General features: G+C 45.6%; 2 protein-coding genes and 1 long non-coding RNA gene across 6 annotated transcripts in view; 1 reads left to right on the top strand and 2 right to left on the bottom strand.

Moving 5' to 3' along the window:
- The window catches only part of LOC135994026 (uncharacterized), a 1,730-nt gene extending 1,722 nt beyond the window's left edge, over positions 1-8 (bottom strand). The window contains exon 1 of the long non-coding RNA XR_010606948.1: positions 1-8. This exon is cut by the window's left edge and continues 356 nt beyond it. This is a non-coding gene — a long non-coding RNA (uncharacterized LOC135994026).
- A 57,988-nt stretch (positions 9-57,996) lies between these two features.
- TCF7 (transcription factor 7) lies at positions 57,997-128,187 on the top strand. 2 transcript variants are annotated; one of them, XM_065643928.1, is made up of 11 exons: positions 57,997-58,194; positions 58,287-58,353; positions 58,742-58,848; positions 107,255-107,387; positions 110,578-110,668; positions 116,483-116,593; positions 117,385-117,547; positions 117,763-117,870; positions 119,467-119,515; positions 121,505-121,579; positions 128,126-128,187. In XM_065643928.1, the coding sequence occupies exons 1-11, from the start codon at positions 57,997-57,999 to the stop codon at positions 128,185-128,187; spliced, it is 1,164 nt and encodes a 387-aa protein (XP_065500000.1). The 2 variants fall into 2 exon arrangements, with proteins under 2 accessions (XP_065500000.1, XP_065500001.1); XM_065643929.1 differs by lacking the exons at positions 121,505-121,579; positions 128,126-128,187 and adding an exon at positions 125,094-125,181.
- Positions 128,188-129,677: 1,490 nt separating this feature from the next.
- SKP1 (S-phase kinase associated protein 1) lies at positions 129,678-139,088 on the bottom strand. Of its 3 annotated transcripts, XM_065644049.1 has the most exons (7): positions 139,004-139,088; positions 136,202-136,298; positions 133,871-133,944; positions 132,540-132,683; positions 131,740-131,880; positions 130,896-130,957; positions 129,678-130,321 (listed from the first exon to the last, which is right to left on the bottom strand). In XM_065644049.1, exons 2-6 carry the CDS (start codon positions 136,296-136,298, stop codon positions 130,922-130,924), a joined length of 492 nt encoding a protein of 163 aa, XP_065500121.1. In that variant the 5' UTR covers positions 139,004-139,088; the 3' UTR covers positions 129,678-130,321; positions 130,896-130,921. The 3 variants fall into 3 exon arrangements, with proteins under 3 accessions (XP_065500121.1, XP_065500120.1, XP_065500122.1); XM_065644048.1 differs by having other exon boundaries at positions 129,678-130,957; XM_065644050.1 differs by lacking the exon at positions 139,004-139,088 and adding an exon at positions 136,692-136,868 and having other exon boundaries at positions 129,678-130,957.
- Between the last annotated feature and the right edge of the window lie 4,754 nt (positions 139,089-143,842).

The following is a 143,842-nucleotide window of genomic DNA, read 5'->3' as shown; positions in this document are numbered from 1 at the left end:
CGCCGCTGCTCACGTGACCCGGCCGAGAGGAAAGGCGGAGGGGGCGTGGCGCGTCACGTGGTGGGGCGCGGGGAGCGCTCCCTCGCTCTGCGCCCCCTGGCGGCGGCGGGCGGGGTCACGGGCGGCCCCTCCGGGCTCCCCCCGAACCGCTAAAAAGCGCCTGCAGTCCCTTCAAAACGCGTCTCCTTCGCAAGCGGTTAAATATCTGAATTTCAGTATCGCGCTGCAGAAGAACCACCCGCCCCTTGGGCGCCAATCGCCATTCCTGCTGCATGCTGCAGGGTTATTTCACAGAATCCCAGAATGTCAGGGGTTGGAAGGGACCTCAAAAGCTCATCCAGCCCAATCCCCCGCCGGAGCAGGAACACCCAGATGAGGTTACACAGGAAGGCGTCCAGGCGGGTTGGAATGTCTGCAGAGGAGGAGACTCCACAACCTCCCTGGGCAGCCTGTTCCAGGCTCTGGCACCCTCACTGAGAAGAAGTTTCTTCTCAAATTTAAGTGGAACCTCTTGTGTTCCAGCTTGAACCCATTACCCCTTGTCTTACTGTTGGTTGTCACCGAGAAGAGCCTGGCTCCATCCTCGTGACACCCACCCTTTATATATTTATAAACATTGATGAGGTCACCCCTCAGTCTCCTCTTCTCCAGCTCCAGAGCCCCAGCTCCTCAGCCTTTCCTCACACGGGAGATGCTCCACTCCCTTCAGCATCTTCGTGGCTGCGCTGGACTCTCTCCAGCAGTTCCCTGTCCTTCTGGACCTGAGGGGCCCACAACTGGACACAATATTCCAGATGAGGTCTCACCAGGGCAGAGTAGAGGGGAAGCAGAATCTCTCTCGACCTACTGACCACCCCGCTTCTAATCCACCCCAGGTCCCATTGGCCTTCCTGGCTGCAAGGGCCCAGTGCTGGCTCATGGTCATCCTGCTGTCACCAGGACCCCCAGGTCCCTTTCCCCTACACTGCTCTCTAACAGGTCATTCCCCAACCTATACTGGAACCTGGGGTTGTTCCTATTTGATAACTTCAAGTGGAATTAACGTCAGGCAGGACGCAAACCCATCACCAATAATTGCCTACAAGCCATTCCCAGCATGGGTAGCCTCAGACATGCAGATGCAGAATTCAATAATTCAATTTTCCTGCACAATTATTTCAGAGTCCCCTCTCCCCAGGCACCCCAGCACCCCCGGCCGCTGCCGAACGGGACGGGTTTGGCCCCGAGCCACTCACGCTCGGTGCGACTTACAGCTTCACTTTATAATGCAGTTTTCCACCGCAGCCGAGCATCGTGGTGCTGGTTTTTGACCTAAACCAGCAGATCAGAGCACGAGGGTCAGAGCTCAAATTTCCCCAGTCTCATACAAACTCAAACATCCTTTAACACCTCTGAAATCAGAGAAATAGATCAGAAAATCCTGCTCCTTCACCACACTACAAAGGAAGCAAAAGGAAATTCTCCTTCCAGCCCTTTGCTGGCCTCAGCGGTTCGTGCTGCTATGAGCAGGAATGACGATTGTCCAAGCCGGGCTGCGGCAGAGGCGGCTCCTGGGGACGGTGCTGGTGGCAGCAGGTGACAACTCCGACACCTTCCAGACAGGGGTCCCAAACAGGGACACCAACAAGCTGTAGCGAGGTGCCTCCGTATTGCACAGCAGCCGCACCACTACGGAGTATTACTTATTTGCCTCCTTTTTTTTTTTTTTTTTTTTTTAAATTTTTTCCTCTAACAGGAGCAAAATGAATTCCATACTACCAGATGAAGTGCACACAGCTACTTCTGACACTGGTAAAAACCAATCTTGCACTTCTTTGAACGTTTGCCTTGCATCTTCCTGAAGCACTTGACCTACATCTTCCTCCTACTCTTCCTTTTGCTTCTGTATATTCAAATTAACTACTTAAAGGAGTTCTGCTTTTCTGTGCTTAACAGTAATACAGTCTTTAATGACATGGGGAAAATCCTCACAGATCAATCATGTTTTCAGTCTGCGACATCTACCATATACCTTATTTATACAGAAAATTCTCCCTTTAAACTACCTCATGAATTAATGAGGCCCTTTTATACTACCTTAGTCAGATTGAAGATTTTAACTGAAACTTAAATACATGGTCTTTGCAAGCTGCAGGACGTAATAAGCAGTTTCTATACAATTCAATCAAGAAATATTTAAGCAGAGCTGGACACAACCTCAGTCTTTGCAGAAGTGTGGATGTGTATCAGGCTCCAGCTGACTCAAAACACATGTCTAACAGGAAGATGACAAGAGCTCCTTTTTTTGCTATCTTTCATCACCCCCATCTCTTGCCACCCTGCATCTATATCTTGCATCAGACTACTCCTGGCTGAAGGTATGTGGGCTTGAACAGAAACGAGAGCTCCTAAATCCACTGCAAATAATAGCTGTTATGAGAAAAGCTTCCACCAGTTTCATGCTGAGGCTGGCACGGATGGGTCTGTTTGTGGTACTGAGCACACGTTCCCCCGCCAGCACCCAGTCACTGCATCACCTGCTTTCTGCATCAACAAGATGTATGTCCCATCACCCTTTTCTGATGTGTCATGTGCTTCATAATAAATGTCAAGAGCTACCAGCTCATAGAGTGACCTCTGGTAAGCCATTTACCTTATTTCTACAGGCAGCACCCACCAGCCAAGAACTTACAAGGGCCAAGTGGGTGAATTTCTCAATGTGTGTGACCGACTCGGATGGGAAGAGGTGCCAAGCGAAAGACCAGCCACCACTATGAAGGGACTTTCTTAGTTTTGATCTTTGCAGCATTCATCAATGGGAGAAGAACCCCATTTCATCAGGTTTCTGCCCTGGACAAAGCCGGAGCTCCACGGTTCGTGCCTGAGGATGGCACAAAGTACCAGCACCATCACCACCTCCTGGGCTGCCTCTTCTCCCCTCGGTCCCAGATGTGCACACAAGAGTGGGGAAGAACAGGGCTCTGCAGCTCCCAGTAGCAGATGGGGTATCCGACACCCCTCCGAGCAGCAGCAGCCTGGGACGCTGCCTGTTGTGACCACCCACCACTGCTGCTTTTGTCATCAGTAAAATATGCAGTTGCACCATTGCAAAAACGACTTCCCACATGCACTGGGCACAGCGAACAGCCTTTACAGGCTCTCGAGTCAGGAGTCTGCTGGTGTTGGTGCTGTGGTCTGTCCAATGCTGTTTACTCCGTTACAAGTAAGCAGTTTGCATTAATGGTGTGCATGACCTTAAATATCCACATGTTGTAGAAGCATTTAGACTAATTAGCAAAATCCACATCAGAAAGTGCACGTTCCTGTCACCCCTCCCATTTCATTATGAATACAAGATCAAGAGGTTAAAGACCAGCCTTTCAAAGGTGACCAACACTTAAATACCTTGCCAGTCTGGTCCTGAGCAGTGCCCCTGTCAGAGCCAGGATCCTCTCAGGAAAATATCTGTTGCAAATACTGGTTTTATTCTTACAGACGCAAATATCCTATGTCTTTGGTAGCAGCCCTGTTTGCTGATATACAGAGAAGTAACCTTAGCAGGGAACAGAACAAAGTCACAGAGCCTAAGAAAGTCAATTTGATCTTCTGAATACACCTGAGAAGTGCAACCTGCTACTGGAACCGACTGACTCAAAGCTCAGCCAGGGCCAGAGGAGGGTATTTGGAACAAGAAGGGTATGAACTTTTTAGGTGTTTCTACCGAGATAGTTCCACAAGGTGGAAACACATGATACCACAAAAGCCATGAAGTGCCCTGATGTACAATGGAAGAACTATTCCCATGAGAAGACCGTAGGCGTGTGCATTGCTCAGCCCAGGCATGTCTTCTAGGTCAAGCAGTGGGTGTCGTTCCCTGACCAGTAAACGCATCCTCTAGTCACACCAGCTTTTAACTGTGTACATGGCAATTCTGCCCATCCCATCAAGTGACCACCTATGAAGAAAAGTTAAAGCTTTACCAGTAGCACAGAGTGGCACGTTTGGACCTGACTCCCCTACACAGAAGTGACGGAGGAGAATTTGTGCAGTTCTGTTTTTGCTGACAGAAGTAGGAGGCTGGATTTAGCCAAGCAAGCACTTTGCTGCTCCAGGAGCATTCTCATGTGGAGTGGGTCATGTTAGTTTAAACTCAGAGTACAATGCAGGGGATGTGTTATGCTGGCATGGTGATGATCCCCTTCTCAGGTTACTTGGTATTCAGGATCTTGGAGAGGAGAGCAAAAGCTATCCACTATTTCCTAAAGAAAAAACGTAAAGGGTCATTTTATTTTGATGTTTAAATATTTGGTTTCAAGAGAGATGCATTTGGAAATGCAGAATTGCTTTTAAACTGTGCAGTTTGCCCCATTTTTGAGAGGACTTCGGATCTGTTGCCCAGCAAGATAGATGAGCTCTCTTCTGGGCATCTCAATTGCCTTGCCAGGGCCTGGGAGCTTCCACTGACACCAGCATGGAATCAGCATCCCCTGGTGGGTTCTTCGAGGGATCCCAACACTTGTGGTGATTACATGTTCAGTGGCCACAGAGCCAGCTTGATCCTCATCTGCATGTTCGTTAAAGCTTGTGAGGGCAGCTGAACACTGGATAAAGCATAGGAGTGGACAGTACTGTCATTTTAAGTAATTTTCATTATGAAAGATTCTTTCACTGGTATCCTTAAAAATTACATGAAGGTAATTCTCAATAAGACCTCTATAAATGCCCTGATTATTTGCTCTTTACTGACTTTCTCACTGCCAATAATTACCGTGGTTTGCCTGTCTCCCAGCAGAATCTTTCTTACTTCCCTAATTAAAATTCCTTTGTGGCCATCATCTAAGAACTTGTAATCCAAAAAACTCAGGCCATTGCACAAACCAGATCCAACTCATACCTAAAGTAAGCCTCATTGCAGTGGAGTTGACTGTTACACCCAAAACCAAAGAACCAAAGCCTGTGAAGAGCTCCTGGGCTCCTCCAGCCTGCCTTTCGCTGGCATTGCTTTCTAGCACACCTCCCCAAGATTTATAGCAATGTAGTTTTTGAGGGACTAACCTGGGCTTTAAATACTTCATTTCCGAGGGCACATCCTGCTATTTCATCTGCATTTTGCTTGTCCCCACCCTTAACTGCTGCTCCACACGGTGCACTAATGAATGGTGACATCCTCAGTGCTAAACCCCTCCAACATCACAAGCCGTGACCACCTTAAGCCTTGTTTGGCTAAGCTTGCTATATTTTGCTGGTTTAACCTTTCTTCTCCAACACCCCAAATATTTTTACCCTTCTCACAACTCTTAATTAGCTAAGGAAAAAACCCAAACCCCAGTGATGCCCAAACCTGAACACAACCACTAGTGAGGAATATGTAACATCATGTGGTGATGGGTAATACCATGAAAATGCCCATTTGTCTGGATAACTAATATTCATTCCAAAATCATGCAACTAACACACCACCCTAATGCCAATTATTAGCTTCAAAGGCAGCAGCACAGACTAGTGCTGCAGACAGATAATATCAGACATCCCTATATTAAAGCAAACACAAATTATTTAATTTCATTTCAGATTCACCTGGAGAATTCTGGCTCTCCCATTTATTCTGCTGGTCCCCATGTGTCATGGGAATGGCATGAGCCACGTTCACCCATCCTACCTCCATCCCAGATGTCATTGCTGCCTATTTGCCAACCCAGGCTGGTGACACCATGCCTTGGCTAACAGTCAAGTCCGCCACTGCAGCATATTCTAATAGCAGCTGCTGGCTATAGTAAGGTGAAAATAAGACTCCCGGGGAAGAGTTAATCATTCAATTTGGAGATTTTTTAAAAAAACAAAACAAAACAACAAACAAACAAAAAACCCAAACCAAACAAACCAAAAAACACCAACCGAACAGTATCTCACCCAAGTTACAACGGGATTCTCATCTGACTGGTATTAATAAAATGAGTATCAAAGAAGTTTAAAGCGATTTGGGCTGTGAAGTTGCAAGATATCTTCCGATTCAATCCATTTTTTCACAAGGCATTTTATTTTTCAGTTTAGCAGCATTTCAGTAGCTCTCAGGGAGTTTTGACTAGCTTGTTTCATAGAATGTGTTGCAACACATGCTGATTGTGTAGTGGATGACCGGCAGTCTGTACTGACAAATCCATGTGGGTCCTGCTGGAGAAACCACTCAGGTCAATGGGAATTGTCCAAACTGAAACCAGCTGCTTGTTCAAGCTTTTCTACCAGCCTGGTTCATTTAAAGGATTAACTCGCATTTGCTTTACCTACTGTCAGAAGATCTGCCCTTCTTACAACTGCTTGTGTTTCTGGGTCTTTCTGTTCTATGAAGAAAACTCCAGGGAACCACCCCCAGCCCTATTCCTGGCCAGTGTCCCACGATGAGGAACAGAATGATGAGGAACAGACAGACCGTGCCGGAGTCCTGCACCACAGGGATCGTGTGGAAATGCAGAGAATGGGTATAGTGCAGTTAAAAGCAAATATCTGCATAATGCATATTTACCTTTAATTGCCAAGAATAAATTCCATGAATGTTTTTATGTGCCTTTTCCAAGGTTTCTGGCTGGAGTTCTTTACAAAGTGACTGTAGGTCTTTCAGCACAATTTTGTGCATCTGGTTTCATTCATTAAAGAGTTTGTTTCCTCATATGATAAAACCAAATCTGGCAGTTGACATCTCCATGCAGGACATGAGCAGTGCCAAGACATCAAAGCTACTGCAGTTTGAAGTTGGATCTAGATGAAATATTCCACAAGCTTTTCTCCTCTTTCTTGGGTAAGAATTCATTGCTCTGTGCAACAGCAGATGAACAGCAGTAATAACTCCATAAACTCATATACCAGCCGTTCAGCTCCCCTCTGATAAAACACTGGTTGTAAGAAAACTTCATGCAATGGGGATGAAAGCAATGCAGAGCTATAAAAACATTACAAGGCTTTACATAAAGTGCTGCAAAAACATAGACTCTTGTTCATAGTCTTAAATGGCACATCCTATAGAATTCTACAGGACCGAATGATACTTATTCGTGTGATGGTTATTAAGCCAGCAGAAACTTTGTAGTCACATTAAATTTTACAATTCCCTCCAATACTTGGATGTCAGAGAGACTCTCGGGGGTTTGAACTGTACATTAGGAGTGGCTGATATATACATGGTATAAATCTTCAGCTTAAAGAGCTCTCCTGCAATTCCCTCTGCTCACTTGGAGTGGAATTCACTGTCAGACAGAGTCAGCACAAGGTCTGCATTTCACTTAAATCCCCCTTAAACTGCGAAAAGAAAAGGATATTGCTTGGGACTTGGGCAAAGCAGCAAATTTCACTCTGAAAAAAATACCACCAATAGCTTAGGCATATCCAACACATCGCCCAGACCAGCCTGTGGAATAACTGGGGACTGTTTCCCCTCTTCTCCCAGATATTTTGGCTGGAGTTTTTAGAGGACCCTCAAGGAATTACTCAGCCTTATCCCTTGGACTCATTCTAGGAGGAATGCATAAGGAAAATATTTCCATTGTGGGGAGCATACTCCATTAAGTCTCCATGAAATGCCAAGCCTAAATGTATAAATACACCACTGGGAATAGTCACCGAGATGGTAAATTGTAGTCCTATGTTTCTGAATAAGACCAAAATCCACATTTTCAGCTCATCATGCTGAACTTTATACCAGACACTGAAACCTAGGAATAGCTGTTCCTAAAGAGGGAGCAAAACTGTGTCATGCAACATATTCATCCAGTGGGAAACAATGTGGGTTTACAGTCCAAAGACACCCATCAGTTGCTCAGGAGCACACAGAAACACATCATTCACAGAACTGATGAGTGGACAGTTGCAAAATAAGGAATATCTTGCAGAAAACTGTTAAGACCTGAATTGGGCTCCTGCCTTCACCTTTTCCCAGAGAGAGAGTAGAGCAAGCAGCGTGTCTGTGACCAGGGACACGCATCTCCTGGCCACAGCACCACCCCGCAGGGGACGCTGGACCATCCGCTGGACCACACGTGGCTGCAGCACATCTTGCTCCTTCCTTGGAGCAAGAACAACCAGAGGAGACACTTGCCCATTTTCAGACACTATTAAGGATGTCCAGCACAGACATGCCCAATCCCTGCCCCAAAACAGGGCCCAGCACCACAATCCGTGCCCAGTCTTGCAGCAGCCCAGGTGATGATCCCATCCAGGATTGCTGCCGCCCAAGCAGCCCCCTTTCTTTCCTCCCTCCTCTCTTTTTTATTTCCCAGCAAATTACTGGGAAGTCTTCTTTAAAGGAGATCAAGTCCATGCAGGTTATTTTTAAACAAACATTTGGCAAAAAGCTGGATTGCACCTTAATTGACAAGCAGGGATTTGGTTGGCATGAAAATCCTATCTCCAAGCGCTGAGGGACAATGGAGTCATTTTTCATGTTGCAAGTGCTGCAGCTAGAAAGCTCTCTAAAATATGACAATGAAGAAGTTCTGACTGATTTCCCTTGTTTTTTGAGTTTTCAGAGATCAATGGGAAAAGGGGATTAGGTTTTTCCCCCCTTTTTTTTTTTTTTTTAAATTGGTCCTGACTGATCCACAGGGCATCACTACACACATCATTTTACATGAACCAAACTGAAAATTCATATTTCTGTCACCCAGTCACAGAAAACAACCTCTTGTACTTCCAGCAACCAGCCAAAAGCAGGTCATGACAAAATGCATCTCTTAGTGAATCTTTTGACAGAAAGGTTACATGAACTCCAAATCACATGAAAATGTTTTGCCTTCACAGATCTCAGCAGCTGCCTTATTTTTGTTTTCACATCATAAAATTCTGCCAATTATTTTTAAAGAGAAAATAAGCCCAATTAGGAGAATGAGAAAGGAAGAACCTAAAGACTGACACATACAAGTTTGACCCACGCTGTCAGAACTTGTATTTAATGGGTTTAGGTCCATTAACCATTTGTACAAGTCCTAACCGAGCCCTTGGTGTTCCAGCTCTCCAGGAGATGCACCACAGCTCTGCGGTAATGTCAACTGAAACCAAGCCAAAGCCCCAAACTTCCTTTCACAAAAGATATAAAAACAGATACTACAGAACACCTGTGTAAAATAGTATACCCCCTTTGCTTTGCTTTTCTCATGGGGAGCAAAGGCAAAATTTAAGGTGTCATTTCTCTGTAGATGAATTCAAAAACAGGCTAGCGAGAAGAATCAGAAACTTGGAAGCAATTATCAGAGTAGGTGTCCAATTCATCTTTTGGACAAAGTCAGCAGAAAAGGTAAGTGGATTTTTCCCCATGCACTAAACATGGTTTATTATGCTGGGCGTAAAGGATTGCTACAGAGATCAAAGCCTGATCCATTATGCAGAGACATTCACTGAGGGTTTACCATACCTGCTATGAGATGCAAAACCAAGTTCCTGTGGTCAGTGGAGACCTCATGACCTCTCACAAGAGTTGACCACAGCATCCTGGTCAAATACCAATAAGTAAATTACATTTTGGCTTTAAGCATCCTCTGCCATGTGAACAGACTAAGGGAACCTCTCCTGCCGGGTCCAGAGAGCCCCACCAACCCTTGTTGGCACTTGGCTTTCAGTGAGGAATGGTGCAAGGGGTAGATATTAGATTTTAGCTGATTAGGAGCTATTTAAGGCAACCTGTATGTAGATTTGGACGTCACAGGAAGGAAGCTGCAATTGAAGATTAATACTGAGCATGATTTCCCTGTCCATGCCCCAACACCCACAGCACCAAGAATTGTACCTGTAGATAAACTGACCTCCATTCACTGCCTCTTAATCAGGCCTGAGCTTTCTAAATATTGTAATTGGCAATACCCCAAAAGTAGCTTTCCTGAATACAGTCACTTTCTTTTTTTAAAGTGCGTCACCAAAGGGAAAACGAATGGCAAGTTCTTCCTTTGAAGCTGAAATTTTGAGGTGAATAAATATGAATGTCCTATCAATGCTGTTAAGACATACATACCTCCCAAATATCATGGCAACAGAATTAAAAAGACCCTTCTCTGCTTGCAAGGGCCACGTGCACTCGCTGCCAGAGCACAGGTCCCGTCCTGGGGAGCAAACGGGACGAGGGGTGAAGGGGGTGACCCTGGTGAAGCCGACAGCTTTACCACCAATTTCCACGGGGCTGTAATTCCACCAACGTGCTGCGAAGTCCCAGTGTTGACAGCACAGTGTAAAGTTAGTTGAGGCCAAAAATCTTCTTTTATTTGCATATACCCTACTGTGGCTGAAGAGAAACTCTACATATATTCTGCAGAAAATAACTGCTATTTAGTGGTTTGGGTCATTCTCAAGACAAACTCCTAAATATTTATGCAACCCTGGCTCCAGGGAGATACCAGTAACACTCCCATATGAAAGATCTTTACAGAATCATCTACCTTCCTCAGTAACGATTTTATTAACTTCTTTCCTTTCCCCCACCATTAAAAATATGAGCAGATACATATGGATGCTCCACAGAGGGATGTATGCTACTATAATCACATTTAATTTAAAAAAAAAAATGGGTTTCAGCGCTCTGTCTTATAAGTCATGTATACAATCTAGCATAAAATTCACGATAGCTTAGCTCTTATAGCTTAATTCAAATTTTGACTAGAATTCATACAGTTCTTTCTGTAGTTTGTAACAGAATATCATACAAGGAGCTAGTAGGTATCTCAAACATCTATCTGTTTGCAGTTTCATTATGCTTCATTAGGTCCAACCAGGAGTAATAATAAATTTAAAAAATAAAAGAAAAAAACCCCAGTAGTTAGCTTAATTGATCTAAAAGCATTTATTTTCATCTTCTGCTCTTTGTGAGGGTTATGCTCTTGCTTTTTCAGATGTGGTTACCTTCATTTTTCTTAGAATAGCTCCTTGTTTGCTCTGCCTCCCCTGCTCACAGGACAGTTGCTAAATGGAGAGGCAGATGGATAAGGGAAGATATAGTTTAAATTTAAAAATAAAACACTGAAAAAACATATGAAGTTTTCAGTATTATGGATGAGACATGAGCAGTGGTGTTATTTGAGGTTGCAAGGCTCTTTAAAGCCAGACCAGAGCAACACTCAGGTCCCTTGTTGGCATTTCATGTGGGGATGAGGTTCTCCCCGAGGAGAAGACCTGACCACATTGCTTTTTGCCTTCCTGGAGCTGAGACCTTTCGGCCCTTCAGCTGCACAGGCAGACATTGGCAGCAGTAAAAGTTACAGAGTTAAATCCAAGTGCATTTCCATTTTCTGAAGGTCTCTCCTACACCAAGCCATGCACCCAAGGGTGCACATCCAGGGCTGCTGCAGGGATCTCCGCAGGAGCCAAGGCTACCAGATAACACAGGCCAGGTTGGAGAGCCCGATTTTGCCTTTTTCGCCACTAATTTTATGACTCCCTCCTCTCTTAAGCGAGCAAGAGAGCACCTCACAAGCAGCTCGGTTCCCTGGGGCTTTGCATGGTGTCTGGGAAAGGCAGAACCAGCTGGATTGACTGGACGAGGCTTTGCTTTTGCAGCGTAGCCACTATACTACAGCTACTATAATCACATTTAAATTTTTAAAAAAAAGTCACAGGTTTCAGCTCTCTGTCCTATAAGTCATGTATACAATATAGCATAGAATTCATAATAGCTTAGCTCGTATAACTTAATTCAAATTTTGACGAGAACTCACGCAATTCTTTCCCTAGTTTGTAACAAAGTATCATAGAAGGAGCTAGTAGGTATCTCAAGGATCTGTTTGCAGTTTCATTATGCAACAAATATTCCTTGGTGATGCACATGCTGTGGGCCACCAGTGACTCACAACCAAAGAAAACTCAAACCAAAGCTGCACATGGGGAAGAGGCGCCTGAAATTCGCATTATTATGTAAAGCGATTGGGATCTATAGTGCTGAAAATCATTCCTGAGAAACCTACAATACCAGGCAGAGTGCCACAACCCTCATCCCGCTTATTGTCCCTTCTCAGCATTGGCAAGAGGAAATTACTGCTTTGGTTTATTGGTCCCTTGCTTGTTCTCCTGTGCAGACATAACCCATGTAAAATCAAGGCACTGTCACACAGCAAGTGGTGTCACCCTCCAGCTCTTGCACAAGAGCAGCTGTGGACACATCACCCACAGGACATCACCAAAACCCACTGAGAGCTGTGAAGGATACAGCAAGGAGGGGAGGAAATTGAAGATAAACACACAGCATTACTCATCTCAAGTTTTTAAGGATCAGACAGGAAAGCAAGAGCTGGGCTTTGATCACGAGAAGTGAGTGTTTCACACTGGAGGGGATGGCGCAGAGACCTGAGCAGTAAGCAGGGGATGTCTTCACTGTACATTTCCTTCATGAACTGAAGCAAACCACTAAATAACATAATCACAGCTGTATGATTAACACGCACACCCATCCCTGCTGTGTTATTGCGAGAGATTATTTTGCCTGGTCACAGCTCTGCATTTCCACTTTGCAATAGCCTGAGTATTCAAGAGCACGAAATTCTCCCGCAAGCCTTTCCTCATACATTCAAACACCGAAATCAAAGCTTTAAACACAACCCTCCAGTCTTCCAAAGACATCTTACCATGGAAACCCTCCTCATTCAACCAGGCTGGGTCACTCCCTAGCAGGGGCAGAGGGAAAATCTGCCAGATAAAGCTGCTGTCACACCTGCAGGCTTTTAACTGGTGAATTGGCAAAGCCAGTGTTGATAAGTGGGAGAAAGGAATGACCATGGGGCAAACCCCACGGGAGGATAATTCAGGAGCTGCCCCTGCAAACCAACAGCGAGATGCCACTAGAGGGTGACAGTGCCCACAGAAATTAAACTACCCAGGAGGGAACCCCATCTCCACTGCAAGGAGCCTGCGAACTGGAAGCATTAGAAATAAATAGTTAGCACTTCTTGTTTGTAAAAATGAGAATTATTTTAATCTGTGTTACAATCAAAAGCGCCATGAGGAGGTGGTTTAGTGATAAATAGAAAAGTGAGTGAATCTGCCTGCTTGGTGTCGGTGGGAAATGAGCTATTTCTGCATGGCCCATATCAGAAGTAGATAAACTTTATCTTCACATGAAATTTATCTTCATTTCTCTCTGCCTGCACCCCTGGTACCCGCAGGCTGAGATCGAGCATAATCTGGGCTGTGAGATTCACCCATCATTCCCAAATGGAGATGATAATTTTCCATGGGGCAACTTCAGCCGCTCTGTCCCTTGTGCCCAGCACAGGATGATCCCGCATGTGAGAGCTTTTGCTGTTGACCTGCCTGGACGCTGCCCCTGTGCTGCTTTTACAACACACATTTCTGTTCCAAAGTAGCATCTCAGCAGCATTTTGGCAGTCCATGAAATAATCCTGAATTCGGTAAAAATGGGTGGCTGCAGATTCATGAATTATAGATTCATGAATATAGAATCCATTAATTCTATAAGCACCAGCTCCAATGAGCAGGAATTGGATCGTAACTGGTTACCTTGGTTTTCTTCCTGTGAAAACACCGGTGTTGAGGGATGGTTTTTAGCTGCTTGCTTGGAGTCAGAGTTGTGTAAGAATGAGCAGGTTCACTTACCTGTTTCATCTACAAGTGTGACACGTTATAAGATACTAGATTTGTTTTTCATTTTGTATTAATGACCTAAATCACCTAAATCACCAAAATAATCTTTGTCATCTCTGATCAATTAAAATTAAGGGCTCATTTACACTTGGCTGGTTTTCTTGTTGCTGTAGCTCTCTCATCCAAAACACCAGCTAAAACATGAGAAGGAGCCCAATTTGAAAAAAGCCTACAATACCCAGATTCTTTAAAAAAACATACGCATGTTGTGACCTGCTGTTTATTAGACGTGTGCTGGCTCTCAGCTCGCTGCAGCGCAACACTGAGCAAAGCTAAAGCGATCACCATAATTACCATGGAGCAGACAGCAAATCCACTTTTTTTTCTTCTGTTAAATGAAGCCGCAGCCGTGATGGAGAGAGGGAAATAGCCGGAAAGGACAGTGAGCTTGCAGAAACAGCGACGAGATTTGCACAAGTATGGGAAACAGAATATTATTTCAAAGATGGAAAGATTAAAAAAAAAATGTGGGTAATTCTGGAAAACAAGGTGACTATTAACATGTAATTAATATCTGACTTTGGGCTTTGTTTAGCTCCTCCTAAAACCATCAGAAACATGCTACTCTCTCCCAAATCGGCAGCCCCATCGATCAGAGTGTGCAGGCCGGGGCTCTGCAGTCACTGATACAAAAGCAAAAAATGTAGGCGAGACATTGTCAATCCTGAATTCGGGGCAAATCGGATCATTCATACCACTAATGTAAACCACTAACAGCAGCATGGGATGCTGAGGAAGCATGGCCAGTGTTCCTGTTGCAATGGAGTATTTCTGCTGCCCAATTGCACAAAGGAAAAACCTTCACAAAAACACAATTTAGGAGTGTAGAAAGAAAAGGATATATTCTCTGACTTGGCAAACGCATCTGCCGAGCATCTTCACCATCCCTTTTTGGGTGATGCTGCAAACACCATCACGCAGGTTCGGTTTTCTGTTTTGTCAAGCAGAGTTCTCACACAGGAGCATGCACACATGTACGTCACTGCGCAAACCGAGACATTCCCATTGCAAATCCCCTTTGCTTGAAGATAGGACAAATTTTACTCATTTCTAAACAAAACCTCATCTCTTTATTTGAAAATAACTCATTTCTAAATGGAAAAAAAAAGCGCCAGTGAATTTTTAACCAACAAAAAAAAAAACCAAACAAAAAAAAAATCAGGTTTTGGTTTTACAGTGAGTGTGAAATACCCAATTCTGACAGTTTTCACTTTTATTATAAAGTGCATTTATTTGCACAGCTCTTCTCTTACCCAGGCCAGTAAGTAACTGGAAAGTCAAGGTTTCACCTTTTCCAAGACCGTATGAACCCTGAGAGCTGAAGCTGCCAGTGCCCCTGTTTAGCACTGGGGTTCCCCCCCAGGCATTAACCATGGGGCCCAGAGCTGTCCCGAGGGAGCAGCGGCCGAGGGGACATGGGACACAGGGGGGTCCCCACGCAGGGTGCTCCAGGGGACCCCCTGAGGGTGGAGTGTCCTCAGTTCCCAACGCTTTGTCTGGTGGGACAGATATGGAAAAAAATCCCGTGTTAGAAGGTGCAAGTGAAAAATATCCCTTTTTGAAGTGATGCTCCAGCTTTTTCCCAACTGTACAAGCATTTGTGTGAAAAGACCAAAAGTTCTCTTGTGTACACAGCCACCCACTCTCACCTTGGAAAAAAAAGGCAGCAAAGAAATTCAGAAAGAAAAGAAAATTGCTATGTGTTCTCACCACAGGGCCCTGGTGGGGGAAGGCGGGTGTTCCTCTGCTGTAATATTTTTTGTGCGTTCTCCGTTTGGTGCCAGCCCGAGGCACATCGCGGGGGCGCCAAGCTGGGAGCCGGGCAGCAGGGCGAGAGGCACAGATCCCAAACTGGGGTTTCCCAGGCAGAGTTTGCTACATCAACCCCGGTCTCGCTGCACTTCTGCAGCTTGTAGACCTCAGCAAATTATCTGATTGCTAGAGATGACATCTGGCCCTGCCAACTGTCGTGATGAAAATTTGCAGTGGCTTAAAAAACCTGACGGGAAAATATCATACAATTTACAGATGGGTAATTAGTGCTCAGGGTCAACACCTTGTGGTCCTTCTTGGAGAAGCTGGGGGTGGAAAGGGGTTGGTGTCCCCAGGAGTAGCAGCCAAGCTTGGGGCCAAGCAGACACCTCATGGAGGCAAACAGAAATTTAGGGAAAACACCGTCATTCTTTCAAGATTAAAGGCAGGGTTGCAGGAAGAACAAGTGGCACTCTCAGCATCTGCAGCTCCTCAACCCGGCCCCACACTGAGCCTGGCACAAGACTGTTCAATGCCAGGGCCCCACGGCACGTCAGGGTGTCGGACGGGACGCGGCGATGGGGGGTCCGTGGTGATGCAGCCCATTCCTACCGCAGCGGAATAACCAAAGTGCTTGAAAACAAACTGCCTGTGGTTAGTTAAATGGAAAATACACAAGAACCTTCCCTTCCCCAGCATGTGCACACACCAAACCCAGTCCCACAGCCGAGCTCCTCCTGTGCCCACACTTTCGGCAAGGCAGGAGAGGGCCCAGCGCCCCCCCGTCACCCCCTCGTGTGCATCTCCCAGGGACATGCATTAACAAAAATTCTTGCTATTTTATTCCAGCTAATAATCCCCATCACTCGCATCGTGGTGGACTCTGAAATTCCCTTCAGCACAACCTTGGTGCTGAGCAGCCATAGAAGTCTCATCCCACATCAGTTCAACTGAGTGCAAACCTATACCTGTTTTGGAGAAAACTGCTTTCTATAGTGGGCCAAGCTCACCCACAACAACAGGAGGGCTTCGTTCATGTAACCTGTGCCACCAAGATGACAATTATGTTTCCAGAATTACAAAAAGCCTTTAAATATTGCATCATATAAACAACCTGATCTCAAGCGTGGGCTCGTTTATTCCATCCCAAACCAGATGTGCAGTGGAAGATGACAAAGCAAAGGGACCACCAAATGTTTTCTACAAGCAGAGAATTTATCTGGGTTTCACTGAAATAAGCTGCTGTGTCCCAGCAGTGAATGCTGCAAACTGACAATGATTTCCATGTTTCCCCAGCTTTCTGGGACGCATATGGAAATTAGTTGTCATAAAACATAAGCAAAAATTTCAGACTAATTAAAGGGATTTTATCCAGTTAGAATCACATCTTATTTTGTTTTGTTTTCAAAAAAGATATCTCCTCGCCTGCGTGTTCTAAATAGCATCTTAGATTATTAAAGCAGAAAGACATTTTACAAAGCTAATTTACATCATGCCATTTATTGTCTTCTGTTTATTTTTGCATGTCTCCTAGTACAGTCTAGTCCGTCCCACCTTTCTTCACCAGCACTTTCTAATCAATTGTATTTTCAGCCTCTCTCGCCCAAAAGCAGGAGACAAGACGGTTCAGTGGTTAGGGCACCAGACAGCAATACAACTCCCCGCTGCCAATGTCCTGTGGGATCCCAGGCAAGGTGCTCACCCACTTTTTGTCTCTGCTCCCAGTCTGTAAAACACCCCATTTTCCTAACTCACAGGGCTATCCTGAAGCGCACAATGTTTTATTGCAGCAGGGTAATGAGGCACAGACTTAGCTGGTGTGTTCCTCTGTGCATGCTGCCAACGTTTATCAAAAAAAGCTACAAAATGCTTGGTGGGAGCTGTACGTTGTAATTGTAGGTAGTAATGAAGCTGTAGGTGAGGCATATGACTTTGAAGAAAACAGACATATGAAAGTGTACAAGGGAGCTTCTGTCCCTGGGGTGGAATGTAAATCCCGACTTTCCAGGCAAACACCCGGCTCCAAAACTGGAGTAACTTTATTCAGGCATAAATACTCTGCTTTAAATAACATAGCAGTGCCTTATCTTCATATCTCGGCTATAAAGGAACTCTTTATTTCTCAGCAGACTGCCACTGGCCTGAGTGATGATCTTGCAGCATGTGACTGCTGTGGTTGATATTAGCCAAAACAGGTGGGGCACAGCAGCAAGGGATGCCCGGTTTTCTCCAGTGAAATCCTTGCACCTTACAGACAGCCTGTCAGGGGGTGGCTGGAGCTGCAGAGATGAACGCATGGGAGCAGAAGAGGAAGGCAAGACCATCTTCTTCCCCGCCACATGCCATAACAATGTCTTAGGCCAAGGTTATGGCCTTGAAGACATGAAACAGCCCTGAACCCTCCCAAAAGTACGTCCCAACACAACCGATCCAGCACAAGGCAGGCTGCCGTTTGCCACCTGGATCCCTCTGTCCTGCTGAGCAATGTAAAGCAGGCAGTTACCTGTGCACGGCAGAGGTGGGAGTCCTTCCCCACGCTGCTATGGGTGCGCATACTGTGTGCCACTCCAAAATCCAGGGTCTGACACCTTGACAAAATGAAAAACTCGAGCATGTGTGGGAGCAGTTAGTGCAGTAATTGCTATAGATGAAGCCACAGAGAAGCTTAAGAGCGCTCCCTCCCCAGCGACCTGTCTGCCCCAGCCTGGGTCCCTCTCTGAGCTGCCTTGCGGGGCTCAGGGGTCCCCGGCAAAACACATTTGTTACCCTTTGGATTCTGAGAAATCAAGCAAAGGCTTCACCATCACTGTTGAGCAGACTCTGGAAAACACTTGATTTAATTCAAGCAGCTGGTGTCTTTTACTTCTGTACTGTAAAATACTGCAGGCAGCTGAAGGGAAGAATATTGGTATAGACTTTTCCATTGCAAACAGATAAAACCCAGCTCCTATTTGTAACAGAACACATGATAAAGCAACAAAATTATCTGTTTTCTCCCAGATATACAGGATAATAGCAACAATCTATCATTCAATTACTAGTAAGCTTTCATAACTATAAAAATACACACCACTGTATGCAGACTGGTAACAGTAATATCTACAATTAGTGGGTAAAGCTCAGTTTGTCCTAAAACAGTAGTTGACTGTAATTACTTATATTAACCTAATTGAAGATCATCACACCCCTGACTAAATTGGAACCAGCAGCATTTTCATGAAGATACCTCTGAACATATTGGTGCACACGGAGCACTTAGTTGCCTTTGGGGAATGTGAGCACCAAGAACTAATCCATTGAATCAGTACCCAGATGACACCGGCCGGTTCCCAGGGTCAGCCCATCCCTTGTCACCCTGTGTAACGTCACCCTGCAGCCAGGGAAGCCCAACCAGCTGCATCTGCAGAACCCGTGTTTGTGCATCAGCATTCTTAGAGTCGGGCTCAGCCCTGCGCGAGTCACAGTCAGTAGCTGAAGGTCCTATGGATAACATGGGGCATCAGCAAAATGGACATCCACTGATATTTCCTCAAAGCAGGCGGAAAATAATTAAGAGCCTGTAAATGCTTGAAGACTCATTTCTGATACGAGTTACTGATTTGAACCACATGTACTTATTTATTTAGCAGGAGGTTACAGCACAAACTTGACTTTAGCTGTGTACCCTATGTACATGCTTCTTCTCTGAATCAGGCTTATAAGTAGCCCAGACCTGGAATTATTTTTTCACTGAAGCTTCGTGGAATATTAAGAGTTAGTAAGAAAATTAGAAAGGAAAGTTTTATTAAATGCAAATAATTCCTTTCTTCTTGCCAGCTGTCTACAAACATTTAAGGCAGAGATGGGTTGGGGAAGCAAGAGGTGAAGCTCTTCTCAGGTCTGCAGCTGAGCCATGAGAGCATGTTGAACACCAACACCAAGTGACACAAACAGCACAGCCGTGATAGTTTCTGGGAGCCTTTATACATCAGATTTTAAGTGAAGCACTTGCTTTCTGAAATGGCTACTGGAAAAAAAATGCTATGGAATCAAAATAACTTAATTATTTGGGCAGAAACCCTACTAGAAATATAGAAATAAAGAGCAAACAAAGCACGTTACTGGAAGGGCCGGTGTGATTTTGAGGGTGATTCAAATGGCCATTTCGCAGCTCAGAGGTACCCACCATCGCACATTCATCTGCCCCAGGTCCCGACCAAGAAACTCCCTGACCTTCCTCTGTCTCCCCATCTTATGAGTCTATAACCATCATTTCAGCATGTATCACTCACAGTGAGTATTATTACTAGTCATAATATTATCCAGCTGTTTGTTGTTTAAAAAGACAACTATAATATTCAACTTTATGAACGTTTTGCTGTAACAAGACTTTAGCAGATGTTCTGCCCCTTGATTATGCTTGCCACAAAAGCATGTTTTATAATGACATAAATACAAAGCAAGATGAAAGTCATGGAAATGCCTGTGTGTTCTTTTCTTAATGCAGCTGTATTTGAGATGGTTTTTGCATCTGTCAAACATAAATCAAACATGGAAAAATGATCCTCGGAACAAGCCTATTCCTTGATAGTCAGTGTTTTCTGTCACAAACAATAGTCCTCGTCAAGAATTACTCCCCGTTATAAGCTTCCACTTCCCACAGTCACAAGGAGGTTAAGTTAAATGTTACTAAAGCATTTCCAGCCCTGGACTGGAAAGTGCTGAGAGTTTCAAGGTTTGACTGCTTTTATTGATCAGCATTATAAAAGCTAAGTAATGAGCACTGCTTAAGGGGGGTGTGTGTCAGCTGTAATTCCTAATTTCTGTTTCCAGCAGTGCCACAAGATACATGAGTGACTATAGTCAAATCTCTGACCTGGGCATGAGGCTTTTTTCATGCTTTTTGGGACATCAATTAATTAATAGCTGAGATGCTCAGATGAAAATTCCGCATTGGTAAATCCAAATATTTATTCTGTTTAAACTTTCCATGTGGCATCACTGGGGCACTGGCAAGCAGGATATCATAGAAATGACAAACAGGCTGAAGCGATAAAAAGTGTTACTGTGTAAGCAAAAAAATATAGCAGTACCAGGAGAAAGAGTACCCAGGGTTTTTTTCTGACCTTTCCCAAGCAAAGCACTATTTGTGGTGAGCCCTCCGCTGTGCGTTACCTATATCCTGTATGAATGAATTCCTTTCTTGTGTGATTGTTCAAAGCCAATATGTCCGTTTCTATAGAAGCACCCACAGGATCACCGAAAACCATATATTCAGCTCTTGTTAATGTCAGCAATGACGTACCAGAGCAAGTACTTGTTTGTCCCGAAGAAATACAGGACTTCCACTGCTCGAGCACAAGCCTGCTGCCAAACGCCTGTTCAGAAAAAAGAAAAAGAAAAAAAAGTTGTTGACATGAGAGGAAAAACCGGGTTTCCTGTTTGAACTCTGACAGGTACTGGAAGATATGAGTAACATCAAATCTTGGTCTGCTCTAAAGGGAGTCTGTGGTCAGGGGGTTCTCACATTTGTTTGTGTGGAACAGCTTTGAATTGTTTGCAGATACCGCGCAGAAGAAACTCAGAGATCCTTATCGGGGCACAAGGCCTGTTATGAAATATATGCACTTATGAACAGGTTACAGGAGATCAAAACTGCTCCAGGTGATATGCCTCACATGCTGTAAAATGTGGTAGATGCTCCCGAGATACCTCTGAAAATATCACATGTCGCAGCGTTGTCGAGTACAGGCAGTGGCCACCTTTATTTCCATTTCTCACTGCATGTCAGGCGAAAGGAGTTTGGGGGATTTTTTCCAGATCATTCTTCTTTCTTTTGTGTGTGTGTGTGTCTGTTTGACTGTTCAAATTAAAACTTTCCCTCGTTATGATTCTCACTAACAGAACTACCCAAACTATTGAAGAAAAAAAAAAAAAGAAACTAGATAGTGGAGAAAATGGCTTAAAACATCGTGGTTTTGTTCCGGCTGTGTGCCATGCTCTTCCCTTCGAGTGGTACCACAGGGGGACTGGGGACAATGCCAGTGTTCCCACTTGCCAGCTCCTCTGAGCTGCAAACCCCAATGAGTAACCTGCAGCAAGGAGAGCCAGGAGGGATCGATTCGGCATGAGCGGCACAGACTGTCCTGCAGGAGAAAGGAAAGCGAATAGATTTGGGTGGGAACGCTGTGGACAGAGACCTCGTCAGACCCGGACGCCCAGCCCAGCTCTAAGAGGTGCTGGCAAGAATTGTACCGTTAGTAAGAGACTTCCCAAAGTTCTCTGCCAAAGTGATCAAACAAAATTGCAGCTGAAAGCCTGCCTGCTTCCCTCACGCCAGCCAACGCTGCTTCCTCCCGTCTCACAGGTCAACCCCTACAAACTTCACTTATACTTTCGGATAAAGTCTAACCAGTGTCCAAACATCAAATCGTACTCGGACCAGCGGCTCGCCCTCCAGTCCAGCTCTCCAGGTGTGAAGTGAAGAGCTCAAAGGACCCTACGCGGTCTCTTCCTTTCCACAAGCAGATCTCCAGCTCCAGCATCCCCATCTGCTCTCACGTACTTGCGATGCCTTCTCCTTTCCACCACCCCTAATGTCACATCACAGTGCCTTTGTATACGCAAAGCTAAGCCTCAATTTTCCTTACACTCTAAAGCAAAACGTCTTTTCCAAAAACTCTATTAAAAGGCCTCCCAGATCTCTGCTAAACACAAGTCATCTCAGGGGGTACACCTAGTTCATAGCTCCACATTACAATTTGATAAATGAATAACTTAGAGCTGCTTCGGCTCATTCGTTGAGGCAAAACTCTCCTCAAAACTGTGGATCCCAAATTCATATCATCAGTTCTCATAGCCCAAACACGAGGAGCTTCCATCAAAACCCGATGAAGGGAACATAGTCCTCCAGGAGGAATGCTGTCCTTGGAGAACATCAACACCTTGAACCATTACCATGAAATCAGCACATCAAGACGCTACGAGGAGAGTATTTGAACTTCTCGCGTGGGCTGTGCCCTGCGCAGCGATGGGTCCCCAGCTGATGGGGAGCAGTGCTCAACACCACACAGGGTCAGACCTTCAAAACCGTCCATTTTAGGGCTACGTGCACATGGCTAACCTCAAAAACACGGCTGAGGAGATGGTGGCAGCAAGCTCCTCTCAAAAACCTGTTTCGCCTCCTTATGGGCTGCAGACCCAAGCGCAGGAATGGGTCACAGCTACAGAGACTCACCAAAGACAACGCTGTACGGATCCGATTCTGCCCGTTCTCATGGATTTATTTGTTATCTTGATTTCTCCAACTGCCATGAGTGAGCCTCTTCTATGGTTAATGCTCACAGAAAGGAAGTTTTCATTTTGCAGGCTGTAATACACGTGAAAGTAAAGCGAAAATTAAAACTGTTAAATCAAGGAACAGAACAATTCCCTACAACAGGCCAACCAGTTGCAGCTAAATAACAGTTGGGATTTCAGATCTGGGTTAGTCATAAATTCACTTAGCTTGCAAAAGCCTTTTTTACCTACTAGCAGTAACTAGTAAGTTTAAAGCAGAAAAAAAGCTGCAAGTTCCTTAAACACTTGATGCACAGCTCAACCCCTCAGAGCTCACAGCTGGAGGAACAGTGAAACTCAGCAAATAATTGTTCCCTTAAAATACTGGGTATTGTGTTTGACTTTTTTCTGAGCTAGAACCCTTTCAGATAAATTCATTATTTTCTATAATAATTTTTGTAAATTTAGTGAAGTTTTTTTCCCCCACGAGATGGGATGGATTTTGCCAGCTGGATTTTAACTGGTCATTCTGGCGCAGTTGACAAATGCAAGATAAATGATATGCTCCCAGCAGCCTGATACTGAAATTCCCCTGAAATCTCTGGGACCTAAGAGAGTGATTAACTTAATACCTGTGACTTAAGAGCTTTCCTGAGTCAGGGCTATAAATCACAGGAGAAAGCTGGAGGAATCCTGCTGTCACTGAAAACATTGCCCATTCACTTATTTAAGGATATCAGGATTAAGCCAAAAAAATTTTGTAGTAATTCATATCAATGTCATTAGAAATGGACTTACATAGTTTAAAAGTGCATAAGATAAAACCCAACAGTATCTAGAACAACAAAACACAGTAGTTTCATAACTAGAAAAAACATCAAATTAATTCAGTATTACATGACACAGCACTGAAAAAAACCCGAGAACACTGGTTGTTCATATACAACACTATAGCATCATAAATTTACAGGAGTGAAGGGTTTGTTTAAACTGAATACTAATCTATGGCCAGTTTTCGAATACTTTTTGAAGTGGAACTGCTTAAAACAACACACTACAGATCTTTGTTCCTTTGAGTCTTTAAGTGCTGCTGTGAATTGTTACATTTAAGTGCTGTTCCCGTTGATTCGGTCTTGTTTTAGCAAATAATGAGGCCAGGTATGCTCATACTCTTTGTAGATTTTGAATATTAATGGACAATCAGGAAGATAATCAAATTTAACCAAGAGATAAAGCCAGATTAATTCAATTATTAAATATTATTTCTGTTCATTATGTTCATTCGGTACCATTTCGTTACAGAATTTTCCCTTTTTATTGAACTCTTCATGACGAAGTGTTGCTACCAAATGTTTTGATTTTTATTTGAATAAAATAATTGCAAGGAATAGTCCTCTTAGTAATATTTACTTTTTGTCTTTTCAACTTCTCCTTTTAGTTAGGGTTTTGAGACAGTTAATAAGATGCAATAGGGCTCTGTGTGCTCTGGGCAAAATCTTCGTTTATTTTATCCAGACTTTCCTGGTAACAAACACAAGATCCAGTCCTGCTCTGTGAATCCAACCACATTGTTCTCAAATTCCAGCCACCAGGTGCCACACACTGAGTGTGACTCCAGCTCTGAATTAACATTTATCAGCAATATTACCTAATTTTATGTTATCAAACAGAACACGCAGAGGCTGAGAATCAAAATACTGTGGTGGCTAATTAAGAAAAAAAAGCAGCATTTTTAATAAAGCAACTAAATTTCGAAATGTCTAAATCTTTGTCTTTTTTCTTTTTTTTTTTTTTCAATTCTATACTTTCAGAATATCTAACCACAAGCATTTGAGCAAACTAGAGAAAAGAAACTGTTGGTAATTTTCTGTAACTTTCAAAAGGCAGCAGGATATACATGCCGTTTTATGTTTCTATCTATAGAGACCTGCAGGCAAACGTACAGTGGAACAAAGATAGACATCTAGATATATATTTGTACCTGCTGTTCGTGTGCCTATATGGAGATAGATTCTCAATTAGATAAGTAAACAATGGAAACTTTCAAAATTCATAGTTTGAGTGTGCTGAACTCTGTATTTCTCTCTCATCTTTAATAATATTTTTTAAGATGCTTTCCACAAGTTACAGCTGATCACAGCAGGTGTGGTACCACAGCTTTGGGCTTCTGGACTTTGACCCGCACCAAAGCACAGCTCAACATGTAAAAGTGAAATAACTATCTTTATTCAAATAATTCTGTGGCATTTAGCGTGGTTTATTTTCTTTTTTAGCAGAACAATAATTTCTGAACTACTGAGTGAGGCAATTACTACATGGAAGATATTAAGCAGAACTAAAGTAGCAAGGTAAAATTTGAGAAATACAGGTTTATAGTTGTTGTAAAGGCCAGGGTCTATATGGTCCCCCTGTATGGGACCTTCGGTCACGGATGGAGCTCCCCGAGTAGCCCTGGTCTCTGTTGTCCATTCTCCCCCTCTTGCTGCTATCAGGTGAACATTCAGCAAAATCAGAATAATTCTCCAATTAATTCTAGATGGGAAGAGTCAAATATTTGCCAAACTGGAGAAAACAGATACGTACCAGATTACAAACCAAACACACCCGGGCTTTTTAAATTTTTTTTTTTTTTAAATTCTCCCTGTCTTTTATCACCACGCAGCTGCTGTGACCTGGCTCCAGGCTTGTTGCCAGCAACCAGCAATAGCCGTTGCTGCTGCAAGAGGCTTTGATACAGGGTTCGGCTTGCACACCCCAAAACCAGCAGCCACAGTGGGTTAGATGTTATTACCCGTCGTTTGGCTGCAGGTTGCCTCCCATAGGCTTCCCGTTTCGCCGCTCGGTCCCCACGGCTCTGGGGACTGTGCCCAAGGGCAGGTGAGGTTTCTACCAAACCCCAGAACTCAGGTAAAGCCTGCAGAGATGATGTTCCTCTAACAGAGCTAATGCCTCAGTTTATAAAAAAACTAAGCACCCATTTTGGGGAAAAAGACAACATCATCAGCTAGTGGGAGTCAGTAAAGCCCTGGTGAGTTCTGTGGGACATGACAACTCACATAAGGTTCCATTTCAGACCATAGGACCCAAATTCAGAAGCCCATGAGATCGACACACCAATTTCTCAGCACTGCTGGAAGAGCCATTCAAATACCCGCAGAAAGTCATTACTTCTAGCAAACTGGAAAGCAATTTGCTTATTTTTATTAAGCTTTCTTTTCCCCTAGACTGGCAAGGCTTTAAGGAAGCAAAGTTATAAAACAGAAATATTTAAGAGAACATTCATTAATTTGTAATAGCTACAACATTGTGTGTTTCAAAACCTCATCTTTCAGGGAATCATGTTAAATATTCATCCTGATACTTAAGCAATTCCAAAGAAGATATGTATTTCTGTGCAACAGAACTTTAAAAATTAATGAAGTGAAATAAATAAATTGAATAAAATCCAAGTGATGACTAACTTTGCTTTCTTAAAGAAATCTGATGGCTTCAAGAGCCTTCTCCTTCCCACATGGTTAATAGAGTTCAGTTTTAACTATGGCTGATGGTTTCTCAGTCTTTGTAACAGCGAATTAAAAAGCACAACTTTGACAATACAGCTTGTCTATGTAACCAAAATGTGAACCAGACATCAATTAATAACCTGAAGACTGTTTCAAATGTATCACTCCGTTCTCCAGTAAACTTCCCTCAGGTGCCCAGGTAGAGGAAAGGCCGTATGGCAGTGGGTTGGGGTGGGGGGCCAGGAAGAAAAAGGAGAAATATTCCTGGAGACACCAAAAAAGGGCATGTGGTCTAAAACACTATGGAATCAGCAACCTACCAGTGAGTATGTGTGTATATATATATATATATATATATATATATATATAAAAAAAATATAAAATAGGACCAAAAAATCTAGTCATAAGCAAAGTCCAATGAGAATGCTAAAATGCCAGCCAGTATTCTGGTACAATGAGATTATTCTGGTACGGAGAGTTTATAACCTGCTTACCGAAGTCTTCCTGGAGGTTTGGAGCAGTACTCTGAAACCTCGGTACTTCTTGGACATCTAATATAGCCTCCGAGTGCAGGACAAAAATCTAACACACGACTAAATACAGAAGTAATGAGGTCAGATCCTTTAATGTAACATATAGCTGTGTTTCATCTTATGTGAAATACAAATTCTGAGCGTTCACTAGAAGTGAAAGTTGGCATTCAGATGAGACCAGTTCAGTATCTCCTGTTTATGTCTTTCTTCAAACTTCACAAAAGCCATCAAAGCTGCACAGCTTTTGTGACAATCCCTTGCTATGTTTTATCCCAGGGCAAAGGAACATTATAAAGCACAAGGAGAAAAATAAAGCAAAAAATATTAAAACAAAAAAATTCCCTAAAAGCAAAAGGTTACTCTTAATTTGCAAATGTGACTTTTCAGTTGATGGATTTCTCATTCCTAAAAAATGTTTCTGCAATTTTCACTTTCAGGGTCTGTGTTGTCTAAATATTTTATTTTTGGCCACAACAGAGCCTGTTCACAACCCCTTGATGTGTTCCTGGGGCTCCTAGTGATGCCATTTCAGGGTTCTCTATAACAATATATTTGTTGCTAATTTGATCACAATCAGTTTTATCCAGCCTATTGTGCGGCTGGTAAACTTGAAAGCACCACATGAAATCCAATGGTAGGAAAACACCATGGGATTTTACCTCCACATTTCAACACTGACCCCTTGGTAGCTGGAAATCCAGGCTAAAAGCAATAATTCTGTTCCTGCAATACAATAAAAGTGTGTAAGTGCTTGTAAGCACCACTATTTTTAGCCAGTGCAAAGCTTCCGCTTCCCCAAACTGAAAAAAGAAAAAAAAAAAGAGGCAGAAATGAATGAGAATAATCTGCCTACAATCCTCCAAGTGTGTTTGCTCTAAGTGGTTTTTCAGAGTTGGGATGATTCCAGTTTTCTGGTTAAAATCCACATCAGCGTCATGTACCAGTGTGGTACAATGTCACTTTTTCAGCTTTCTGGTGATGATCCAGCTCCCAGCCATACTTCTTTCTTGGGTCATCTGGACTAAACCAAGTGCCCAAATCCAAATCATGCCTTACCCATAAGCTGCTGTCTACAGTACAGGATTTCTCAGATGTATTGTGCAAATGCATATGCACAATGAAAAAAAAAAAAAAGCAATACTACTCTGAACGCAAACTTTCCTAAACCCTTTGATGACAGCAATAGAAAGTGGGACTGCAAGTGCTGATGCGATGCTGCTTACTCGCATCTCTCATTATTGTAACAATAGTCTACAGGCTCTAGAAACCAAACAGCAGCCAGGGACTAATTCTCCTCCAATTGCTACCCTGCTGCTGCTAAAACATCACAGCATAAACAAATTCTGCCCTCTGACTTTTACATGGACATATATACACATGCAGGCCCACAATAGGTACCCACAGCACCACTTTTAACAGCAATTAGCAGGATGACACAGGAGGCAGAGGATTTGAGGAAAATCATAGAATCATTTTGGTTGGAAGAGACCTCTAAGATCATCAAGCCCAGCCATAACCTAACTCTAACACTAAACTGTGCCCGTAAGAACCTCATCTATATGTCTTCTAAATCCCTCCAGGGACGGTGACTCCACCACTGCCCTGGGCAGCCTGTTCCAGTGTTTCACAACCCTTTCTAGGAAGAAATTTTTCCTAATATCCAATCTGAACCTTCCCTGGCACACCTTGAGGCCATTTCATCTTGTCCTGTCACTTGCTACCTGGGAGAAGAGACCAACACCCTCCATCCTACACCCAACCAGAAACAACACAACACGTTTATTTGTATGGCAGCAAAACGCACAAGTGAAGAGGAGAACAGGAAAGAAGCTGCATGGTTTTGGGTCACGCAGAGCCCACAGCCGATGGAGCCCCACAGCTCCCACACCACAGACAGAAGGGCAGTTCCCCCCATGGCACCGATTATGTGCTCACTACCCAGACAGAAGAAAGTAAATTTTCAAAACAGAAACCCTAAAATGTGGGAAGGCTGGCACACAACACCTGGAGTTTCAGAAAGCTGAGCAGCTTGATTTTATTTTTCTAGAATTTGGGTTTTTTTCTATTTTGTTTTTATTCTGTCCCACCTCCTCTCTCTCTCTTTCGAGTCCTGTGTTATCATTATTACCTAACTGGAAAGGGCTTTCTCTAAACATTTCCAAGTAGCCTTTGGTAGGATATCTTTCCACAGCCCTCAAGGTTTCTACAGAACTGTATTTTCCTCTCCTATCTTGACAATCTTTTTGCTTCAAAAGTATATTTTTTTCTTTCTCTGCTCTTCTTTTTTAACCGCCCTCCACATGGCCATGAGCTGCCAGTCAGAGAGTTTCCATTGACCTCACTGAGCTTTGGGTTCACACTTTACATTCAAAAGTTTTCTGCCCCTTCTCATCTTTGGATCCCTTTACCGCAATGCTTCCTACCCACACAGAAGCTAGTTTCTACGGGCTGGAAATCTGACGAGGCTGTGGCTCTCAGGTTGTTTCCAGTTCCCAAAGAAGGCAATGGTTTTGCCCTCAGGGTCTTTCAATAGCTCCCATTCTGAACCGGCAGCAAACATCATTTTTCAGGCACAAAAGAGCCTCAGATTTGGTCAGATTTAGATAAAGCAGATGGGAGTACTTGGCCACTTTTAGCCCTATTGACTCCATAAGGTTTGAGTGATTCTTCAGCATGGGTGCCAAAGTGGCCACCCATTCCCAGGTACCTGGGTGTCCAGCCATACCCAGAGGGTGAACATCAACAGCTCATTAACAAGCTTATTCATCAAATTTCTGCAGGAAACTGTCTCAGATCCAATTCTGCTTCATGTTTCCCTAAAATCAAGGATGATAAAATGGAAAGGGCACGTTTAGATTTGCAGATGGTGTGAATGTGGAAGCCATTGCAAACATGTCACAGAACAAAATGGAAGCTCAATGTGATCTTTACAATAGAAATAAAAATGGGTGAAGTTCAATATGGACAAGTATCATAAATGGAAGGAGTAAGCACTAATATGTACCTGCAGATGTACCTTCTGAAAGAGTTACAGCAAACGGGAGTCTATAATTGCTGATTGTTTCCCAAAAAAGTGAATATGCAGTATCTCCTGAAGGATCCACGATGAAATGCATCAGCTATGTTCGGTACCAGTGTGGTCTCAGCTGTACTACCAACCCACTTTGGGGCTTCAACTTCCAGAAAGATATGGAGCAGTTGGAGAGAGTGCAAAAGTCAAAGAGAGGAACGATCAGACAACCTGAAAATACGGCACATAGGAGAGGACTGAGAAAATTGAGATTTCTGAGCTCAGTGCTGAGCTCAGCCCAATGTTGAGCCCCTGCTCACCAGCAAGGGAACAACATGGTCACAGACATAAAAGGCATCCAAAGAAGAAAATAGTTTATTTGGCACAGCCACAAATGAAACAATGAGAAGGACAGACAAACTTTGGCAAGACAGACATAGGTCAGACTTGAACAAAACCCTCTAGTGAGAGAGCAGCACTGGAACAGGTTGACTGGAGAAGCTGTAGAGCTCCCATCATGGGAAGTCTTCAAGAACAGATTAAAAACTTTTTCACTAGAACGACAAAGGTAGTTTTTCCTGTAGTGGTTAAGGGGATGGGTCAGAAAACTTGAGAAATCCTTTCCTTGCTTATTAAACAGCTAGTTATGGTTAGGTTCTCCAGGAAGATCAAAGCAAACACTTAACCAAGCACAATGCAACTGCAGATTCATGGATGTTGTAATAATACAATTTTCTGGATTTTTAAACCCTCAACAACAGTTAGTGGCCAACCTTGCCCAGAAGGTCCAAAGAGATGATGCAATTCCACTCTGCTGACAGAGATATATGGTGGGAACAGGCAAGAGTCTACCTTGATTGCCTTTCACTTCAAGACCCACAGAGTTCTCCAGGAACTGGCTTTGCTTGAGTGAAAAGGATGGAGCTCCAGTGACAAAGCTCTTCCACAAAAGGATCTCCATGGCGTGCTTGGGCTCATATTTTCTTTCTTAGACCTTGTCTAGAAACAACAACAGAAAGCTGTATTGACAGATCGTTCAGATCTTATGTCACACTGTTTTCATTCCGACCCACTCCGTCGCTCACCCTCTCCCACCACCTTCAGAGCTCCTCCATCAACGTAACATCTGAGTATCAACAAGAACATTAAGGTTTTGTCCGTTATGGAGAGGTCGTTTCTGAGATCAGCCTTTCCAAGCACTAAGAGAAAAAGAAAAAAATTAAGTAACAAAAAGATGAGTTACAATAACCAGCAAAGAGGCGGCAAAATTGCATGTTCTTTGAACAAAGCAGCTGCTGTCCCAGGAGCTCCTGCCTTCCACCCATATCCTTCCCTTATTCTTCTCAATATTAGCCAAGGCAAAAGTAAACAACCACCAGAACATCCTGCACTTCAACCAGGAGCAAGACATTGTAATCATAAACCCTGTGCCAAATCCTCATATTGTGCCAATAATTTATCCCAAAGGAGGGCCTGGCCACCTGTTCCAGTCACGGTCTGGCTTATTGTTCACACACACTGTGTGCGTGAGGTTCACTCCAGTTTTGCTCCCTTAACTAGCTTGATATTTACTGACACAATTATTTCATGTAGACTTATTATTCGAGCCTTTTCTTCTGTTCTTGTAAAGATTAACTTTTTAGAAAGATGTTCAGCTGGCAAAACATTTTGAAATATAATTCTTTGGTGGTCTGTTGTCAGAAATGAAATACTTGGTGGTCACTCTATTTTGCTACTAGTACTTAGTGGTTTTAAAAGTTGTTTTCTGTTCTACACATTAACATAATATGTTTTCTATAAAAAGACTCCTAAACATATATTTCTCCAATATCCCTTGTCCATTACAGATGAAACCTGAATGTTATATGAAAGACACTAAGGATAACTCAAGTCTCAAAATGTTCTTACCCAAAACCAGTTTCACTCGCAGACTCTAACTGCTTATTTTCCAGAGAAGCTTAAAAGCCCTTAAAAACAACAACATGGGTACATACACCACACCCCACCAGAAACGCATCACATTGTTATTGTCGCAAGAAATACCATGATAGCAAGAATCCCAGCATGCAGGAGACTGGCACACTGGAAGCACAGACTCTGGGCTTCTGCACTCAGCAGACAACATGGATGGAAAATAAATAGTGATTTTTAAAAGCAAGTTACATGACTGAAAGCTGTGTCTCAGAGACTGCTCCTGCCTGCAAAAGAACCAGGTAGGCAAAGATCTCAGACACTAAAGGAATCTTCAGAAAAGAATTTTTAAGTGATCAGGACAAACTGTCCTCTTCCCTCACCAGTCATGCTTGCCACTAATGTTTTATTCTGGGTAAATATTTAACTGTAAGTAGTATTTGACATGCCATACTCCCATCTGCAGGGTATGTGATTACATGGTGGGACAGGGTATGTGAAAGCTTCCTTAGCTAAGGGAGGGGGATCAGCCAGATCTGTACCCAAAACATGACCTCTGTGGGTTGTGTGTCCACACAATAATGCCAGGAAGGCAGCAGTTCAGAAATCGTCATGAAATAGTATCGATAAATGGGAAGCGATTCGGAGCAGGGCTAGCAAAGTAATGAAGACCCTGAGGGAACAGATGGTAGAGTGAAGATTAGAGGAATTGCATATGTATATCTTTGACCAAAGGAAACAGTCCATGGATATCTGACAGGTATCAGCTTTGCAGAGGGGAGAGAAGCATTCAAGATGGAATAGGGTGGATAACTGGGAGCATTTATTAGAAAGTGAACAAAAATAAATTTATGCTCAATAGGAGGAAAGAAAATTAAAGAGGAAAACTAGAATATGAAATATTTTGTGGGCAAAAGGGTCATTTGCAGAAACTCTTTCACTGGAGAATTTAAAAGCAAGCATGATAAAGCCCTAATAAATATTCGACAAGGAGAATCATCCTTTGTGAAGTAGGGAAATTGTCCGTGTGAACCACTAGTTCTTTGCCAGCTCAAAGATCTGGTGCTCTGTTTATACCTGACCGCACCATAGGATTCAATGCAGTAAAGTCTAACACACTTTCAGGGAAGCCTTTTCTTGATCTCTCTGCTTCCACGTGTCCAGTCTTTGAGCTTCGTCGTGCTCCAGGACGCTTGGCCACTAGTCACAGCAGGAGCCAAGTACAAGCAGAGCTACTCTGAATAGCATCCAAGAGCAGAGAGAGCTGCCAGACGCTGCCCTGCCCCTAGAAGGGTAAAACTCTGAAGCAACGCATGCCACTAGGTTATTCTCCTTTTTTTCCTAGTTCACATCTATGACACAAACAACACAATAGTCTCACTCTGATATTTATTTCAATAAACACTGGGAGAGCTTCCCAAAGCCTGTTGCAGAGTTATGAAAACTAATCAAGCCACTGAACTATTATAGAAATGATCTTCCAGGCCTTCATTATTATTGTTACTATTGGACAAAAACAAGGCTTTCAGGGGCTTCCACAATAGCAAAGTCTTGTTTGTGATCCCAGAGGCTTCTGGCTCAGCCTCTCCTATTCAAGCACAGCAGAACTAGTCCAGCTCTGACTGAATTGCAACACATTGTGGGGTTAAATCTAGGCATTGCATAAAGATTAAATACATCTGTTATGAAAACTTTCTGCGTTTTGCATACATGATTCAATAAAGAGTCTTAGCAGGATAATTGTTTTGCCCAGGTTATTAACCAGAATTTTTTTTTATTATTACTCCTCAGAACACTGTTTAAGGTAAACAACTCATAACTGTGCAAGTATCACATTAAGTGGAATGCTCTATCCTGAATGTCCATTCCCAGATATTATGTTCTATTACCAAAAGTCATCCTTGCATTAGGAAGTTAATTTTATATTTCGAGAAGCTAAAGCAGACAGCACATGCATGTGAAAGATAAAAAAAACCCCAAACAACAGTGGAAATTAAGTCCTGGATACCAGAGGCGCTGTCAAAGTGCAAATTAGGTTTGTACAAGACCAGGAATCATTGAATGCATCAGAGAGAAACAGGGATTTGCGCTTTGCCCCTTGATCCCTTGAAGTGGTCACAGCTCCTGCACCCCAGGGAGCAGAACTCTCACTCAGCCACCCAGGGCATCCCTGACACAGTTTGAGCCCCGAACTCTCCCCAGAAGCCATCACACCCCTACCCTAAATATCAGCTGTGGGAAACAAGCTGTGAGAAGCAGTAGGATCATTCCCCAAAGGAAATCACCATCACTTCTCTGGTGTCCTACAGCATTCTGCATTTGTCACCCACAATAGCCAGCAGTGTCCCTGGCAGCCAAGAGGGCCAACCGTGTCCTGGTGCATCCAGCCCAGCACGGCCAGCCGGGCAGGGAGGGGATTGTCCCGCTCTGCTCTGCACCGGTGCGGCCTCACCTGGAGCGCTGGGTGCAGGGCTGGGAGCCACAGGATAAAAAAAGATAAAGCTACTGGAGAGTGTCCAGAAGAGGCTACAAAGTTGGTGAAGGGTTTGGAGGGGAAGCCGCATGAGGAGCGGCTGAAGTCACTTGGTTTGTGCAGCCTGGAGAAGAGGAGACTGAGGGCAGAGCTCATGGGGCTGCAGCTTCCTCAGCAGGGGAGCAGGAGGGGCAGGGCTGAGCTCTTCTCTCTGGTGACCAGTGACAGAACCCGAGGGAACGGCAGGAAGACGTGCCAGGCGAGGTTCAGGTTGGACATTAGGAAAAGGCTCTTCACCCAGAGGGTGCTGGACACTGGAACAGGCTCCCCAGGGAGGTGTCACAGCCCCAACCTGACAGTGTTCAAGAAGAGACTGGACAACGTCCCCAGACACACGGTGTGAACTGCCGAGCTGGACTCGATGCTCCTTGCGGGTCCCTTGCACCTCGGAACGCCCAAGGATCCGCGGCGGGACGGAGCCCGGCTGCAGCGCCCGCCGCCAGGGGGCGCCGCGCTGCCCGCGCAGCCTCCGCCCCGGCGGGACCCGCGGGACCCACGGGCGGCACCCGGCGGGACCCACGGGACCCACGGGCGGCACCCGGCGGGACCCACGGGCGGCAGCGGGCGGGACCCGCGGGACCCACGGGCGGCAGCGGGCGGGACCCACGGGCGGCAGCGGGCGGGCAGCCGCCGGGAAAGCAATTGGCGAGCAAGGCGCGGGCTGTGCCACTCGTGGCGGTGCCGGCCCTCGGACCGGCCCCGCTGGGTCTGTCACAGCCGCCAGCGTGGCTCAAGCTTCGGAGCTTGGGTTCTGTAGTGAGGCGGGATCGTATTTAGACCCTTAAATAAGCAGCTGCATTTTGAAATGAAGGCACGGGTGGGTTCAGGGTGAGCAGAGCAGGAAGTGTGTTTCGGGACACTCGGACTTGAGCAGTTTTGTTCCCAGGTGATACGGGGGATGTAAAATGCTTGAGAGAAACAGAAGCTTGAAAATGATGGTCAAAGAAAGAGCAAGATGCATAAAGTAGGACTAATATAGACTTTAAAGCCCAACACCTAAAACAGTAATGCTCGAAAGCCACACCGATCTCCAGGTGACTAAATTAACCCCCAAAGTCCCTTTGTCTGGGCCAAAGCATCTCAGAATCTAGCTCAGATCTGAGCCCTCAAAAACCACGTGACACCAATTATTATTTTTCCTGAAAGGCTGGATCCAGAAGAATTGGAAAATACTGACCAGATCAGGTACTGGCAGCATTCCTCCCTTTTCCACAGAAAAATTCAGAGGTTAGGCCATTGATTTGAATGCTGGGAGCGTATGGCCTCCGTAGACGGCATCTCACCTACCAAACTGCAGCCTGGTCTGATGGGCAACAGAAGGCTGCACGTAAATCCTGCTTGTGATGTTTTTCCCTTACCTAGTATGGAATCTTTCCAGACTGATCAGGCTGGAGAAGGAGAACAGGACTGTGGAGCTCTGGGATAAGTCTCTTATTCCTCTTTATTCATTGGAGCTTTAAAGAAACAGCATTTCTCCCAACGGAGAATTGCTGCAAAGTGATTTAACCGCTGAACTACTCTGAACTGAGGAGCTCCACCGCCCTTTTCCTGTGTTCAGGGAAAACTGCCATTTTGAAAAGAAAAAAAAAAATAAAAACCCAATCCACCACAAAGGTTGCTGGAGAACTCCTACAAGTTTCAGCGCTTCCGCACAGACAGGCAGAACTTTGCCTACTCGGCAAATCCTGCCAGGGCAGATGTGTTAAATAACTACCTTAAACCCCAGTGTCGCAATACTCCCTGTCCTTGCCCAATCGTCACCTGACCTTAGAGACTTCTGGAGCCTGCTGATGCCTTTCTGGTCAAATTTAGCTTGCCCCAGAACTTAAATGACACAAGAAAGTGTCCTGCAGTGCTCTCAAGACGCCCACTGCCAAACCATGTTTCCTTAAAGGTAATTAGTTAAGTAGCCATAAAGGATGCGATAGATAACTGGAAATGCCACAGTCGAAGTTGAGAGTGACCACGAGTCAGCATTGCAGTCTTCCGACACAAAACACATTGTTTTCTGCTATGTGGACAAACAGGTTGGAGTGATTACCACATATAATCATTATTATATATGCTCTACAGAGTTTTGTCTTTAAATTACTTTATGGGGGGGGAGGGCAGGGAATCACAAAGCTGAATAATCCCCTTTAATTATACACTTAAAAATCCTGAATGGAAGACATTAGGAGACACAAAGGAACAAACATAAACTAATTATTCCTTATTTTGCAGCTAACGTATTTCTATGGTAACCACTATGGTCTTCGAAGAAATTATTTTTTTAAATCAGTTCATCGGGGAAGTCACCCACTAAAGCCACAAAACAAAAATATTTCAAATAAGTCTGGAGATGAAGGAGAAAAGCACATATTTTTGCAGCTGTTGATCATTAGAGCTATGAAACTGCATTTTCATTAAAACCACCAAGTAGATTCTCTCTTACGTTCTGTGTGGGGAGCTTGGTGGGTACGTCCATGGGCACACATGCATGTGTCTATGTAGAAGAAAAGAGAGAGATGACTTACTTTGTATACTATGTGTCAATATAGCAAGGTGAATAGACAAAAGGATGCATGTTTTGTGATAGCTGGACTTTCTGCTCACACTCCCATTTTTTTGAGACTGAACGCTTCCAAGCTAATTCTTTGACAACCTTAGTTTTGCTGTACGACTTCAAGTAGATTGTTAAGTATTGATTTAAATGTGGAGTGTCCCAGCTCTGTCCCTCTACTACATGGAGAAGCATGTCAGGTAGGTACAATTTTGGTAGGTCAACAGCACATGGAAATTGGTGTAGTATTCAGTAAAGACCTAGTTTACACTTTTTTCCCTTGAAACGTAGTGAATTAATCAACACCATGCACTTAAAACCTAAACCAGCTTTACATTATTAAACTTTAGCTCAGGGGGTACATTGCCAGAAGAATAATTCAACCAGAATGGTCCACAAAGCTGGCAGATTCTGGCTCTGTGGGAGGTTCACTTCTTCAGGCTGTGCAGAGCTCGGTCACCGAAAAGGCAGTTCATGCAAACACGCCTTACTCTTTATTTGACCACACCACCAAAACCAATAGTTTCCCCTATCGCATCTGCGGCCATGCTGGCAGCTACAGATAAAGAAGTTAACCGAATCAGCTCCTATTAAGGGATCCTCGGGTTTCAGTTAAGAGGAAAGTCCCTGCAGTTGAAGCTGAGGAACGCAGTTCAAGCTTTTTCACAGAATTCAGAATTTTTCCCTCCCTTTGGGCTCTGCTTGGCACTTTTAGCATCACACACTCAGTGTCTACCTTCCTTCGTTGCTGTGATCAAAACAGGAACTTTACTGCAGAAAACAGTCAATTGAATGCTGTACATGATCTGTCTCTCTGTGCTGGGAGGAGTTGTCACAAACAGAAGAAATACCCAGAAAATTCAGTGTCAGCAGGGACTAAAAGGCTTCCCAGCTCCCTGCTGTACGGCTTTCTGCATAGCAGCTGTCTTTAGCGTTACCATTTCTCTTGGATGGTTTTATGCCCCAGCTCGGTAAGGACAAAGACATGTCACATATCCCAGACACAGGCCAGCAGACTCATTCCTGCCTTGGTTACCATAAGATTATTAATATTCTTAATAATAGCAATAACAGCTCCTATTAAGACATCCTGCTGGCTTCAGAGAACAGGTTTCTATTTTCCTCAGGTTCTAATTTTAGAAGCTTCTGGGGACTATGTAAGCATGTGAGCTAGAAATGAAGAAGAGAACTATATAGATTATTTGCTGAAAGCCTGAGGTGGGTAATCAGATCCAAATACTTTGCTATACTGAAGTCCGTGCCCTGGACTTGCAGAGATCTGAAGAACAAAGTGAAGCACAGAAGTATCATGGGCTGCTGCTAAAAAGTTTTCCCACCTACTTGACTGGGAGACATTAAACTCAGGACAGATAGAGGTGCAGTGAAAGCCATCAACACTGAGCATTAAACACTGTCAGGGTTGCGGAAAGGCGACGAGGGTCTGGGTTCAGCCTCACCGCAGGAGGAGAAACTTGCTCCCAGTCACTGCAAGGCTCCTCAGCTCCCTGTGCCGTGCCATTTGCAGCCTCATTCTGCACCTGCTCTGCCAAATCTTCTTCACTGATACGTTGAGAAAAAAAAAAGGTGGTGAAATGCTCATTTTGCATTTGTAGTAACAGTTTACTTCAAAAGATAAAGCAGCTTTTCACACACTGAAATTTATCTCTAAAGTCAAGCCTGTTCATATCCCATTTTTCTTTTTCATTAATCCAGAGTGTGTGTGTGTATATATACACAACTACACGACAATTTGTATCACACTTCTAACAGACAAAAGAGATTTTAAAACTTCATGAGATGTTTTTGGCTCTTGATTCTACAGCGCACTTAAGCAGAAGCTTAATTTACTGCAAGTAAGGAGTATGTGGCTCCAGTGGGATGATGTATCTGATCAAAGGATAAGTGTAACTGTCTCAATAGATCCATGCCATGATTTATTCCTCCTTGAGTATCAGATGGATCATTATAGTCTCTTTGATAAACTCATGCAGTGCAAAACATTAAGTGACCCAAGCTATGAAACCACACATGCACTACTGGAAGTCTACACCCAGATACATATAAACATCTCTGAATATTTAATTTCTATTACGTTTCCTCGTGAAATGCAATGCTTGCTTTTTTTCAGAATTCAATATAAAGAGCTCATAAAAGCAACCCTTCACCTTTTCCAATGTCTTGACAAATTCCAGACACATACACACAAAAACCCCTACCACACCAAAAAATAAAAACAAAAAACCCCACCACACACCACAAACAGCCAGACTTAATAGGTCAGATCCCTTCAACACAGACAAGTTTTCAACACCCTGGCCAAGTAACTTAAGGTATTTAGGAGAATACAAGAATTTTGTAGACCAGCTATAGGGCATAAAAATCAGATATTGAGTTGCTTCTGGTGATAGCTGGTGCTTTGGACACATGTATTTTTATCTGCACTTTGTGGGCCTTCATTCACTAGACTCTGAAAGTTAGTGCATCCATCAGAGGTGTGATTTAATGGTCTTCACAGCAAACAGTGACCCCACAGGAAGAATAAATGAGTGCGTGTTGTTAGCTGAAGGCGAAGGCATGTTTTGCACACATGATGTCACTCTTGCAACTCAGGAAGAACTAATTGCTCGGCTTGTTGTAAAGTCTCATACTCGTTGGGTTCACTTGCAAATTATAGTCGTCTGGAGAGCTACAGTATGTCATCAGCACACAACAATGTTGTCTGAAGCGTAATTAATATCTGTCTTTCTTTTCAAGTTCCTTATTTACCCTCTTTCCCCCATGACAAATATGTTAATGACCTCGCTAAAACCCACAAGTTGTCATTTTCAAAGAGCCCCCGTCTTTCTGCCTTGAGCTGAACACTTTAGACTAAATCATGGTGAGCCTGTTCTTGCCCCCATTAGAGCTTCCGAGGGTTTTGTCAGTGACTTCAGTGCAAGCGAACTCACAGGCTGTAGTGGGAGCAGGCCCACAGACCTATTTTGCTTTACACCTTCGGCCAGATGAAAAAAGAGGGGGGAGAGAAAACAAAACAAAACCAAAAAACAAAGAAAAAAAACCACCACACGAAAAACCCAACCAACCAAAAAACAAACAAAAAAAAAACCCGAACCAAAGAAACCCCACACCAAACCAAAAATTCCCACAACAGGCAGGGATTGTCTTCAATTTTGCAGGATTTTGAGTTGAATCAGGTGCCTGAAGTAACGCAAGGATAATCAAAATATCCAATCTTATGGGTTGCAAAGCTTGTGTTGGATTACAGGGTCCTAAAAGGCTACTTGTTTTGCTTTGGTTTTGATTTTGAGAATGGGTTTTCTATCTTTGAGTTTCTTTTCAGCAATATTATCTGCTTACCTGGTTCTCTTTTAAGTACTTATCTATGAAGGGTAAAATACTGCACAGACTTTAATATAATTGCATGTGAAAATAAACATACAGAACATGTATGTCAGTGACAGCAATAACTGTACTGGTAGCCCAGACCATTACTGGACAACATTGATACCAGTTAATGAAGTACTACTCACACAAAAGCTTGGATTATTCTGAATATGTGCCCATTTTTGTGTGTGTCTCTTTACAAATGACTCAGGTTTAGAAATAATAAATGTATTTACACTAAAACGAGAAACAGGATCTCCTATATTTAATTACCCACATCTGTATTCTACTTTTCCTTTTTTATTAAAAAAAAAATCCCCCGATTAAATCATCTTCCATGCAGCAGAAATCTCCATACAACAACAACAAAGTACTATTTCCACTACTACATAGCTGTTAGTTTCAGATGTGAATAAAGCATTTCCCTTTCCAAGATTTAAACACATGGCAAGTCCCCATGCTGTATTTATCAAGTTTTCACAGGTTTCTTATCCTTCCACAAGATACATTATAATCTACTTTGTACATAGTGCTGTAAAATAGAGGTTCAGACACCCATTTTTTCCTAGAACACTTGGCCCTATCCTGATTTCAGCATAAGCTGATATCAAGTGCACTTAAGTGAAAACTGTGATAGAGACTTGGTCCTGCTGACCAGAGGTGGAAGGATGCCCAAGGTCCCCAAGCACTAAGGTACAGAATCCTAGAAGCCATCTGCCTTTTACATTTTTTAAAAGGCTTTTATGTTACATAGGTAGAGCAGCATAAAGGGGGTACAGAATATAAACATTGCTGGATAACAGAAAAAAATCTGTTCCAGCAAGGATTTCTTTTTTTAATGACTTATATTGATTCTCATTCCACCACAGTTTAGATGTTTCTTCAGTATTATGTTAAAACCCTCCTACATTCATCATTTAATAAAGATAACCCCTCCACATTTAAAAGCATTGATAAGTTTATAAAGTCTGCCAGAATTTGTAGCAAGCTCAGTGGATTTTAACAATCTTCTAACAATAAATGGGCAGCTTTTAGAATAGGGGCTATGATTCAGGATTCTCAAGTTCTGTTCTTTGTTTTGCAATACCATTGCTGTCGAGCTATTAATACATTTGACACCTCTGTGCCTCAGCTTGCCTAGTTCATAAATGGGCCCGGCAACACCTCTGTCACATGGTGTTAAAAGGTTTAGTTAATTGCTGCTCATAAATCATATTGAGAGCCTTGAAAAGGAGAAATATATATACATGCAAAGTAGTTTTGATGTTGTAATAGAACCGCATTGCTGTCAGAAGCTATGTTTAAAATTAAACTCTTAGGAGATTCATATTTCTTGTATCACTTTGCTACCCATTAGCATTAAGGATTACTTCCAGAATATTCAAAACCTAGATACAACATTCATGCAATTCAGGATGTTACTCATGACACTCACAGGAGAAGATGCTGGAACAGGAACAACTTTCTCCATCTCCCATTGAAGTGCAGTGAGTTTTGCATTCATTTCAAGGGCTGCAGAAACCAAATCTATTCACCATTCCTAATCAGCCTTGAAAAGCAACACTGCGACTTTATAAGACACAAATCCTACATTTAATAGCTCAGTTACAAACAAATGCTTCTCCTCCCTCCTGTTAACTAGCACATTGGGTGGCTGAAGGATTTAAAATTAGACACCTTCACTTTGTGAAGTGTTTTGAGATCTGCCATGTACAAGTAGAGAGTTAAGATTACAATTTTCACTTTGATTTTTCCACCCCCCCATGAATTGCTTGCTATCAATTACAGCTGCTTTGTAGACAAGAAGCAGATAAGGGGTTTAGTAATGAATATTATACCTTTCAGGGTATCAGACACACAAATGTAGTTTGCAGAAATAGGATCAAGCTATGAAGCTTGGATTAGATGAGAAATTCCCTATTTAGACTTAATGACTTTCGAAGCCTCGATTTTTCTTATGCCCACTAGGAAGACAAGGGAACATTACAAAATTTTCAATCCATGTCCAGAATTCAACAAAATCCAGTAAAGCTGTCTTTACTTGGGTTTTTGGCTCAATTTTGGCTCTGAGACAGAACTAAAGCAGATTTCTGTGACTCTTCCACATTGCAGCGAAGCAGCGTGAAAAGCAATAAAGATTTGCGGACGGAGGTGCCTATAGCGACATGACTCCATCCCTACACATTTCTCCCACTGCTCCTGCGGGTTGAACACTCCCTGTGCTCCAGGCAGCCAACGCCACCACACGTGGACCTTCGCAGGAGAGAGGACTTGAATCCCTGCTGAGCTGTTCCATCCAATAATTTCTAACCACACAACTACAACAAAATCCCAGACGATGAGACCTTTACAGACTCATCCTTCACCCCTACCCGGGGCACCAGGGAACACGAGCTCCATTCCCAGAGCAGCTTACTCAGCCCATCCTACAACTCATGTCAAACAAGCAGGTGAAAGATTAGTCTTTTACTTAACCATTTCAAATTGAACTATTTCTGGTTCTTTCACAGACTGGGTGTGCTTTGCCAAGGAAACCTGAGATTTGCTATGGGGATTTTAATTTTTTTTTTCTTAAATCTTATCTGTGGGAAAATTTAAAAAATTACCAATGAGCTGGAAATACTTAGTATGCTTCACAAAATGAACTTGATGTCTTGGCGGTAGTATGGCAACTTGCCTTCAGTGCTAAATTTCAGCTTAACAGAAAAAGGCAAGAAAAGGCATCTTGACATTTTAGTATCCACCTACCACCATATGAACAAATCAAGCTACAAGAATAGATTGTAATTTATTTCTGGCTTGAAATCACAATGCGCTGCAGGTATGTTGGGTTGTCCAAATTCTGACTCAGGTCTGAGACAACCAGATTTTACATAGAATGGAGCCATCTATGTGCTAGAGAATGTGAATGGGGGACAGGTAATATAAATAATACATGACTGCAGGATCCAGCCCTCATTTGGGGACAGAATGCTGAAACTATAATTGCTCTTGCAATTAATAACGATGAACAAAAATAATTAGTCGTTTTAAATAAAATGTTGTTAATTCTGCCAACACAAGTTTACAAAAGTCATTAGTCAGACTGCACACAGAAAGAGTGAAAAAAATAGAGAGATTTTATTTAAGAAAAAAAAAAAGTGTAAAAAAGCCCCCAAACTGATAAAGATGTTCAGGCTTTCTCTTCCCTCCCCGCCCCCTACACTTTTTCTCTGGAGTCATGAAAACTAGAATTTAGTGGTGTTTTTTTGTTTTGGGGGTGTTTCTGTTTTTGGTGTGGTTTTTGTTTGGTTGGCTGGGGGGTGTATGCGTTTTTCTTAGGGTTTTTGTTTGTTTGTTTTTAAGAGATAGAAGGCAAGCCAAGCCTTGGAACTGCAGAAGCAAGGACTTTATAGATACTCTCAAGACTGAGAGTAAAATTGGGAGTGTAGGAGCCGTGCAGGGCTGGGCATGGCCTCCGCACACCGGCTGCTGCCGGCCGCGCAGCCCTCCGGACCCGGCTGGATGTGGAAGGCGGCCAACCAAAGCAGCACAGGGGCAAGAGTGAGGGGAAGGGACGGCTCAGCTCATCCTGCAACAGGATGGATGGGCACGGCTGGCCCCGAGCCTCCTCCTCCGCCAGCCCTGCGGGGACAGGTGGCTCCTCAGCAAGTGCCGACCTCCCAGCAAGCACCCGCAGCCCTGCCGGCCCCGCGTGTCAGCACCCAAACCAGCAACACACACCTCGCTTATCTGCATTTAACCTTCTCTGGTTTGAAGGTTTGGAGAAAGAGGGCTGCCAGGAGCGTGTATGTTCTCGGTCTTCCTCCAGCCCCGCCATCACACATTTTGTCTTCCCGCCCAAGGAGCGGTGGGAACGAGGCTTGAGGGGAAGGGTGGCCATTTTGCTGGCCCCAGACCCAAGTGCAGCCCTGCGAGGCATTGACCATCCCAGCTGGTGTCCGCAAGGCTGCGGGCAGCGTGTCTGGGGCGGGTTAACCACCGCTGCCATTGCTCAGCACCAGCGGCTGCTCAAGCCCCACAAGACCCTCCTGGAGATGGCGGAGCGCTGCTGCCACGGCACGGCTACCGCCGGCACACGGCTCACCCCAAGCCCAGGCAGAAGTGTCCGACTCCATTAAGGCACAAACGCTGTCTGCAAAGAGCAAACAGACATTTTCTGCCCCAAACACTCAGTGCTTGAGGAGAAGATGGGTGAGAGTGGGTCAACAGAGCAGATAGTACAGGGGAACAGGAGAGCCCCAGCTCAGAGCCAGCACGGGTCTTGGCAAACCAGCTGCCTCCACATTGCTGAGAGGCTTTCAGCGTCAAGAATGAGAATCGGGTGGAAACCTTGTGCTTTCCAATACCTTAAAACAAAAGGGTTTGAGACATTTCCCTTTTCCTGGGGACATAAGGTAGCAGCTCCAGGTTTGCCTCACCGCTATTCATGTTATCAAAAGCATGCTCGTGAGCTCATACTGAGCTACAGCATAACACCAGCCGAAGAAGAGGATGTGCTGCTTTTCTTATTACTTCTAAAAAAAAACCCCAAACAACAAAAAAACCAACCAGCAACAAATAAAAAAACCCAAACACTAAAAATGTACCAATCCAGAAATTCTGAATTGCTGAAGTGCCACTGACAAAGATGAGAAACAAAGCGCATGACCAGATTCTGGTGGAGGTTCAAAGGAACCACATCCCAAACACTATCTGGATATGTGCATGCACGCGTTTAACCACAAGGAAGGAAAAATACTTCATAACAGATATTTCTGTTAATAGACAAAACGATCCTGAGGTATTCTCTATACAGTCAATTCTGTACATAATCTATCACCTATGTTACTCTGGATGCTCCTGTCTCCTTTCTTTTCACCTCTGTATTTAGTATTTGAGAGTTATTGTGCTCATATTATAGTTATGGTTAAGCAGAGATTAATAAAGTGGAAATTTTAATGTGTTTAATGGTCATAAAGAGAAGTCTTTGTTAGAGTTTAAACAAGACTAATTGGTAGGTAAATGCAACTAACAGTTCTTTGCTTCAGCTAGACCATCTCAGCTATCACAGCAAATATCTTCTTTAAAGGTGCTTCAGATTGTTCCATCTGTTTTCTAAGTACATACTGCTCAAGAAAGTCACTCTATAGGTTGTTCCCCTGGCTGTATTTCCATATGCCATATGCTTAGAAGCAGAAAGGAGCCTTTCTGTGATCCTCCTGTTTGAGTGAATCCCTCTGAGTCTCTCTTGTCTGCTTGGATCTGCAGGCAGTAGCATTGAATCTCCTCAGCAGTGTTTTAATTGGCACTGCAAGAACATGCTGTCATCACTCCCCTTCATTTTCTAATGTATCTTTCCAAAATCACAATGCCTACTTCTCTAATTATTTTATTTGGCAACCTGGAAATTAAGGTAATTGCAGTGTTTGCTATTAGCTTGTAAGAAGGACAGAGCATCAGATGATTTGGAGGAAAGAAAAATCAGACCAGTAGGTCCTGGTTATACTCAGAGGAATCTCCAGAGGAAACATGTGGTTGTCCACGAAGAACTGCTGGCAACTTTGAGAGCAATTTTCCTTTAGACCAATACTGAACCAATACTCCAGCATGACAACAGAGGCACAGTAACTCTGGATATACTGTATTCCCAAATGAGATGTTGAACAAATGTCTTTACCACATGTGTTCATTACAGATTTGATGTCAAGACGAAAGGTGTTAACCTTGGAAACCTGGCCAGACTCCAACATGGGTAATTACCTTCTGCCTCCCCGAGCGGTTCTCTGCAGAGTTTCAGCTGGACATTTCGGATCTTAAACCGTTACGTACCTTTGCTGACAATGGCTTAAGAAAAGGACTTTACTTGATCACTGTGACAACCCACTGATATTCTGCATCAAAAACTCATACTGTGGAGGTGCAAACCTTAGAGCAGTACAAAATCACATCATGGAAACACTATTCCAGTTACTTTGCATTGCTGCAGCCCCTTTACATCTGAGTAGTTGTAGGAATTCAGTGAAACCTACTGTGCAGATAATACTTTCAAAGGATTAAATATATATATATATATTGTGTTTTCACTCACAGTGTCTGCTTTGTAAGAAACTCACAGGTACAAGATGGGGATGGTGTTTTACTGGATTAATTGTTGAAGTGTGCATTGTGTCACTGTTTCTCATCGAAGCAGTCCTGCTCAGATCTGTGAGTTACAGAGAAAATTTTGCAGAGTCTTGTAACACCATTCCCAATGCATGGCATTTGTAGCCTGGCCACTGGATGCTACCAGCACAATAAGTGCTGCAGCACCAAGACCTGGTCTACGAGCAGAGGATTTCCAGTGCCAGATCCTCTTCTGAGGAAGGTTCCCTAGAGGCAGCACGGACTTTGTTGGGCAGATGCTCTGAAATACTCCCTGCGATCCTCATCCCTGGGCACGCACCCTCGCCCCACACTGTCTCTGTTGCAGGAAGAGATCTGCGCACACCCGTCCCCCACGTGCACTGGTTCCCTTGGTGAGGAAGCCAGGGCACGATGGGGGCTGAGCCACAGTCCGTACGATCTGGGGACCAGGGCAGGGGACAGTGACAAACTGCAGCTGCTGATACTGCAACCCACGTTCAGAGGGCAAACAGAAAGCAGCACTCAATACTGTGCACAACCTTCCCAAGTGTTGACAAGATTGTTGTTATTACCATCCTCATATTACCATACACATATTTTCCTTACAAAAAGGAATCCTATTTTAGCTAAAGCAGATGCAGTTCCTGCGAGTCTCATACTGTGTAACATAGGCTCAGTGCAAAACCCCGATGTAGAGATTCACTGAAGTCTGTCACACAACTGATTTAAATGCAAGTGACTTCAAGGACTACAAACTCAGACTCAGCATAGGAACTTGTAAAATGTGTTGGCCATCTTATGAATATAAGAGTAGAAATAAATCCTTAGTGATGTAAAAAATCTGAGCTTACCTAGTTTTATATTTATTGGCATGCTATCTTTACATAAATTAATTTCAGAAGACCTTCAATAATACTGTGCAATAATGAGAGCCAGTGAGGATCTCTTTTCAATGCCAAGTTCCTGACACCACAAAGAACACGTGGATCATTTTCAGAAATTTTCCCAGTGCTCAACATGCAACTTATCAAATTCCCTTCAAGTGTTCATCACACCCATGCAAATAATTTATTCTTCCCGGCAGAAGCTTTGTGTTTGATCACAATGACAACTCACTGCTGCTACTCTGCATCAAATATATTATGGAGCTTTAAACCCCAGAGCAATAGATAAATCATGTCCAGGAAATCGACTGAGGTGAATGTCCATTCCTGCAGTCCTTGCACACAATTACACCTCATGAACTCGGTGAGATTTAGTTACATCAGCAAGGTCTGCAGAACTAAGATCACACTTTTGACAAATTAGTTGTTAATCCTGAAAAGGATTAACAGATTGGAAAATAAGAAAATATCTAGCTCGAGATTATTGTTACAAGAAAGGCACTTTGATTATAAACTACATTTTTATAATTTAGAAGCCACCTGCCCTGCAAATACACATGCACTAATTTGTCTACGAAATCCCTGGGAAACCACAAACAGGTTTCAGAATCTGCTGATCAGTGTAAGTAGTCTGTCAGAATAGCTTTAGTAAATAAAAGAAATGCAAAATACTGAAACATACCTAGAGGACAGAGTCTCCTGGCTGAGTAGGATTGCAGGCTGAGACCCAAATAGCTGGTAATTTGGGATGGGACAGCTTCTACAAATCAATCAGTACAGAAAGCCAACATCACACAAACTGTGCATTTACCAGGCAGTGTTTGACAGCAAGGAACAAGCTACAGCCTAGAAAATTTCTGTGTATTTTAAGCCTCCATCCCAAACTTACTCCTCATACGATTCATCTGCAGGCTGTAATTTACTAAATCCATCTGTTGTTTCTATGGTTTGCTTTCTGGAAATGCTGCATTTCAAGGGTCTGCTTGTTAGAGAAGGTCAAAGAGTAAAGCAGGCCCTTTCATTTTAAGTGACTTGAAAGAAAAGGAAAGGAAATTTATATTTAGAAAGAGCAATGATTAACTAGGAAATATATTAGAGTATTAAAATAAATGACATAGAATAGCTCTTACTTCCAATTAGGCTGACTTTACTTCAAGAAAAATATTTATATACAAATATAAAAGCTAGGGAATGCTAACCTATACTTAGATGAAAGCATCTCATAACATAATTCATGTTTAGCCATTAAAATGGGTGATCACATTTTTACATACTTTTTTCTTCTTGTCCTTCTAAACTGTCTGCTTCTGTGCTTTTTTCTCTAATCACCAAAACTTGTAGCAACTACTATTTGTCTCTTACCAAGCTGCCTACAGCAACTGCACACCTTCCACACCTCCACCGCCTTCGGAAACACATCACCTGCTACCACTGCACCAATGCTGGACCCACACACACCATGAGCAGACAGCTAGCAGGTTCACCACAGAATTAAGGACACAAACCCCCATATGCACCAGTCAAAAACGGAGGATCTCAAGAGCTAAAGCCTGGACGAGGATCCACCAAACCATACCCTGGACTCCTGGCTAAATTCAGCAACTCTTGGTTGACAAGATAAGGAGCACCAAAGCCACTTCAGAAAAACAGAAGAGAGTTGCAGGTAACTCCTGAGCATACCCTGTATTTTAAATGAACAATTTCACATACCAGTAGTGCTGTAGCCATCATCAGGGGAAAAGAGAGAGCTCTGAGGTCCCTGCTTAAATACTGAGCAGCTGTGGTTGCCCAGGTGTTGGCTTCCAACTAACTAGTCGCAGGTGCATCACAACCAGCTACAGTCGTACTTCAGGACTGTGGTACAGACCATGGTTGTAGCCTGAAAGGGGGTGAGAATTTACACCATAAAAAACAGAGGGAAAACACAATTAATACAGGTGGACTTTGACCAGGAGACTGGAATCACCATCTGTATGAGTGCAAAAGTCTCCCAGGACACTTACTGGCATAAGTGGTCAGGCTTTCAGCCTAAAAAACATCCAAAGCTCGGGTGTGCTAACGTCACAAGAACGCTGGTTCAGTCCTGAGTCAGAAGAACCCTTGTCACCTACTGAGTCACCAAAACCATCCCTTACAGCATGGGTTTCCTTGGAGTCCCCTTCATAAGCCCTGCCTAGGACTGGCCCTGTTTTGCCTGTAAGATTTAACACGATGGGAGTCAAAAGTCATATGATGCAATGAGCTGCTTAGTTTGTTTGTTTGCTTAGGGGCTCTCCCTTCCCTTCTTCTGACTGCAACCCTACCAAAAGGCCTTTGTCTAAGGAGTAGAATAAGGAGCGTAACAGAGTGTTTGCATTTACTTATGGAAGAGCCACTCTAGCAACTCCTCGCAAGCCTCTGAAGTCAGCTCCAGTACAGTTATTTGGCCTAAGTTCATCTAAACTAAATGGGCTGAGTTGGTTCAAATATATTGCACAACCAAATGATAAAATTGGGATGGGGGGAAGGGGAATGACTGGTGATGACACATGTATTTAACACTGCATGTCTCCTCTTTCCAGATTAGGAGGAGCTGGCAAGCTCCGGTCTGTACACATGCCAACAGCGGATGTCGGCACATATACAACACTTTTTCAGAACAACATACTGTTGAAACATGTAGTTCAACTCAAAGGCACCCCTCCTGTTCAGCTAGCCCAAAACAACTGTAAGAATTGTCTTGCTTAAAATGGTAGGATTTGTAGCACGACTTTTAATGCTGCTTTAATCTGGTTTCTTTATAGGCACTCCAGAAGTGCAGAGGTAGGAGCAACCATGTTGTACTTTGCACAAGGTTCCCCACATCCATTTGAACCAGGAGAAGTGATTAAACTGTTGGCAAGAGGGAAATGGCAAGGACAGAGGGGGTGGCATAAATGGTGCGGTAATACCCACCTCCCTTCTGCTTTTACCTTCCCTCACTTTTCTTTCATTTTTCAGTCTAAAGTACAGAGAGGTATGATGCTGACAAGCTCACCCCGGCTTCTTGTCAGTGTGTCTCAACAAAATCATCAGTAAAGATCTGAAAGAAAAAGCATCTGCAAAATAAATAAAAATATATTCCAAGTAGTAAATGGAGTGTTCTGCATTCATTAGCAGAAAGCTCTGCCTTGCTGAATTCAGAATTGTAAATATGTTTGGTTCTTTCCTCCTTATCCTTTCAATAATTTTAGTGCGAACATTTTTAAATTCAGCATTCCTCTCCTAGTCTCATGTTTTTTTCCCTGCTCCATTTCCTCCCTCATCTCTTCAATTATTTTTCTTCTTTCTCACAGCAGGAAACAATCATAACCAAAAACAATGCAGGAAAAATAAAAGTGCAAAGAAAGGCACCTTTTGCCATGGGTTCGGAGTTGAGCTGAATGTGTCCGAAGTGATCTATATGCCCCACATGATACGGGTGGCTCTTAGACATTGGAATAATTTTCCTTTGGCTTCTGATCTGGCCACCTTATCCCACCACCATTCTCCTGACAATTTCCTTTTTGTCTCACTTCCTACCAGCTGTTTCCATTTCTTTCTGCATAGCTCCGGCGCTGAGAAGGATCAGACCACAGGGACTCAGAGAAGGCTTCCTGCCATAAGACTCAAGTATGTGTTCGTGTAAGGCAGGAGACTGCCAAAGCCTCCAGCTCTGCTCTGCAGAAGTTTGATGTGCTAATGTGGGGATCACAGAAAGAGCTGCAGACGAGGTTGTCATAATAATTTGAAACTCTTTCCACTTTTCCCCAGCAGCACCAGTCTCCGCAGGTACCTCTTGGCGAAGCAGCCTCTAGTTTGAGTCTCATTCCTTCCACTGCTCTCTTGAGCACCCAGAGACAACAGTTGTCCATTCAGATGTCCCAGGTCACAACGACCAAACCCGCTCCGCTGTCTGCCACTCAGTTCAGCAGCTCATTGGTGCCGTCCAGCCCCGCTGATCATCATTCAGATCTATCTAACCCAGGTTTTTGGAAATTATTCTTGTTAGTGCCTTTTTAACAACAGGACTGTCTGTTAGAAAGGGGCTCATTTGGCCAAAAGCAGGTTGGGGATTGCCTACGTGTGAAATCACGCTGCCCCATCTGATGGAGCACAGATACCTTCGGCGGGAGATGTGCAGGAAGGGAAGAAGCAGTTGGAAGCTGGTTCTGGGTAACAACCTCTTAACCAGGCTCAGCTGCAGCCTGGATCGCATGTCTGAGCAGGGCCTGAGCTAAAAGGACAATATTTGGATTTCTCCTGTACTTTGTTCCATCCAATGTACAAACAGGAATCCCAGGACAAAGTGTACTTTATGTGAATTGTACCAAGTGTACAGCTATCGGCTTGTAAGGATTTTGTTAAAATATAAAGGACACTGTCAGAAAAAAAAAAAAGGAATCCAGTACTTTGGTTTGATAAAAACAAGGTTTTATGGACCCAAAAATCAGCATACTTTTCCCCATGGTTTACGGAAAAATGGTTGTGGAGCAATGATTCTGCAAATCCGTCTTCATGGGTCCTTTTAATTTAGAGGCATGACTCATCGGAGCAGGGACTACTTGGGTATGACCACAGGATGCAGCCCTGGAAAAGTGTTTTTGTAAACAAATAAACATGCTCTTTCCTGTTTGAAACTCAGATCTTCCAGCATTGGGCAAGCGCCTGAGAACCCAACAGTGAAAGTAATAAAAAATATTTAACACGATGCCAGTTCCTTGGTCCAGTTCCAACAGCAAGAGTTGAACAAAACACAGAGAGTGAAAAATAGACAATTCTTTTAAAGTCCTTTAATAATCTGAAGTGTTATTTGTATCAGGAACAAAGAAAAGACTTGTTAAGTGAAAATTGCTTGAAGAGATGGTCTTGCAACCTGACAAAATCAAAACGAAGGGTATCTTCTAAGCAAAGGAAAAACCAAAAAACTGCGCTGGAAGATTTCATGATGGCTTGTGCCATGTTGTGCCGTACATGCAAGGAGTTGTCCAAAGATCACAGTCTCCAAAATGAATTTCACACAATGGCTTTTGACATCTGATGAAGTCTTTCGGGAGCGATTATCCTCTTTTCCTGGAGAAAGCAGGATGCTGGTCCCAGTCAGGACCTTTGCTATTTGCCTCCCAAGGGGGAAAAAAAAGGAGTCTCCAGTCCTAACAGCTGGAGACATTTTCAGAAAAACATATAGACCTTTGAAAGCAACCTAAATATTGCAATGTCAGGAAGTCAATTTTCTGTTGGTATTTTAAAAGCAATCTTTTGGCAACTGCCAGTGAATCCTTTAAGTATGTTTAGATCAATGCACAAAGTCAATTAAAGACTTAAAATCCTGCAAGATTAAGAAGGGCAGAGTGAATCAAGTAGGGAAATGGCTGAGCAACTGCTCGGCCCTTTTTTCTGTCACAGACCAACAAAACTGGAGGACGTTCCAAACCAACACAAAATCCTGCTGTACCCAGGCACACGTGAGCGAAAGAAAGGCCAAGTGGGAAGAAGACGAAGCTTTGCGCTTGGCTTAGCTGGGTCGAAATGTTTCAGTTGCAAACGATAGATCTGTTTTAACTATTAGAGCTTGTCTAGACTAAGGAAATGTTCCTGCTATGACTATGCTGAGATAATTATACCGGTGTAAACCCCTTTGGGCAAAACAGAGCTTTCGGTGGCCTGATTTGCTCTGGTCACTTGCCAGGATTAGTTCAGCTGGTACCAGCCTGTCCTCCCCGAGCTCCTGCTCCCAGCTGGAAACCCCGCACGGGAGTTTTCATCCGTCTCATCTGAAACATTTGCACTGCCAATCTATCAGTCAATCCGGTCATCCTTATGGGACAATCATGCAAATATTTTTCTCTTCAGAAGAATGGTAAATATTTAGAAGGTTCGTCTCTTAGTAGAGAATTGATTCATTTGCTACAAAAAAAAAAAAGCTGAAATAAATCTGTTTTTAAATTAAAACATTCTTTGATTCGCGTATGCATATCAGGGAAACATATTTGCTGCAAATATAATGAAATAGGTAGGCAAATGTAGGATGTTCAACCTGCCAAGGAAAGATGTGTCCTTTACCCACTTTAAATGAACTCGTATGAGAGGATAAAATGTGTCCAAAGAGAGTAAAATGGGAGCTACTCCAAAATAGTTCTATGAAATGAACAATAAAATGAGAAAAACAAACCAAACCAAACAAACAACAAAACCTAAATTAAATAAATCCAAGTGCTTCAGTCTGAAGCCCCTTTCAAAGATCAGAAGGTGAAACCTGAGCCTAAGAGAAGTTAGTGGCAACATTTACATTGACTTTAAAGGAGAGGCTTCACTTAATATCATGTGTACGGTGAAGTCCCGTAATGCCACTGTGTGCAGTGCGGTGCAAAAATACATGTGCTGAGTTTCACACGCAGCATTCAGAGAACGTGCTGATAAATGCAGGATGAGGAATAGACGGACTGACAGACAGACTTGGTTATAATTTAATCTGGTTTACTGTTATCTGCAGGTGTTACAGTTAAAATGTTCTAAAAAGTTATCATATACCTTTAATTCTAAACAGTTACTGGAAGGACAGTTAGAAATTCTAATAGTGAAACAAACACGCTCCTTTAGAACTCTTCTTATTAAAAGAAAAAAAAATGTCTGAAGCACAAAGATGACATCAGAAAAGTTCCTCAATTCACACATGGCTGCACCTTTCAAAAAAAATTAAAATAGGAACCCTAGATTGATTTAATCACCCATACAAGCGAAAAAACGTAATGAAGATACTCGGTGCCAAATTGGTTTCTTGGGACCTTTTCCATGTAAATAATACAAATCAAACCTTGAAGTTCAGCGCAGATATGATCTGACAAGTAAGCCAGGCTTTTTGTTTTGCTTTGATCCAGCTCCAGAAATATTTTATCCAAGGTAAAGTTGTTTTTAAGTGTTTTCCATTTCAGTTTTTAATTTTGGATATTCATCATATAGGAAACTTGCTTATAGTGCTTAAAACACCAGTCTGGCTGGACTGGCTCACAGCACCAAACATAAAGATTTCCTTATATTTGCTCCTAAGAGTGAAAACATAAAGAGCTCCCGATGTGACACGGGATCAATCTCAACTTGCTCTGTTGTTTTTAATGGTACAGTGAACGTGGACAAATTGAGTTGAGTACTTCCAAACATCGAGTCAAGTCCACTCCAATATTTTTAGCACTTTTCCACTTCTCATAGGTGTGCTTGTGAATAATACTTTTGAAAATAATAACATAGATAGGCCTTTGTTTTCTAAGCAATTCCCCCCATGCTGCCATTCCCTCAGGATGCTGTCTGGGAGCAACAGTGCCTTCTCTTGGAAGAAAATCTCCACATTTTAGGCTTATTCTGATTTTTTAGTATTTTACATTTACACTTCAGTTTGTTAAAAATAAAAATTAAAATTAAAAATAAATTTTTTTTTACTCCATTCTAACACCAGGATGAAGATTCTGCAGTTCAGAAAACTACATATATTTAAAAAAACCCCAAAAACCAAAAACCAAACCAAACCAAAACCAAACCAAAACAAAACCCAAAACCTAACCTTGTTCAAAATTTTCGGTGTTGTGTGTCTAAATATGGATTCAGGCACCTTGCTGTAGGCATGCAGTTTTCAAAAATTCAGCTCTTGTGAATAATGTAAAATCCTCTGGATTCCCTGACTTCCACAAATTGGTGTGTAGTATATTTAGAATGAACAGGACCCCTTTCCTCTTTTCACTCGAATATGTGGTGTAAGGTTAATGAAAATAAGATGGATCTTTTATTTTGGGTCTTAAATATAATACTATTAAATGTGCCCACCAGAAATGTAGGATAAAATATTTGCTCTGCTTGAAGATTATGTGATATTTGTATTCTAAGCCTCACCACAGTGGGTTTCTTTAAATAGAAGCTATACTTTACTCCTAAATTGCTTAAGGCAAAGGAAGCAGAGATGATGTTTTTATGAATGTTTAAATGCAAATGGAACTGAGAGTGAATGCTATGCTAGCTAACATCAAAGGCTCACCAAAGTCTCTGCATTAATGAGGCTCTTTGTTTCCTGGATCACAGATTACAACAGGTTTCCAACTCATTGCCAAGGCTTTATCTCCATTTGGGAGGGCTGTAAATCTCAGACGGTTTTTTTCACATGCAAACCAAGAGGATCATCTGAAAGAAAAAAAAAAATCTTAAAGTAGCAAATATTTCATTCAAATTATTATTACTCAAAGTGGCTGCAGCTTATTTTATTTTTGTGATGTTTAAAAGAATGGAAATTTGCAGACGGAGTTTCCTACGGGGTAGCCCCGCTCATTCAGTTGGATGGGAGAGCTGAGCTGGAAAAAAGCAAACAGCATCCTTTCCCTCTCCCATCTCCTTTAGCCCCCCAAATCAGAACAATAATTCCATGTCATGCAAAATCAGCAATTAGCAGAAAGACGGATTTTGCTTCATTTAAATATATTCAGTACTTTTCAAAGCATCTCCAAACTAGTTCTTCTCCTCCCCAAAAAGTAATGAGATTATATCCCTAGTAATAATACCCTAATTAACAAGAAAAATAGGGACCGAGATTTTTAGTTTCCTATTCAAGGGCCGAATGTGACAATATGTAGTATATTGGGTCATAAAAAACAATTTACATGGCGTCATTACAGTCTGTAGAAAAGTCTCCAGGACCCAGGGCTATCTTATGCAATCTTAATTAAGGAAAATAAATATCGGTGTGTTGTTTTAAGCTACCGGAGACATGCACAGGACCTGTCGTATGTGATCAGAAGAGATGGGGAGTTTCCTTTTCCATGGGAACTGCTTAAAAAAAATCTCCGACGCTGACACAGAAGTGTCTAGTGTCTTCAGAACTGGCTGCGAGATGGTAATTTCATGTTTCCTGACCCTTGGGGCCAGTCAGGAAAACTAATAATTTTCTAGGATGCGACGTCATGCCTGTGTCCCCAAGAGGCTGGGGATGAGGGGGCGATGGGGGGAGTGGGGAGCTGCGGACATCGCCCCGCACCCAGCCGTGCTCTGCCATCGGCACCCACGGGTGTCGGGTGAGAGGGGGCACCCACGGCTGAGACACCCACTGCAGTGTGGGTGTGCACACGTATACATGCTGATGTGTCTGTGCATGCACATGTATATGTGCTGATGTGTGTGTGCGCACACCTATTTGTGCTGATGTGCGTCTGTGTGCACACATGTAGGTGGCAAGGTGTGTCTGTGTGCACACGTGTTGAGCATCTGCGTGCACACCTATACGTGCTGATGTGTGTGTCTATGCATGCATATATGTGTTGATGTGTCTGTGCACACATATATGTGCTGATGTGTGTCTGTGTGCACACATGTACGTGGTGAGGTGTGTCCGTGTGCACACATACATGTGCCGATGTGTGTCTACAGTTACATGTACAAACTTCTCTGTTTTTAGTTGTGTGCTACCAATCTGTGCTTGTAGATTTGTGGGCAAATGTGAGTGTGCGGATGTGTGTATGCAGATGTGTGTGTGCAGGTGTGTGTGTGCTGATGTGTTTGCATGTGCAGAGGTGTGTGTGTGCTGATGTGTGCAGTTTTGTGTTCTCTTGTGCTGATGTGTTCAGGGATGTGTGTGGATCCCGCTGGGGTATGTGAGTGCTCGTGTGTGTCAGATGTGCAGTTGTGTATGCCAATGTCTGCATACAGATGTATGTGTGCAGATGTACACAGAGACACCTGTACAGCCATGCGCATGGCTGCACATATGCATGTGTGCTGATGCATGTGTACAGACTGTGCACGTGCAGATGCGTGAACACACAGAACCATGTGTTGATTTGTGTGCAGATGTGTATGTGCAGATGTGGGCATGCACACTGTGTGTGCAAATGAGCACCTATGGATGTGGGTGTGCAGATGCACGTGCAGATGAGCGGGTGCAGAAGTGTGGATATGTGTGCAGATGTGTGCATGCAGATGTGTGTGCAGTTGCGCATGCAAATAAGCACCTACAGATGTGGACACACAGATGTATGTGCAGATGAGCGTGTGCAGAAGTGTGTGTGCGCAGATGTGTGCACAGGTGTGTGCATGTGTGTGTCCATGTGTACAGATGCGTGTACAGGTGTGCATGTGTAAATACGTGGGCACAGATGTGTGTACAGATGTGTGAGCACAGATGTCCACACACAGCCAGGGGCTGCACCAAGCCCCCACTGCCACCCACCACCGGACCACCCCGCACCCCCAAGCCCCCCGCAACGCAGCCGGCCCGGGCTGGCACCGAGGGTGCCGGCGGGGTCCCTCCTCCTCCCCGAGAGCGGGTTGGGGGGGTCACCCCGCTACACCGCGGGCTGGCGGTCCCTTTAAGGCAGGCACGTCGGAGCGCGTGTGTACATATATGTGTGTGTGTATGTGTGCGCGCCCGCCCCCGGCCCCTCCCCGGAGCTGCCAATCACCCGGCGGCCGCTTTGATGTCGGCAGCCCTTGGCCGCCGCGCCGCCGCGCTCGCACACAGGCACCGGGCGCTCCGTGCCTCTGGCTGCCGCCGGCGCCCGCTGCTCCCAGGGAAACTTTCCGGGGCTCGGGGGGGGTGGGGGGCGGCACGGGGGGGGGCGCCTGTCGAGCCCGGCATCCCGCGACGCCCGCCCGCCCGCAGAGCCCCCCGTGAGCCGCCGGGGAGGGAGGGAGGGGGGAGGAAACGATTTTTTTTTTTTTTTAAGAAGGAAAAAACAATTATAATTGATTTTTTTAAAGAAAGGATTTAAAGGGAGTTTGAAAAGGGGGGGCAAAATTAAAGGGAAAAGTTTAAAAGTTCAAAAAGAAAGGAAAAAAAACTTTAAAAAGAAAAATTTCAAGAGGGAGCAATTTCTTTTTTTTTTTCCAAGAGAAAAAAAAAATTGAGGGAGAAAAAAAATTAATAATTGCGAAGGGTTTGATCCGGGCGGCGGAGAACAATACTCGCCGGGAAAGTTGCTGCGCGGCTCGGGAGGGAGCGGCGGGAGGAAAATGCCGCAGCTGGGCAGCGGCGGCGGGGACGACCTGGGGGCCACCGACGAGATGCTGGCCTTCAAGGACGAGGGCGAGCAGGAGGAGAAGATCCCCGAGAACGCCTTCACGGAGCGCGACCTGGCCGACCTCAAGTCCTCGCTGGTGAACGAGTCGGAGGGCAGCGGCAGCCCGGCCGCCGCCGCCGCGGACCCCGAGGTGAGCCGGGCCGCCCCCGCCGCCCCTGCCCCGGGCCCGCGTCCCCCGCCCCGCCACCCCCCGCTCCGCTTCTCTCTCTTCTCCCCACGCAGGCCATCAGGCGTGTGCAGGATCCGCAGAGGGTTTATCAGGAGAAGCTCCCGGACCACATGGATGATGGTTAGTGGCACTGATCCCCCCGGCTCTCTGTGTGTGTGTGTGTGTGTCCATCTCTGGTCCCCGCTGGCATCCCCGGCTCGCCCCGTCCAAGTGCTCGGCATCACCGGGGTGGGTGAGCCCCTTGGTCCCCGAGCTTGCTGCCCTGCAGCTCCCGGGAGTGAGGGATGCCGGCCTGGCCGCCACTGCCCCGCCGGGAAAGCTGCAGCTGTCAGCAGTGAGGTTTCCCGGTGCACCCCCAGGGGACCCTGGCACCCCCCCAACACCCTCTCCGAGGAGTATGGGGCAAAAAGACTCCCAAAATGTTCTGTAACCTCTTCGGGAGCTCTCAACAGGCAGGGGAGTCACCTGTCGTAAGGCAGATCTTGATGGTGATCTTTAATTTTAACAGGTATGAAGCACCAGGACCCAGGGATGTATAAAGGATCTGCGTATTCTGGCTACCCGTTCCTAATGCTTTCGGACCCTTATCTGCCAAATGGATCTATGTCACCTCTGGTGAGTTCATCCTCTCCTTATGGAGAAGTTTTGTACTCTCTCTCTCTGCTGAAGTATGTTGCAGGTATTGTGCAGGCACCTACATGTGCTTTTCTTTCTGACAAATTGCAGCCCTGTTTCTAAAATGCCCAGGCACTATTCTGTCCAAGCCAAAGGGACAAGGAATGGGAAGGGGGGAAGATGCTCGGCAAGTGTCAGTTTCACTCCCAGTTAGCTGGAGGAGCTGCTTTTCCAACCTCCCTGTCCTCTAGCTTCACCTTTACTCCTCCAGCAATCACACCGTAATATCTGATGTGAGAATGCCCCTTCCTTTTTCTGGGCCCCGGGCTTTGGAGGCGAGCAGCTTTTGGTGTTTGTGTTCACGGATATATCCCGCAGCTTAACTTTAGTTTGACGTTATCTGCTTGTAAAATAGCCAGGTTTTGGCCTGCCTTCGGTTTAGGGCTCTGTAGTGGATGATGGCCCATAAAGTGTATCTTGGGCTTCTAAAATGGCAACAGAGGGTCTTAGGAAAAGCTTTAATACTGCTGGGGGACTATTCCTGTCTTCTTCCTGTAAAGTTTTTCCCTCTCAGGTCAAACTGGCTTCAGTAGTTCTGTATATTCTAATGTTTGTAAATTTTGCTATCTGAATAAGTAAACTAAAGGCTTCCCTACAAAAGCTGTCTTTTCCCATCGCCATCTCTGTCAGAACTTCAGAAAATAATGTCACGACATTGCAGTGGGCAGTCGTGTTCGTGTCGCCCCTGGGGAGCTGGCATGGCTGCGTTCATTTTGGGTGTTACTTTGCATTTGCAGTTGGTAAACGAGAACAGAACATCTCTTAGTTTATTTCAGTTTTAGTTTTTAACCTGTAGTTTAAAAGAATAAATAACACCCTCCTTAGTTTTAACCCTTTGTTCACTGGAGGACTAAGGTGTTAAACTGACGTTATGAAAAAGGGATGGATTGCAGGCGGTGAAACTCTAGAGTGTGATGGAATATTGTTCACTGGATCAGTGGCCTGGGCGGCAGGAGCCGGGTCCCCGGCCTGCCCGTGCCCTTCTCGGGACCTGATTTCCCTGCTGCAGACCGTCACAGCTTTGCTGAAGTCAGTGTGCAGATATTGAGGATCTGGCAGTAAAGTTCGAAGTTTTCCTTCAGTTTACAGCAAGAAAAGATGTGTTTGCAAGGCAGGGCCAATGTACATTGTTTTAATACAAATAAGCATTTCTTCTGTTGCGTCCCAGCTCGTATCCCTTCCTCTGAGGTGTCCCCCTTGCCCCTCTAAAATATTAAGTTCCTCTCTCTTCCTGATACATTTTAAATGATGATATTAAATTTGTCTTATTTAAAAGCACTTACTTTGCTCCCTGGTATAGAATCTGGGTAAATTCGGAGTTACATTAGCCCAGCAACTACTTGCTGCAGTAGAATATTTCTTTTAATAAACCCATACTAGATGGGCAACAAAGTACCATAGCCTATTTATTAGCAATTAAGCTAAAAAGTAGATTGTGGTTTGTGAATTGCTTCTCCCCTTGATAATGAAATAAGAACCCAAGAGATTATTGTTGGAGCAACAGACAGGAGCAAATAGGCTGTGCAGAACTCGGAGGGGAGAAAACTAAGTAGCAGAGAAGGAATGATCCTGTCCCCTCGAGAGCCACAGAAATCATCCACTGCCTCGGCCAGCTTTGCCTTTGGCCTGTTCGGATCCTGCAGTGGTTTATGTTGTATGACTTCAAAAGCTGGTTTGATGTTTTCACCTAAAAATCAGTTATCTAACAGACATGGGAAGATTTCTTCCTCAGATAAAGGCTCATCTTTTGGTTTTTCAATTTGGTACCATAACTATTCCAATTTATCTTTCTGGGCTATTTTGTCTTGTGTTTGTATTGACTGTGCAAAGGTTATAGTAGTAAATTGTGTATTGCTCTTATATAGATTTATTGCTTCTCTATATATTATATAAAGCACAGGCTATAATCTGGTGGCTGTTTCCAATAACTGAGGAGGTCAGATCTGTGACCGAAGATTGCCTATACTTAACCATAGATAAAAGTGTGTTTAGTTAATGCTTTAGCACAAGTAGAGTCAGGGAGGAGGGTTGTGCGAGTGAATGGGATTATGTATCACAGTCATGCGTGCATTTGATAGTAGAGATTGTATTTTGGTTAATGAGGCTTCCTGGAAATGGTTGTTTGCAGTTAGGATTAATTTCAGAATCTTCAAAAATAAAAATGAAAAAAATTAACCCTGGAGTACTTTGGCAAACTGTCAGGGCTTTTACATTGAACTAATTGAAATATATAACACAGCTCCCTGAAAGATGAAGGGTGGCCAGCATCGAGGCTGCAGGTTTTTTTTTTTCTGCGGGCTCCCTCCGAACCCCGCCGGGTGCTGCGAGCGGTGCTGGAGCTGGCCCGGAGCTCCCGCCTGGTGGGTGTGTTGCTACCGGTGTTACGGGCCTCCTGCTTCCCTCTTTTATTTTCTCAGCAGCATCACTTTTGCTTTGTTTCCCTCAAGGTGGTTGTAGCCTCCTAACTGTTAGACTACTCACCCCAGCATCCAGCTAGTCTGCCCACATCTCCCCTGCTAAAATTGTCTCTTTTTACCAAAACACACCCACTTGTGTTATTTGCATGCTCTGATGTCGCTCCAGAGTGATGCACTGAACGTGTCCGGGTACCCGACATCAGCAGCAGCATCAAGCCCGGCTGATGTCCCCAGGACGTGGCAAGAGCCACCCTGCAGCGGGCAGGTCCCGGGCGTTCGGCTGTGTGGGCCACCTCTGCCGCAGGTGGCAAACGCCAGGTCAGGGTAATTCAGCCACAGGGATGCTGCTCTGAGCAGGCACAAGCGGCCTGGACTGGCAGCAGAGCTGTCAAAGAGAGAAAGGAGGACTCGGGGATGGCCAGGGTGTGCGAGTGAAGGTGCTCCTGGAGCTGGGGACAGGGTGTCCTGTGTTTTGGGACATTGCTGTGACCCCCTGTCAGCTGGCCGGGCTGGAGAGGGCACGCTCTCAGTGACGTGTGTTAAGAGCATCTCAGTGCAGACTGTGCACGCATCTGAAATCTCAACATTTTGCCAGGCACCAGGAGAACCGCTCCTCGCTTGGCTCTCAAGCATCGTGTGCGTGGTGGTTCGTGGCTGCTTTGAGTCTCCTTTCTCTTGCAAAGTCCAGTTTTTCCCAGGGTGGAATATATAGGATTTACTGGTTAAAAATCTGCAAGAAACTTCCAAATAATATTAACAAGTTGAGGAACTGTTTTTTCTAAATGAAATATAAAATCATAAAACTATATCCTTTTTTAAATAGTACAAATGACTTTAAATCAAATTAAGGTACATCCTTAGTAAGAACATCAGCCTTTTAGGTGGTTACAAACATTAGAGGTCAGACATGGTCAAACATGTTAACACTTTGATCAGATTAAAATATTTTTCTTGCTACAGTTGTATAATTTAGTTTAGACCCGAGGGGGTTTTCTGAACATTGTTATATCTTGTACCATGTGGTAGTTAAGTGGTAGAAGGAGCATTTATAAGTTCCTTTAAGTTCCTTTTGTAAATCGGTTTATAAAATAGGGGAATGAGCTGCGCTGTCCCGTTTGCAGGGCACAAGCTCTCCCCACTCCGGTCAGCAGGAGAGCTCCCAGGGAAACTCTTTACACCTTCTGTTCACCTCTCTTATGTGTAGGGAGCATGTGAGACGTGTGAAGGCAGCATTAAAATGTTTTATGTGTAAAGCTGTGGCACTGGACTTTCTGTCTGTGTGAAAAAAGGTCCAAGAGCCTCTATTTCTTTGGAAAACAGACACTACCTAATCTTAATTACTACGTAGTCTGACCAGAGCTCATGTAGGAGCAGAAGGGTGGTGGTACCTTCCCAAGCTCTGCACATCTGAAGTCGCCAGATGAGATGGCAGGCCAAGGAAATAACGCTGATGGTCGGAGCCAGGTCCCTGTGGTCAGCCAGGCTCCTCGAGCTCGGTGTCTGTTCAGTGGCTTTGAAATGTCCCCTTGGGGCAGGGCAAGATGAAAGTGCAGTTACTGCTGTCCCAGGGCCACAGGTCCCAAATGTCTTATCACGAGGTCAAAAAGCAAAAAAACATGGAGCTGGAAGCCTCCTGCCGCCCTTTGCAGGACAGAAGCTCAGGCAACAGCCGCTGAGCCCTGGGACGCAGCCACTTCTGCTGCAGCCCCTTCCCCCAAGGATGCTCCATCCCTTTGCGGGAGGCTCTTGCCCCCGCAGCAGTTGGCGGAAGGAAATCTGCAGCTCAGCTGCTTCTCTGGAGAGGTTTGTCTGTCCTAGCTTGCACTGTCAGTTTAGTATTGCTTTTTCCTGCGTCGAGCTCTGATCCTGTTAAAACCAGTGGCAAAACTCCCTGGAGTCGCTGCGTGATGGAGATTTGTCGCTGTGAAAGGGCTGCCGCGTCCCTCTCCAGATGTTGTGCGGGGAGGAAAGGCAGCTGCAAGCAAATGGGAACTCCACGTGTTCCCAGCAGTGCCAGCAGCGTCCCAACCAGGTTCCCTGGCAGCGACAGGACCTCGCTGGGACAGCATTCTGTTCCCGTAAATTGCTATATTCCCAGCAGAAAGCGTTAGGAGTGCGGTGGCTGCTGATGCACGTCCTGGCAGACAGATGAGTAATTTGTTCCCTCCTGACCAGACCAAATCCACTTCTTCCAGCTCTTCTACCTAGTTGAAATAGGATAATGGTGAAAATAATTTTTTATATTAAAGCATAATGTCGAATAGGTGGATGTACCAAGGCACAGACAGGGCTTCCGAGGTCATTTATTGCATGTCTGATTCAGCCTTGGTTCCCCCCAAGGAAAATTCTTGTGTTAATTTCTGAGTTCATATCACACCCTCAATTTTGAAGCAGAACTTCCCTTTGAAATAAATTAGAGAGTTCTGCTTAAGAAGCAGTGACATGATACAGCACTGCCTGTGTGTGGTCTAATATAACCTTATTTTAAAAATTGTTTGGAATGAAAAAAAAAAAAAGAAAAATGTCACAGGGAAACAAAAGCAAGTTTTATGTAAATCCGAGCATGTGAATAAGTGCACACGTGATTCAGACAGTTCAACAATATCTGCTCTCCCCCTGGGATTCCTTCGCAGGCTATCCTGGAACTGGCTTCCCAGCCATGGGATGCTTTGTCGGTGGGGACCTGTTATGAGCTTGTGTGTGGTAAGGGCACCGTTCCTGCAAGCTTCCAACTGTTGCTGTTTGTGAAGTGTTAGTAGTTCAACTGGTTGAGAATTTGGAGAGAAAAGCGAAAACGTAGCATCAGCCCAGGCTCCCAAAGCTCATTCATGTTAATGATTAATATTTTTGAAATTTTAACTGTGAACAGCAGAGTGATTTCAGGGTTAGCGGGACACGATGTGTCCAAGATGAAAGAACGGATATGGTCTGGTCTCCAAAGCTTTAACCGAGAGAAGGGGGGAGCGGTGGGAGGGCAGCGAGGAGCTCTGCAAGGCCTTCACGTGTCACCTCGCTGTTTGTAGTCCCTCTCCTGCCATAAGTCTACAGGCACCATTAAATTCCTGCGTTCGGGTGGAAACTCTGACAAATCCCTACGGTCGGCTGTGCTGGCATTTGCTGTTCCGAGGTACCTGCCCAACTAACCTGTGTGTTCCTGTGACTAAACAGACATTGCCGGGTCCGTAGGGATGACTCTCGTCTCCTCTTGCAGATCATCTGTGAAGGGCCAGATCGTCATTGCAGGCTGAATCCCTCTCTATCTCTAGCGTGATCTGCAAGTGAAGCGGGTTTTCAGGGTATGGGTGGTGTGAGCTGCACACCAAAGATTGCAGTCCAGTCCAGAGATGTGTGTCTGTGTGTACATGACACGATGGTTATTGGTGAAACACAGTCAAGTCTGAGAAATACCAACAGTTTTGAGGAAACATTATGGCTTCCAATTAATTTCACACCCCCAGTTCTTTCTCTGCCCTTTGGTCGTGAGTGATTCAGCAAGACCGAATTTAGTCTTAGTTGTGTTGAGGTTGGCCTTTGAGCCCCCTCACTAATTCGCTGTAGAGAAGGTGAGGGAAGGACCCGTGCGTCTATGAGCATCGTCTGTGCTCGCGGGGAGGCTGCGCTGGGCAGCGGGGTTTGGGGCAAGCACGTGCTGCCGTTCAGTAACTAAACTCTCCTGCACCATGTGTGAGTCACAAATTCCTCATGAAATCCTCAAGGTTTGTCTTCTCCTGTCTGTTGCATTGATCTGAAGAGGGACCAGATGCCAGACATCTCCAGCACTGTTTTCGTGGAGAGGGCATTGTCACCCTGGGAGCTTCTCTCCATCCCACCCCTCCAAGGCTTTGGGCTGTTCGCAGCCATCACCTCATGACTCTCCTTTCGTTTGCTGCTGCTTTTCCTCGGTTTCCCATGCTTTTGCCACTGCAGCTCCCTGCTCTCGGTGCCCGGAGATGGCTTACATCAGCATCTCTGCCAGCCTGATGTATATATGCCCTTACTTCATCATTTACCAATGGTGGGTGGAGGGCACAAAAACAGGAGGGTAGATACCAGTTGCTTCCTGAACAATTTGCAAAGCCACGGGGGAAACTTCTCAGCCTAACCAAATCCCAGGTTGGTGCCAAGCTGGGCTATCTGAGTCCCCCTCACAAGCTCCTACCAAATCTCCCTTTGAAAACTAGGCTAGAACATGATACTTGCTCATTAGTCCCTGTGTCTGGAGGATGAAATGAAGGTTTGGTAGGAGGACGGGTGACTCACAGGGTTGGTAACAGGATGCAGAGCTGTTCCTTTCCTAGTTTACAGTTCTAATCCAGCTGAATCAGTAAAGACCGAATGCCTGTTCTGTCTGCTGGCTTGTCCAGCGGTCTGTCCGGGAGGGCACGGCTCCCTCCAGGCCCCAGGCAGGGCGAGTGTTTCATGGGTGAATGATGAGACGTCCTGGGAACCTGCAAAGTCTGTACCAAACCCAGTGTCAGCCCAGGTCTTCCTTCTTGCCTTGGGACCTGCCAGTTCAGCACATGGTGCTGGCTCACAACCCTCCGACTTCATTTCCTAAAGGAAGTGATTGCAACATCATGTGCCTCTGAGTCTTGATTACAGCAGGATTTGCTTCTTGGTCACCTCCCAACGAGCTTGGGCAAAGAGCTCTCACCTTCGCCTCCTTACAGAGCGACTCTCCACTGCTCTGGCCTGTGGCCATTTATCTTATTTTTGTCTTTGGGTCTTTATAATGTATGACCATTCCCAAAGCTACAAAATCATAGAATAGTTTGTGTTGGAAGGACCTTCGAAGCTCATCCAGTTCACCCCCCTGCCATGAGCAGGGACATCTTCACCCAGATCAGGTTGCTCAGAGCCCCGTCCAGCCTGGCTTGGAAGGACTGTTCCATGCTGCTTCTGTGAGGTAGTTTCACAGAGAAAGTAGGATATTTGATCAAGGCTGAGGATGAGGAGGGTTAGCAAAACCCGGCAGAACTAGCGGTACCCATCCAGAGCATCCCACTGGCTGGAGATGCTGGGCAAGAGGTCACCAAAGTGGCTTTGAACCACGACTCCTTGCCCATCCAGCGCTTCTGTGCTAAACACAGCTTGGCTGCAACGAAAAGAATCTGGTTCATTGTGTTTCACAGGGTCCCCAAATTAGTATTTTGTTAAACAAAACAATAAACTCAACAATACTGTGGTAAGTTTTTGAAACCAAAGTAAAGCTGGATACTAGAATCTAGAGCACTTTTCCCCTCTGGTTATAACAACTTTACATTTGATAAAATGATAGGCAAAAAAGGTCTCAACAGTATCTCCTTTGTTCCATTTGAGAATCTGGAACTATAATATACAAAGTACATGTCTGCCTTAAAGAGCTACACAGTAATCATGGACTGACCAAAAAAAAAAAAGGACCTTTCTTTAAGTGATTAAACTTGTATGCTATATGTTGAATTTGTTTTCTGCTGTGGTTTGCTCTGAGGAATAGCACGCAGGAGCGTGAACAGAGGTTCTCTCTGATGGGACTTACACAAAAGCAAAATGTGAAAGCCCAGGATTGTAAAGTATGCTTGGCTCAACACGAGGGGGATGCAATTATAAACACACGGGTGGAAGAAGAGCTGTGGAGATGCTCTTCCCAGCAAAATGCTAAGAGAAGATCAAAAATGTGGAATTTTTATTCTAACACTGGGGAGATGGCACTGTGGAGATTGCTTTCATGTTTAGGAAATAAGCCATCGTAAGATCTACCACATGAAAATTTGTTGTTCTTAGCACGGAGATGCTGATGAGTTGGTTCTCGTTACGTGCCGCTGCCCTGGAATTACTGACACGGGAGCAGAGATAGTGAGGAGGAGTCATCGTCTTCTACAAACCTCACTCTGTATGACTTCGCCCTAAAAGAAGAAAGGACAATTCTAACACTCCAATGGGGCAGACAGTGCACAGCCCGAGACCAGCATACCCTAGATCAAAATTTGGCCTTTGAGCTTTGCCTTTCTGCTATAACTTAGCCCGTGTGGCATTGTGAACTTTGAAATGCGACCGTCCAAAGGGATGCGCGGATTCAGAAATCCAGGTGACATTTTGCGGGATCACATCGTGCTATACCGAGAGTCTCTTTGGGACAGCCGGTGCTGTCACACCAGATAAATTAAAATATGTGGATGAACCCTAAATCTGAAACAGATTTATTATATTATTATTATTATTATATATTATTATATATATATAATAATATATAATATAATAATATATATATATATAATATATAATATATAATATAATATATAATATATATATATAATATATATATTATATATATATAATATAATATAATATATAATATATATATAATATATAATAATAATATATATATGTATATAATATATAATAATAATATAATTATTATTATAATTATTATTATTATATTTTATTATAAAATAAGACTTTTTTTTTTTTTTAAACTGCCCAAATCTTTTTGTTTAACTTTCTCTGATACGAAGCAATTTCTCCAGGACTGTACACCATATGAAACACATTATAAATGCTCTTGTAAAATCCACATCATTACACCACATGAAAGGCTGGGTCCTAAAAATAGCCATTCAGAGAGGATGCAGGCTAGTAGCAATTTCGGTGATCGTGAAATAGTTGTGTTGACATTTCTGTGCATGCACACCCACAGAAAGCTTTGACTTTTGAATATTCTTAGCAACATTTGTGCTTTATGGAATTTTCCACATTCTGGTCCCATGAATAGTCCCTTACCCAGGGGTGTTCCTTTCTGATTTTATCACTGTGTTCCTAACCCTGATTTTATTGAGCAAATGGGTAAATTATTTTTTTTTCTTATAATTTAACATGAAACTCTTTCCTTGGTATCAGTTTGACAGCAGTTGACAGGATTGGTTGTATTTCCCTGTCTCCTGTCAATGAAAATATTTTCTTTTTCCTTCAATAGACGCACACATCCCCGATATTTTGGAGGGCTGGCACTCAAAATGTAAACCTAAAGCATTAGATGATAACATGGGAAGCCACCACATCTTCCCGGCTTGTATCTGCCATAGTATTCCAAAGATGCAATCTACAGTAATTATGCAGTAATGAATCCACAACAAAAAATTTCTTCCTCGTCCCAGCGAATCAGAACTTGGCTTTTGTTTTGGAATCTGAAAGGATGGAGCCTCCTGGCTGTGGGATGTTTGCAGCAAAGCCCTGGCTGGGATAAACTGCCGTAGCTCTGGGATAGGCAACACCGTCCTGCCAGCCGATATCGCTGCAGATCTTTTTGAAGAGCTCATCAGCTTTTATTTTATTGCCGTCGTGTTTTGGTTTTAGGTTGTTATTTGTTTGAAATCATTACTATAGGGATAGTTTTCTGAAAAATATAAAAAACAAAAAAAAAATCCTGTTTGAATCTTCAGTGCTGATCTCTTGTTTGCATTTTTCTTTTGTAAGTAGAAATGGGGATGCTGGAGATGAACACCCTCAAACACGAGGATGTCTGGAGGTTGTGGTTTAAGTCTGTTCAGAGTTTTAAGTGTGTGGCCCTTCTTAAGCCATTTGGAAGCAGTCTGTTTCCTCAAAATAAGTTTGCTTTTGGAATTGGAGCAAAATCTTTGGAGATAGTGAATGAAATAATAGGGTGTTGAAGAAAATGACAGTGCTTCTGAAATAGCTAGCATGAAAATCATTAAGTCTGGAGCTTCATTTGAATCAGATGTAGCTGTGGTTGTAATGGGGCAGGACACAAACTCTTCAAGCAATGCAACTCCGAGCGATTCACTCCGACATTCACAGTTGTTCTCCAGGTTGGTTTAACTTCAGGGCAGCTCTTGTCCCTTGTCCAGCTCCAGAGTCCTTGTCCCACGGAAACCGGCTCTCAAGTTTTTAGATCGATCAGTTGAATTCTTGCAGGCTGTTAGCAACTTTGAATAATCAAATGCTGCAAAATGACATCACAGAAGTGTGTGTGCTGTTGCTAATGTAGCTCCCCAAAGCAGCTGGATGGGGAGATGTGGGAGCACCTTGACAAGGCAGTAATTTTATCATGGAGTAAATGCATTAATTTCTAAACACAGTAACGTAAGGATATATTTCTAAGAAATGTTGGCTTGTGTTGACATACGCGCTCTGTATAATGCAACATATACTGACGTTCAGAAAAAGCCAGAAAGTTTTTAAAACACTTCTGGCTTGAAGTTAACATCATCCTTGAGTCCTTTTGTGGTTTTGATAATTAATTTGATGGCTGAAACCAGGGTTATATTTGGTGATGTCAGTTTTTTACTGTTCTGTTGAACTGTGTGCTTTTCCTGCTAGGAGCAGAATTCAGGTAAAATACTAAATGTGTATTGGCCGGGACTTCTGACAGCGCTTGAACACAAGAGTTGTTGTAGAGAAAATCTGATTTCTTCAGTCAAGACGACAGAAAATTACCTGATCTATCAGTGCCAGTTGCTTGGTTATTGGCATTAACTGGAAATGGTATATAACTACATGCATATACTTAAACTTTGCAAAATTAAATGTTTTTAAATGATCATGCACTATTCGTACTGATCAAGTACGTGGATCTGCATATACATGGACAATGAGGGATGAGGCAGGCAGCAGTGAATCCCTGAAAGGTCAGCTCCTGTATCCAAAAGCATCACTCTTCATCCAAATTTTCTTCCAAAACCAGTGCTGCAGTACGTGTCTGTCTGTTTGCCGTGGGTGGGAGCTGCCTCTCTCCTGCCTGGGAGTTTGTTTGATATGGAGCCGAGCGATCCTCTTACCGGAGAGCACCAGGTGCTGTGTCAGACACACGTAAAGAGCCAAATAAACAGACAGTAGTAACACCAGTTGTTTTTGTGTTAACACAGGATGTTCTCAAAATCAGGTAAGAAGTGAGGCATGTTACCGAGTTTTATAGCAGAGGAACCGGATAATCTTGTAACTGCCGAGCAGGGCTGCGGCAGAGGAAGCGTGGCCTTATCCCAGCTTCTGCTCCCAGTCCCCCAGCAGCTTGTTTTTCCGTGACTCAGTTTCCCCTAGGAACATTTTGAAGCTTTATCATTTCTTGGGTAAGTGATGTTTAAAGAGCACTGCAGAGAGAGCTGCGTCGATACTGAAAAAAACCCCATAAAATCCAACTCAAGGTGCTGTGAGAGGGGATGTTTCAGAAACAGTCAGAGAAGGACTAGCCAAAAAAGTGAGCTGTGCTGCTTTTTAGACCATTTGCTTCAAGATATTATTTGCAATTTCATAATTGCAATAAATTGGAATTTCATAATCTTTTAGCAAGTTGCAGGTGGCCCTAAAACCACAACTCCTTCAAGGCGGTTAGCATCTTTTCTTGCTTTAAAAACAAATAACTTTTTCAGCCTAAACAGTAATTTCATAGAGTGGCATTAGTTGGATGGGAATGATGACTGGATGGTCCAACATGTTTGTCTCAAGTACACATGCCATAGAAATCCGTGCTATTAAACTGAGGACAAAATGTCATTTCTTATTTACCCATTTGTAATATGTTGATGAGAACAAGCTCCAGGATTGCACAGCATAGTTTTTGGACACATGTACCAAACCCCTGGATGCATAATTGAAATTCCTCATAACGAAGAATGAGTCTATTTATTTTGGAACCTTTTTTACTTAAACAGTAATCTCTAGGAAATCATTTGTTAACAGTAGTTAGCTGCCAGTTTGTCAGTTAATGGCTTGAGGCAAAGTCAGAGGCAAATGAAATCTTTTCCAGGGAGATGCCGCTGTCGCATGTGGTGTAGAAAGGTTTATAACAAAGCATTAGAGGAGGCGGTCAGATGAGTTCAGTCCAACATTTAGAAACATGAGGAAACTCGGCATGAGGTAGAGACGGCTGTTTTGCTAGCGCATCCATTTGTAAAATATTAAAGCCATCAATCGTGCCCATGTCAACTTCTAAGCCTAAAATTTCCTTACTGGAGGCTCCAGGTGTGAGTGCATGGAGGCCAAAACCACACGTGTTCACAGTGGCTGGGGCTCTGCCTTGCACCCCGGGTATCTCCACATCCCAGGCATCTCTGCATCCTGGACATCTTGGGCACCTCCGCATCTCTGCATCCCGGGCATCTCTGCATCCCAGGCATCTCTGTCCCTGGTGCATCTCTGCATCCCGGGCATCTCTGCATCCCGGGCATCTCCCCATCTCTGTCCCTGGTGCATCTCTGCATCCCGGGCATCTCCCCATCTCTGCATCCCAGGCATCTCTGTCCCTGGTGCATCTCTGCATCCCGGGCATCTCTGCATCCCAGGCATCTCCGCATCCCAGGCGGGTGAGCCAGGGCGCAGCCCCCCCAGCTCAGCTGGGGTGTTGTGGGGTGTCTGCCAGGGCAGCAGAGTCCTCCAGCTCTCAGATGTTATCATTTTTCTATAAAAGCCTAGCAACGAGTTTCAGTTAGGTAATGAGAGTTATCTGATTTCTCTTTAACCTGAGCAGCATCGCTACAGCACAATAACCTCGATTCTCTGTTTATCTCGCACTCGGCACTGCAGGGAGAAAAGCGGCACTGGAAAAGGAGCTGAGAAAAGTTATCCCAGTCCACACCAAATCCCTCTTTCTTGCAGCAGGAGCGGGCGAGAAATAACTGCCCCAAGTAGAAACTCTCTCATGAAGCCGCAAAATCTAGCTGAAGTAAATACCACTTCCCTGCAGCATTATCTCCCACTCGGTGCTGTCTGCCCACAGAGGATGGTAGGGTGTAGGAACTGGCAGGGGATTAATGGCAGCCCAGTTCATAAAAAAACTCTGCTGCCAGAAGGACGTGGGACCCAGACAGAAGTAAAGAGGGGCTGGTTCTCTCTGCAGATGCCCCCAAGTGCTATTTGTCTGAGAGCAGATTTTCCCACAGATCTTTGGCCTTCATATTATTTGAAGAACCCCCTCTGCAGCTGCAATCCTTCCCTCCCCCGAGGGAAAAACAGGGTGGTAACTTTGTGAACTGAATGGTGTGGAGGTTTAGGAGTAGTGCCATGGGAGGGGAAGATTTGGCTCATTAGTGTGGAACATTGTGTTGCCAGGAACAGAGTTTTGGGGCAGAACTAATAACATGGAAGCAGATGCAGTCAGCTTTTATTAAACTGGTTTGGAGACGACTTTAAATAGGCAACAGTTGTATCTGGGGCTCTTCTTGTGAAAGGCAGAATGGCAGACCCCATCAGCAGAGCCTGGCTTAGATACTGGCTAACAAGTACAGAGAAGCCAACCAAATCTCTGGATGTAAGGAAAACATTCTCCCAAATGTATTTAAAAAAAAAAAAAAAAGACTTCGTGGTTGTGTTATGTTCTTTAAACTCTTACAGTCCACATTCCTCATTGGGAGCAAGGAACAGCTATAGAGTCATAGAGTTTATAGTCTGAGGGACCCAGCATTGTATCATCTCCTGTATGCCATGGATTCTGGAATTTCACTCAGCTACCCCAATAGCTGGATGTACCATTAACTGCTCGACAGTGCATTACAGGTAAGGATGGATAAATTAATCTCCAAGCCAAGTTTTGAAGTGCTTCTCCCTGGAACCACCCTTTCCGTACAACTAATTAACTCCACAACGCTTATCTACATCAGTGATGGTCGGGTGCCATTTCCTGACACATGGCATTCCATGGCCACCAGTAACGATGAGTTGAACTCGTTCTGTTAATTGCCTTACCCGAGTAGACAAGTTGGAATGACCGTCAGACAAATACAAACTCAGGTGGCTACCAGAATTGAGCAGGGCTGTTGGTACCTCCAAGAAGTCACTACAAAGACCATCCATCCACCTGCCAGACCCAGCAATGAGTGTTGCTGTGCATCCTTACGATGTCCTTCTGGTCCTTCACCACCTCCACTCAAGTCTGTACTGACTGGCCAGCTTTCATGAGGGTGTCAGGAATGATCAGCCCCCGTCAACGCAACCGAGCCTGCAAATCTCTGTAGAGGTGCCTGTTGGATTTCTGACTTCTCCATAGATGTCTATTAGCTGTCACCTCCTTCCACACCGACTCCAGCCACTATTTTGTAGAGCAAAGAGCAATGTCCAGAAATCCTGTCTCTGCTCAGCGCATCCAGGAGCAGCCTGCCATCCGTACCAGATCTTCATGGATGTGCTTCTTGCAGCCTCGTCATCCCAGGCTGGCTGAATAAGGCACAAAGAATCCCATTTGAATGCTGTACTCCATCCTACATTTGTTGTGCAATACTTTTTTCTCAGGCAGTTTCTAATCTAGAGATTTTCTGGGATCTGTTCGTGGTGTGAAGAGAAGCCTCCTCATCACCTCAGGTTCTGCCTTTCAGTACCAAGTGCTGAAGACATAATTTTAGGCGTCCAGGGCTTGCTTTCTCTTTGTGTCTCCTTTGCTGTTGCTTTAATTTACTAACATGTTGAACTTCAAAGTCTATTCTTTCTGCTTCCTAATTTTTATGGAAAAAATGGTCTGAACTCCATTTACATTTCCTCCCTGAGGATACTGGCAATCCTTAATCCTATATATTAAAGAATCTCAGTTTTCCCAGCAGCCTTTTATTCTGGGACTACTCTTCCACTCTGTTTTCTCCTTGAAATTCTCTCCTGTGGCTCAAAATTGCTCTTCATGGTGCCCCTGACCACTGTTGCTTTCTGTTATGAGCTGTTTGCACAGACGTTTGATCACTTTTAAGTCCTTTTCCCTTCCCATCCTGTCCTTTGCAGCCCATTTTTAAAGGTTTCATGCTTGTGGCCACAGAGCCGTGTTTGCCCTTGGTTGTTGCAGCGCCAGGGCCATGTGCTCGGCAACCTGCCGATCTCCAGCGACCTGCTGGAATTACTCTTTTTAGAGCCAAGAGATAGCAGGTTGAAAGCATTTATGGTGAATAACTGGGTGCTTGTTTATTAGGGCCAATTTAATTTCACAGCAGTGGGTCCATATTCCAGTCGAGGACAAGGTGGTGCCTCCCAGTGACCGCTGGCTTTTACCTGCTCGGGAGATGAGTGCCATCCGTCCCCTGCTGCAATGCAGGTGGCACCAGGGACCCTGCCTGCCTGTCCCTTGTCCCCCTCCCTGCTTCCACGCAGGGACCGTGGCAATTCCCCCTGCATTCCCCACCTCGTGGGAGCTGTGGGAGGTAGGTAGGGTGCCGGCTGGGCTGACGATGCGGATCCAGGGATTTGGATCATGCAAACCCAGTGTTCTCTCCTACATGTCATTCTCAGCTATGTACTCGGGTAATTAGCATGTGCATAAACACTTTATAATCTTGTGATCATGGCTTGCAGATTAGCTCTTTTGTCAGCTTTGCAATTTTGCCAGTTTTAGTTTTAATTGCAAATCCATTACTGCCAGCTCCCTTGCATATTGTAGCAATAGGCAAATTAAAACATTTGGACATAGTTGGGCGGGTTTCAGTTAAGAAATTAATTGTTACTGCCAACCAGTGTTTTTTAATATGAGGGTGGCATTTGAGCTTGTTTTTGAGGGCATAATCTCTGAGACTTTCTTTTTTCCCTTCTCCTCCCCGCTCCCCAGACTGCGTTGCCCTGTCGAGCAGCTCCACAGATGGCATGAAGCAAATGCTTGCCTCTTTGATCTCCTAGTCAAGAAATTTGGAAGTCGTTCTGAATTTATGAGAATCCTGTCTGAAATAAATCTGTCTGTGCACAGGGCCACACTAGTCAACCCAGAGCTGCAGGCACGGCTCACCTGAGCCTCCCGGGGAAGCGCAGGGTTACATCCCACAAGAGCATCGTGTGATGCTGTAGCGATAAAGAGAAACTTCATGCATATTGTTGAACATGAAAAAGTCTAGACAATCTACAATTTACCAGTCGGGTTAATTGGCTAAAGGCTTAATCCGCCCTGATAATCCAGTAATGATATTGTTGGCAAGACATTGATGTAGGTATCACTCAGCAGCACTGGCATCGTTGTCTCGTGAGATTGCTGCTGTTTTCGATTCCCTTTCCACAGTTGTTAGGCCTGACGGGGAATTTTCAGAGTTCTGCAAACTTCTTGTCTTTGGTGTTTTTCAAAACCTGCCTGTGCTCAGTTAATGTTGTTTTTCAACATTGAATAGGTAACATTTTTCACCAGATCAGAATTTTTACAAAAACATCAATTAAGAATATTTTTTTTTTCTGCAGTACTTTTTTTCCCTGATGTATTTTTCACGTAGCTCTTTCCAGCCTCCTAATGCTACTGTCACGCAGCCTCTCATCGTCCTTCCATACAAATAGCATTTGCTTTTGCAGCGGGCCTGTGCCAACGCTGTAAGCCACCTGCCACCTTGTGTGTCACCCCCAAAGCTGGTGGCATTCCTTGAGATGTCGGTGGCATCGCTCTGCCCGAGCCCTCGCGTGCCACCAGCGTGGCTGGGGCTGCAGACGCTGGTGGGGCACTGCTGAGGTCAGTGAGCTGAGCAAGGTTTTAAAAATACCCCCCCCTCCCCATTTTGCAGGGGCATTTTTAATGCACATCTATGTGCCCTGTGGGGACAAAGGGGAGGGAGCTGGCAGCAGGTGCTACGGGGAAGGACAGATGGACAAGTCCCCCCTCCAGACATGGGTCTCCCACCGCTGCAGCATTTCTTCCTATCCCATCTCTCTTACTCTATTCTCCTTAACTCATTCCCCCCATTTGGTGAAAGGCGTTATTTTCAGCTGGTTTTACAGCTGAAGGGCTCTGCTCCTGTAAGCAGCACCGAGCACAAGTGAATCCTGCTGAGAGGTACCGGAGCCTCCAGGACTTAATTTATAGTAGAGTCATGTTTCCTCACTGAATAGCTGCTCGCTTTTTCTTGATTGCTGGCTTTGCACCTTTGGTCCGGGGACTAAGAGCCAAGGTAGTTTTTTCTTTCTGTGCATCACCACCAAATCATGCCCAGAGTATTGTCTGCACAACCGCCCTGCGTTCCGTGAGGCTGTGGACATGTAAATGATTGGCACTCAGCAAACAACTCCCCCAGTGACCAAAGCAGAAACACCCTGGGACTGCACTCCCAGCAAAAGTGTTAAAAAAACATATATAATAATATATATAAACTTATTTTGGTTCCTGAAACCAGCTGAGACGGCTGTGAATCCTTGACGCCTATTTTAAAGCAGCCTGTAATGACTCTTTTGAACATTGTTTTCTTTTTCTCTGCTCGGAAAACAATGGAAGAAGCACAGTTCCGCTGCAAACAAAACCTGAACATGCTCTAACTTACATGTGAAATATCAAAGAGCTCTTACTCAGTACACATTACCACCCTTCCGTTTTACAGCAAACACCTCGTCACAGCCGAGAGAGACTTTGGGAAAACTATACATAGCGTATTCGGCCGAATGTCACCTTTGTAGTTATCCCAGAGCTCTGGCTCCACGATGTTGTGGCTAACAAATCCAAGTTTAATTGTTCGTGATCTCTATCGGAGCAGGCATCGGGTTTGAGTTCAGCTGGTACAGAGTTAGGAGGAATAAACACGAACCTACAGTGAGATCAAAGCAGCAGAGAGGTGCGCATGTGCTAATAATAATAGCTTATGAAAGCTCATATTTTCCTCCAACAACATCCTGTCATTTGTGTATTAGCTTTGAAAGGGGTAGAAAGAAAAAAAAATTCAGTGTAATTTACTTCAGCAAAAAATGCGATAAGGCAGATAGTTGATTGCAGCAGCTCGTGTGTGGTTTGCTGCGAGGATTGTACATATGCCGCGTCCTCCAGCGTGTGTGTGATGGAGTGTGCAGAGGCTGAGCTGGCTGTGACCGAAGTACCATTGTTATCTGATTTCCATATACAGTCTGTGACAATGTGATGCAGAAAGGAGGATGAGGTAAACAGTCTCAAAGTCGGTAACCGCATTCACACCTGGTGCACCTCGATAAAATGTCTGTAAACAGTTTGTATAGAGTGAGGCTGCGGCAAGGCTGAGGACGTCTAACGGCTCCGGGCGACCCAGGCAAGTGCAAGGAGAGAAACACCGAGTTTTGGGGATGGCGTTTCTGTTGGGCTGGAATCACCCAGGGGATTAAAATTGGGATTTTGCCCTTCCACAGCTGTATGCCCATAGGTAGCATGTAGGACAAGCATAGCATGGTCAGGGTGACCGTCCCCGGTGAGGGACTTTGGGACAGCTCAGCGACAGCGGGGCCAGACAAGTGATTTCTCCTCCACGCAATGTGACCTACTTAGGAAGCACTGGTCAGCCCTCGCAAGCGGGCACAACGCTGACCATTTCCTCTGTCCTCTTACTTCAAATGTTCACTATCAGCTTTTTAATCTAGTGCAGTGGCTTAAACCTCCAGCGAGGTTTTACCCTGCCCGGCACCGGGATCGGGACCCGAGAAACCACAGGAGGACAGCCATGCTGGGTGATGCTGGCCGCCGGGAAGGAGGCAGCCTGTGCTTACCATTTGTCTTTCACGTTGCATGCTGTGGTTGTTGACATTCGGTTGTGCCTGTAGTTCTCTCTGCAAGCAGGAAAGGGTTTGGGGTTTTGGTAAAGGGGAGGAAGGCTGACAATAAAAGGTGACAAAGTAGCCCACTAAGTACCGAAAATGAGCTGGCTGAGGAAGGAGAGGGTTGTTCAGAGAGAAAACTGAGGGGAAGAGGATGAACAGGAGCAGATACAGGCACGGTTGCAAACTCCCTGCCGTGTCTCAAGGTGCTTCTGGCTCCCTGGGCACAGTGTGACGATGGCCGTGGGGTGATAATCACAGCCAGCAATCCCTGCGCTGGGAAGGTGTTTTTCAGGGTTACAAGGCTGAGCTGGAGTCTTATCCAAATTCCGCAGCGACTGAAGCGCAGCAAACAGGGACTTGTTAAGAAAGTGGAGCAAATAATAATGATCCGTCTGTTTAATGCAGCTGAAAGGCGTACTTCAAAGATAGTGTTATCCTAAAAAAGCCCAAGTATAGAGGGGAATAGACTTGATCACAGCTTCCAAGTTTTGATGGTAGCATTGTAAGTAGGTCAGCAAACGGTAATATTTAAATTATCTCCTCTTCCTGGCAACTAGATGGGAACGTAGGTCTGGAAATGGGTAGATGGAGATTCTCTTCCCAGCTCTGCCACTCTGACAAGTCACTTCATCTCCTCATGCCTAAGGGAAGAATACACCTTTGGGCTCTGCCCAGTAATCATCAGCCAAATGCTTCCCCACCTATCTAAAAGGTTTTAGAATATGTGATTGAAAAGTGCAAAGTGTTATTAACATTGAATTAATGTCTGCCATTACAATATGTAATAGAGTATTTCTACACACACCCCATTTCCTCCTGCTCGAATGTTTTGTCAGACAAGTCCAAGTGTTTACCAGCTTTATAGCTGGCCTAAAAAGAGCCAGTGAGCTGGTAGCGAGAGGAGCTGCTGGGTTTGTTTGCGATATTTCAGGCACGGGATCTGGCAGCAGAGCAGAGCCCTGGGTGCCCAGTTGTAGCCTGGTTTTCAGCAGCGGGGTCGGGGTGACCGGGCCACCCCATCGCCAGCCGCCCCGGAGCCGCTGGGCACGTCTCGTGTGAAGCCTGTGCGCCCGTGGCAGCGTGCCGGAAGGCAAGGTGCTGTCACCGCGGGGTGCTCGGTGGGTGCAGATGTGCCACGCTTCCTGCCGGGGGTGGAGAGGACCAGGCTGCTCTGAAAGCGGGGTGGGGGGATGCGCTGCTGGAGCACCTCCCTTCCCCTCTCTTTTGGGAGCGCAAGGTCGCAGCCCTCCCGCCGCCCGCGCACAGTCAGCAAACAGCAGCATCCGCGTCCACCCGGGCAGCGCAACAACACCCTGCGCAAATTGCTTTAATTTCTACCTCCTCTAAATAAATTTATTTTCTCTATGCAAATAACAGCTGCATGTTTGTTGACCCACAGCTGTATTTAAGAATATAAACCCAGACCTTTTTCAGTTGTCGGCTCATCCCATCAGACAGAAATTCCCTGCCTGTTGCTCTCGCCCATCGGCGTTTGGTTCACACACAGGTTCTCGGCAGCCCTGCCTTGCTCACCGGCTTCTCATTATCGCACCCAGCGCAGACATTTCACTTCTTTTCTGAAATATCTTAATGCATGGTGCGAGTTACTGTCTAGACTGCATCACTTGAACCAAATGTATTCACTAGTATAATATATTATTAGAGCTTACTGAAAGTAACAAACAAAGTACGTTTCTTTGTTCACTCCTTAATTGTTTGTTCATTAGCTTGCTTGCTGATTCATAAAATATGAAAACCTCCAATAGGGTATCTAGTCACTAGTGCAAATTAGCTAGTTCCTAATGTACATAAATAAATTATAACCCTCACATGTACAATTTGCCTTCAGTATAAGCACTGTACAGAAGTGCTTTATCTCATCAGGAAAGAATTGGTTCTGCTGCTGTGCACACAAAGTGACAAGTAAAGGCAGAAGCTGGGAGTGCAAAACACAGTAGTGGCAAAAATGATCCCTTTGCTGGCAGGTAATCTGTTTTCTTTAGCTTTGGAGCTGGAAAATGACATCCTTGGTTACCTACCTTTGTAGCTAGGGCTGGATGTTCGTCTGCAGTGAACTGGCATGGGCTGCATGCTGTCAGTGGCTGGGAAAGCCCTGAAGTTTTCATTGTCCTGGCGCTCCGTGTTTTCCCCTGGTTTGTGTGATCCAATTTTGCTCTTTCTCTCCAGCAGCAGCTCTTCCTACTTTTTGGCTATTCTTGTTGCTTCTGATAGTATTCCCAAAATAGAACTGAGTCCTCAGACTCTGGAGAAACCTGCTTGCAGGTAGGATGTGCCCATGTGAAAGATTCCCGGAGCATCTAAGACCAATTTTTTACGGTGTTTTTTTTTTTCCTAGCCTACAGATTTCTGTGGCAGGGAGTGCAATTCTCTAATACAATTCAGAGATATGATTCTTCACTCCTATCCATACCATGGTTAACATGCTCATCACAAAGGGTATCATTCTCTAAGAATAGTGTAGGTTTTTAGATAAAATTCTGAAGGCAGCTTTTGATGTCTGCATATTTTGTTGGATTAATCCCTTTTCAGTTCTGTAATTTTCTTAAATAATGAATACAGGCTATCTGGGATAAGCTTCTCCTCCAAGTTGTGGCTTACACTGCACAACATGTCTACAAGCGAGGTTTGCACTAGTGCAGCTTCCCCATCAGTGGGTAAGGGTCCAAGCAGCACAACATATATATTAATTATTAAAAACTCAGATCTTGTCTGATTCCTATGGACACTAAAGGTTTATGGCCTTATGTGCCTTGTGTTGCTGAATTGATGGTTGCTGCTTCTTCCATGGGCGACGTTCCCAAAATCTTTGCTGTGCATAAGGCTCAGACCTGCGGATGCTCATGTAGCTAAATGATTTCACATATATGAGTGGCCTAACAATTTGGGCACAAAGTTATTTGTATGCATTTGTATTCGCAAGTGTTGGACTTACACTTGCAAGATCAAGGACATTTAGTTTGTAAATTTTTTTGTTTGATACATAAACACTTTGTTGACTGCGTACTCAGAGGTCTCTGCTGCATAAGTTCTGTTGAATTTCAATAGCAGCCACTCATACGCCTTTCTTGAGCACACCCAGCTATTCTTAAAATTTTAAAATGTATGATGAACTGAAGGATATTCCAGCAGGTCAGCTCTCTGTAGGATACAACATTTCAAATGATGTGTTGCCAGCAATCTAGACTCAAAAAATTTATATTTTTGGCAGAATAAAGTATACACTTTCTTCTCAGCCTCTTTCAATGCGTTTGATTGAATAGAGATTAGGAGGACGTGGGGTTCCTATCTTTGGTTATTTTACCTCACTTAGTATACCATTACTTTAACTGACTTTACCTCAAAGCTTGTCAAACTTCCTTTTATTTGCTAAATTAGCTCGCGAATTCTCCATCCGGTTAAAGGAAATCAAATTAAAGGAAATCTTGCTCTGGAAAGTCAGGGGCACCTTTTTCCCCCAGTTTGACTCTGTCCGCATTTCAAATAGCATTTTTCTTGCTTGATCAATCACGGATTTCTGTCATTTTGCAGTATTGTACTTCAACAATGAAAGAGAATTAGTTCTAGTTAATTAACCCACAAATCTATAATCTCTAGTTTGTGAAGGAAAAATACAGAAGTGGTAAAATCCCGTATCCTGCTGTTGCCAACCAGTACGTGATGCTGCGAAGGCCTGCAAAACGACTCCGAATGGCGTCATGCAGAAATTCTCTTTCATCTTCATCTCATTCTGCTTGAATTTCTTCGTTTAATTGTTCAAATCATTGGCTGCGCTTGGGTTCTTACATTTTTGGTTTCCCATGTGTCTCTTTGCAGCGACTAGATTAGGTGAAAGAAAATGAATTATGCTTATTTCTGTGCTTTAGGTGTTTTTTCATGTGTACTGCCCTATGCAAAACAAGGAATATGATTCTTTAATGTTTTCTTTAGATCCTAACTCTAGTCCAGCCTCCCCAGCTCCACCTCAGCTACATATGCACATAACTTTCTTTGCTGTACAATTTTTCTACACTGCTGACGGTAAAGGTTTTTACTAAAGAGGTAGAAAGCTCTAGATCAACATCTTTTAGGTTGCAGACATAGTTATTTTTTCTCTCTGTTCAGTCCTTTGCCTCCCTCTTGGTGTTTGGAGTAATTGGGGTGCTGAGATTTTCTGAATTTTTGAGACCATCAGAAATGGTTTTCAAAGGCCACCACACAACTCCGTGAAAAAGACAACTTTCATGCACTGCTGGTCCTGTCTGGATTCAGGACAACAACTCTAAGGCAAAATATTTTACTGCAGATACCAAGAGTTTGAAAGTCCTCAAGCAAGCTCACATTTAAAAGGAAGAGTTGCTAAATTCAACATACATAATTGACATATAATTTGAAATAATAGCTTTACAAGTTTGTCTGCGTAGAATTTGACCTATATATTCCTTAGAATTGGTGACCATGTGGAGGAAAGAGAGAGCTTGACCCAGCTTGACATTCAGATCCCAGAGGAAGGTTGCATGACTAAAATTAATAAAACAGCCATTTAATTTCAGTCTTGGAATTGCATCATGAAATCACAAGCTGACAACTGTGGAAACCAGTATAGGCATTTTTTGGAGCCGTTTACTGATGCTCATCCACCTGAATTGAGAAAAAAACAGTTAACTCTCTTTTGGAAAGCAACTGTAAATATATTTCCTTTTAACCACTTTGTTAAGAGCACCTCTTTGGCACTTGAAGAAGATTTCAGATGGACCTTCGACTCACACTATTGCCAGATGGTGGTGATCCTGCTCTCTTAAAATAACCTCTACAGAAAATTATCCCAATCCCACAAACCACTCTGTTATTCCATTGATGTTCTGCTGGCAGAGAGGCCTCTGAGGTTTTAGAGACTCAAATGGAGGCAGGTGCCTTTTTTGTCGTCCAGCCTTCCCAAAAAATCTAGTGACACTGCAGGATTTCCCCAGTTCTTGGAGGAACTCCCCGCTTGGAGGAAGACGCAGGACAGGGTGGCAGTTTGGGTATTTATTTGCATCTTTCTGGGCCAGAGGACTGTGTCTCCAGTGCATCCTTCTCCTGCATCCCAGTGCCACCAGTGCTGAGCCCTTGCTCCCCAGCTGCGTCCCTGGGCCACTCTGTCCTCTCCATTTTCCCATCAGGTAGATGACACATGAAGGGAGGAGGTGCAGCAGCACGGTGGTGCTTACAAAAGAGGCAATTAAGCCAGTGACACCAGTATCCCGAGTACCAAACTCCCAGGTGATCCCATGAGGTCGGTGCCTAAGGACAGCAGCATCCTCGGGTACCGCGCTGGGGTTCTGCCGTTTCCACGGCCCATTGCCCTGTGCTGTAGTGTTGCATATTCTCGATTAGCTTGATGGAAAGGACTGTTTTATATCAACTGGTTCAATCTCATACGTGTGGAATGTCCCGACTTCCATAGGCAGCAGAAATGGCTGTGGGGTTTGTCACTTGGGTTGTAGGATGTAGTGTGCTATTTAGGGTGATTCACCCGGCTGCATCACTCTGCCCATTGGTGCGTATGGTTAAGACGCAACACGTCCTGTGAGCATCAGATCAGGAGAGAGCAAAAAAAAAGAGAAAAAATGTTGCTACTCTGATGTATTTTTTAAAACGCTGCTGCTTAAATGATGAGCAGAGCATGCTGATGGGTGTTGGTCTCTGCTGTCCTGCTCCCTTAAACAACGTGTTCACAGAGATTTGGATTTTCCCTTCCAAAGTGGATGGGTAAATTGTCTGGAAAGGAGAGGGAGTCAGCTCTGCTGCCTGGTGGAGAGAGCACGGGTGAAGCATTTTCCTCAAGTGCTGGGGCCACCACCAGCTGTGGAGATCCAAGCTACTGCTGGGTTGCCCAAAAACGTGCCCGGAGAGAGGGAGGGGAGAAGCTTGAGCTGCTGTAATCACAGGTAGGAGTGGAGATGTCTGGAAACGATCCATCAGCAAAGGGTGGGCCACTCCTTGGAAAATCCAGGAATAACTCCTATGGCCTCCTGGCGAATGTGTGCTAACGTGGCCTCGCACTGGAGTTTCCTTTTCAGTCTAGCTGATAGTCTCAGCAACATGTTTAGATAGGTATTTATATTAAAAAAATCTCTTTTTATGTTTAATTTCTGAGCTACCTTGCATGGATTTACCCATGAGTAATGGATGAGTTGGCATCATTACTCACAGGGAGCGCGCAGGGAGGTACTCAGAGCCGGGTGGATCCCGAATTCGTCCTGTCCCCAAACGCTGGGCATCGCCGCCTGGAGCTCCTGTGCTGCTGGTGCTGCGGAAGCCAGGACGAGGAATTCAGCTCATTTGTCCCCATTTTTTTAGTTCACTTCTGTCATGGTAAACTGAGGCTCTACCATATCGTAGAGTGCAAGCCAACGATAAAGTCTAATTTCAGCATCTTCTGCCTTCTACTGCTACTTGTGGAAGGGACGTAACAAGTGACATTGGATAGCCACAAACCCTCTTTTAAATGAGGATTACATTACCTACAGAGAATGTAGGCAAGCCAGACTCAGTGGTGCAACTTTCTGAAGAAAACACTAGCAGCCAGTGCTAATGAGAGTATCTGGTCATTCACAAATTGATTAATCTTCTTTTCCCTCAGTTGAATCTTTCTGTTTAAAGCACCTGCAAAAAAGGGAGCAATATAATGAACTGTCTGGGTGGTAAAAAGCGTTTTTAGAGCCCTGGCTTTGCTTTCCGTTCTTTAGCCAATGTATAGAGCAAAGAAAAAGCTCCTGTAGCATGGGAAGCCAGAAGCAGAGATGGGAAATTAGGAGCTGGGCCCTAAAGCCTGAAATACCCAGCCTGCAAAATCTCATGCTGTGGGTTGGGTGGAAAACAAGAACGATAATTGAAGAAGAGAGAGACTAAATTTAGGCAGAGAGCAGAACAAATTAATGTGTGGTCCTGGAGGGTGATTATTCCTGCTCCTGTGCCTGAGAACACCCAGGCTCATCTCGTATCACAGAGGTGCTCAGGGGAGGGAGGTGAAGGACTAGCTTCTCCTTCTGTTCAGAATACAGTCTAGACCAAGCCTAGCCAGACCAGAAAGACAGCATGGCATGGAAATCAAAACACGGCCTTCTATTTCACTAATGGTACACAGGATACAGTGGGGCCAGTGTGAGGTTTTTTGCTTGTGGTCGAGAATTTAACTTTCTTTTTTTCTGAACGTGCTCTAACGTAAGACACTTTGGGGGTGAGGTTTTCAAATGAAACTGGATTCTGTGCATGCAGAAGTTGCTTGTTTGCAAATACAGTGATGTGAATTTAAACCCCCTGTGGTTTACCGTGGAAAATACAGACGTGTTTTTCACCTGAACTTCACTACATGCAGACTGAAGGCAGAGGAGACCGTGTAGCTCGAGCAGTGAAGAATTTCAGACATGAAACTAAAAGTAACTTCCTCGGTGTGTGGACAGACAAATACAGATAAACACACACACAGGCTGCTGGAGGGCGATTTCCTTGCACTGTTTTTGGTTGCAGAGCGGGTCGGGTGGCAGCGAGCAGCAGCCTGTGGCCACCGCGGAGCAGTGGGTGAGCAAAGCTCCGACATCCCCAGCCGCAGAGGGGAGGTTTTGCACGGCAGGAGCTCACTCCAGTGGCATTTGTATGGGGGATACGTTAGCTGTATTCTGCACAAACCTGGACAGTTAGCCTCTACAACCCTTTGTAGCCAAGTTCAGGTCTTTGTAAGCCTTTCGTTTATAAGTGCTTTCCCAGAAGTAAGGCACAAAAATCTTCCTTGCTTTTGCTCATACCAGAGCAATACACTTCAGCAGCCCATGTGGATGACAGTATCTTCCCAGCTGGGGGGTGGCAGGGAAAGGCAGGAAAAGACCCTTCTGCAGGAGGTGAGCGAGCCGGGAAGAGTTACTTGTGCACAGGACACATCTAAGCTGCCTCTGCTTTGCTGCCAAACATGCTGAGGATCAAAATCCAGGGAGTAAAGCCCGAAAATGCAAGGAGACTCGGGAGTCCTTTCATGTCTTGTCCCTTTGCAGCATGACTACAGCCACTGACTGGTTTCCAGTGGCTTGTACCCATGAAAGGAAGGGCAGGATGCAGGTCTCAGTGGTGATATTATTTGTTTGTTACTCAAAAAGTCAGAAAGAAAAGTATGGTTGACCAGATCTACAATACATCATCTGAAATAGAGAGTTTCCACTTTGGGACTGGGGCAAAAAAAGTGATTTCCCCCGTATAGACTCTATGCAAAGGACACTTGGATGTATTTATCATTATGCATTCTTGGGGTGGGTGAGAGAATTGCCTTCCACATTCTTAGTTGCTTTTACTTTTGATTCCTGCTGCAGCATTGAAGGTTTACAGTCTATAACACAATATCCGTGGGTTTCTCAGGTCAGTCAACCTGACCTGGTGGAAACACATTTCATGGGTAGTTTCTCATTTACTCCTTGTATTCTTCATTGGTGCTAGTAACCACAATGAGCTGAATACAGAATGTCGCTGCAACTGGGAGAACCAAGATATGATCGTTTTTCACATGGCAACAATTTTGTGAGGATTTGAAAAGGTAAAATCTGGTTTTGAGTTAGAATAAGGCATATGTTAGAGTTAAGGTTTGGGCTGGTAGAAACCGATGAACTAAATGAACACAAGCTACAGCTGGAAGTGAGCCTGGGGACCAGGGCAGAGCACTGACCTGCTCGGGGGTTAGGGCTGCTGGGAGACACTGGGTAGGAGGGGAAGATCTTAGGCTTAAGATTTGGCTGAGAAAAGCCATGAGACAGTGTAGCTGCTTCTGAATTCCCATGATACACTATTTAGTTGGCACTTTCCCTTTGAGCTCTACCTACTACTTTGAGCCTTGGTCATCAGAGCCTTGCTGGCCATGGTTGGCAGTAGGGCCCGAGGCACGCGGTGGTTCTCACATCGCTTCAGTGACCTCGTCAGTGCTGCAATCTCAACGGTTTCTCCTGGTTCAAGCCCTAATCCTGCACTCAGTGTCAGCCCAGCCCTAGGAATGTCTTCCTGTTCCTAAACTAAATATATTCTGAGGTTAATAATGGCTCCAGATGTGGCAGCACATGCAGAGTCCACTGTATAACTTTCTAGACTCTAACCCTGAGCTCAGCTTCAGCCCTTTCACTGCTCCAATGACTCCTGGTTACCCCAGATTTCAAAGGAGTCACAAATTCATGCAACATGAGCTTTCAGTTTTGGTGTTGTCTTCCCCATATCCCTTTATTACCCTAGTCCACCGGTTCTTCTGATAAAACTGTAATTCTGGTCTTTCCTGAACTCATGCAGCCATCACCCATCCCAGAAGAAAATGGTCTTGGAGAGCTCCATGTCCTCTCCCCTTTGCTCCATTGAACCTTCTCATGACCCGACTTCATCTGTTAATCCTGGGTTATAATCCTAACGCCTACTCCAACCTCAACACCATTGCTTTCCCCTTGCCAGACACTAACCGTAACCAAAACTCTCACCCGTACCATAAAGATACAAACTATATTCAACCTGCCTTAAAAGAGGATCCAGGTGGAGCTGTTGGAATGCTTTTTTGGTAGAAACTACACTAAGATCTGCAGTCCCAAAAATTGGGACTGGGATTGGGTCTGGGGTTAATATCATTATCCAAATTAAGCTTAGGCTTAAGTTTAGGCTCATGTTTCACATGAGCCAGGGAAAAATGGGAGAGTGCTGGTGGTGTGGCGCGTCTCAGGTCATGGGTGCTGCTGTCCCAAGCAAGTGGGTCGGGGAGTGACCTGTCCCAGATTTCCCTACCCGCTGTCACATGGATGAAATGAGAATCGGTACCGTAGGTGCACGCTCTGACAAAAGTCTTCCTTGGAAAAAACAAGCTTCAAGAAAGAGTATCTGATGTCGTCACCATGAGATGACTGGGCTAGAACAGTTTCCTTAATTACCCTCCTGTAAATAACGTACTTTGATGCACTGCAGCTCAGCAGTGGCGCAAAGATCTATTTCTGAGGAAATTCTTCTGAATTCCAGAAAAGGTAAAGATGCTTTGACTGCAAAGGTACTGAATCCAATAATAGTTCTGAAGTTTGCAAATAAGTCTTTGATCTTTTGTGTTTCGTGACTCCACGTTGCTTTTGAAAGACAGCTGAATCCTCAACCCCCACAGAAAAATTCAGCTTTTTTTTTTTTTTCTTATTCTGCTGACAACAAACTCAGGCAGGTGGCAGATCCTGGTGGTGCAATGAGTGCGAGGGAATGACCTCCCCTTCTTTCCCGCTCGGTGACAAATGCTCAAGAAATTGGGGTAGGATGGGATGGAATGGAATGGAGTGGAATAATTTTGGTTGGAAAAGACCTTTAAGATCATTGAGTCCAACCATTAACCTAAGACTGTCAAGTCCATGGAATAGAATAGAACAGAATGTTCAATTTGGAAGGAGTATGACAGCTACTCCTGTTCTACATATAAAAAGAGGGTTTGGGATTTAGGTAATCAACAATTCAAAAACTATCAGAAGAAGAGAAGTTCCAGGCTGTTTGCATGCTTGCTTGCAACTGAATGCAAAGACACTGGAGGCCGAAGTCCACCCCAAGCCGCCTGTCCCGGCGTTGCAGACCAGCCTACCCCAAGTGGGGAGAGGATGAGCTGCTCCATTTCCAAACTGGTGCTGAGCGCCTGTTGCTGGCGGTACGGGGGAGGTTGCCCATCTGCATGTGTCTCCCGGGAGCTGCACACAGCCGTGAGCGCATCCTCTCCGATGCTAGGCTGTACGCGTGAAAGGAGGAGGTTTGTATTCAAACCTGTCCCCACTGCGCCCGTGGCCACGGGAGGATAAAGCCGCATACCCAGAAGTTAGTTCAGAGAAGCAGTCACAGGTCTTGTCATTGATTTCCATTCAGACTTCCAAAGGTACTTTTTCTTTTCTCTGTGTTTTGTAAAGTGCTGCATACACCTACTTTCAGCTATAAATAAAAAATAATCATGTGCATTTAACACTTATTAAAATTCTTTTTAAATTTATATGCAAACAAGGAGCAGCCACAGGCTCCTGGCAGGTCGCCTATAAAGCCCTTTGTTCTGCAAAGATTGTACACCACTGATGAGGCAGATAGATTTGTCTTCAGTGCCATAGTCTTGTCTTTGCTCTGAATCTTTTTTATAACTACTGGAAGGTGTAGGTTGAGAAATGCTGGTTTGATTAGCTGGGCTTGTGGTTGGTCCCTTTTCATGCCAAAATCATTTAAGTGTTCCAGACATGGCATACACCCATGGAATCTACAAATATATCTCTCCCCAGTGCGTCATAATTCCTGGGGTAGTAAGTGATGAATCATCAGGATCTAATGTGAAGATAAGCTAATTAGCATTAATCAGAGCTCCTGCCCGAGGTGGGAAAATGCTAGGTGAGCAGTCTGTTGGCTACCATCTGAGTTACTTAATTATTTTATTTTCATTTCTTTCGATTTTACAAATCAGGCTCTTCAAAGCTCCCAGGCTGGTAGACTGGTAGTCTTCAGTACCATGCCAAATTTAACAACCCTTTCGTGTCCCTCCGTCTCCATCGTGCCCTGATCTCACCCATCATCTCGCTTCTCGGCACAGCCTGAAAGTCCACAGACCGTGTCTGGGTCACGTTGTGGGTGGGATGGCTGCTCGACTTAAAAGTTTCTCCCTGCAAGAAGTCTGCCTACAGCCCCCTCCCATTAAAATCGTTACATGTCTATCTCCAGAATTTAAATTACTCCTAACTTATTGCAATATCACAGAAGAGGGAGGTCCCATCACGTGTAGTAAGTGGTGATGAGTATTTCTCTTATGTAGAGTAGTTGTGCTATCAGGCTACGTTCCCTTCTTTCTGCTCTGGGACTTTTTGTAGAAATTTTAAAAATTATATTGCAGTTTTTTTCTTCTAGTACTGTACCTTCTAGCAAAAAATCCTTAGCAACAGGCATGACTGTAAATACTTCCTTACGTGCCGTGCCTGGGTGCCAGCTGTCTTACTTACCCTGGCCGGGCAGGGCTGTTGCAATCCGCGTTCCAGTCTGCGGTGCAGAAACACGAGGAATTCAGCCTCAGCAAAAAGACGCCGTCAAACACCACCCTGCGTGACTGCTGGCCTATTTGAAGGATTGTTTGTGACAAATTCCTTTATGTATTGGCATCTGCAGAATGCCTCCAGATTTTGAAATACGTTGGCTTTAGTGGTGTGTTTCCTCCTCTGCATTCCCTGTGCACCTCGAGTTTGGTAGCAGGAAGATAGGGGATGCGCTTTAACAAACCCCCAGAGCAAGAAAAATGAAAATGTTTTCTAGTCTGTGGGTCAGGAGTCCTACAAAACTCAAGTCCATGTGGTCCTTTGCCATTGCCCTGTGCCCAACATGTGTCCTTGCTACCCAAAGACAGAACTGAGGTTATCTTTCCGTGAAACTGCTGGACATCTGCCACTGGAAATGCCTTTTTTTCTCTGGATTTTGCCCTGGTCCCATAACTTATAATTACACTGACTCTTCCATTATGCTGAAACCCGCCTGTTCCTTTTTTAACCATGGCACATGGGTTTTTTAGAGAAACCACTGAGAAGTCTCAGAGCAGCATTGTGCTCCATGAACTGCTGGAGCGGGTCAGTGATTTTTGCCTCATGAGGTTGTTCAGATGTAGCATAATTATTAGTTTTCACATAAGTACTGTCTCACAGCTCTGAACTGATCTGGGAAAAAAAAAAAAATGTAACCCCAAACCAAAAGTGCAGGAGCGCATAGCTGCTGCGTTTGCGATGGTGAATAAAAATACCTGGGCTGGCTGAGAAGGTTTGTACCCACCAGCAGATGTCATTGCAGCCAGCGCAGCTTGGGAGACGTCGGGCGAGAACTGAGGCACTGCAGGTATTCAGATCATACCCAATGGAAAATGAAAATAAAAAAATAAATTACACAATCTCTGATTGCCAGGTAGCTCATTCTTAGATCACTGGTAGCTAGTTTGTAGTAGATAGAGTAGATATGAAGGATTAAATTCCACACTACAATTTGTTTTCTGCTGAATAATTAAGATTTATTAGTCCCAAGCACAAATTATGGTAATTTAAAATATTAATAAGTTTTTTCAAAAGGAACACGCAAGTGGATTGTGTTTAATGGGGATAGTTGGGCCCTGATAACGTAACGAGCCTGAGGATAAACGAGGAGGGCTGGCCAGGGGCTCCCCCTCCGCTTCGCAGTAACTTGGGTGTAGTGCTCGGGGAGTGATGGGGAGAACGTGCCGGTGCCCAGCAGCCTATTTGGGGGTGCAGGACACCTTTACCTCCCTCCCTGCTCGTGGGGTGCTCCCGGATCATGCTCTGTCCTCGACATGTCCGTGCTCCCTCCCGTGCTGGCCCCACCAAGGCGAGGGGGGGATCAGGGCCGGCGGCACTCGGGGCCGTGGGGTGTTGATTCGAGGAGTGACTCCGTGCCAATACGTGTTATCCGGGCTTCCCTCCTTCCTTTTCTCCTTGCGTCTCCAGGACCCTGGTAGATCGTGCGCATCCCCGTGTTGCGGTTGTGTCGCTGTCGGCAGAGCCTCAGCTGTAATTTGGTCTCATGGCCAAATCACCCTCTTCCTGTGCCATCCCCGGAGCCTGCCCAAATCTGTGGGCTGTGCCCAGCCTCTTCGGCCAAAAACTGCCCGGGCGATGACGTGCCCTCCTTTCCCGTGCCGTGCTTCTGGGCAGGAACACTGCTGGAAACAGGCCATTGAGACCTTGTCTTTGTGTCACCTTCTGGCACAAGGTTGGGTTTAGTGTCGCACTGGAGTTGTGCTGCCTTGTCCGTAAGCGCCAGGTGTTTTATTGCCATTTTCTCACCGGTGCAAAATAATTCCATGCTTCCTTGGTGCAGGCACCCTGCAGATACCGTGTGTGCAGCCGCTCTGGGATAGCTCAGGGGGGCAGATCCCAGTTGCACTGGCTGCACATCTTCAGTTAACGTGGAAAACACGGTCCCTGGCCAGCGGTCGGACTGCGATGCTGCGTATGTGGAACGTGGAAACGAGCCCACCGAACAGTTTGGCTGAGCATCTCCGTGGCAGCGTCGTGTCTTCTGCAGCACAGTGTCACAGGGTGTCAGACCTCTCTGCACAAAACCCTGTCTGTAACCTGGAAATGTGCCGCGGCTGCTGCCGGGGCGGAGGATGCTGCGGGGGGCGCGCGGGAGAGCCCTGCCCTGGGTGTCCGTGCATGTGTTTATGCTCTTTCTAACCAATTTCTAATCCTCATAAATTTTTATGCTGATGGCTCCAGGGTGCTGTCATAAAGACAAAATAAGGCAAAACACTCATTAACCTCTGTTCCTCGGAAATTTCGCCACTCCTCTTCTCTCTCTGGGGTTGAGAGAGAAACACCACCAAGCTGAATCAAAGAGCGTGGTTGGTAACTATTGTATACTGTTGTATAAAATGTATAGAAATATTTTATGTAAAATCTCCTGTTGTATGCAATATTTACTGTTTGCATGGTGAAGATCACAACCAGAAGCGAGTGTGCTGAGCTCGATATTGTTCAGATGCAGGAGATAACAGGTCTCCGCCCTAAAAAAAATACAGTTAAGAAATGCAATTGCTGTTAAACTCTTGGTCTGAATATAGCCCTGTATGCATACGAAACAGTTGCGCCGAGGCAGATAGATGTGAAGATAAGAGAGATCGACTGAAGGCAACGTTTTACGGGCCGTGTCACCAGTCTCCTCGTAACACAACAAACAAGTATTTATCTTGTGGGTGACTGGCAGGGCTCTGGCAGGAACCCCGAGATAAGCGGTGATGTAGTGCTGTGGCCTTTGCTCAGCACACAACCTCTCCAAAACCCGTCGTCTTTCATGTGGCGGGGCCGGGAGCCGGGATCGGGCGGTTGTGCCGCGGCAGCGGGACGGCCGCGCGGAGCCCCCGCGGCTGCAGAGCCGGGGCAGGCGCCTCCTCGGACCGAGGAGCGCGGCCGGGGAGGGAAGCGGGTTTCTGAAATGAGTAAATTCGAGTCGAAAGAGAGGTGCTAAAACAACAGACTAAAATTTGCTGCTGTTGTTAAGCTCGTAGTTTGTGATTTTCTTCTCCAGGCGCTGTGCTTCTACCGCGCACGGGGTTGAGAGTCGGTGTGCCTGACGAGCTGAAAGCACCTTGTGTTGTTTATGCACATTTACAAAAAGAAAATAAACCACCTGAAATCTCCCAGGCCAGTGATGAATAGCATTTCCCACTTTTACAGTTTCTCAAAACCTGAGTGAACGCCTACCAGCACTGGGGATAACGGCGTATCTTTGGCCTTAGGTGAGATAAATCAGTGGAAAAACTTCCATTGACTTTGGCGTGGGTTGAATCTTATTTTCTATCCTATCAATCCATTATCTCAGCTGTTTGCAGATGTGATGTGGTGTGTCCTTGTGCAGGCTGGGGAGCAGCAGCCTGAGCATAGAGACACTTTATTCTGCCTGTGGGAGGGTCACCCCAAACACTTATCGTAGAATCATAGAACAGTTTGGGTTGGAAGGGACCTTCAAAGGTCACCTAGCCCAACCTCCAGTTTCAACTGGGGATGTAAGGACTCAATTGTGCTGAGATGGAGTTGCCCTCTAAATCCCATCGGCTGGGTCTTGGCTGTGTTTGGGGATTTATTTCTTCAGGAAAGTCCCAGGCTGCTTTATGTCCTGAAATAGTGGAGAAAGACAGGCAAAAAATTAAAGGAAAGGTTTTATATTAAGCATGTGTTTTAAGAAGAAATCGCTTTCTCTGTGTAGCACCTCAGTTAAAACCAAGAGAGGTGTAAAAAAGTATAATCCTTTGTAATCTATATGGTTTTACCTTTTGCATTCTAAGGAGCTTAGATGATGGCCATGAGATAGATGGGTTTATTTCTTAATTGCAAATTTTGCAGGGAAAAATGTAAATCCTAACCTAATGGAAACAGTGTTTTAATTTGATTTTTTCAGCAAATGTGCAACCCACTGGTTACGAAGAGCACTTTTACTTTAAAAAATGAAATACTAGTATAGGATTTGAATGTGTACTAATGTCTTGAAGCAAGGATTTTTGTGCTCGTCGATCATTGTCCTGAAAGCAAGAGAAGTTTTTCATTCCCAGACTTTCAGAAAACAGATGTGAGATACACAGACTTCCAGCTCAGGCCCTAAATAATACCTAAGCTAAAAAATTGCACTGTAGGCATGTGGAGATCATATGCGTACAGGTGTGGTAGATCTTGTGTGTGTGCATGTGTGTGTGTAATTAGTGTTCTGTGTAACCTCAGTTTCATCATTTGGCAAATGAAGCTGTCAATTATTGTAGTAGATCAGAGGGCATTGCAAGTAAGTTAAAAAAAAAGAGTTTGTGTTACAAAATGGCCTACAGTTAAATAGCTGATCCCTGGTAGTGGGTTAAATCAGTTAATTATCTGGTTAGGAAAAAAAATCTATGCCAGAAGCTTGATATACTGATGGTACCTTGGATTATCATCTGTTCTCCCTTCTTCTTGAATTCTTTTTCCACTTCTTTTTATCTAAATGAGTGTAAACGCTGGGGCAGTTGTAGTGAATCAGTTGGTATTTCATGGCAACAGCTGGCACAGAATAGAACCCAAATCAGTGAGTTCAGCAAACACCTCTCAAGGTTTTTCTCCTGTCAAAGAGGGCTGAAGCCCCTCAGGAGGAACTGAGAAACAACCCTCTGTTCCCCAGCAAATCCCCCAAAATGAGCTGCCAAAAGGAAAATAGTCCCCTGCCATGGGGACACTTTTGATGGCACCAGTGTGCCATTTGCGGCTCAGCAGCCCCGATCCCTCCCTGCCATGGGACCGGCTGTTTGCACACCCTTCTGTTTGTGCAGTTCTGCTTCGTTTAACGTTTCTGGAAAACCTTTTTCATGGAGTCCCATGTCGCGGCTGACCGCGGGGCAGGGTGAGCTCCCAGGGCGAGCTGTTTCGGAAAACAAGTCCGACCTCAACCAGAAAAGTTGGTGCTTTAACATCGTTCCCCTTCACCTCCTGCACGACATTGTGATATCTTGAGTTTGTGGTGATGGGAACGGACGTGAACCTCCAGCCACAGCACTCGGGCTGTTCTCCCTGGTCAGGGTCGGGCCACCGGGACCTTCTTCGTGGTTGGCCGGCATGGTTGATGTAAAAGAGCACGTTCTAGTAGAAGATGGCTATTGCAGTCTGATCAGAGCATGAAAATAAAAATAAAGATTCAGGCTGAGCATGGCTTGCATCTGGGTCTTCTGCCTTCCAGGAAGTCAAGTGCAGTGACCAGGAGGCGGCTCAGAACTCTGCCCTGGACCGAAACTTCTCCCAACAAAACTTTGGTGAAGGTGCACCCTACAAAGGGTTGTGGTTTCCATGACGTGGGTTTTCTGACAAGAATAAATAATGTTGCTTAAAATTGCTGACCCCATGCAGTCCTGGAACAGGTGACAAGCTCCCACAGTAAGAACTAGATCATTAAAACTGTACTAAGATTTCAATCCTTGCGGTTTGCCCCCGTTGCTTCTTGTATTCAGATGAACCCCAAACTCAAAGCAAAACCAAGTTGGAAGAGCAAAGTTTCATCAGTTATTTTTCTCATTAAAACCATATGAAATTGTGACTTTCTCATTTTTTTCAACATGAAGCCTTTGATCAGTCCTGCCTTGTGAACTTTTGATCAGCCTGGGTTAAAAGGAAATCCAAGACGGGTCACATTTTGTGTGGTCTCTGGTTTCGAAGTGAAAATTTTTCACATTTGTGCTAACCATGTTATTCCCGGGCTGTTATTCACAGTCACTCTCATAAAGCCGTAGCCAAAAACTTACTGGAGGTCACGGAATAAATATGCTGAGAAGCCAACCGGGCATAGCAAGATTCATTTATTATTTATTATTTAGCATGAAACATAAAGTTTGCTGTGTTTCATTACAACTCTAAATTATAATCCCATGTTACGGCACCTCCTTGCACTGTATTTAGCTGTATTTAGAAAACGAGACCTTCAGCCAGGGTCTGAAGTTTGGGAACCAGCTCTCTGAGAGCTGTTTTCCATAGAGGCCCAAAGATGAAAATAATCTCATGACCATCCACTCCCATAGTAAAATCTTATGCAACTAAATCCATGAATCTCAATACCTGAAAAACAGGATTTGATGACACATGACAAGAGCTGAGTTAAAATATGTATGACTTAATAACAGCACGGTAGGTAATCTTTATCATCACGAGCGTAGAGAATATGGCATCGAGGCATGGGGTGAAGTTTTCTCATTTATTCCCATCCCTTACCTTGAGTCCCATCCTGAAAACAAGCCTAATAGGTATTGCTAAATATTTAGACAATACTTTAAAAAAAATCAAAACATGGTAAAAGATCTGAAGAGATCCCCATATGGAGTCAGGCATTGCTGTGGTGCTTGGTGCATCCCATCTCTCTTGGTTTACTGTCTCGTTACCTAGTTCGTAGTGGGGAATTAGGAAATTTAGGCAGCAGAGCTGTGTGTTCCCCTTCAGTCTGAATCTAGCTCACGAGCCAGGATCAGACCACTCAGTCCTGAATCTGGCGGCTCTCGGCCGGGATGGCCGTGGCCATGGCAGCTCCTCACTGTTGTATGCAGGGATTAGCTGGTGAGCCTTTAAACTGCTCCTTGTTTTACATCTCATTGGAGCTAACATTTAAGGAACAGTCTAGAAGTCAAGTGGCAGGACAAGATTAATTAGGATTCCTCTCTAATCCTAATTACAATGATATTTGCTTCCCACGATAGGAGGCGTTCATTATCATATGTATAAGTTTGTTTCTTTAGTCTGTCTGCTTCCCTCCCCCCCAATAAAAAAAGGTTAAATAATATTTAATACATTTTTACAGTCATTAAAAAAACAACTCTTTTTAATCTGGTAAAAACATCAAATGGGCAGAGGAGAAAACCATTCCGTTCCCTATTAATTTCCCTTGCTCTCTAATTATATGCAAATCCACCCAGCCCAGGTTTTAATTCAGCCATTCGCATTAAGAGATCAGAGAGAGATTCAAAATAGGAAAGCGGAGTTTGACGTATCGTCGGGGGCTCGTCTGAGTTTGACTGCAAGATAAATTCCACATTTTAATTAAAATGTTTATTCCGCTCTGCACAATAACGCTTGCTTTCAGAGGAAAAAAGGGGTATTAAGCATTAAAGGAACTAATTCCTCCTATCAAGAAAATTGGGATTTCTCCCAGGCAGACATGGGGTATCATCCAGGATTAGCGGCTGTAGCATTCTTTGTAAACATGTCACCCTTGGAAGTGAGCAACAAGGAACGCTGCTGTCGCCTTACAGCTGCAGGGTGGCAATAAAGCATCCCTCCGGCTCCGGAGGGGATTAGCTTCCCCCGCGCCCTCCGGAGAGACATTTATCGTGGAAACCGGGAAATAAGTGTGAGCGCAGATGAGAATAATGCGGGGGTGGCTCCGGGCTGGGCAGCAGGCCAATCCCCTCTCTCCTGCCTGGGGGTCACCAGTGGGTTTTGGGGAACTCGGTGGGGAGGGTTGTCCCCCACCACAGCCCTCGCCCCTTGGGCTTCGTGGCTGGTTGGAAAAACTGATGTGGGGGGGAGCAACGTCCCATCCCCGTGCCGTCCTGCATCCAGCGATGCTGCCAAAGGGTCTGGGAGAGACCCCAGAGGGGACCTGGAGCAGCCGTGGTTCATCCATCCGTGGCCATCCGTGCTGGGAATGCACTTGACATCCGTATAAATATCAACGGGTTTCACCATAGCAGGGAAAACGCGTACCCGAGAATGAGGAAACTCTTACAGATTATCATCTCCGGTTGTTTTGTCTTCTCTGGTCATTAGCTGGTGGCAAGTGCTTGGGCATGGCCACCTCCAGTGTGTTAAAAGATCTTCTTTTGGTGTTGTCTGACACATGGCCTCGGCGGTCGTATGCCACGGGAGAAAGCTCTCTCTGAACGAGTCAGCAGCATTACAGTATCATTATTATTGTTATTATTATTACTGTTATCACTATTCTATTTTCACCACACAGTCACTGAGTTGGGGATTTACTTTCAGAGGGGATGAGACACTTTTGATTTGTTGTCTTTTTTAAAAAACAGTGACATTCTTGCATGGTGACTTCCCCCCCCTGAAGCTGAGCTCTGAGACTAGCAGATTGAAAATGGATAGGATAGGATAGGATAGGATAGGATAGGACCGGACCAGACCGGACCGGACCGGACCGGACCGGACCGAATAGAATAGAATAGAATAGAATAGAATAGAATAGAATAGAATAGAATAGAATAGAATAGAATAGAATAGAATAGAATAATAAGACAAAGTAAAACAAAACAAAATTAAATAAAATAGGAAGTATAGTGCCTGCCAGGAGCGGCCGGCAGCTGTTCCATCCCAAGCCTAGAGACAGGTACAAAAGTCCTGTAACGGGTCTACTCTCCAAGTCCTGGGGTGACAGTGGTGACACCAGCAGGACAGTGTCACCCGTGGTGGCCGTGTACCCCGGCACCGCTGCAGCATGAAGGGGCAGGTTTCACCCCCTCTGATGTCTGGAGAATCGAAACATCTCAGATCACATCAGAGGTTTTTTGTGTTTTGTGAACTCCCCTGCATTCTTTCAAGTACATGGGCTGGTTTGGTTTTTGTTTGAAATGGAAAGAAAAAAAACCCCAAGCAGCCAGGAGGCCTCTCCTGTTGCCCAGGGGATGTGTAAGCAAACATTTGCCTCCAGAAAACTGTGCAGCACTGACACCTGGAGGGTTCCTCTTGGGTTGATTTGCTGACGAATGCACCCAGAAACCTCACAGGATTTTCCATCTGCTGCTGCAGCGCATCCTCAGCAGGGAGGGATGCAACAACCAGATGCCAAAGCCACCTCAGTTCAGATCCAGGACCCAGCTAGCGCTGGGGTTTGCAAATGGTTTCTCAAAACTGGTGAAAAGACCCTGAGACACTGGTGTCTGGGCCTGAGACATTGCTCTCACCCTGCAAACCTCCCATGTTTCACCCTGAGGTTCGGCCGGTCCCGGCGCTGCCCGTGAGCTGGCACACAGAGGGCAATGTCTCTGGTCATTTGAGAAACAGTGTCTCAAGCCTTTCCGAAGGGCCAGCCTTGGCTCCGTGTCATACATTTATTTTGCTTTCCTCCCTTGCCTTCTTGGACATTTTCCTGATTAATTCTGGGTATGAGACTGACCGCAGCAGAGCGAAATAAAGGAGGTCAGATATTATCAGCCTCCATGGGTCAAGTAAGTGCCTCCTCATTTGAAGCCTCAAGTGTTACCGGTAACTCCAGGGTTTGCAGCTTTTGATTCAAATTCGCAGAACCACGTAGCACAAAGGGGACAGAGATTTTTGTTTTGTTTTGTTTTGTTTTCTTCACAGCCCAGAACCCAAGAGGGGAAATAACCAGGGGTGGATTTTGCAGAACAGGGGAAACAACTGAGGGGGGTGATGCAGCCCCACTGTTATATTGCCCTGGCGTTTGGGAGAAAATAGCTGAGGTTTGGATATATTGTCCCAGCATTTGTTTCCATGAAGCCATATGTCACTGTCAACTTTTGCGGGACTGGGGGGTGTTCAGCATCACAGCAGCAGCGTTTCCTGAGCAAGGGGACTTTCTGCAGGGTTGAGGAGGCTTCTGGAGTGAAATGGTTCTTCTGCTGCACGTGACTGTAAATATTGGTTGGTGATGCCAAAAGTTCATTTCTCAGGGGGTTTCTTCTCTCTGGGGTGAACTTGCCTCTGCACTTGCCCACTGTTACCATAAGAGAGCAGCCTCTGGGAGGGACTTTTGATCTTTATTTTTCCATACTTATTTTTCTTTTTTCACAAAGAGCCACCTACATCTTTCTCTTAGAAGATAAATACTTGAGAAGTGAAACGGCTCTTCCTGTGCCCGTAAATGGTGAAAAGCTCAGCAATTTCCCCTGCAGAGTTTTAACTTAAAAATAATAACCATCATTGCTTAAAAACAGAAACCGTCAGCAGCACAGAAGGTCACTGAGGACTTTTAGAAGGTTTTTTTGACCCCATCTTGTCTGGAGCATGGCCATTTCTCTGAGTGCTGGGGCATGGAAGATGTTAAATGCTGGGGAACTTGTCCCCTGATACCCAGGCAGAATCCCCTAACACCGCTGTGATGTGCATCTGAGTTGCAGGGTCAGCATCACTGGAGCTGAGTTTTGTCACTAAAGCGAGTGCATCCCCTTCGATGTGCAAAAAAAAAAAGAGCAGGGCCACTTGGGTGCCTCTTTCACATTTTCAAAGCAGAGCTGGATTTTAAGGAAGCTGAAAGAAATCAGAGAGAAAGGGAAGAGTTGAGGGAGTAATGCCCTATCAATCACAAAATGTAGAGTGCAGGGATAAAAACATGAGCAAGGACAACATTTGTATAAAAATCTGAGCAGGGACAATATTTGGATAAAAACCTGAGCAAGAACAATATTTGCCTGTGTGCGCAATGTGTATCTTAAACCCATCGGCTCCTTATTGCAATTCATATGCAGAATTAATGCACAAATTAATAGCTGCAAGTTATTACTTTCCTCTTCGTTTGACCACTGCTCATAAGCACAGCTGGGCCAGCCAGAGATGGGGTGCACGGGGCAGAGGTGCTTATCTGATCGTGGGAGACGTGGGTTTCTAGTCTCTGCTGCTAAAATTTGGCTTTTCTGAAGGGGTGCATGGCTGGGCGAGGGCAGCGCCTGAGCGTGGGTGACTTTAACTTTCCCTGTTTCCTTTCTGCTGCGGCAGCGGGCTGGGGCGATGTGAATGCAGCAAAAGTGAGAAAAGAGAAAAGAGCGTGCCGAGACGAGAAATGAGTCTGTGCTGCCTTCGCCCGCGGGCTGCCGAGGGCTCCGGCCCCGGCGCTTACAGTCAGCGCCGAAAACGGTCTGCAGTGGGTATTTGGAGTGATCTTTTATCACAGCATCTCCTGGTGCAACACCACAGGGAAAGGAGGAGTGAAGGTGTCTGATGACACGGTCTGGAGCCCCGAGCTGGGAGATGTTATCAGAACTCCCAGGTGCCCTTAAACTCTGCAGAGCTGGGTTTGAGTCACGGGCTCCGGGTCCTCAAACAGCCCAAATGACAGCGCTGCCCTGCGAGCCCTCCCAGGAGCAGATCTGGTGCTGCGGGATGTACCCAGTGATGCCCCTAGTGATATGTCCGTGATAATTTGCTCATTTGGAGTAACTGTGGGATAAGGAGCAGAAGGCACAGCCCCCCCGGTGACAGGTACCTTCCCCAGCAGGGGTGCACGCTCGGTGCAGCCTGACCTTATACCTTTCTTTCTGTGGCATGATGACTAATTTTGCAGTGAAAAGGAATTAATTCCTCATTGAATCAGCAACAGCCAAACTTGGTAGGTTTTGTTTTTCATAGCCAGCATGTTGACTCATCTCACCTTCTCTGAGAAGTGACGTCGAAGCAAACACATTTAGGGTGACTTGGGGCCGGACTGCAGCGTGTGTGCTGCACCCAGGGCTCTCACCCGGGGGGCACCCGAGCAGGGCAGAGAGGCACGGAGGTGAGCTCGGAGCTCAGCCCATCCATCCGCCTGCTCTGAGACAGGACCGGCCCCAGGGGCTGCTCCCAGGCTGGGGGCACGGGGCTCTCAGGGTGCCGAAACCCCCGCCTGCCTCGGTGGTGACAGCCGCCGGCACGGCTCCGAGCTGCCATCCCTTGGCCAGGCCCCACGCCGGCCACCGCCGGGCTGGCCCACAGGTTTTTCGTTTCACTATTTTTGGGGCCGGTGATGTGGGAAAATTTGAAAGTGACGTGAGTAATCTCGCCTCACCGCGGCTCGGCTCCCCGGCGAGGCTGGAAACCACAGCTCTCTCCCCGGCCGCTGGCTCGTGCGCCAGGGTGCTCTGTGCCGCCGTGCCATGGGGGACAGGTCCTGCACCCCCCTGGGATGCTTCCAGCCTCCCCTGGCCCAGGAGGCTGTCGCCAGGGCCAGCACAGCCTGGTGTGATGGGCGCATCTGGATCCGGGCATCCCGGAGGGGTGATGGAGTTTTCCTCTCCCTGCAAACTCCTCTGCACGTGGGGCTGCCAGGATGGATGGCAGCTTCCACAGTGCAGGGCTTTCGGGCAGGTTCGTCCTTGCTTTGCTCACTTTTGGGCTGGGATTTCAGTTGTCTTAGTGTCAGCTGGTGCTTTTGTGCCACAGGAGTGTGTTCGGTGGGTGGGAGCTGAGGTTCTTGCAAGGCAGCACCGTTGTCTTTCATGGGGAGCGCAGCATGGAGCCAGGTCCCCAGAGGTGCTGGGCCCCAGCCATGCTGGTGCTGTGCACAGTCCTGACACTCTGTCCTTGTTCCCTGGCCCGCAGGGTCCCCTCTGTGCATGGGGTCCCCTCTCTGCAGCGCACCCCCTCTGTGCATGGAATCCCCCGTGTTTATGGGACCCACGATGCCTGCAGCCTGTTTCAGGTCCCTTACGTGTGTAAAGTTCCCTATTTCACTGGGGTCCCCTATGGCCATGAGATCCCCCATACATTCAGGGCCCCCATCAGCTGGGAACCCCCCTCCTCTCTGAGACAGATTCTGCAGAAATTGAAGCCCAAATGCTGGAGCCGCCTTCCCGTGATGAAGCCCCAGCTGGCTCATCTGCAAATGCACAGTCTCTTGTTCCAGAGTGTTAAATAAAACGTCGTATTAAAAAAACATACACAAGTGGCGTAGGAGGATTAAGATGTCCAGAAATCCTGTGGAAGAAACTTGAGTGGAGTTTTCCCCACTCAGAGTGGGGGGCTGTGTGATACTCTGTTTTTGCAGGACAGTGATATTAATATTTGCACATTCAGAATTGGCTGACAGTGCGGTACATCTGCTGGGAACTGACTTCTCTCAAGTGAGAGTAACTTCTTAAATTTGTTCTCTTATTTCAAACATATTGGAAATCTGTAAAATACAAGTTTCTTTCCTGCAAAACAGCATCATCTACGTGACTTTGCCTTAAAAACAAACTGTAAAAAGGCCAGCTTTTCACTTAAGTTGTTTTTGTTCGAAATCTGGGGAAAATGTAAGAACTCTTGAAATACAACCATCAAAACCCAGAAGACGTTATTCGTAGGAAGGATGCTTTGTGCCTGTGTGCAGCTGGGCATGTCAAGAGCAACCCTGTAAGATGAGATCCTCTATTTGGTTGGTGTAATCTGAATTGTGGCAGAAAAATTTCCTCTTCTCCTCTAATGTATTAAACAGCTCGCCATGGTGCAGGTCAGGTTTGCAGCCCTGACCGCCCCATGTGAGGACTGATCCTGGGTGCTTTAAATTTAACAAAACCTTTTCGCTAAACTGGGCAACAAATGTTGGCAGGGGCAGTAGAATTAAGCTGCTTTCTTTTAGTTCGGAGTTGTCTTTTACTAGAAAATTAATTTTAAATCTTCCCATGCGTAGAAGCAGCACTGGTGGGATACTGGGGTCTCCATCAGCTGCCCCTGCAGCTTGGTCTGACCACTGCTGCTCTTAAGAGCTGCTTCCAGTTGGCAGTAAGGAATAGTTTTCACAGGTTACAAAACATGCAATTCCTTTTTTCGTTATTTGTTTCTTTTCCTAAACTGGTTGAAGCAGTTGAATCTTTCAATTTTTTTCTAGTATTTTCGCAGAGCTAAAAACCCAAAGAGTTTTGGCGGCCATGGAAATTGTTTCGTTTGATCATTTCACTCGAATTTTGACTTTTTGTGCTACATTTTGCTAAGATTAGCTTTAAAGTTTAAAGGAAAAATCCTCTGTCAAGCCAGCAAAGTAAAACTGCTCATTTTTAGTGTGTCGCTAATAGATCAGCCTTAAAAAAATGACTCAAAATACTTGCTAACACGAGGTGCTTTCCAGAAAATGTTTGATTGCAATCTCTCGCTGTTTTCTAATGAAAAACCTCCCTTTTGTTGAAAAAAAAAAAAAAAAGCTCATTTATAGTTCTGAGCAAGCAGCACTCTGCTGGCGGGCGCGGATGACCCCGCGGCTGCCCGTGTGGGATGGGAGCAGCGGTGCAGGATGCTGCACCCCGTCGGGCACCTCGGAGCCAAATTACATCGCGGCTCCGATCATGCGGGTGATCCTCATGCGAAAGAGCTGCCGGGTTTGTGTGTGCTCAGCGAAAGGAGGGTTTTCCAGCTCGCCTCCAGCTGCTATCGCAATCTGACACCCATGCATGAGCGGTGAGGTCTCCTAATTTTGCCTTGCCAACAATTAGTCTTTCTTAATAATTAATGCCACGGCGTTTTCTCTTTGCTCATTCAATTACCTCTAGTTATTAAAGTCACATCTTGGCTTCAAAGCAGAAGCTTCTTCCATCATAGTATTTTTTTTATTATTATTATTCTCAGGCAGGATGGTGAGGGCTGATGAATGCCGGCAGGGTGATGCTCTGCGGGGTCGGTGTGTGCCCAGCGCCGAGCGGCACCAGCTGCCAGCACAAGGGACACGGGGACCGGAGCAGGCACCGATCACCGGGGAGGTGGGCACTCAGGAGAGTTGCAATTCATCAAATTTGAGAAGGACAAAAAGGCCCTCTAGGCTTGCAAAAACCCATCCTGCTGCTCCGTCCCGTCTGGAAATACCGTTCTGGTGTTGCTGTAAGTGCGCCTCTTCGTTTCTGTAGCGAGGTTGTGGCTGCTCAGCTCATTCCCCGACCTGCCCTCGAAGGGCTGCACTCGGAGAGGTGTGACAAAGCTGTGTCCTCGGAGCTCTTTCGTGTCCCATCGCGGCTGCCAAAGGCTGGGAGGTGACTTGGGGTGACTTGGGGTTGGGGCCGTGCCGCTGGGCACCACTGTGTTGTTGTGGGCGGGTGGGCAGCCAGCGGCTCCAGCACCGCTGCCGCAAAACACAGCTTTGGGGAGGAGACACAATAAGATGCTTCACCAAACCACAGCGCATCCTCCTGATGTCCCGACCAGCACCACCCCGCATCCTCCCAGAGGACCTGTGAGGGGACATCAAACCAACTGCCCTCACGTTAAATCCATCCTCTGGGCAGAAAACGTTTACATCAGGTTAGTTTTATGGCATAAGACATTGTCAGCTGCTAAGTTTTGGCTTTGAAAGCCTCTTCAAGGTTCGTGTGCTTCAGCTGATTTGCAGGAAATAAATCTAGACTTTATAAAAAAGAGGAAATGATACCATTTCTCTGGCATATAGATTTCTATAACGAGGTATTATTTCATAGCGAAGATACGTGCGCAGCCACAGTGCATCTGAACACCAGGAGCTGCTGACATGACCATGGACCGCGACCATTAGTGGCCGCACCATTTAAACGGGGATCAACACTGAAGGTGTATTTTCTGTTTCTCTGGATCTTTGTGCAACATTTCCTTCTTTTTATGACTTCAAAAGAGTAGGAAAAATGTTTTTCAGCAAGGCAAGTACAAACGTAGAAGGGACAGAGGGAAGGCCAGCTCTTCTTACCGGTGCAACATCTCGTTTTGCATCTGAACTGATGGAAAATTTGAGTAACTGAGCTGCAGCTTATTGTATCACCAAGTTATCATGTTCTGCTTTGATGGGAAAGAAGGGACAGCCCGTGCCTTTGCTGTAACCACACGTGCTCTGTGCTTTTCACTCTTGAGGTGTCCTGTGGATCAGCATCAGGACTGTTCAGCCGCCTTTGTCATGGTCTGTGTCTCCTGTCGTTGCTTCAAAAGCTGTTCACGGGCTGTCCTTGGCATCAGGCACGATGCGAATGGCAAGGAAAGATCTGCCCCACTTTGAAGGGCAGAAATGCTTAAGTTGAAGTTTTCCAAACAATTCAGCATCGAGCTCGTTCTGCTCAGGAGTCATGTTAAAATGTACACGTGGATCTGCACATCCCTAATTTAGGCTTTCTGTCTCTTAAAAAAGCTAAACCGTAGCTAATTTTAGAAATATCGCTGAAAAGCTGTTCTTCTTCTCGTTTCATGGGCAAGAATATTAAAGCTCAGAGCTGCAAGTGTGTTTAACTAGGCAGGAGCCAGCGCAGCACTGCCCTCGATGGGAAAACCACCCAGCCCATGGCCCCGCTGCAGGACAGAAAAGCGTGTACCACACCAGTTTGTGCTGGGGAGGGGGGCTGCATTCCCAGTATTGCACTGTACGCAGTAAATCTACACCTGGTAAGCATCAGGAGTTAGGGGTTTCATTCATTCTTAAATGCAAACCTGCATGCCTCTTGGTTTTTATTTGCATGAGCAAACCTTTGTGGGAAAGACAGATGTAAAGTGGCATCTCCATCAGTCAGTTTTCTTTTTCCGCTTCATGGGTTTCCTCCTCAGAGCAGTGATGCAAAACACAGGACTTGGCCAGGGCTCTGGAGCTGCTGCGCAAACATCTCGGAGCAGCAGGGAGAGGTCCATGGCAGGTCCTCCAGAGCCAGCGGCTCCAGCTCCACCACCTCCACCAAAGCCAGGGGCTGTTCCCTGCTCGCTCTGCCTGAGCAAAATCATTACCAAAGTGAAAGGCACCAGTGAATCAAGTCCAGAGATTGTAAATGACTTGTCGAAAGTCACACAGCAATCATCTGTAGATGTCCTGGTGGGACACAAGAGGTCTGGCTGGCAGTACCCAGCTCTTCGCCCTTGGGGAGCTGTCTGACCTGGTCCATTCTCATTCTCTTCCTGTTTTGGGGTGCTCTTAGTCGTGTTTCTCTTTACAGATTTATCTGGGACAAATCCTAACGTTCCACCACCAAGGTGAAGCCGGTTTGGGTTTAAAGGCAACCATGGGCGAAACTGGGCATGTCGGGAGCAGCGTAAGACGCTGGAGGCGAGGAGGCTGGAGACGGCAGCGTGTGTGCGTGTGCGTTTTCCTTGCAGCTCTTTTGAACGGGTTCCCCTCTCTCTGCTCCAACATGCAGAGGTACTCCCCATTGTGTGCACAAAAAAGCGCCTTTTACAAAGATGTTGGGCTCTGATGGCCTCGCCGTGCGTAACCAGGAGTAGCTGCAAGAGGAGACTGGATTTTTCTTTTTCAAATTTCCTGGGCTTGTTGCATCCCCAGCACTGCCTCAGCTTCCTCTGGTCCTTCTCCCAGTGCCAGAGCTGGGAGCGAGGGGGATTTCAGCCCAAGGACTCGCTGGTGACCGGGTCAGGGTTCCAAAGGTGTTGCTCTCAGCAGGGCTCTTCCCGCTTGAGCACCCCAGTTGGGAAAGCCCGAGCGTGGGTCTCAGAGTCAATGTGCAGGATGTGAAAGTCCAGATGTAGACCCCGTGGTAGCACAAGACAGAAAACAAGAGCAACGCATTGGGTAACATGCTTGTAGCATTCATCCTGGAATAAAAGATACTGGAAATAATTGAAAACAAGTTCTGTATTTTGAAAACTTCATGTTGATTTGAGCTTTTTTCCACTTGGTCTTCAGCTATTGACATTCTTCGGTTTATGGATTTTTCTTGCAGGATGCTGTAGGGTTTGTTTAAGTAGGCAAGGGCATTTTCTGCCTTACCCTTGAGAGACACTGGGGACTTGTAGTAATTCCCAGCCTCACTTGCAATGACAGGACTGCAAAGGGCACCATCCCTCCTTGCTCACGGAGCCCAATGACTTCTGAGCGCTCTCCCTCCTTGTGTCTTGCAGTCCAACAAAGTTCCTGTCGTGCAGCCATCCCACGGAGTCCACCCGCTCACCCCGCTCATCCCGTACAGCAACGACCATTTCAGCCACGGCTCCCACTCGCCCCACTTGCCCGCCGACATCAACCAGAAACAAGGTACTGGCATCACTGGGGACCCACATGGTGGGAGGGGGACGGTGCTGGAGATTGCTGAGATCGAGGCTGTCACCTTCCTGGTCCCAAATCGATGGGAGAAGTCAACAGCTTGGGTCAGCTGGGGCATTGCTTAGCAGCAGGAGTTTATTTAGCATCTTGGCAATGTGTCGTAATCCTGGTTAAGAGGTGTTTGATATCAAAAGTGCCAACCCTGCTGATAAAGTGTGCTTAATTCTCTGTGCAAGCTCTCCTGTAGCTTGAGATGAGACCAGAGCCTGCAAGATGATGTGTAAGAGTCAACCAGAAAATGGAAAGTAATCTTTCCTTTGACTCATACCCAGACTGTTGTCGGGTTGTCATTTTGAGAAAATAAATGCTTGAAACAGGAAATATTTTGACTAGCTAGGATCAGTGTTTGATAGCTAACTGGATTGTTATATGTGTGTGTCCCTAGCACACATTATGTGGTTGTCACACGGTTTGGCTCTTTGGGTTCCTGTGTGAGTCCAGGACACGTCAATTAGCTCGTGAGGCTACAGAGGAAAGTACAGTACGTAGAGGTTAAACTCTGTACTGTAAAAATAGGTTAAACCCTGAACTGTAAAAATTCACCCCAGCCCGTCATTTTTTGTGGGTTACAGGCAAGCTGAGTGTAAAATCAAACTTTTCTCAACGTTACGTTAGTGCAGCAGAATCTTTCAGCATCTGTTCAGATTACCCAGGCTTTTGCACAAACCTGGCATTGATCTCATGTGAAAGTGAGCGAACGATGGTTTGATGTCAAAGTACATTTGGGAAGGGATTCAGAATTCATCAGAGCCCAGAAATCAGTGCAAAAATGGAGGCACAAACCCAGTTGTTTGATTTGGGCAAAGGCCTCCACCCAAGAGTGGTCCAAACTGTCCCAGAGACATCAGCTTCACTGAGTTAACATCATTTCTAAAACGATGGGGTATTGATGATGCTCTTGGCTGGAGGACATGCTGAATTATCCTGGGTCTGAACCCAGAGACCATATTCTGAATTCGTCAGGGATGCTGATGGGCAGGATTTAGGTCTGGTGTAAGAGACAGCCAGACACATCCTGGTGTTCTTCCAGCCAGCACATTGCTTGTCAGCCACCAAAGCATAATAAACTCAGCAGAAAAATATGAAGAGTTAACAAAATAAACCTATTAAAAGCTCAGCCAGTGGCAGATTTCCGAATCTCGAGAGGAAGCGTGCAGATTTCTGTGTCTCCTGGAAGGTGACCCGACACACCTTCCTTGGCGCTGCCTTGGCAGATGATGCCTTGAGGAGCACGAAAGCTCCTCACCATGAGCTGCCCCCAGGGACTCGCCATTAGCCTGAGCAATACGGGAGCAGCTCACCCAGGGAATGAGCTGGTTATGTCCCTCTGTGGAGGCTACGATTGGCACTGGAGTAGTCCCTAAGCGTTCATCTGTGGTGGGTCAGTCATTCTGGGCAGCTGTCCTCTCGCTGCACACCCACCCGTAGGCATGTCCCAATCTCCCCTTTCCCATTCAGCATGAACTTTTAGGTCGGAGACAGGGGCAGGCTCTCCATCCCAAAGAGCCCCCAGGTCTTATTTATGGACCGTCATCCTCATCTGGGACCTGCCTCCGTGGTGCAGCTGTGATCAGCTTTGCATCCCACATCCCTGTGCTGCTAGGGCGAGGGTTTCCTTCCCCGTTCATTCTGGATGTGTCCCATCTCTATTTTCATCACTGAAATATCTCCCATTATCACCTAGTGTAAGCGCTTGAGAGTCACCATCGTACTCATTCTCACAGCATCACTTTAAAGCATTTTCACAGTAGCCCAAGGACACACAGACAAGGAAATACAAGCAGGATCTTCTGAGTCAGTGGCTGGTGCCCCAGCCACTGGGCCAGCAAGAATAACTAGTGCTCTGGCTTACGCAGCTTGTACTGTCGGAGGGCCAAATCTCAGGAAATCCTGGCAGATGCCTCATGTGGATGCTGGTTTGGTTTGACCTTCGGTGGGCTGCTGCATCCCGCTTGAGCACAATTGTAGGGAGATCTTACTAAGTTGTGTATTCCTTTCAGTTCAGTTATATATTTATTTTAGCTAACTCCTAATACGACCTTTGGAATCTGTTAGTGTCGTTCATAATTAATAATTTATTATTAATACACTTAGGAGAATAATCTAAACTTCTGAGTTTGCTTGCGACTAATCACCTATTTAGTAAATGTATTTGTTGCCCAGGACAACTGCTGGGCAACCTCTGTGCAGCAGTTTTTGTCTGGGGTTCGTTAGCAGTCAGAGGAGAGCTGGTGCTTTGCGTTGCCAAGTCCTGCAGGCTCAGCTGGGTGCCGAGGTGGTGCAGCGAGGCTTGTCTGCTCCCGGGGACCCGGCTCTGCGCTAGCGATGCTGCGGCAGAGCTCAGCCCCAGCTCCCCGCCGGTTTTCCAGTCCAGGGCTCAGCTGGAGGCTGGTTTTGCCAGCAGCACCACAGTTGTCTGAGTCCCACCCGCAGCCCCGGGCTCCACAGGCTGTTTTCGAGTCCAGATAGAAACGGAGAGATGCTGCGGCTGTATCCCCTGGCCATGCCGCCTGTGCCAGCGGCTTTGAAGACCACGCAGGGATTCCCCGTGTGAAGAGTGAATTCCCACCTGGCACCATACCCACCTCCGCCATTATTTGGCACCCGCAGAGCCCATAAAATGCTTACTTCAAAAAGGGACTCAAGTCATTTAAAATTGAGATACAGCATCCTGACTGGCTGCTCGTGGAGGGTCCCAGGGATGACTGATGGGATGGGGATGTAAGAACAGCTTTGACCATCTCTTGTGCACCTGAACAGGTTCTCTGGGAAGGGCAGAGGGATGTCCAGAGCCCAGCAAATCCTCACCAAAGCAAGTTGCTGCTTGGCCCCAGGATGACACAGAGCGGGGATGATGCTTGTGCAGGAACAAGCTGCCTTCCCCACCCCATTACATGAGTGTTAGTGATTCTGCAGCAGTGTGGATGACCCACCACATCCCCACAGAGAGAACCACAGCAATAAAAAGGGCGATTAAAATATCCTGCCACTTGCAGACAGCTCTTTCACAGACATTCCCATGAGTGCCCATAGATGGAGCAGCCAGGGGGGTTGGGAGCAGTCCGGGTCGTCCCAGGAGCACAATGCTGGGTCCAACTCATCTCCTTCTTCCTTCTCCCAGGAGTGCACCGTCCTTCCCAGACCTCAGACATCCCCGGTTTCTACCCGCTCCCTCCCGGTGGAGTCGGACAGATCACGCCGTCGATGGGATGGTGAGTGTGGAGGGCTCGGCCTCACACAGCCCCCAGCCCACCGGCCGCTCCGGACGGGGGTCAGTTCATTGAACAATCTGCCTGCAGCCGCTCTCTGTAACCTCCACGGTGCTTCTCCCCCGGCTTCATCCCTTCCACGTGCTGTGTGATGGGGAGGAGGATTTAGGGCAATGGAGCTGGGGAAGGGGCTGGAGCACAAGTGTGATGGGAGCGGCTGAGGGAGCTGGGGGTTCAGCTGGAGAACAGGAGCTGAGGGGAGACCTTCTGATCTCTGACCTGCCTGAAAGGAGCTTGGAGCCGGGGGGGGTCGGGCTCTGCTCCCAAGTAGCAAGTGGTAGGATGAGAGGAAACAGCCTCAAGTTGCACCAGGGGAGGTTTAGGTTGGATCTTGGGAACAATTTCTTCCTGGAAAGGGCTGTCGGGCATTGGAACAGGCTGCCCAGGGCAGTGGTGGAGTCACCATCCCTGGAGGTGTTTAAAAAACATATAGATGAGGTTCTTAGAGACATGGTTCAGTGCCAGAATTGGGTTAATGGCTGGACTTGATGATCTTGAGGGTGTCTTCCAACCAAAATGATTCTATGATTCTATGGTTTAGCCCTGTTTTAGAGATGGGGAGTGGATCTGTGGAGAGGCCGAAGGCTTTGTTCAGGCTGGGACATCCCTAGAGTGAGGTTACAACCTGCCCAATTCAAAACCGCCTCCAGCCTTACATCAGGCTGGCAGTGCGGATTAGGAAACCCAGGGAGAGCTTCCTACCCACCTCTCCTAATCACAACAAAACCCTCTCTTTTTAGTAGGAAGTAACTCTCTCCCTCGCTGGGATTTTCAGCGCAAACAGTGCTGCTGGTGTGGTGTAATCCAGTGGGATGCTCCATCTGCTGGGATGCTCCGTCCACCTGGCCGTGGTGCCTCTCAGGGTCTGACAATCAGGTCAAAACCACACTGTGGCAGAGACCTGCGCCAGCAAACGGCGCCGGTACCCGCAGCCGGCACCCAGTGCCCCAGGGAGGATGGGGAAGGAGGGGCCGTGAGCTGGAGCACTCCCAAAATATCCCCCCTACATGGGCCAGCCCCAAGGAGCATCCCACAGAGTGGAGCCTGTTGGGAAACCTGCCCCAGGGACATGAGTTAAATACAGAGGGTATGTGTTCCGTGGTCATTGCCGCTGGCTTTTGTCACCGTGATCGTAAGCACAGTGAAGGAGCAGGTCTGGCAGGCAGTGCCGTGTGGGCATCGTCACTCTGCAGATTAATTTTTAATCCCGGTCGGTGACGCAGGGACCTTGCAGAGGCTCCTGGGGAGGCTGGTGGCTGCAGGTCAGGGTGGCCGGGACCAGGGGCAGAGCGTGGGGTGGGCGATTGCGGGGACAGGCGGCCAGATCCTCCCTGGTGCTGGCTGATAAAACCCCAGCAAAGCCCGGCGGAGACCTCCAGGTACAAGAACATATTGCGAAATGGGAGAGGCAAAGCATATGAAAACACAAAGTAAAATCTTAGCATTTTGGTTTGTTTATGAATTTTCGTGTTCCAGAGATTTAACCACAAGGAAACAGAGGCTGAGGCTTTTGATACAGAGTTTGGCTTCAAAGAGATTACATTTTGCCTTCTCTGCTCAATCTGCTACTCTTGGGTGATGATTTAACTCCTCGTATGATGTGATTCATCCTCAGGAAAAACAAGTACTGAGGTGACTGTGCTCTAACATGAAAGAAATACTCGGGGATGAGAAAGGAGCCTGTTTGCCAAATGCAAGGTCCACTCTGGCTGTTAAGGGCAGGCCAGGGCACGTGGAGGGGAAAAAGTCTGATTTGCATGAGGTTTTGTCGTTTGGTTGGTGGCAGAGGGAGTTTGCATTGCTGAGAGCTGCTCTAGCATCTGCAGGGTTTGGCATCCTCAAGCAACCTTGTCAGACGTGTTCATTAGTGACTAATAGAACAGAGTAAAGCAACAAACGGCCTGACGGAGCATAGAGCACCTCGAAGTGCATGCGTCTAATAGAGACTTCGCTCATCCATTTGCCTGCCCAAATTTACAGAAAGAGCCCCAAAACCTTGCCCAAAGTGCCCAGTCCTCAGCTGAGGCTCAGCAGGTTGGTGCAGGCAGGTGCAGAAAGTGGCAGCATTGATCTTGTGCAGGAGGCAGCGGGGGCTGTGGGCTGGCGATGCTCATGCCAGAGGTGCTTGTGCCCACTGATGCTTGTGCCCGAGATGACCATGCCAGAGATGCTCACCCCGGTGCTGCCGAGCCCATGGGAAGCAGCTTTTCCTCCACGAGCCGGCAGGCAGGAGCTGGGCAGAAACGGGTTTTGTTCTCGCCAGTGCTTCAGGAGGAGGAGCTGCAATCACTCTCTTTGTAATTAGCTGGGATGACAGTCAGATAAAAGCCTCTGGGAGTCCAGCCGAGTGAGTTTTGGTGGCAGGAGCCTGGCAGCAAACCTCAGCTGGGAGCTGCGAACGGTGTCGCTCACCCGCTCCCCAGGCCGAGCAGCAGCCGTGCCACGGCAGCCCCTCCACGGCCGTCCCACGGCTTTTTCCCCAGCCGCCCTCCTATTGCCGGGTGGTACGGGCTGTAATTGTGTATTCTCACCCATCGGAGATTGTTTTTGCAATTGCATTCATTTGCGCGTCAGAATCACTTTGGATGAAGCCACGAGTGCCCGTCTCCTTTCCTATCCCGATATCTCAGCAATGCATGTCGCTTCTGGATTAGCTCCGAGCGTTTTCTCAGCCCTGGGGCAGCCGCGTTTAACTTCAAAGGTTGTTTCGGTTTCCCGATGCGTGGTAGCACTTGGCTGTTTGTTGGTGTGTTTATACCCGCCGACATCTAAGGAGTGGGAGAGAGTGTAAACAGCCCCGCGCCTCGCCTGCCTTTCCTACAGACAGATCCTGCAGATTTCGGTCAAGCCGAGACACAGCAGCTCCCGGAGCAGCAGGAACAGAAACCTCCTTCCTCCCCAGCACAGCTCGAGGGCCCGACTGCCGTGGCTCTGTCGTTATTCCTCTTCAGGGCAGAAAAATATCTTTAGCCCTAAAAAAATCCCTGGCATCCAGGAGCTCAGTCCTTCCCAGGGCAGTGGGGTGGCACCTCACTTAGTGATTGATGGGCTTTTTTGTGTATTAGCGCTGAAAATAGCTGATGCTGGTTTTAAGCACAGCTCTGTGCAGCCTGGCCGGAGGAGCATGACCATCCACGCGGGTTTAAGCACCCATCGCATCCTCATCGGGCGTCTCGGTCTCCGTGTGCAGTTTTAGGCTGGGAGCATCTTTTGACAGGTTTGCAGAACAAGCCAAGGTATTTTGGAGCGATCTCCATATGAAACAGGAGGGGGTTTCCCTTGCTGGGAACAATGAGGAACTTCCTTAATAGTTATTTTACTATCTCAAAAATAATTTCCAGGTCTGATACGTGGCCAGTCCCTATATGAAATGACTTTCAAAAGAAATGTAGGATCGAGCTTTTGGCTTGTTTAAAAATGATGGGCGTCCTTTTAGAGATGCACTGGGGAAACCAGAGCATTTCGGAAGCGTGGACAAGGGCAGAGTAGGTGCTTTCTCTCCGGGAGGTTCCCGTCCTTGGGCATTCTCTCAGTGTATCCCGTGACTGCGTTGCCTCTTGTGCACCGCACAGGGGGAGATTCTGACCAGGCTTTAGGTTTTTATGGCCAAACTCTGCTCTTTTAAGCAACTTCTGCTCAATAGCAACGCCTCCTATTTTTTCCGCACACCTCTGCATTTTGTGCTTTAACAGGATAAACTCGAAGCCGCAGTGTTCCTCAACACCGGGGACGGAGGGAGGGTTAGAGTTGGATCCAGCCTTCACAGGGAGGTCCGTCTTCTCCCAAATTGAAGTCCAAGTCCTGCATTGTCCCTTGAGCTCAGGGGACACCCCGAGCATCCCACCAGGCAGAGCTCCTGCTGCATCGGTGCTGAGTCTCCCTTAGCAAGGGGGATCTTTAGCAAACGCCACGTAGCTGTGGGTACTTTATAGACTCTTTCTTCCCGATCCCAGGCAGAGCCAGTCTGTCTATCCGCTCCCGTCATGTGGATTTAGACAGCCGTATTCGTCAGCGCTTTCTGCTGGGGCTTCTTTCTCCAGGTGAGTATGAGCTGTGTGAGCCAGGGCAGCAGCTCGGCTGGGCTCGCAGCTTGCAGTTTGTGCGGTAGGAGCTTGCAGCAGACTGCAGCCACCCAGGGACGGCCACGCACCTTCCCCGGGCAGCCAGGGGAAGGGAAGGAGCTTTTACACAGTGCCTGGTCCAAAGGGCGGTCAGGGGAATATCGAGCATCCTGGGAGGATGCGCAGCGACTGGGTTTTAATCAGCCAGAAATCCCTGCCTTGAGCTCAGTGTTGGGAAACGGGGGTGAAATCCATTGCTCAGGATTTTGCTCCTTGTCACTAACCCTAATCTCGAATATATCCCTGCTGCCACCACCGCTGAGTTTTGCTCTGCGGAGAGTGATCTGTTTTATTTGGTCTCAGCCTTAAAATCAGGACGGGCAGCAATTTGCTGTTTTCCTATCGGCACAACTTAGTCCTCTGAGACGTAAGTGCATAACATGACCTCAGCCCATTCATACTGCAAGTTTATGGTCACCCAGGACCAAACTTTGCCCTCTGTAAATATACCAGACCCCAGTGATGTCCCAGTGAGCAAAATACATCCCCTGTGGATGGAAATCACGGAGTCCAGCCCCTCCATGCATGCTGGTGGGCAAAGCCCCTGTCGCTCCAGCAAGGACGGCAGCACTGTGGGGATGCCTGTGCTCACGCACCAGCTTTCGCTTCTGCTTCGTGTTGTCCTGAAGAGCTGTTAGCAGAAGATTCCTGCAGGAAAAAACGTGCAAACCCTGACTCGTGCAAAAGCCTCAATCCATGCCGCCCTCGATCCGTGCAAACCCTGAGCCCTGCAGCAGAGGCGGGGGAGCGCTGCCAGGCCTCCTGGCTCGCCGAGGCATCGCTTTGCCCGGCCTTGAAGGCGAGAGAGGAGCTAACGGTTCCCCACAGACCCAGCAGCCTCCCCCAGCCCGGTGCAGGAGCTCCAGCTTGCAGGATTTTGGGGTGGATTTTGCAGCGCTGCTGCAGCCGAGTAAGTACACCTGGTCAGATAAGGATCAGACTGTGCTGGTGGATTAAATTAAACAGCTTTTCTTTTCGTGCCAGCATATCTAATGAACAGTTCATCTCCCATGGGCAATTCTGCCATCTGAAGCTGCAGTCATAAAGTGGCAGGCTTGGCAAAGCTGACTGCGCTGGCTTTACCCTCTAAAACTCGCAGGAGAGCTAATGAAGCTTGAAAGCTAGCGAGACCTCTCGTGATCTCAGTCCCGCGTTGGTGGAGAACGTTGCTTAGGCAAGGTGCACCTCCTAGAGTTGCAGTTTGGTTCATGTTCAGACTTAGGCTGTTTCTGTTAAAAGAAAAGTGCAGGGTGGTCCTAATCTTTCCCATCCAAACCCTGGGTTGAGTTTGTTGTTCCTTTCTGCAGTGCTCATCAGATATTGCAACAGAGATCTGAGTAGCTGAAACTGCTGGTTGAAAGTGCCCTTGATCTCAGGCCGGCTCCTGCTGCAGGCTGGTTTCCCGGCCGCTCTGCGGCACCCGGACCCTTCCCACCCCAGTGCCCGCTGCCGCCGCGGCGGGGGCGGCGTGGGGGCGACGGGCACTGCCAGCACCCGTGGGTTTGCTTTCCGTGTCCTCCGCTTACCGTCTGCTTTGCCACGTCAACGTGCCATCTCGTGAGACGCGCCGCTCGGAGCCTCCCCGAGCATCCCCAGCGCAGCCCTCCCGGCGCGGCTCATCCGCTCTCTGTTGCAGGTTCCCTCACCCGCTGATGCTGGGCTCCGGCATGCACACCACCGGCATCCCGCACCCCGCCATCGTGCCCCACTCCGGCAAGCAAGAGATGGAGCACTATGACCGAAACATGTAAGTTGGAAGCGCTGGCAGGGCTCCTCATCTGCATTAGCGCCTGAATGCGGCCTCACCTGGAGCACCGTGTGCAGGTCTGGGCGCCACAGTGTGAAAAGGATATAAAGCTACTGGAGAGTGTCCAGAAGAGGCTACGAAGTTGGTGAAGGGTTTGGAGGGGAAGCCGCATGAGGAGCGGCTGAAGTCACTTGGTTTGTGCAGCCTGGAGAAGAGGAGACTGAGGGCAGAGCTCATGGGGCTGCAGCTTCCTCAGCAGGGGAGCAGGAGGAGCAGGGCTGAGCTCTTCTCTCTGGTGACCAGTGACAGAACCCGAGGGAATGGCAGGAAGATGTGCCAGGGGAGGTTCAGGTTGGACATTAGGAAAAGGTTCTTCCCCCAGAGGGTGCTGGACACTGGAACAGGCTCCCCAGGGAGGTGTCACAGCCCCAACCTGACAGTGTTCAAGACGAGACTGGACAACACCCTCAGACACACGGTGTGAACTGTGGGGGGTCCTGTGCAGGGACGGGAGTTGGACTCGATGGTCCTTGTGGGTCCCTTCCAACTCAGGACATTCTATGATTCATTTATCCCTATTCCTGCCTGCACAGGGGGCAGGATGGATGAACACCAGGTTCTGCCTGCAGCAGGCAATGGTGAGCATCCAAGGTGCACGTCTCAGCCCCCACCCACCCGCTCATGCCAACGGGTGGGCTTGGCAATGAGTGTTCTGCCGAGCTGGGTGCCGGCAGACAGCCAGGCTGGAGGGTGGCTCTGATGCTGACGGCTCCTCTTTTGTTCCCACCAAGGAAACCTCAACCAGAACCAAAGAGAGAGAAGGAAGCCAAGAAGCCCACTATCAAGAAGCCCCTGAACGCTTTCATGTTGTATATGAAAGAAATGCGGGCGAAAGTCATTGCCGAGTGCACCCTGAAGGAGAGCGCTGCCATCAACCAGATCTTGGGAAGGAGGGTAAGAGCACACAGGGCTCAGCACCATCATCCCATGCAGCATCCCTGTCCCTTGCAGCTGCTCTGAACCACCCAACAAGCATCTGCTTTCAAAACCGGGTGCTTTTATTCCTTAAATACACAGAATCAGATGAGCCCCGGAGCGGGGCGGCTGCGGTGGGATGGGCTGGGAGGGGACGGCTGGGACGCATCTCACGGTCGCACTTGTCCTTGCAGTGGCACGCGCTGTCCCGGGAGGAGCAGGCCAAGTACTACGAACTGGCTCGCAAGGAACGGCAGCTCCACATGCAGCTCTACCCCGGCTGGTCTGCCAGGGACAACTACGTGAGTGGTGCCGCGGCGTGGGCTCCCTGCCCATGGCACGGCCAGAAATCACCCCGGGACGGGGGCTGACCACTGGCGTTTGCCAAACATCACGCCTGTCCCTGGTATCCTGACGGCAGGATAGCTATAGAACTTCACATTTCAGGAGCATTTTGAACATCCTCTTGGCTCAATGCCTACCTATAGCACGAATGTTATAGCTCCCCAGCTTCCACAACTGTTTGGTTGCTTATTGTCCAAGTAAATAGAAGTAGAAAACCCCTGTTTCCCTGCAGCAGCACAAGCATCTCTGCCTCCTTGAAAGCACAGACCAGGAGCTCAGCATCTGTATGCAGCTTTGCAGGATCAGTGCTGGATTCTGTCACCCTCCAGAGCCACCCTTAGAGAAAGCAGAGCAGAAACCAAAGGTGCTGCCCCGGTTTCTCTGAGGGCAGCTCTGGAGGGCAGCAGCACCTGGAGAGCATCAGCATTTTCAGGACAGCAGCATTGCTGAGAGCAAGGCACCGTTTTCTTCCAAGAGCAAGCGCATCCTCTATGGAAATCTCAATCGCGTAGCATCCTTTATCTTGGCAAGAACCAGTTCCTTGCTCCAGAGGAGTTTTCCTTCCGTTGGCTCTTCCAGCACTGGCAAGCAGCTGCTTCGGGTCTTGTGGTTGTTGTAAGAGATGCTTTTTTCTCTCCGGAGCTTGAGCGGGGAGGAGAAGGAGGAATGTAGGTCACTTCTGCGACACGTGATGCAGATATCGAGCAGGAAATACAGTTGCTCCCACACTGAAGAAAAAGCTTACCGCAGCTGGGAGCTTTCCACCTTCACTCAAACCACAAGAAGTCATATAAAAAGTCACGGGTCAAAGGCAGCCCTGCGAGCTGCCTGCTCCACACAGGCCAGATTTGCTCCTGCACGGCTGTGCCCTCGTTAGTAAGCTCATTAGGATATGAGCAGGGGGCTGTTGCATATAGTAAGTCAGAGAGGCAGTTTAGGGATAAATTTGGGTTTTATTGTTAGTGAGAGAAGAAAACAGAAGAATGAAAGATGGGTCCAGAGCTGTGAAATCTCTGAAATAGAGAGTTAAGTATTATTTAAACTATCTGGGTATTTCCTAAACCGTTCTTTCCCATTTGAAATCAGGGATGCTCCTCCGGGTAACACGTTATGGAGCAATTTCTGCTCAGGTATAAGGTACCACGTTAAAGTGCCTATTGGCAATGGGGAAGGTGCTAAAATGGGCCAACTGCTTTTTAGAAACATAATTAGGGAGAAGGAATAAGAATACACCAGGAGGATCAGCTGTTGATCAGACTGCCTCCATTGCATGCAGTAATTCTTGTTCAATTCTATTAATCTGGTTAAATATACTAATTAAATTATCAATTAATTAATTAAAGTGATAATGGGTGGGATTCCCAGGTAAGACACATCAGGGTGGGCTGAGGAGAAGAGAGGTGCTGAGCAGCACAGGCGCTGGTTTATTTTAGTTGTTTTGCATCCACAAACATTTTATCTTGTGATATTTTTATGCAGACTGCAGCGTAAGTCAGGGTGCCAGCCCAAAAAACCCAGCACAGGGACTAATGGCCTTTCCTTTGATTTCCTAGGGGAAAAAGAAGAGACGAACACGGGAGAAGCAGCAAGATTCCAACTCAGGTAAATGCACGTGGCTCGGTGGCCATCCCTTCGGTTCTGCTCAGAGAGGATAATCCAAAGCAGTTATTGTGTTTTACCATGTTTTCACTTATTCTCCTGAGGTAACTAAAGAAATATACTTTTTTTTTTTTAAGATGCAGTAAATTAACATTTCTGTGACTTTTTTCATAGACATGTTTGAATTAGAACATGGGCAGTGTTTGAAAACTGAAAAAAATTACATTTTTGGCAAGTGCATACCTTCATGTAAACTATCACTGAGCTTAATCTATTCAAAACATCCAGGGTGAATGTCCCCATCTGCCCTACAGATACCATTAATTGAAGAAAACTCCTCTCCAGTGCATCAATATTGTATGTGAGACTAAATGCAGTGACAGGACTAAAGGTCACTCATGGCAGTACCCCAACTTTGGGTTTTGTTTCAAAGTAAACTAGAGTTCAAGGAAAGTCATACTAAAAACCAGCACCAGCTGCATCCCTGCACCACGCTGTGTATTAAAAAAGGCCCTTTTGACAGATTTCAGCTGGTGACACACACATACCCATCATCCAAGGCTATTCCTGTGCTGGTTTCTGAAGTTTTTTGCGATATCAGGAATAAATAATATCTGCACCACTAAATATTCATTATAAAGCATCAGGAGATTGTCCTTGCCTGCTATGGTATCATATGTGAAGCTGGACAGCCTGCTTTTTCCAGTATGTTCATTTTGTGGTCACCTAGAGACTTACAAAGAGCTTTTCCCACTCTCCATCTGACCAGTTCGTTAGCGCTTATTACTCTTTCTTACATTTGGATGAAATTAAGTCAGCCAGATATTGAGGTATTGGCTTTCTAAGCAAAACACTGCACCAGGGCAGTGTAGTTGTTGGTTTGGACATGGGAGTCCAGCTCTGGTGTTATTGCTGGGGATTATACATCCATGCAACCAGAATCCCACAGCCTGCATTAATTCATAAAGTTCTGATTTTCCCATTAATTTAATGAATCGCTGTTGGATGACCTCTTTGAATTATCCATACAAAGCCGTTCCATGACTGTGTCCCAGTAATATCTTCGGTTTAGTTAACACTGCTGATCTCACTTGGTATCTAGATTGATAAGGGGAATACAAGCTTTTAGGCTTATATGTAGTGTGTATAATATATATTTATATTTCCATACATATGTCTTGTCTATATGATGAAAAGATGATAATTTCACCTGTTATGGGTTGAAAACCAGCTGCTGGTCATACACAACCAGAGACACTGGTGGTGGCTGAAAGAGGGAGTGTGAATCCAGCACAGAAATGTGCTGTTCAAATCCCATTTACAGCACTAGAAAAAAACTGTAATATGCCTGAAAGCAAACAGGGCTTCACCCTAATGAGTCCCATAATTATACAGTAAAACTACAAGCTTTTAGGAAAGACCATGGAGAATCACTTTTCCGTTAAAACTGGAAGGGGAATGGCAGGGGACAGAGTAGAATAACCCGGGCCCAGGTCTCCTTGTGCTAACTGTGCTTTCAGCCTGCTTCTGCAACGTTTCCTCCTCTTCTTTCCCTTGCGCAGCCCGAGCTCGCTGGCAGCCCCGTTTGGTCGCTGCCGGACAGGCAGGGAGCAGGTAAGGATGCAGACACAGGAGCCAGCCAGCGCCTCTGGGATTTGGCAGCTTTTCCAAACTTAAGAAATGCAAAGAGCTGTGAATCTCCCCATAATTGCTTGTATTTCCCACAGCTGAGGCCGTTTCCCAAACCTCCTTCTTCTCCAGCTGCCAGCAGTGATCACTGATATTTACCTAACGATCACTTTTTTCCAGGAGAGGTGGTGCTGGCACCATTCTGTTGCAGAAGAAAAAAAAAAAAAAAAAAAATTGGATTGTAGTCTGTTAGTCATGTGTTAAAGTGGCTAAAATGATGTTGCCTCTTTTCTTCCTCCTGCTGCTCCTCCTCTTTGTGCCTCTGCCTTGCCCATTCTCCGCCACGCATGCTTCTGTGTTCAGATCCTGCCTCTCCTAAGAAATGCAGAGCTCGCTTTGGCCTCAACCAACAAACGGACTGGTGCGGCCCGTGCAGGTGTGTATCGGCATCTCCTCGCTGCTCGGGTGCTGCTGGGCGAGCGGGTTCGGCTCCTGCGTCCTGCGGCAGCTCTCCCAGCGCCGGCCAGGCGGGATGGGGTTTCCTCTGGGCATCATCACTCGCTGTCCGAGCTGCGAGGGTCAGGCTGCACCCTGGGGTTCTTGCCCTCCTCCTGGCAATGCTGGTGTAATGCTGTATGTGTTCCTCAGTTCCCTGGTGTTAAAAGCTGATTTCCAGGGTGAAGACCTCTGTGATGCTGATGCGGGGCTTTTTTGCCCCCCCTGTTAGAGATGTCCTGTTGCATAAATAGCACCCTGGGGCCAGAAGTGAGTAGTTAATGTGTTTATTTTGCTATTTATACTGGGGCTAAGCATGGATTTTGAAATCCGCCTCTTCTTGGCCCTGAAGCAGTACCCACCGTGGGCTGGCAGAGCCTCACGCAGAGGGACAGTCTGCGAGCACCCTGCGCCTCGGGCTCCTGGGGAATGGGCACAGCCAGGCGATAGCAAAGCTTAGCACACGAACCACGTGCTGCCTGGCTCAGAGCGGGTGGAAATGCAGCCAGGTTTTCATAAGCACTTCTTTGTACCAATACATAGCGGACTCCAGCAAAATCTAGCAAAGTATTGCTTAAAGTGCTTACCGCAGCTTAAAGTGACTCGGATTCTTTAGTCTACCCAAACGTGAACCCGCAGCCCCAGCAGTGTTTGGCCACCAACCGTGCCAGCAAGCCAGGTCCCCATGGCTGAGCCCAAGGTGAGGTCCCCTCCCTGCAGCCACATCCTGCACCCCGGGGTGCTGGGCAGCCCCAAACCTCCCCGCTCGATGGGTCACATCATCAAATCCCATTTTTTAATTGATTAAGAGCTCCCTTAATGTCTCATTAATACTTTACGCTGAGAGGGAATTTTTGCCCCCCATTGCTCACACAGCGACGCCACCGAGCTGAGAGCCCCGTTCCACAGCACAGGGCACGACTCTCCGGGCAGTTCCTCCAGCTTCCCTCTGCCTTTGTTTGAACTCTTAATTCAGCTTCTCCTCTGCGCTGCTTCCCCATTAACATAGGCTGCTGAAACACTCGGAGACCTCGGCATGCTTTTATTTTTAAACCTTTGCCTCAAACCCTGGTTAGTCGCAGCTGTTCTGAGTTCCCCGTACTAACGTGCTGCTGCTGGCTCAAGGGCTCCTGTCCTGCGCACTCTGCTCACCTGCAGAGAGCACCTCCCAGCAGAGATTTCCACTCTGCAGGAGAGGTTAACTGGTTAAAACTGAGTGTTCGTGCTCTGGAGCTTTCACCCTCCTCCCCATCGCCCTGGGCAAACGGCGCCAGGGAGCTGTAGTTCCTAAAGGGAGAGGGATAAATCCCTTTAGCTGTTTAATAGCCACGTCCACTGTAGCCCGCTAGCAGGTTCATTATCAACAATTGGTAGTATCAGATCTGCTTTTTTCCACCATTACTTCAAATCAGTGGATCAATGGATCAATTTGTGTCATCTTGAACAGGTCACTGAAACTCTCCCTCCTGCAGCTCCTCTGGAGATGTCTGTGGGAAACAAATTCTGCTCGGGCTTGTCTGCTCTGGGAAATCACAGCCCCTGTGAAATAACCTCCGAGTTAAATACTCAGTTCAGCAGGGCTGTCGTGTTTCATATCGCATTAATTGGGTCACCATGGCTAACGATGGCACTGACAGCAGTGATAGCACTTCTCTTGTTCACATCCGGTGCAGAGTCATGTTTAATACTGGATAGTTAATACATATTCTAACACTGTTTAGTTTTTCATTAGTAAGATCAAAGAAAGGTGTGTGCCTGCATTAACAAGTTCTCCATTACATCTTTTTTCCTTAAATGAGACAGCCGAGCCAGGGAGCTGGGCAGGAGGAAGATGTTCTTTTTAGCTCTTTTAGCTGTAAAGTCATTAATACCATTTCCAGCAGGGGAATTGTTCCCTCGCTACTATTAAGTTGACATCGTGGAAAGTTCTTTTGTTTAAAACTATACTGAGATGCTCAAGAGCCCATAGCAGGTGACATGAGGCATCTGTCACATGAAGAGAAGGAAAACCAGCTCAGCACAGAGCATGTAAAGATAACATGAGACTGACTCTGAATAGCCAGGAGTGGTTAAAGTAATTGGGGTGTATGAGAGGACAACTCAGGCTAAATATTTATTTCTGGGTTTGATACTGAACAGCAGAACTGTCCAGGGATGTGGAGAAATCGATTAGATTTTGGTTGGATTTGATAATCTTAAAGGTCTCTTCCAATCAAAATGATGCTGTGACATCCGAAGCAGCACCTCAGACAGCCTCGGACCGTGTCTTCCTTCAGCCAGTTCCAGCGCGTCTTCTGCCCCTTCCTGAATCTCTGCTGAGCACTTTGAGCTCAGCTGCATCACCGGGTCATCGTTAGAGCTGGGAATCAATGTAGAGTATTTGGAGATACAGACATGGCTGATATCAGAGGCTTTTGCTGCTGAAAGAAGAGCTCAGTAGACGATATTGTGCACAAGTCTAGGAAAGTGCTAGGAAGTGGGCTCGTAAGATTTTTGGATTGACTTGCATTGCCTGAGAAAAGCCAAAATTGGTATGAGGAGCAATGTCCTGGCAGCGCAGGACCTGGCCCTCCTGAGCACAGAGATGCCGTGTGTCCCACGCCGTGTCTGAGCGGCACAGCCCGGCGCCGGGGCTCTGCCAGACAGCGGCCCTGTGCCACGGCACGTCAGCCAACCGGCCCCGTCACGTGTGTCCCCGGTGCTCTGCGGCGGGCACGCGTGGGCCTGCGCTTCGGAGAGCAACGATTTAGTCTGGAACTCACTGAGATCGCGTCTGCCCTGCTCAGCCTCCCAGGATTAGAGAAGCCTGGATGGTGGCTGCTGAGAAATGACCTCCTTGGTTTGATTTTTATCATTATTTTGTTCTGATTTTTATTGTTCTGATTTTTATTGTTCTGATTTTTATGATTATTTTCATTTGTATTGTTGTTTTGACTCATACCATTTTTATTTTTATTGTTGTTTGAAGTTTTATTGTTACAAATAATAATAATAGGTTATGGTTGGACTCGATGACCTTAAGGGTCGCTTCCAACCAAAATGTTTCTATGATTATTTTGATTTTTTTTTTTACTCTTTTTTTTTTTTTAAATTATTGTTTTCTTTATGACACCCCCCCGTTTTCATTTTGTGGGTGAAGCCTTTCCCTTGCCACCCCGCTCCCAGAGCAGCGCACTTTCCGCGGCAGCAGCAGCGCCAGTGCCTCCTGCGCGCGTCCCCGCGGGGCCGCTGCTACGGCGCCGCCTGGCGGCCGCGGGCACAGCCCGCTCCGAGGCGCCGGCGCTGCCGCAGCGGCCCCGCGGGCGAGCCCGAGCCCCGGGCCGGGGACCGCGGGGACCGGGGAGGCCGCGGATCCCCGGGCTGGCTGCGTGCCCCGGCCTGCGCCAGGCGCTGGTTTAATCTCGTGTATGACTGAACTCACCCTTTATTCACAGATAACTCTCTTGACTGTTCTTAGGAGGAAAAAGAAGTGCATTCGGTACTTACAAGGAGAAGGACGCTGTGCCAGCCCAGTTTCTTCCGATGGAAGTGCTATAGACTCCCCTCCCTCTCCTCTGGACGCACTCCAATGCATCTCCTCTGCTTTTCCTTCAGACAAGCTCGCAGCCCCCGCTGACTCCGCACACAGACAACAGCCCGACCCCTTCCCCGACTCCGCTCCCCTCCAAACCGCCACCGGCTCCTCCAGACTGACAACCAGGTGCTCTTCTGCGCCCGCGGAGTCCCCCACGTACCGCGTGGCCTCCACGGGGACATAGTCCCAGGCGCCCAGCCGAGACACTGGGCACTTCGCTCTCTCCCACCTGGTTTCACTGCCCATCCGGAAGGACCAAGAGGCCCATCCCAAATTCCACATCTTGCTGTAAAACGCGCAGAGTTAGGTAACAGGATGGCTTAAGGATGCTGGAAAACTCATTTGTTGTTTTGGGTTTTTTTTTTTCTTTTTTGGGAAGGGGTTGTTCAAGATAGAAACGTGATTTCAAAAAAAAAAAAAAAAAAAAGGTAAAAAAGTAAGTACTTGCCAAAACTTAAAGTGCTGATGAGTAAACAAGCCTTTTCTCCCTGCTCTGTGGTGCTTTTTTTGTTTGGGATTTTTGTTTTTAACTGCATTATCTTCAGGTATGGCAGAGAGCAGAGAACTCCCCAGCTTGCTGCAGTAGATGGTAGGTGCTGTCAATCTAACACTGGCTTCCACTCCTGCCCTCCAAGCTGCTTTAGAGCATAGTCCCTCACTCACACATCTCTCATAGCCGATATACCACGGAGCTGGAAAAGCTGGAATAGGAGCATTTTTTAAAAACCCCAATGTCTGAAAATGAAATGTAGCAATGTGAGCTCCCCAATCTGACCAGATAATAGAGAAATCAAATATTCAAACCAACAAGGTGAATTTTTTAAACTTCTTGTCTGAGAACAGGAAGATATTGTGTGCAGGTAACAGGTCTCTGTGCAGACATCACGATCCTTTTTTCATGATTTGGTGTTTAACTTTTTAAAAAACTTATTCTAGCTTTTACTAAAAAATCCTCCCTCCAACCCCATGATGATGCCAAATGTTAATGTATTCTCTCCAGCTTGAGAACACCTACCAGTTTCTGGTATTTTATTTATATTTTGAGCTTGATAAACAACACTGTAGACAGATTCTGATCTCATTGAACTGATGTAAACCCCAAATTAATCCAAGTTCTTGATTTACATCAGGTTTACAGACTTCTCACAGAGACCACAATCCGGTCCAGTGCCAATTTTTTCCTGCTTGAAAGACATATACGCTAGTGCTGAAGAGAAAAATAACACCACACAGAGGGAGAGGGGGGTCTATTTTTTCCTACTTTACAGAATAGGTTTTAGAGTACTGAATACAAATTATGTAGTAATATTACTGTATAACTGCAAGAAATTTAAGATGACCTTTATAATGTACAAAATATTTTTATATTTTTTTTCTTAATGCAAGAACACAAACCCTAATTTTTTACATTGGACTAAACATAACTTTTTAGACAAATTTATGCCTCAAAGATTGAAAATTTAAAAAAAAAATTAATCTGTAGAGTAGCTTTGAGTTTATTTCCTTTATTTAGGTACTATTGCTTTTAGTAGGGTAGATTTTTTTAATTCCAGTTTTAGTTTAGAAGTTCTAAACCTATGGCTTTATTCCTCTCCTGTGTAAATGTAACTTCAGAAGCACTGAATGAAAGCTACGTGCACAAACCTGAAAAGTTTGAAGAGAGTCATTTGCAAGAATCAGTTTAACCCTTAGAGGAGTAGCATTACCTGGACAGACTGCCACCTGTACACTTGGTCATGTACTTCCTGCACTCAGAGGGTTATACAGCACTAGATCAACAAGCAATCTGCTCATTGCTAAATTATTTTAGCAAGCTTAGACAACAGCAGGCTCCAGTGCTGAACAGAGGAACTCAGCAGACTCTTCCCAAATCTGACACATTTTTTTAAATTGGTTGACTAAAAAAAAAAAAAAAAAAAGCTTAAAAAAATAGCTATGTCTCACGTAACCATTTGACACTGAGACCCTCAGATGTGAGGTGCCCTAGAAGCGTCAGCTTCTGTCAGCGCCACGGATGACACATCAGCCGCAGTGGCCTAGTGTAACTCAACACTCGTGTAAAGCTGGGGTAACTAACACCTGATTGGTACCTTGCTCTGGATTAAACATGTAATTTTGCAGCAAAGCAAAGGCAGGTATAAGAGAAAAACCAGATATGTCTAAAAAAACAGCAGCGGAAATTTAGGGGAAAGTCCTGAACAGTGTTAAACATGTCCCCTGAGGAGCACACAGCACTGGCGTACACCTGCCAGCCCTCACTCATTTCAGAATTCACCAGGATTTTCACCCATTTTTTTCAAGGCTACTTAGTCCCCTCCATGGTGGACACCTGCCTCGGTCAGGGCATGCTGACCAGCAGAATGCCTGTGTCACAGCATCCTCTCACCATTTTTATCCCATCCAATTCTTGCAAAATCTCAGTGGAACCTGCTGCCCCCTCTCCAGGAGCCTCCCCTCGTGCATCCACAGCAGGGACGCAATTCCACAGCCACAGAGCTGGAGCAATTGTATCTATTTTCTGACATTATTCCAACTCTGCATGCTGCTCTATACGTACAGGTTTAGAGCCAGACCTTACCCTGTGCTTTCAGCTACTGCAGTATAAACTCAGAATATCCACTTGGGCTACTCCAACACGGTCAGTTTATACTGGTCTAACCGAGAAAACTTTTTTTTTTTCCCAAAACACACAAGAGACCTTTAAGCTGCCCATTCCCAGGACAAAACAGTGAGCATGACCAGCTTTTGTTACATGCCTAATAGCTGATAAGTGATACCAAAACAGAGTTACTTTTATCAAGACCAAAAAAAGTCTTTAGAAATGCTATATGAAGTGTTACTATTTTAATACTTTTTTTTTTTTAATAGAAGGAAAACTTTGCCCTTAAGATTTTATCACAACAAGAATTTTTTAGTTACTTTGCAGCAATTTCAACTCTTCCTGAAATACATATTTGAATTCCTGAAATCAGTTTGAATGTAGAAGTCATGGAAGTACCACTTCATTAAACCAAGTAAAACCACTGTATGTATGTAGCAGGGATAAATGTTTTGCAGCTGTACTTTCATTTGTCCAATGACTATCCACCATTTGTTGTAATTTTTTTTATTTCATTGATTTTGTATTTTTTGGCTTTTATGTTCAAAATATGTTTATAGCTTTATAAATAAAGTAATTGCCAGACTGGCTATTCAAAATAGGCCACTGGAAGTTGTAATCCTATCAAACTCTCAAATAACTATTTCTTAGAATTTAAGAAGATTCCTGCCTTTCCCCCTCGCCCCCCCTTCAGCATTTGTATGTACAAATAGTTTTCAGAATAATTGCCAAGTCTTCAATGGGTAAGACTGAAATAGTAAACCAAGACTAAGAAAAAATACCTTCTTCTACAATCCCTACCAGCCCCTTGCCTTCCCTACCCCCACACTTCATCACTTCAGCCAGGAGCAGCTAGCCTTGATCATGTCATTACTGAAAAGAAATAAAAAGGAGCGGGGGGCACTGGGAAGTTAAGGCAGCACCAGACAAGTTAAACAGCAATATGAAGTTTAACAGTGAGAAATACAACAGTCTCTCTCAAGAATTTCAAAGTATGCAGCTGAGACAGTACTACAGGGGAATTTCAGTTAGAGAAAGTTGTATAGAATCCTGGCCACCAGGACTACGAAGAACATTGAAATTTGTCAAAGCTACATAATACTCTGAACACCCAGACTGGCCCTTGCTTCCACATGCTGCTCTGCTACAGCTCCACACATGCATTGCTAACAGGAGCCAGCTGGCACAACCCTGGAGCTTCAGCAAAATACAAACAGAATTACATATAGCGTTCTGTATTAGCAACACAGCACTCCAAGGATGTACAGGATACACTCCAAGTGTATCCTGGAGCACACAGATGGATTAAACTTCTTGTAAGAATCCAGGATAAACCGAGTATTAAACTCCAGGAAGAATTTCTCTTGGAGCACTTTTAAGCTGAGGTGTACTGTTTGCAATACAGGATGCTGGAAAGGCTTCCTCATGTCCAAGTCCAGCACTGGAGTATTTTATGCCCAGTGACACTATAATATCTATAATATGCCCATATAATACACACACCAACACAAGGGCAGGCCCAGCAACCTCATTAATAAGCAGATGTGAGCAGCAGCTGCATCCAAAGCATGGGTCCAAATGCTGCCTTAGAGCAAGTTATGAATGCTTTCATTAATGGTCACATCAAAGATAAAATAAAAGCTGGTAAGCCAACAAAAAATATCCATCTGGACTGCTTGCTATTTAATTTCTGACTTAATTTGACAAGTTGTCCATTGTGTCTGACTAGTGGCTCGCATTAGTCATTAAGAAAGCCTTTACATCTGTTTTCATTTCAATTAAGCACTGCCTCAGTGCTATCATTTGTACACTCAGCAATAAGTGACAGTAAGATTGTCTAGTTCCAAATAACTAGAACCATTTACAAATGAAAGTTTAAAAGCCCTTTATTAATTCAGAAGTGAAACACTGATATTTAAAGTGAGATAAGTATGTTTATTAAGGTTCATTCTACTCTAAGGTTTATACAGAGAATGGAATGCAATACAAGCTAAGAGCACACCTCAAAGATATACCACACACCCATCCCCTACTCCCTATAAGGGAACCATAAAAAAAAAAAAAATATCAGAAAACCAGTTACTGTTTAACTAGTTGCAAGTGGCTTTGTCCAAAGAAGTTAAGCTTGATATTGCATTAGCTTGGTATGCAATAATTAAGTCTCTACAAGCTGAAGTATCACATACAGAGGCGTAAGATTTCCCGTGGACACACAAAACCATGTTTTAAAGAGCTACATCACAAGGGTTGTTTAAAATCGCCTAAAAACAAGCCACTAATGACATGCACAGGTCAATAATATTAACTTTGGTAATGTCACTCATTTTTGGTCAAACCTGGATCCGCTTGTAACAGGAATATGTATAAAAAACACACCCATCCTGTGCATAAAGCAACACACTTTGCTACCAGCTAGAGGCAGGTCTTCAAGACATGGCTGAAGTATTCAAATTTAAGCGTCAGGGGCTTGCTTAGTTCTAGATCACATCTTTCACTAGTCTGTAAAACAAGACTAACAGGACAAGAAAATGGGCAAAAAGGTTTGTTTTGTTTTTTTAAATCTCTCTTTTTCTATGCAGGACAAGAACCATCTTGAAAGTTATATAGCTTTAAGTAACACTAATTTTCCCCACAATATTTTTGGAAGAAATCCAGTAACTTTTTTTACTTTACCTAGTTCCTCAAGACACATTCTAGTTTGTTTTTCTTTCTGAAGCTATCAATACCCTGTAAATACAAGTGTTTTGTTCTTCTTGAAGAAGATGTCATAGGTGGTTTTATTTACAATGGAGTCAATGTTTAGCACTGTAACTGGACTTGAACAGTTTAAAAGTGTAATAAAATGACCTTAAGTGCCACTTTCCATAGAGAACCCACACTTAGTTCAGTTTTATTCATTGCAGAGTAAAGTAAAAAGACATCGAATTACACTAGTAAAAACTCAGATTTAAATTTGTACTCAAAAAAAACACTACACATGCAAAGGGAACAATATCCTGCTAACACAACTTCATTTGCTGCTGCATTTGTCTAATATTAACAATTATGAACAGAGCAGTGCAACTAGTATTTGGAACAATCCTTACAGTGTTCGAGTGTCAGGCACAATGCTTCACTTCTCTTCACACCACTGGTTCTCTTTGCGTACCTAAAAAAAACCCATTTTAACTATTAATATGTTGCAGTGAACTTCTAAAAGTTAGCTGTAAATTCCCCTAAGCATTCAGGATTACTTATCACAGGAAGGCATAAACCTGGAAGCAGCTTTAATTTTTCATGCAGATTTGCAATTAGGAAGTCGGTCTTCCAAACTGACCTGTTTATCAATATAAACCAAGAAATTTAGTTCTCATGCCTAGATTTGATCAAAACTGAATTTCTTCCACTAAGTAAAGCAAACAGACTAGCTTAAGACTAAATTGTTTCATGACATAGCACTGAGGGCAAACTAAAGTGCACAATTCACTGCCTTTGTATTTAAACAAGGCATCTTGCTCTGATCTTTCCCAACTCAGCCATTTTACAGTTGGTTTGTTGTTCAAGCTGTAAGATCAATGAGTTCATTACTTAAAGATGAGAATCCAAACATCTTACCTTTCCAGCCACATGCAACAATGCATCTTCAGCATTCTTACCGCAGCTCCAAACCAGCAAGCTAAGGCTGCCATAAACAATCCTACGTGCTTTCTCAGACACACATTGAGATCAGAAGTCAATAAGCTTTGTCTTGACCTTTTCAGGCAACGGGGTACAAGCACTGTAGGCACTGAAAGGTCTTCCACTAATAGCAATCTTCCAATTAGGAGCTCAGGGATTAGTTTACACTTATTGCTAACAAGTCTGTTGTATCGTACATTAAATTGTGAAGCACCGCACAATAATTCAGCATTAAAAAAAGCGCTAAATTATAATTAAACCCAGATCAGGTACCTGTGCTTCTTCCTCCTCAGTGAAGTCATTCTTAATATTGAATGTCTTGCGAATTTCTTCTGGAGTTTTCCCCTTGATCATGTTTGCCACTGTCTTGCACGTGACATCAAGCAAACCTTTGATGTCCAAGTAATTTGCAGCCTGTAGAAGGGTTTCCAAATTTAAAGCCTCCATATCAATATTCTGCCTCTGTTGACGTACTACCCAAGCTTGCTTACACTGAAACTGTAGAATACTATAACTGCAAACAGATCATCTCCATTTTGAGAGGCTTCTAGCTAGAACCTTGGAATACCTAAAACTTGCTTGCCAAACAGAAAAGACAGTAATTTGCACCAAAGACACACCCACCCCGTTCCTTCTTTTACAAAGGTCTTTCAGAAGCCTGCAAACATTTGCAGCTGAAGTGCTGTTAACCAGCTAAGACACAATGTTGGACCACAGTACCACAGAAGGTACAAAATTTAAGTCAAAGCTAGATTTTAATTTGTATGCAGATCTCCAGAACTCTATTTCTAGGAATAAGCCCTCAACTAAGGACTCAAGAGCCACAAGAAAAGAAGACAGCTGTAGGGCCCCATATTGAGAAAAGTGTATTAATTGATAAATGAGCAAGTTTAATGCACAGCATTAGATTAACAAGCATTCTAACATCCTCAACTTTAGCCAGTAGTTTGCCAGAACTACTCACCCTCCCCACATACCCCCCCAGAAGTTATTCAAGCATAAAGATTTATCAAGTGCACAAATAGCATGCACTTCACAGGGCACAAGCCTTTATACTTCCTGAACACACTTACCAGGATAAGTTCGAAGAGTGTTCCTTGGTCTACTTTCAGAAATTCTTGATCCCACACAGGGATGTCATCTGTTCTTTTTTCTTTGTTCTCATCATCCTCAGGAGGAGGTGGATCATCCTTGTGATGGGTGCACCACTGAATCACCTAATTATTGTTTTGATATTAAAGTTTTATCCAAATTATTCTCCCATTAGGTCCCAACTATAACTTAACAGCATTTTAGAAGAACTGCACCTTTTTCCCTAGATGAATACTAGAATCCTGTATAAACATGCTCCATTACCCAATATTTTCATCTTAGGACAATTGATCCCCAATCCTGGAGTACAACAACCTTCAAGGATTCCATTTGAGACAGTAGCTATTTAATTACTTACCATCTTAAAAGGCAGTTGCTGGCATTATATTCAACCCTGTGCTAACACACACAGGACTGTACAAAGGAAACCTAAACCTCATTTTTCAGTGTTTAATCTCTTTGCAGAAACACAATATTTATTAAGCAGAATACTACATAAGAGTGTAGAGTGGTAACAGCTGCCAGCAGGACATTTGCCACAGTACAAAGTTCATCTGGTAAAAGTTTGCATGTTCCCAAGCTTGTCCTTTTTATTAAAAAAAAATCATCACTTCATCACCCAGACAATTAAAAGGAACAGGGATGTACTGCAAGTAAAATCCTGTTCTGTTCTGCCAGCCCAAGAGTCTTCCCAAGTTGTTTATGTGTATGTTCACTAGGAAATAATTCCTAACCCTGTATTTAGTCCTAAACAGTCCAGTGCTTGTTTTAGCACACTTTCTACTCCAGAGCAAAAAGCATCTTAGAAGACAGCAGCATACTTTTTCCCCTTTTCTCACTTGACCCAACAATAACCATGAATTTAACACCAGCGAGTCTGCATGGTGTCTCTTCAGCACCGTGACTGCCACAGGGACACAGCTACTGCAGGTGCTCTCACCACTGCCTGTCCCTTCATCCGGTCTCTTAACATTTGGATCTCATGAATAGCCACTTCAGTTTACAGAATCCAGCTAAAACCAGTGCCTTAATACCATGAAATAGCAGCATGCACAGATGCCCAGCACACATTAGCACCTTAGGAAGCCTGTCTGGCCTCTGGCTGGTCACCCCTGTCAGTCTTCTGCCATTATCTGCCCACCAGCCTCACCCCACTTGTCAGACACCCTAGATGTCTGCATTCATGCACCTCGGACTGGTTAAGCTTGTAGCTAGCACATTAGAAGTATTTTTAATACAATAGTTCATAATAGTCAACATGAATTTCACATTTCATTACTGCTATACAACACTACCACTTCCAGCATCTTACCTTTTTTAAGATGGCTGCATTCACATTTGGAAGAGGGACTGGGTCATCATCACCTTCATCATCCATTCCCAAATCTAAAAATGGAAAGATGACTAAGCAATCAGCAGGCAAAGCCATTTACTCTTCTCTGAATTGGGCCGTTTCACCAGTTCTCCACTATTTCAATAAGACGGGGGCAGAATGGATTGGTAGCAAAGGATCTCAGACTGGAGAAGTCAGAAGCTTCTAGAACGCTCTGATGAGGCTCTGTGGAGCCACAGCTGCATTACAGATAATAGGTTATACCAAGTTTAGGCTAAGGAGCTAATAAGGCTACCTCAAATGAGAGCATCAGCAAACCATTGGTTAAACAGTCAGTTGCTTGTTAGAGCAGAACTTGCTAGTTCAGTGTTCTGGGAACAGGATGTGCTGAAGAATCAGACAAATATTTATATATTTTTACCACTTTCAACAGTTCAGTCCACAAGTTAAACCAAAGTGTTCCAACTGAGAGCTCCCATTCAAATTATTATTTCATAAGAATTCTGATCTACTGTGGTAAGGAGAGAAATTTTTTGTCCCCTATAGGAGTGGGAAATACCATAGCCATAGAAATGCTCATGAATTTGCCTCTGAAGCACTTGCACTGATTCTTAACAGCTGAAGGAGTTTGCACACTAAGACAGCAGCACAAACCCTTCAATCCAAATAACATTTATAAAGCATGGCTTCCAATACTCTTTGTTTTAAAAGCTTGTCAGCATGCTCAAGAGAGATTTGGATAAAGTTTGTCACTTCGATTCCTTAATCATATGAAGGAGACAAAGTAAAAATTTGAAAAAAAATTTGAACTTGATATGCAGAACAAATAGCACCTTAGCCATCCTTGATTAGAGAATGGGGTTTTTTATTACACAAAAGCTAACAGTTGGATGACCCTAGCTGTCAAAGTTTAACATCTTATAATTAGTTACATAATTGAGTAACTACACAGACCTTCACTCATCATATGCACAGATGAGCCAACTCTACATCCCCAAGGAACTTAATTTTTTAAGATGACTGTCACACCATCATCACTGATCAAATTTGTGCACAAGAATAGCATGTACTTCCGTATTAGGCAAGTTAACTACTGTTACTATTAGTGGGATATTAATTAGCACTACTTTTTGTTTGAAATAACTTCAGAGATCCAGAAACTAAAATACTGACATTAAAGGGTACTCAATATATCACCAATTACTGGAAACTCCAAATGCACGCTTCGAACACAGTGGCAGATACTAGTGTAAAAAGTGACCAGTTCAAAATTACTGGTATGGGGAAATAATTCAAGCAGTATCTCACATTTAGTCGACTCTGCTCAACTTGTCCCCACCACCTCCAAGGCAGAAATTTCATCTGTTATCAAAAAATTATACTTCATTGGTGGTCCCATGATGCTCAACATGACCTTCCAGCTGCAGCACCCAACACACAAAATGTTTATTAACTGATGCTTAACCAGCTGGACTGCAAATTATTGTGCTCCCTCATGTATCCCAGTCAACTGCTGCATTTCCTGCTCATGTCGCCAGTCATGTTCAACAGCATCTTATTAACGGAATCAAAGTGTTCAATGCTTGGAGTATTTCAATCTTATTTTTACTATTCTTATATATAAGGTGTCACACCCAAAGATTTATTACCAAGAACAGAATTTTAACTACACCTACAGAAAGATTTTTTTCCCCCCCAATTCACGAATACACCCAAAAACTGGAAAATACACACCAGTAAACAATGAGGATTTGCACTAGAGGGATTAGACACAGTTTGCTCTGTATCCTAGCCATCTGGCAGACTTCCCCTCCCCCACCACGAGTTCTTTTGTTTCAAATTTATGTCAGCGGGAGATGAGAACTAAGTATTTATTCCAAATAATTTGACTGCATCCATAGTCTCATAATAAAGGTTTCATTTCAGCTCTGTCTTCATCACATTTCTTTATCATTTCCCGCTCCATTTAAAATATGTTTACATTGTAAGACGGGTTTATATGATTAAATAAACTCAGTTTTTAATATTACTAGATGTTCTGTTTGCTTAACTTTCACAAAACCAAAGTACACTGTAGGTGAGGCAGTGGGGTGCTTGTATTTTACTAGTCTCCCTGTAAATGCTCTTAACAAGAGGACTTAACTTTAAGCTTTTTGCAAGAGCACATCCACCCAAAACATAGTTCCAGCTGTTCTGACATGAGACAGCGAATGGTTCCATAGGCCTGGAAACCCTGTTTCAGCACAGTACCGGTTTGTCTCCTTTGGTCACAACTCCTGTTCAAAAAGCTTCCTTGGGCTTCACTCTTACCTTCCAGCATGGTCTTTATAGTGACAGACTGTTTTGCAATTTCAACATCAACTTCAAAGATTTCGCCATCTGAGCTCTGCAGTTTAATTGAAGGCATCTACAAGAGAAGGACAGTTATCTCCACACAATATTCAGCAAATGTTACAAGTTTAGCAGACTTAAAGATGTACATTACCCTTCCTATTTATACTGGTTCTTACCAACAGCAGACAGCCCAGTGCCACCTAAAGTATGCTCAGATTATTCACTGCTTGAATTGACAGGCCTAAATTCATTAATCCTCCTGCTTAAGAAACAAGGATTGACAGAAAGAAGCATAACCTCAATGTAAGAGAACTTTTTTCTCCATTTGAAAGCAGAAAATACACAAAATTTATTAGTCCGTTCCCATATTTTTTTTACAGTACAACACTACAGCTATATTTCTCTCAAGCTTACTTTCAAGACTTCCAAACACTACTGTTTTCAAATCCAAACAACTGCTACTCACTTTGACTACTCAGGTCAGATCTCAAAAGCAGTTTTCAAATTATAGTCTCTTGAACAGAATCACAAAATTGAGGTTGGAAGAAACCTCTCTAGGCAAAGTCTAGTCCAGTCTCCCTTCCTCCAAAGCCAAATAGACCAGGTTACTCAGGATCAAGGGGTTTCCTTAAGAAAAGTGTTTGGTTTTCTGAAAAGAATAAAAAGCAATATACCACTGTGAGGAAGGCTACTCTTACAGAGTAGGAAGATAGATCAGCACTTTGTCAGCATTAGGAAAGACCAAGATGACTATGCATTTTAACAGAGTTTTTTAAGTCATGATAAGACCTACAATAGAAGCAACAGACTTCAAATATGTCAATAGTATTAAAATAAACCTTACAAGAATCTATCTTTCCAGATATTTAACAACTCAAACCCAGAAGAAATGTACTTGATACAGCAGCTCATAGGTTACAACTTCCGTCTAGAACTACACATTAAGTCCGTTTGGGTATCACTGCACTTGTATCAACTGACTCAAGGGACATGACAAACATATTTGCCTGGCCACAAAAATTTTATAAGTCAGTTCTCAACAAACTAGTAGGATGTACTACAAAAAGTTCCTTTACCACTCAAAATATGTTAGCAGCAGACCACTGCGACAGTTTCATTTTTTTTCAAGTCACCTGCTTAAAGATCTCTAAAGCCTGTATTTGTAAATACAGCCTGCAAGAGCACTGTAAAAAGAAGCTCTAGAAACAGAGAACATCAAATTAATTTCATTTAATTTTCAAGTGTTCTTCCCCCACCAAACCTAAGAACCAGCTCCTTACAGTAGTACTTGAAGTACCCAAATCGAATTAGCTGGACCACTTTCAGCAAACTTACATTATCCCTTTCTGAATGTCTCCTGTAGTTCATCAGCATGGCTGAGCCTGACAGTACCGCACCAAACCCAGGCCAGTGGAGACCAGCCAAAACATGCTATTAAGCAGCTCACACCAGCATGAAGCCCTCGTTGCTTTAATTTCCATTTGGCAGCGCAAGCAGATAGTTAATGTTTACACAGTCATGTAACCCTATATGACAGTGCTACTTCTAATTAAGACGGGTGTTCTGGAGAGACATGGTTAAGACTGTTCCAAAGATAACAAATATATATAAACAAAAATAGAATTCTGAGTAAAGCATAGTTTTGAGTTCGTAGTTTCAATGATGCTCTGAAAAAAAAAAAATTATCTAGGCATACACTCCAGATTTAATGCATCTGTTCTTGCAGTGACTGAGAACGCCCAAGAACAAACCCAGCTTCATTCGCCAGCCTCCCCATGCTGGTGCCCAGGTTTACATAATGCTGCCTTAACGAGTCCAGCCCCTGCAAAAATATTCACACTGAGACCCTTATATCACCCAAGCCCACTTTTATCAAAACATTTAGGTTATGGTTAAGAGTCTTAATCAGGTGGAATGAAGCTAATCTATTGTCTTATCACTGATAAAAGATCAGTATTTCATCCTTTTTTTTTTTTTTCTTTTTTAAAACACAGAGCACAGTGTCCTGAAAGAAAAGAGAAAAAAAAAATCATTTTTAACAAACTGCCATACAGCTCTGGAAAGAGACAGGCCCAGAATAGCAAGACAATTGGGTGACTAAGCAGACCGGTCCTAACAGCTCTATTCGACAACAGCAAAACAGGTTGAGAGCTATTTCAAAAGCCACACCTGAATCACAACAGTAATTTGCATGCATAAGCTTGAAACGGAGAACTCAGGCACCTCCACGAGCGCTACTAGGCAACTCCGCGTCTCCCAGAGCCACTCCGGATAGATTCCCGCCCCTTCCCCTCCGTGTCACCGGCTGCACCGCTGCCTTTATTTCATCACCTCGCACCTGAGCCGCTCTGCCCGCGCTGCCGCTCCAGCCTCCCTCGCCACGAGGAGCTGCCCGGGGAGCCCCGGGGCGGCCGCTCGGGGGAGGCTCGGGCCCCGCGGGGGGGGAGCGGGGCGGGGGGCAGCTCCTCAGCTTTATTTACCAGGCCCCACAGGCGGCACATCCCCACAGCCACTCCCCACCTCCCCTAAGGGCACCACGAGCGTCTCAGCCCCACACTGCCCAGGGAGGGCTCAGCCCTCGGCTCAGCCCCTCAGCGACCCTCCCCGACCGCCACCCGGGAGCTCCGCCGCCACGGTCACCCGCGCCAGGCGGGCCCAGGCCAGGCCTACTGCCCCCACCGAGCGGGCCCCACGGCCCAGCTCAGCCCCCGCCGCCGCCTCCAGCACCTATCCCGGCCCCGCCGGCACTGGGCAACCCCCTGAGCTCGCAGGCCTCACCGTGAGGCGGCTGCGTCCGGCTCCGCGCTGACGGGATCTGGCGGCGGCGGCGCTCGGGGCCCAACTGCGACGGCGGCTTTATATGGCGAGGGAGGGGCGCGGGGGAGGGGGAAGGACCCGCCTCTCTCTGCCTCGCAACGGCCGGACTGCCCGCCGCGAACGCCTAAGCGAAACACCCCGCTCTGGCGCCCAAACGGCGCAGAGTGCGGCTGAGGGCTGAAAAAACGGGCCCGCACCGCCCTGTGCAGCGCGGGGACGGGGGAAGCAGAGCCGAAACGAGGGGAGGGGGAAAGCGGCGGCGGTCGGGTCTTTCAGGCAGTGGCATGGTCGCCCCAGGAACCGCAGAATGGGCGGGGGCGCGTCGCGCGGGCCAACGGCTGCGGCGCCCCTGCCCCCCGCGCGCGGCTGAGCGGCCGGGGCGGCCTCGGGCCCCGAGTGCGGGGACGGGGACGCGCCCGGGGAGCCCCGGGCCCGGTGGTGGGGGAACGGGGTGCGGCCGGGTGCTGCCCGTGACGGGGAGCGCGGCGTCCCGATGGAAACCACCCGTGGTGGTGCGGCCTGTGGTGCCGGGAGGCCGGCCCGGTGCCCTCCTGGGGAAACAACCGGCCGTGTGCTTAAAAACGGTGACTGGGAGGAGCCCGGGCTGGTCGCAAAAAGCTCACGTTGGGCGTTTTCCTTTTAGCGGGGTTCCACAAGGAGAAAGCCCAAGGCCCGGGGGGAACCGACGCCCCTGCGAGGGCAGCCCGAGGCGGCGGGGGAGGCCGGTCGGGTGCGCGGTGGCATCTCGGATGTGAGCGCTGCGAGGTGTGAGCTTCAGTGGCTGCGAGGGCAGCAGAAAACATTTTAACTGAAAAACTATCCTGGAAAAGTGGCCGACTTCAAATAGTTACAACAGCAGGTTGCTCTCCTCGAGTGGCAGTACAGCTGAGGACAGCGCACAGGACTGGAAACGTATTATAGGTCTAACAGTCGCTGAACATCTACCCCAAGTCTGCCGGGTATTCAGGCAGCTACAGCTCTGCCCCTGCCCAGAGCCCATTAGAGCATCTCCAGACACCAGCTGCACAAGGAGCCACCAGGCTGGAGGAGCGGACTGGGAGCTGGGAACCACGGTGATGCAGCCAAAGCTGCGCTGCCTTAGCACAACCCCTGACCTGAGCACGTACCGTTTTCTGAAAGGTCAAGAGTTGTTCTAGATGGCAACAGGCATTGAGTAGTCAGAAAAAGAGACTGGGAAGTTTTTGCTCAGTGATGAAGGCAGACTGGGGTACAAGTCCACCAAAGTAAATGCAAGGTGTCCAGGTGCTGCATTGTGCTGACACAGACACCACGCGTTCCACGCTATTGTTGAGCCTGGTTTTGCATCAGCTGCCCACGGCAAAGTGGCTTTTAAGTAGCTGAGATATTTACTCAGTGACGACCTATAATTACAACTATTTGCTTTACTTCAAATCTTAATTAAAAATGTTTTTAGAACCAAAGAATGTTTTCACAGCACTCCAATGCAGACATATCCATGCTACTTGTGAGCAGCCTGGTAGCTGCAAGAGCATTGCCCTCCAGAGCACAGTGCAGTGTAAGTCACCGCTTTCCCTTCCCTTAGGATCCCAGAGGGTCCCAGGCTGTGCACTACGCACCTTATTGAACAAGTGAGTCATACCCACTAGAAAATACCTTCTAACAAAGAATTCCTCTAAGATTCAGAAATTCTCATTTCAGATGCTGCAGCCCCAGGCAGTAGCCTAGTGGCAGATGTATAAAGTCAACTTTCTTTTCTTAGTTTTCTACCTGAGTGACATAACCAGCAAGATCACAAATATTGCAAGTATTTGATGCAGAACAACGAGCAGGTTTAGTTTATAGTGAAAGCACGCTGATAGTGTTTCTTGCAGCCTGTTGGTTACAGCTGATACCTCGTAGAGATCAAAGACTGAACTACAGATTCACAGCCAGGAAGAACCTCTTAGAGCTCAGGTGATGGTGAGGCTGCTCCACACTGTGTCATATCACTTAAATAGCTTTACACACAAATTCCCAAGAACTTGGAGGAGACTGCCTGACTTGGGAATCTTCTTTCATGGACTTTAGAATGCCGAGCAGCTCGTTAGCCACAGTTCACTTGAAGATGGGTCTGAGGAACCTGCTCTGAATTTGAAGATGGATCTAAATGCAGAGTATGGTCCAGAGGACCTCAGTGGTCCCTTCCAGCCTGAATTACTGTACACTGAATTACTGTACGCTTCTGTAACATGTGCTTCTGTGGAACTCTTCATAACAGCTGAGTGAGCATCCAAAGGTGTCAGGTGGTGCTTATACGGCAGACTTTGACGCTAACAGAGGTTCCTCAAAGATCCTGCTATTAGTAACCAGATAAGCTCTTTGTTCACCATTCGTTAGGACCTAGTTATCATTTTTTTTAATATATACATATGTCTCACATATATATATGTGAAGCCTCCAAACTATGCCTAGGGTGACCTTTTGATTGTACCATTATCACATTTACCTCTTTCCTCCTTGATCAGTCCATCTCATGCTCCAATGCTGAGAACTGCATTCACTGCACTACAAAAAGAAACAACACTGCCTTTATTTTCCTTAAACATTCTTTTTTGTTTGTTTTATTTATATGAAAACTCCTTGGTTTAGAGGATCAGATGATGACAGAAGGTGGTCTGTGGAAAACATATCTGCAAATCCTAAATCCTCTTCCCCAATGTTGCCAAAGATGAAGGTTTCTGATTTGGCTCGTGACCAGCGAGCACAGGCTCTCAGACCACAAATCAGGCTCAGCAGAGGGGGATGGGGTTTGCTTTCTACACAAGACAAATCTAATAAAATCTAGGAGTAGTCAGCTAAATTCCATGCTTAATTATGGTCTGTATATGAATTTAATTTGAAGTGATACTATTGATGAGGTTTTTATTTGATACAGCCTTCTAAAGGAGAAAATTCAGTCCACAGTGAACTTTGAATTCAGCTGTTGAATTAGAAGTCTGTGAAAGTTAAAACAACAACAACACCCCACACTCAAAAAGAGCAGCAGCCGGCTGTCACTGATAGGCTGTAATCACATGAAGGCCACCTCCCGCTGTGCCCTACATATCGTACAACGAACGGCCGCAGCACGTCCAGATGCTTTCTGTTATCTCTCCTGAAAAAGCAGCTGCTGCAGCGTTGATAGCTAAAGTCCCACGAGTGAGTCAGTATTAATAACACAAAACATCCATCCTTTGGTAAAGCTGCAAGGCAGAGAACAAGATTTTTCAGGAAGATGGGTGGCCCAATTTCAATTGTTACACACATCCATAATCATTGCAATGCAAATAATCCTAAACCGAAGCATTGCCACCCTGAGCCAGAAAGATAATTACACCAGCCACAGATAAATACAATTAAGGGCCTTTTACCCCTAAGAACCCAGATGAGGAAGGGGAAGCTGAACACTAAAGCAAATACCTGAAGAGACTGGAGCAATCAAGATCAGTGCAAGCTTGATTTAACGCCTACTGGATCCAGAAGAGCTCTGACCTACATCCTCGCAGCATCGCTGGGCTGTGGGCAAAGCCGTGCAAGGGGATTGAAACAGATGAGCATCAGGGCAGCCTCCCAGACACAGCACTGATCTGCTCCACAGTCACAGAGTCCCTTCCTGGCATTGTCAGCCAAAAATTACCGTGCTCCCCACCCCTCCAAACACCTCGCACTTCCCACTTTTACCCAGAAACTGGTGGGGTTTTTGTTGTTGTGTGTGGTGAGGTTTTTGTTTGTTTCCTGCTGGTGGTTATTTAGAGACTACAGAGATAACACACTGATTATTTTTCAACACCACAAGCATCTAAGCCTAATAAGAACCAGGCTTGAAAAAGCTCAGCTTTGCTCCATGGGCAAGTTGGGAAACTTCACAGAACTCAGTCCCAAGCCACACGGATGGGGTGCGACAAGGGCCAAACTTGAGGGTCTTGCAAGCGGAGCTGCAGAGAGCACCAGGGACAATTTGCTGCAAAGCAGCTGTGACAATCGAATCTGAACAAGAACCTAATCTACACGTAGAGGAAGGTGAGACTTGCTTCAAAAATACTCCTTTTTCTTTTCAGGAATACAAAAGATAGGGGACATTTTTTAAAACAAACAGCCACAGCAGCAAGTTAGAAAAAAATTGGAACTGACTGGTTCAGCATAAAACCAGAAAACAGAATTATTCATGACAGAGATGGCAGAAAGACATTGTTGAGCTCAGCAGCCTGTACCACCGTTGTTTAATGCAATCTTGCAACAATGCAGCAGAAGAGAAAAATTCTTGTTCTCAGTACAACTCTGGAAAAAGCTGATTATTGTTTCCACTTCATCAAAACTTTCATTACAGGTGCATCCTCAAGAAGGTGCCGCTTCTCATCCAAGCTGTGCCCCAGCAACGCAACACGGTGGGTGGCAGAGCCCCCCCGACTGGGTGAGAATCCGATTAACTCTACAGACAAAACTCAATAGCCAAATCCTGCCAAGCAGACATCAACTGTTTTTTTTCTTTATCAGCCTCTGTTTCTTCCTCTAACAAGACTCAGATTCCCCTTACGTAACTGCAGGGATTCATGATAGTTTAGAAGACTAAAGACGGGGAAAACCTAAAAAAAAAAAAAAAAAAGGATTAAAAATAAAAACTCACCTACCTCAAGTGTATTTGCAGCATCTACCTCCTAACTTCATCTTCAGTCCACCTCCACATACTTAAACAGACCGATTTTGGTACCTTTTGGTGCTTTAAACCCTTTGGAGTGCTAGAAGGAGCCAGGCTCAGGGATGATGAGTGGCCCATAGGGCTCATCCACAGAGAGATGTACT

The sequence above is a fragment of the Caloenas nicobarica genome, chromosome 13 (assembly GCF_036013445.1).
Source record: "Caloenas nicobarica isolate bCalNic1 chromosome 13, bCalNic1.hap1, whole genome shotgun sequence".
Lineage (NCBI taxonomy): Eukaryota > Metazoa > Chordata > Aves > Columbiformes > Columbidae > Caloenas > Caloenas nicobarica.
This window is presented reverse-complemented; position numbering and strand designations above follow the sequence as displayed.

Bases quoted from the DNA above. Each gene is read 5' to 3' on its own strand.
- TCF7 (XM_065643928.1), top strand. From the start codon at position 57,997: ATGCCGCAGCTGGGCAGCGGCGGCGGGGACGACCTGGGGGCCACCGAC. The intron at 110,669-116,482 runs GTGAGTGTGGAG...TCTCTGTTGCAG, and splicing joins ATCACGCCGTCGATGGGATG to GTTCCCTCACCCGCTGATGC. The intron at 121,580-128,125 runs GTGTATCGGCAT...AGAATTTTTTAG, and splicing joins CTGGTGCGGCCCGTGCAGGT to TTACTTTGCAGCAATTTCAA.
- SKP1 (XM_065644048.1), bottom strand. From the start codon at position 136,298: ATGCCTTCAATTAAACTGCAGAGCTCAGATGGCGAAATCTTTGAAGTT. The intron at 133,945-136,201 runs GTAAGAGTGAAG...TTCCATTTTTAG, and splicing joins TATAAAGACCATGCTGGAAG to ATTTGGGAATGGATGATGAA. The intron at 131,881-132,539 runs GTAAGTGTGTTC...ACCCTTCTACAG, and splicing joins CACTCTTCGAACTTATCCTG to GCTGCAAATTACTTGGACAT.